At 38.8% G+C, this 139,893-nt stretch overlaps 13 protein-coding genes, 1 long non-coding RNA gene and 1 pseudogene across 20 annotated transcripts; 5 read left to right on the top strand and 10 right to left on the bottom strand.

Moving 5' to 3' along the window:
• Nucleotides 1–8,847: 8,847 nt before the first annotated feature.
• On the top strand, nt 8,848–14,357 carry LOC145658983 (inhibitor of nuclear factor kappa-B kinase subunit alpha). The gene is made up of 5 exons (XM_081719309.1): nt 8,848–8,967; nt 11,608–11,753; nt 12,043–12,181; nt 12,306–12,413; nt 12,688–14,357. Exons 2-5 carry the CDS (start codon nt 11,608–11,610, stop codon nt 13,426–13,428), a joined length of 1,134 nt encoding a protein of 377 aa, XP_081575435.1. The 5' UTR covers nt 8,848–8,967; the 3' UTR covers nt 13,429–14,357.
• A 20,597-nt stretch (nt 14,358–34,954) lies between these two features.
• Nucleotides 34,955–43,877, top strand: mex3a (mex-3 RNA binding family member A). The gene is made up of 2 exons (XM_027014328.3): nt 34,955–35,461; nt 39,343–43,877. Exons 1-2 carry the CDS (start codon nt 35,032–35,034, stop codon nt 40,473–40,475), a joined length of 1,563 nt encoding a protein of 520 aa, XP_026870129.1. The 5' UTR covers nt 34,955–35,031; the 3' UTR covers nt 40,476–43,877.
• A 3,688-nt stretch (nt 43,878–47,565) lies between these two features.
• On the bottom strand, nt 47,566–53,634 carry rab11al (RAB11a, member RAS oncogene family, like). Its single transcript, XM_027014298.2, has 6 exons — nt 53,407–53,634; nt 53,219–53,334; nt 51,399–51,594; nt 50,854–51,047; nt 50,376–50,456; nt 47,566–49,965 (listed from the first exon to the last, which is right to left on the bottom strand). The coding sequence occupies exons 2-6, from the start codon at nt 53,256–53,258 to the stop codon at nt 49,826–49,828; spliced, it is 651 nt and encodes a 216-aa protein (XP_026870099.1). The 5' UTR covers nt 53,259–53,334; nt 53,407–53,634; the 3' UTR covers nt 47,566–49,825.
• Nucleotides 53,635–57,613: 3,979 nt separating this feature from the next.
• On the bottom strand, nt 57,614–61,583 carry rab25b (RAB25, member RAS oncogene family b). The gene is made up of 5 exons (XM_027014308.3): nt 61,297–61,583; nt 59,437–59,632; nt 58,657–58,850; nt 58,402–58,482; nt 57,614–58,248 (listed from the first exon to the last, which is right to left on the bottom strand). Exons 1-5 carry the CDS (start codon nt 61,331–61,333, stop codon nt 58,121–58,123), a joined length of 636 nt encoding a protein of 211 aa, XP_026870109.1. The 5' UTR covers nt 61,334–61,583; the 3' UTR covers nt 57,614–58,120.
• Nucleotides 61,584–63,054: 1,471 nt separating this feature from the next.
• On the bottom strand, nt 63,055–65,248 carry lamtor2 (late endosomal/lysosomal adaptor, MAPK and MTOR activator 2). Its single transcript, XM_027014293.3, has 4 exons — nt 64,537–65,248; nt 64,060–64,222; nt 63,595–63,684; nt 63,055–63,483 (listed from the first exon to the last, which is right to left on the bottom strand). Exons 1-4 carry the CDS (start codon nt 64,602–64,604, stop codon nt 63,427–63,429), a joined length of 378 nt encoding a protein of 125 aa, XP_026870094.1. The 5' UTR covers nt 64,605–65,248; the 3' UTR covers nt 63,055–63,426.
• Nucleotides 65,249–65,395: 147 nt separating this feature from the next.
• Nucleotides 65,396–74,456, bottom strand: ubqln4 (ubiquilin 4). 2 transcript variants are annotated; one of them, XM_027014291.3, is made up of 11 exons: nt 74,280–74,456; nt 73,006–73,157; nt 72,645–72,805; nt 71,801–72,063; nt 70,749–70,907; nt 70,352–70,565; nt 69,133–69,272; nt 68,773–68,856; nt 68,176–68,291; nt 67,343–67,514; nt 66,104–67,116 (listed from the first exon to the last, which is right to left on the bottom strand). In XM_027014291.3, exons 1-11 carry the CDS (start codon nt 74,424–74,426, stop codon nt 66,964–66,966), a joined length of 1,761 nt encoding a protein of 586 aa, XP_026870092.2. In that variant the 5' UTR covers nt 74,427–74,456; the 3' UTR covers nt 66,104–66,963. The 2 variants fall into 2 exon arrangements, with proteins under 2 accessions (XP_026870093.2, XP_026870092.2); XM_027014292.3 differs by lacking the exon at nt 70,749–70,907 and having other exon boundaries at nt 65,396–67,116.
• Nucleotides 74,457–77,576: 3,120 nt separating this feature from the next.
• On the top strand, nt 77,577–79,622 carry LOC113580028 (1-phosphatidylinositol phosphodiesterase-like). Of its 2 annotated transcripts, none has more exons than XM_081719273.1 (3): nt 77,577–77,712; nt 78,094–78,122; nt 78,441–79,622. In XM_081719273.1, exons 2-3 carry the CDS (start codon nt 78,100–78,102, stop codon nt 79,300–79,302), a joined length of 885 nt encoding a protein of 294 aa, XP_081575399.1. In that variant the 5' UTR covers nt 77,577–77,712; nt 78,094–78,099; the 3' UTR covers nt 79,303–79,622. The 2 variants fall into 2 exon arrangements, with proteins under 2 accessions (XP_081575399.1, XP_026870121.2); XM_027014320.3 differs by having other exon boundaries at nt 78,094–78,143.
• A 183-nt stretch (nt 79,623–79,805) lies between these two features.
• On the top strand, nt 79,806–82,674 carry LOC145659684 (uncharacterized; annotated as a pseudogene). Its single transcript, XR_014125785.1, has 6 exons — nt 79,806–80,722; nt 80,886–80,928; nt 81,152–81,212; nt 81,963–82,104; nt 82,309–82,428; nt 82,543–82,674. The product of XR_014125785.1 is annotated as an uncharacterized LOC145659684 (transcript).
• Nucleotides 82,675–88,052: 5,378 nt separating this feature from the next.
• rpz4 (rapunzel 4) lies at nt 88,053–93,433 on the bottom strand. 2 transcript variants are annotated; one of them, XM_035526347.2, is made up of 3 exons: nt 93,292–93,433; nt 91,235–91,301; nt 88,053–91,090 (listed from the first exon to the last, which is right to left on the bottom strand). In XM_035526347.2, exon 3 carries the CDS (start codon nt 91,053–91,055, stop codon nt 89,880–89,882), a length of 1,176 nt encoding a protein of 391 aa, XP_035382240.1. In that variant the 5' UTR covers nt 91,056–91,090; nt 91,235–91,301; nt 93,292–93,433; the 3' UTR covers nt 88,053–89,879. The 2 variants fall into 2 exon arrangements, with proteins under 2 accessions (XP_035382240.1, XP_081575391.1); XM_081719265.1 differs by lacking the exon at nt 91,235–91,301.
• A 237-nt stretch (nt 93,434–93,670) lies between these two features.
• Nucleotides 93,671–97,060, bottom strand: rpz5 (rapunzel 5). The gene is made up of 2 exons (XM_026996964.3): nt 96,925–97,060; nt 93,671–95,328 (listed from the first exon to the last, which is right to left on the bottom strand). Exon 2 carries the CDS (start codon nt 95,267–95,269, stop codon nt 94,088–94,090), a length of 1,182 nt encoding a protein of 393 aa, XP_026852765.2. The 5' UTR covers nt 95,270–95,328; nt 96,925–97,060; the 3' UTR covers nt 93,671–94,087.
• A 10,701-nt stretch (nt 97,061–107,761) lies between these two features.
• Nucleotides 107,762–111,074, bottom strand: LOC113579564 (protein rapunzel-like). Of its 3 annotated transcripts, XM_027013607.2 has the most exons (3): nt 111,005–111,074; nt 110,435–110,566; nt 107,762–109,689 (listed from the first exon to the last, which is right to left on the bottom strand). In XM_027013607.2, exon 3 carries the CDS (start codon nt 109,685–109,687, stop codon nt 108,512–108,514), a length of 1,176 nt encoding a protein of 391 aa, XP_026869408.2. In that variant the 5' UTR covers nt 109,688–109,689; nt 110,435–110,566; nt 111,005–111,074; the 3' UTR covers nt 107,762–108,511. The 3 variants fall into 3 exon arrangements, with proteins under 3 accessions (XP_026869408.2, XP_026869409.2, XP_081575361.1); XM_027013608.3 differs by lacking the exon at nt 111,005–111,074 and having other exon boundaries at nt 110,382–110,576; XM_081719235.1 differs by lacking the exon at nt 111,005–111,074 and having other exon boundaries at nt 110,435–110,576.
• LOC113579567 (uncharacterized) lies at nt 110,597–124,992 on the top strand. Its single transcript, XR_003410885.3, has 3 exons — nt 110,597–110,883; nt 111,549–111,620; nt 124,607–124,992. It is a non-coding gene; the product is annotated as an uncharacterized LOC113579567 (long non-coding RNA).
• Nucleotides 114,667–126,978, bottom strand: rpz (rapunzel). The gene is made up of 2 exons (XM_027013609.3): nt 124,999–126,978; nt 114,667–117,431 (listed from the first exon to the last, which is right to left on the bottom strand). Exon 2 carries the CDS (start codon nt 117,396–117,398, stop codon nt 116,715–116,717), a length of 684 nt encoding a protein of 227 aa, XP_026869410.2. The 5' UTR covers nt 117,399–117,431; nt 124,999–126,978; the 3' UTR covers nt 114,667–116,714.
• Nucleotides 118,039–120,540, bottom strand: rpz2 (rapunzel 2). The gene is made up of 2 exons (XM_027013611.3): nt 119,973–120,540; nt 118,039–119,178 (listed from the first exon to the last, which is right to left on the bottom strand). The coding sequence occupies exon 2, from the start codon at nt 119,121–119,123 to the stop codon at nt 118,440–118,442; it is 684 nt and encodes a 227-aa protein (XP_026869412.2). The 5' UTR covers nt 119,124–119,178; nt 119,973–120,540; the 3' UTR covers nt 118,039–118,439.
• Nucleotides 126,979–130,253: 3,275 nt separating the features above from the next.
• LOC113579559 (uncharacterized) lies at nt 130,254–133,880 on the bottom strand. The gene is made up of 3 exons (XM_035525855.2): nt 133,012–133,880; nt 132,573–132,669; nt 130,254–132,059 (listed from the first exon to the last, which is right to left on the bottom strand). Exons 1-3 carry the CDS (start codon nt 133,625–133,627, stop codon nt 131,903–131,905), a joined length of 870 nt encoding a protein of 289 aa, XP_035381748.1. The 5' UTR covers nt 133,628–133,880; the 3' UTR covers nt 130,254–131,902.
• Nucleotides 133,881–139,893: the final 6,013 nt, after the last annotated feature.

The raw sequence follows: 139,893 nt of genomic DNA, 5'->3' as shown, positions 1-139,893 counted from the left end.
TTGACTGGCCTGCGGTGGGAAGTCTACTCTGCCTCCTGCCGCAGGATGGACACTGGACAGACCTCACTGGACAGACGCTCAAGCAGAGTCTGCCAACATCACAGCCAACACCATGCAGCAACCTCAGCTCTAGATTCAGACTTAACCTGCTTTAACCAGGAGGAATGTTTCTCAGGGATTTGTTTCTTATGTTGCACTTTAAGATGAAAGCTGTAACATAAAAAACTATGCCTCCTTAGGGGATTATACATTTTAAATAAATATTCATTTTTATTCAATTTATTTAATATACATATTAAATAAATAAAACATAACTTATAGGTTTTTTTAAGGTTAATTCTGTATATACCATCTGGAGCATATGGTCAATTACTACAGACTATAACCTGGACTCATTTCTCTATACTTAATATGTGCATTCCAATAATAAATGTCTTAGGATATGTTTTATGTCAAACTGTCTTATCAAAACCACACTTATGTAGTGTTATCCAACTTTTGAACACTAGAAAAAAAACATTGTTCTAAAGTGTTCCCACATGAAAGTGTTCTACAAAATATATTGTTCACATAAATGTTTACACACTGCTCCAATAATTGTAAATATGTTTAAATCAGCATGTTTTTCATTCTGTTCCTGTACCATGAACCATGTCAGAATTATTTTAGTTGTAATAGACTATGCACAACAAATGTAATAAATACAGATTTTGTTAAAAATACCTGTTCTCTACATATATTATTTTCTGCATCACATAAAGCATATCTAAGATAACTGAATGCATTTGAGTGAATGGCATTTTGTCCCTTTTAACTTATGCTCCCATACTGCAGCTTTAGTGAACGAGATTCTATGATATCTGCAGAATACTTTCCCTGTATCAAAATAAATTCTCATAAAAAGAGCCACATAAATATGGAGTCAATTTTTGAGTCCTTCAAATTCCTGCACCCTTCTGTGGCCTGTGTGCCACAATCTGTTTCAAAATTTTTTGAATAATATTACATTCTATTAAACTGCCTCAGTGAGAAATACAGCTGATATGGAAAACCGGCGCCCTTCCTTGTCATGCAGGCCAAAATCCCTGAAGCAATGGCAAATCTACACTGCCCCTCACTTCAAATGCATCAATTCATGGAGGCCCAGCCTGTAAGCTTCAGTCCAGCTCCTTTTTGTCCGCACGGCATTCTGACTTGTTCTGCTTCGTTGATTGTAAGGACGACTGTGAACAAAGACATCAAATTAGGACCAATTCATCAGTGCCTAATGGCACAGCAACAAATGAGACTTAGAAATCCAACACATATTCATCTCTTTAACCATATGAGTCCATCATGAAAGCTACATGGCACTCAAAGAACAAGCCTGGTGGATATTATAATAATATATAGTTGTTTAAGAGTTATTCATGCATACTTATACAGAGCTGTTTACAGTTTTACAGTTTTGTTTTCAGATTTGTTTTGTTTCTTGTTCAGTCAATCTAGTGATCATTTTCTCTGTTTCCTGAAGCATTATGCTTAGAATTAGCTTGTGGGTGGAACCTCATAGTGTGAGCTAATTATGGACACTCACTGCGCAACACACAGAACAGATTTTGGTGCACATTGCTGAGTGTGGGATATGCAGCACTGTAAAAAGAAAAAGTTCCTTACCTAAACCACCCTCTGGGTGGACTGTTAGTTACTCTAGCTAATGAGTGCAGATGTTTTCATTAACCATCTGCATCAATAAAATTGCATGCCCCATCATAATGGTTGCAAAGTGCTGTGGGACTGAAACAACCATTTACTTGCCGTAAAAGATCAAACAGATACAAGAAACCTTGAAATAATGCTGAATAAGAGGGGAAATTACTTGCTCCCCTTTTCTAACAATTATTATTCCAAAGCACACAGAGGTAGGAGATTTCACCTGCAGCTAAAGAAAGCAGGCATCCATGCAGGAACATGGACGGGCCCCCACTGAGAGAGTCCGCTGTGTTGGGTGCACACAACTCAGAACAGGGGGACAAAGCAGCTTTGGCAAAGCCCAAGATGGCTGGCAGCCCTCGAGCACAAGAGTGAGGGGGAAGATGAAACGGAAAGCCATTCCCAGCAGCCCCTGCTCATGATCTGAGCCACTGCCGTGCCAGACAACAAACCAGCTGCCACGAGGTGGCTGATGTCACAATGACTTAGACTTGAATGTAAAATGTGGTATACAACATGTAAACACCATTAAATGCCCAATCAGTGCCCTGACAAGAAGATTAGGTTAAGCCTACCCTTTCCAATAAAGCATTCTCTTAGGACAAAAAAAAAAAAAGGGATTCTTGGAACATTCTGCTCTAAATGGCATCAGCTGCGATTCTTGGTATAATGGTGTTCACACACCTTTCGAAACAGGCTTGGAGGAGACAATGAAAGAAGGTCCTCTGAGCCTGCAGTCCATTACTAGGTTAATAGAGGCTGTGACTCTTTCTTTGGACATGGATTACTTATGGACACCACTCAACACTTTTCAGGCTGGCCAGGAGCACAACGTTAAGCATATGTATTTTTTTTATAACTCTGTTTTCTACCATTCAGATGCTGAAATGCTAGGAGGCTTTCAAATACCAGAGGCTATTGGGTTATTTGGAAACTCTTACAGTGATGTGGTTTGTTGTTCTAACCTGGGAATATCATCTCCGAAATGATTATATCAGCCAATATGACTGTCACATCTGAGAGTGCATTGGTATAATTCTTTCAACATACTGATGTCACCAGAGCTTCCTGGTCTTCCTTGATAATGACATTATGAGAGCTGAAGATGGCATAGTGAGGGAATATCCACACTCCAAAAAATCACCTCTAAAAAAAGCGACTTCTGAAATTTCCCTTCATCTTCTTTGACCGAATAACAGCCCACCAATAACAAATCCCCCAGTAACACAGCACCAGGGTGGATACGATTTTTCAGTTGGGCTGCTCTCCAGGTTCCTTCCTCAGGCCCAGGAAACTCGCTGTTCCTGTTGCTCTTACATTTCTCATTGGGCCTCTATACCTGTAAAGCAGCTCTGTGGCAATGTCTACTGTAAATAACATTAAGCATATAAAACTGAATTGAACTGAACTGAAATGGTGTGTGCACATGAGTGTCTGTATGTGTGTGTCCAGTCCTGTGAGTACATCTTATGGCTTCACATACATCTGCTTGAGTTGCTGTGAGTACAAATCTACTAGTGCAATTGTTAGTGTAATTCTAGGAAGAATTGAGCAGTGCACAAGCTGTGTTCTGTGCCCTATAAAATACTACATTATTTGGCACAAACATATAACATTGTCACCCAGTCTAAAAATAACATGCCAACCAGATTAGGATTAAAAGAATGCAGACCCAGACAGAAAGGCAATGAATTTTTACTCATCCATTCACATCTGTGCAACCACTGGGATCTGTGAAGTTAACTCCCACCTGTGTATTAATTTAATCCCACTAATACCCATATCCATAACACATAAAACATCATACCTATATACAGTGTGTGAGTATACACCTTTAGTGATTTATTACAGCTCAATGTTTGCATTGGTACAGTGTAAACAGTTCCTGAAAGCTGTGTGTAATACTACACAAGCATGTAATTCTGAAGGCATGGTGGACTGTTGTCTAGTCAGCTGTCATTCAGCTGAGAAAATTTACAGTGCTATTTGGGTTAGAGCTGGAAAGACATCAGACTTCTTAAATATGACCCTCTTTTAAAAGAGGATCTTTTATAAGTGCCATTATACCAGGTTGTCAAAGCACTTAAAAGATGCTCAAACTGGGACAAAAACTGTGCTGTGACTGCTAAATAGCTATTAAAATGGATATATTTGAAAACGCAGTTTGAAAAGACTGTCCACAGGGACCATTTCTAGTGTTTCAAGAAAAAAAAGGGAAAATTGCTCCTTTCCTATCTTATTTTCTGATAGAGAACACTGCAGAACATAAAAAAATGACACACCAACATTAACTAACAGCCTACCTGGAACCAAGGCGCTTCTGGACACCAAGACACCTACTTCTGGACACCTATCTTAGACAGGGGGGGCAAAGCAGGTCCCTGGTGTATGGTATGGAGACGGCTCCAGTGTTCCTGATGATTTTTGGGGAGCACCAGTCCAATACGAGCCAGGCAAATGAGTTCATTGGGAGGGAGGAGAAGAGCAGAAGCAACTTGCAGGCGGTCAACAAAAATAACCCAAAAGGAGTCCACTGTTTCAAAACGATCTTTCATTCTGTCATGGGTGAAGAACATGCCAAAAAGACGGAAGCAAATGTGAGTCTCCCAACAGAAGAGTTTAATGACCAAAAAAAAGAATACAAACGTGCACAAACAGGAACTAAAAAAAGCCAGCGCAATGTTAATGACCTACAAATGTCCATACTAACATAAATGGTTGTTGACTTCAGGAATATATGAGGTGATCACTCTCCAGTCAACATCAAAGGCTCCTCCATGGAAACTGTCACAAGCACCAAGTTCCTTGGTGCTCACCTAGGCTTATGAAGGGACAACATAACATGGCACACAGGTGACACGGCAAATGAGACTCAACAGAGAGAACTTAGAGAACTTCACCTGGACCCTCAATACCAGCTTCAAAACTCCATAGCCAAGAAAGGAAATCTTCTTCCTGAGGAGGTTGAGGAAAGCTCATCTCCCTTCCACCATCTTCACCACATTCTACAGAGGGACTATTGAGAGCATCCTGAGCAGCTGAATTACTGACTTAGACCACGGGACACTGCAGTAAATAGTGGGGAGAACCAAGGGTCCCTCTCCCCTCCATTACATTACAGACACCACATACTGCTTCTGCAAAGCCACCAGGATTGTGGATGATCCCACACTGACCAGACATTCCCTCATGCGTAAACACACACACACACACACACACACACACACACACACGTAACTGACATCATCTTACTCCCATGATTTTTTTTTTTGCACATCCCCTAAAGTCTGTTGTCAGAATATTATATTTAAGATAACAATGAGTCTCACACTCTTGTCTGCTGCTAGAATGCAGTGTTCAACAAATATTGTGTCTTCTTATGCTGGATTCTTCCTCTGTGACTGCGATATTGATGTATGTTATAAGATAAGCTAAATGTATGTTACAACTTTTACACATGCACACAGTACTGGTCGGTGTTGCCCTGTGTGTTATCGAGATAGGCCCTGAATCTCATTTTCATTGTTGTTTTCACTTGTGTTCTTTTGTATTCCACCATGGTCCTGGAGGAACATCATTTAATTTCACTGAGTAATTGTAGCTGGAATGACAATAAAAAGGCCCTTGACACTGCCTCCATACAGTAAAAAAAGAACCCTTCCTGCACTTCACTGTAATCAAGCACCTGCAGGTCTAATGACAGACTGGGTAAATAATCCGAGAGAAAGTATTAGGGTTTATCATATTGCCTGGCATGTTGTTTTGGTTTATAAGGCTTCCTCTGACCCTGTGTGGAGAGTCATGGTGAGCTTTTAATGACTGCCATTCTCCTTGCCATGTGAGTGTTTGTTGCCACGGCAACTACATTGAGTGACGTGTGGCTAGATGGTGTTTTGGTCATGTAATAAAGGAGCTTCCTACCACAGAGTAGAAAATGAGGTCTTTTTTTAATTCATTCATCTCCTCAGCCATTAGAGAGACACAATAACTCTTAGCTTTCAAATGAAGAATATTATTGTTGATTTGGGTAGATTTTTGCATCACTATCTGACTAGCTAGTCTTCTCTAAGAGCCACATCCTTAGCACTTTGCTAGAGGTTTGGATTCCTTATGGTAGAAATGCCTCTGACACCACATTCCATACAGCATGCAAAATTTAGATGATTTGCATCTCTGTCCCTAGGCCGCGATCTGAGATCGTTTACCCCAGAGGCCATGGAATCAATGTGAAATATGACCTCCTTCCCTCATGGGGGCACTGCTCAGAGGCAAGATGAGATTCAGTTTATTCAGATAACTCAATATTTCCAAACAAGCTAAGAATTTCCATGGGGGTACTATACGAAACAAGATGTTACAATAATCCAAAGACAAGACCCTTCATTAGGAGAAGATGTGAGGGCTGTTGCTTTTAGCTAATTGTGACGGTGGCTCCCTGCCAGAAGCCTCCGTCTGGCGGTGGTGGCATCCACGTGGCCTTTTGTTTATGTCGTGCTTTTCTGTTGCTTCAATTGCATGTGCTGGATGTTCTGGTTTTGTGCCATGCCCCACACAGGTGTTGAGTCTCATTTACTGTGTCAGCTATTATGTTATGTTGCCCAGGTGCCTAGGTGAACACCAAGGAAGTTAGTGCTTATGACAATTTCCATGGATATGCCTTTAATACTAAATGTTCATCTTGTACGTTCCTGAAGTCAAAAACCATATATTTTGTTTTGCCCACTTGCAGAGATAAGGTTCTTAACTTTGCGCCAATTTGATAGCAGTTGCACCTCCTTTCCGTATGTTGCACCTCCTTTTCTTATCATCCCTGCCAATGTGACCACAGTCATGTGATCAGCAAACTTGATGTTGGGGTCTGAGTTGTGCATTGCTACACACTCGTGAGCCACCTGATGGTGAACTGAGTGCACAGTCCTGGCAGACTCCAGTGCTCAGTGTGGTGGTGGTGGAGATACTGCTCCCAATCAGGACTGACTGACGTTTCCCAGTCAGAAAGTTCAGGATGCAGTTGCAGAGGGATGTATTCTGGTCCAGTAGTCTACATTTTTAGATCACATGCTGAATGAATGCTGAACAGAATGTATGTGTCCTTTTTGTCCGGATGGATAAGGGCCATTTGAAGGGTGCTGGTGATACGGGAACTGTAGGGGGTCCAGTGGAGAGCCTGCTGTATCTTGATGTGCATCATGACAAGCTTCTCAAAGCTTCAGGATACTGAAGACGTCTTTGGCATGGGAACATAGTAGTGACCTTGAAGCACATGTAAGTTTATGGGCCATTGGAGTGTTGGAGTGTGAAAAGCATATGCGTAGATAGACTGGAGAAGCTAGGAGTGGTGTTTGCTTCTTGGTTGGGGGCAGAGCCTGCTTCGCACAATCAGACCCATAATCAACAGATGATCTTAAGTCACATGCTGCTGAGCGAGTCATCTGTGGCCATCTGAATCACATGGCAATTTGAAAAATTAAAAGGTTATTTTGGAGATTAGAGAGGTGCAGATATAATTAAATTCTTTGTTCCCTTGTCAGAGAGCTCAGAATTTGTGCAGCCAAGCAGCAACTGAGGCGCTATAGCTACAACCGCTTCACAGCAGCTGAAACTCACGCACGAAACATTCCAGCTAGGACTAGAACAAACCTGAGCACACGGTGTTAGTTTTTACAGTCCCCGACTCCAGGACATTGACTTCTGGGAGGAAACCCTGAAGCCTCTGATGTATAAAACTGATCAACTAACTACCAGATAAAATCATTAATAATATTATATTAGTAATATTCTTAATATATTAACACATCATCTTATTTTGTGCTTTGGCCTATGCTATCTACCTAGTACTGGACATTTTGCTAATAAGCAACATCTCCTTACTGAAAAGATTCATTCAACAAACAAAATGAATCATACTTTGAATTAATTTATCAGTCCACAACCATGCTGATGACTCTGCAGTAGCAACATGTCTGCAAAGTATACTATACTTTGAAACAATGGGTAGATCACATGACCAAATAGTCTGTACCAGACTAAGATGGCAAGCAGCTCTGGGTTAGGTTTTGTCTCCATTTCATCAAGATGTGTTTTTATTGAGAAAATGAACATTGCTGTGAAAGTATGAGGATGTAGTCAATTAGGTTTGTCATAACTTGTATAATGTCATGTCCAAAATCACTTTAGATGTTTGTACAAACTACAGAGACTTCCACTGACACATTGATTGATTACATTTGATTTACAGCATATAACTGACACTTTCATCCAAAGTAATTTACAATTATGACTGAATATCCATCAAGCAATTGAGGGCCTTGCTAAGGGACCCAACAGTGGCAACTTGGCAGCAGTGGGGCATGAACTAGCAACCTTCTATTACTAAGTAAGTACCTTAACCACTGAGCTACCATAGCAACGCTACATAGTTACACAGAGCGGACACAAACTAAATGACACAAACATCCACGCTGACTTTCAAATCCTGTCATCATTAATCTAGCCAGCAAATGGCCTCGCTCTTCCTTTACAGAAGCTCTAGGAAAAAAAAAAAAAAAGTTTAACTTGATGTCTGTAACTTCATGTTCATGGTTCAGTTCCTGCTCATATTGTGCAACCCATAGCAAAACCACACCCCATTTTTTGGAAGTTACAGAATCTACCAACTTCCGAGCTCGTCATACCTGTCTTTACACGTCTTACGTGTAAGTTAAACACACTACTTTATGCGATCTATCATGAAACCTGGGACATATTTTTGTAGTATCTGAAAAGAAAGGTTTTCATGATCACATTTATACAACTGACTCACTTGTCGGGTAAATGTCTTGGCCCAGTGTAAGAAAATGGCCGACTAAAATAACAACACTTCCATCTAGTGGTTTCGCTGTAAATACAATGACTGTACATTTCGGTCACTGACTTAAATGCTAAAGACAGGATAAAACACTCTTTTTTAAAAACATAATATATATATTTTTTCATTTCTTTTTCTAAAAGGTTTTATAGCTTATACTCCATGCTTTACTAATAGTGTATACAGAAAGTTAATATTTCTGAGAATTAAGACGTGTACCCTTTACCATAGAACCCGCCATGAACTGTTAGCTTCCCATTTAAGCTACCAACACTCCTGTTGACTTAGTAAAGCACCCGAGACTGTCGCTGCCCTTCATTTTCGATTTGGAAATTGAAGGCGTGGTAAGGAAGACAGGAAAGGTATATTAGTCAGAAGTTTTTGATTGTGTCGTATTCACATGCAGACGACACGTCGAAACTTCAAAGGTTCCGTATGCATATTTACTCTTATTAATCAAAAGAGATTGATAAATGTCTTGATAGTTTTTCTTGGAGAAGAATGTCTGGTGTTGGTGTTGCTATAATTATGGTGATGTATAGCTCTCTGTTATACCCTACTTAGCCGAATCTTTTGAGATCTAGTCATGAAATTTTTGACAGTACGCACCTATAAAAAATCAGATGCATAAATCACGCAATTGACTATAATGGCGAAATGTCTAAACAACGACATTAAATTACTTAAAAGTGTTATTCATTTGTCCATATATGTTGGCTATTCAGAATAATTCTCACAAGCCTGTTTACCCGTTTTGTTCAGTAGAGGTCGTGAGAGAAATGGCAAAGCCATCTCACGAGCCTAAAACCATATGGTGCGATCACATTTAGAAAGGTGTTCTCGGAGGGTAAGGACGTATGCAAAAGTAATGTATATGCTGCCTGTCTATCTAGAATATAATTGTGCCAAACAGGCTAAAAATTAGTGTTATATCGTTGTTGTAGTGGGCTATGAGCGATGAATGGCCTCAACGTTTTCCCTTCATGGTGACACCAAGTTAATTTATATGCTTTATACAGAGTTCAGGCGCATCTCGGGAGCTTAGATTTCTCTATCCATACGTTCTGCTAATGTACAATTTTCATTTGTTACCCAGGTGGGAAATGTTACGCTTAGGCTGTATTCTATTTCGTTCGATTATGAATACGACCTCTTTGTCTTATTTTGTGTTAAATCGCGCAGTGGCGTGAAAAGTGGTTCCCCATATCAGGCTTTGCTTTTAATTTTGAAGCAATTGAATTCGAGCACAAAATTACAAAAAAGGGAAAAATAAATGCTTCCTTCAAATTTTGTATATGAATAATAATGCCAGTGAAACAATTTACTTCAACAATTCTAAACTTTTATTTTGAACATTCTTCTTTCATAACAGTGCTAAGAATTATACCATATAATTCAAGATTTAGTGCTAGACATAACGATGTTTCCAGCTATCCAAATACTACATTACAAGCAAATAACAGAATACAATATTTGTGCAAAAAGCATGTATACAATCAAAAATAAATATTTTTTTGGTATCTTGTAAGATGGCTGGAAGAACACATCTGTGGCATTGCATTGACACAAGTGCAAGGCAGGAGTGGTGGAGACAATCAGGCTTATTTTAAAAAAGGGCACGAAAAACCTTTGGAAAGCAAGCAAAGGTGGCACTTGCATGAAGAACACAAGCAAAGTGTTAGACTAGAGCAGGCTGTTGTGCAGCAATGGGAAATGGCTCATGTGGAGTAGTAGAGGGAAAGGTGAAATAAGGAACAGGTGAGGGCTATAATCAATAATTGGGTGATTTGGAAGTGACTGGGAGATGTAATTGGTGCTCATGGGAGTGGAGTTTTGGCCTTGTTGCTGATCGGGGCGATACCTTTGGTTCCTAAACCTCTCCCCCTCGAGGTTTGAACAGACAAGCTATTTAAGGATGATAAGGATGTTAAAGACAATTAAGACCTACAGATTTGGCAGAACAGACCTTCACTATAGCTGAACCTGCATGTAATCACTTACATCCAAAGCAACTTGCAATTATGACTGAGTACAACTTGAGCATTGAGGGCCTTGCTCAGGGGCCCAACAGTGGTAATTTGGCACTGGTAGGGCTTGAACCAGCAACCTTCCAATTACAAGGCAACTACCTTAATCCCTGAGCTACCATTGCCCGAAAACTCAAGTGAAGGACCAAACTGTTTTTTAAACAGATTACCACTTACTGCCCTGATAAACAGGTTAATTGTAAATTTCTTTGGAGGCCTATGACTTTTGCACTGTACTGTACTTATTCAGGGTGTCATAATTTCTGTTTTGACACAAAAAAAGGGAAAAGTCTCCACCTTAACAGGGTGTGACTGATGTCTTGAAAAAATATGAGTTGAGCTCATCAAAGGGCACACATTGTAACGCTTATATTTGTGACAGTACCCTCTTCTGACCCACATGCTGACTCTTTTAACAACCCCCCTGTGCCAAGACTTCTGTCCCACTTTCTTAGATAGGGGTTGCCCTCACTTAATCATGATTTATTAAGGTACTTAGACAAAGTACTTAGGTATTTACGTTTTCATGAGGTAGATGAAAAGCTTGAAATTCTGGTAGTTCTTGAATGGAAGGATATGATGTAGATTGCTAACACTGGCCTTGAGCGAAGGCTTGTACTCTTAACCACATTTGACTCTGCACTAGTCAAGACACATCTGAACACCAAAGTGTTGCTGAATGTGGAAAGCAAAGTAAGTTGCTTTCAAACCATCGTCTCCCCCTGTATGAGTGCAGCGTTTTTTGGGAGAAACTGGTGAACGTCAGCTTCAGTAAACATTGCACTAATGTCTGTGCTGTTGTGTAAACAGTACTAAAAATGCACATAGTGGAAAATTGAATATGGTGATTTAATATGATGACACTGTGCCGGATGTTATGAAACTCACCTCACCTAGCTCCTTGCTAAAAAATCTTTGCCACACTCAGATCAGATTGCAAAAGCTATTAAATAAGAAAATGAACTACTGGTAATAAAGAATGTGTAAGTTCAAGATAAAGACTATTCTCACCATTTTGTCTTGTCTTTGTTTGATCACTAGATGGATTATTCTACAAAAACGCTGGCAAAGGGCTGTTTTGGGAAGATATATAAGCAGAAGTACAAAGATACCTGGGCTGCCATTAAGAAAGTGCCCATAGCATACATCACCAAGGAACAGCTCAACAGAGAGTGCAGAGTATACTAGTGCGTAAACACACAGTCTTGATTCAACCTTTTCAATAACCCTTTTAAAATAATTATACATTAGAATTAATACATTCTAATGTAGCTAATGACAAACAAAAGCTAATGGGGAGGAGATGTTATTTGCATAACACTGACTGGCCCTGCATTAGCATTGTTAGCATTTTTGGATGACGTGTTCTTTTAAATTGAAAAAACTCTGGCAGTGATATGTGGAGGAAATAGCAACTCTTATTACTATAATTTTCTCATTGTCTCAGTGATTAATTTTATAACCTTCAAATTGCAGCAAAGTACATCACAACAATGTGGTTAAACTCCTTGGGGATCCATGGCTGGAAAATGGAATGTGGCACATTCCTCTGGAGTTTATCTTTGGAGAGGATCTTGAGACAACCATATTTAACACACAGAAATCTAAAATACAGGTAAATGTTTAATTCAGGGTAGTAAATGATTACTAAAAAAAAAAAGCAAATACGTAATTAAATGTAATTAAAAGTGAATTCTCTGTTATGTACTGTCAAAAAATTGACTGAACTTTTGCTACAGCTGACTACATCAGTGAAAGCCACCATCATCACAGGTATGTGTGAAGGCTTGTTTCATCTCCACAGTAAAGACATTGTCCACCAGGACCTGAAACCAGACAACATCATGGTAAGAGTGTCATAAGTGGCAGTGGGAAGGGTAGATTGTAAAATATGATTTGTAAAAATTAAGTAACCTGTTGCCCTTAAATGAAGTTAATCAAAGTAGGCAAACACAGTGTAAAACACGTATTATGTTGTCTAAACAACACTCCTAAGTCTATGTTGACTTGACAAAAGAATAAGGATTAAGACAAGTTTAAATATTTTTTTGAAGTAATAATTGTTAGGTGTGTGTATATTAAATGTAATAATTAACATCCTGTTACTCTACTTCCCATTAGGTTGAACATCAAACCCATCGTGCTGTGATTATTGATATGGGCCTGGCAAAGTTCATTGTGAACGGCTTGAGCTCAGCCCAGAACCTGGGAAACGAAGCCTATTCAGCGCCAGAGATCCTGCATTGGCATTGCATTCGAGACAAGCGCTCAGATGTCTGGGCCTTCGGCAAAATTATTGCTGAACTTTGTGCAGGGATCAGGCTGCCAACAGACTTTCTGTCTTCCCTCACAATTAGGGACACTCTGAAAGACAACCCTTACTGCAGTGTTGTGTCCAAGATGGTAGCTGAAAATGCTGCAGAGAGACCCACGATGATTGCAGTGATTGGTGAAATCCGACGAGCCGGAGCAGTTTTTGGGGCAGACACGGGGACCAGGGCAGGGGCAGGAATGGGAATAACTAACACAAGGTTTGAGGTGCATGGGAGTGGTAGAGGAAAAGTTGTAAATGATCTTGGGGTGAAGCAAATATGGCACCCACCAGGCCCTTTTCCAGGCGAAATGCGGGTCCACCAGTCACCAGCAGTAGATAATCATCGTGGTCCATCTCCACAGCCCCACAGAAGAGGGGTGGTCCCTCAAAACCCGCAGATGTGCATTCCTTGTCCTTTACCATTGGATGGAAGAGTGATTCAGCACTGCTATGATGAGGACACAGGCCAGATGGTGTACAAGGAGATAGTGACGAGGCATGGCAGAGTAGTAAAGTATGAGGACTTGGTGAAAATGACCAAGCCTTGAAGATCTTGCAGTGCAGAATTATTTAATCTTTCACCTAGGTGCACTAAGATTAGGGGTAAAGGCCTCTTTTAAGGTCTGGACATTGGAACTGTATGCTGTTTTGTGTTTTCCCCTTTTAAAGATTGTTGTATACCTTTGATGGTTTCATGTGAATTCCAGTTGTATCTGGGAAAAACTTTTTTTTTCCAAGTTCTGTGAATAATATAGGGGTCGGTGAAGGCATTCTGCAGAAGAGGAATGCCTACAAATGAGTCAGACTATAAAATCACTGGCAGAAAGTCTGAAGATTTGAGAGAGTAGATACAAAGGGCTCTTACTGCCTAATTAAGCCAGTGGCCAGTGGAGAGAAATAAAAATTGAAAAAGTGATTTTGGTCTTTTCACACAGCATGAGTTTTCGCCAAATGGTTTTGTGAGAAGCCATCTCCAGTATGCACCTTTTATTACTGGAGATACAGATTTGATATAGAGATATGAAATTCTGGTGTGATTATAGTTTGTGTAGAAGACACATTTACTCTTGTATTTATGCTAAACATTTTATATGTGTACATATTCTTTTCTTTCTTTAGAACATGCCTAACACAATGGAAAATATTTGTCAGTACAATGTATTGCATCTGCCATTATATAGATACTATATGTATATGTCATCTTGCAGCTTTGAGATAAAAGGAAAAATGTAACATCTTGCCAAAATGATGTTTTCTACACTGTAATGATCTCATCTTAATACAGTTGTTTTGAATGTGATGCTTGTGGTGATATTTTAAAGAATACAATCAGTGATGCTTGAAGAGCTTTGAAACAGAAAATGAGAATGCAATTGCAAAAAATAATCCTCAGATATATCATCTGTTCAGATTGGTTTTTGAGATCTGTGCAAATAAATAAAAAATAGCAAAAAGACCTGCAGTATTTACTGCAGTATTTAAGTGTATGTAGTCATTTAACACTGTAAATTCCAACATTAGGAAATGCACATTTGTCATTTATTGTGCTTTTTTGGTATCATTTGGTTTCTGGTTTTTTTGGTCTATTTTTTTTTCTGCAATGATTGAAACACCATTTTGTGTGGGCAGTTCTCTACAGCATACAAACTATGACAAACCTGCCTTTTCTCTACATCTTGTAGAAAAGGGCACGAACAGGTTTACGATTAGTAAACACCTCAACAAGTTCTGCAAGCGCTCTTTATTTCAGAACAGTGTTTTCAGGGAACTCTGTAGGACTAATACTATCACCTGTGAGTCTTTGCAACAATCATGGAATGTACAGCTTTACTGTAGTTGGCTTGCAGGGGATTGGTACAATGGGCTGCAAAGATGCAGATCTACCATAGCTCAAATTTGTTAGTCTAGTTGACATCTGCTTAAAGTTTCATGTAGTCTACAGTCAAGTGGATAGTTTTTGCTATTCAGAAGTGTTCTCAATAAAAATGAGCTGCTCATCATAACAAAAAAGGTGCAAAAAAAAAAATTGCTCAGTTCAAAATTGCATTTTTTTTCTGTGATGCATTTACTGCAAATTACCACATTATACTATTAAAATGTATATGCTGGACTTTTATAAATTACTTTGACAACTAGAAGTGCACTGGTAGCTCAGTGGTTACGGTAACGAAGGTTACTGGTTCAAGTTGCCACTGTTGGGCCCCTGAGCAAGGCCCTTAACCCTCAAGTGGTATTCTGTCATAATTGTAAGTCACTTTAGATAAAAGTGTAAGATAGTACATAGTTTTGGTAAATATAGGACAGCAGGATATTCTGTAATAGCAGAAAATTGTGAAGTAGGTTGTATTATAGGTTAAATATAATTTTCTAAATACCAAATAAAGACTGGAATTCTCCTTATACATTCTAGCATCCTGGGGTAGAAAGCCCAGTATGACATGACTACTAATATGACATTAGTCAGGTAGCTCACAGGAAAATATAAAAATCAAATAACAGCAAATAGTAAATAAAAACTGATGTGGTGATGTGTGTTTTCAGTTTATTTGTTTGATTTTTAAAAAACTGGGAACAAACTAATTATAAATATCTAGTGGCAGAGAGTTCCCAGTTGCCGGGCACATTTGTGGTATTTTACAAAATTTTACTCTCAGAATGTTTAGCAAAGTAGCACTTAATCTTCAAAGAGTAGACAATGACAAAAAAGTTAGCTAACAATTATAACGATATGTCTATGTTATTAGCATACATCTTCCCATTAGAACTTATGAAAACAAGTGAATGGTAGCTTTCTGGCCAGCAGTTAGCATGTCATTTTCTTTAGGCAAAGGATGGCAGAGAATTCCTTTTTTTCATTTTAGTTTATTAATGTTTGCATTCCTGACCTCAGACTAAAACGTAAAGCTATGTTGCAGCTAAAATCTAGGAGTTTTGACTCGCGATGCACTTTGTGAAAAAAAAAATAAAAAAAGAAGTAAAAATGAAGGTAAAAAAAAGTAAAAATTAATTTTATATATATATATATATATATATATATATATATATATAATTATTATAATAAAAGGTGAGTGCACCATTCCTGGAACCAGTCAGTTTTTAGAATTCAAGGAATCTTATTTGTTCTGAATGATGAATAATTGCTGATATAGAATGATATTGCAAATTGCCAAGTTTTATTAATGTTATTATTAGTAGAAGTCATAGTACTAGTTATTATAGTAGTAGTATGCAAGTTGCTTTTGTGATGAGGCAGCAAGTCTGATAGGGTGATCAGGGGTGTAGTACCCTGACAAACTGCACCCCCTAGTGGATACTCTAGGAATTAGGGACCTCCTAGATGGCCCCAAGTGCAGATGCGGTGGTGCAAGATAAGGGGAGTGTAGAAGAGTGGCGGAAACCAACCAAAAAGATGAAACCACTACAAGAAATGGAATAGAACTGAACGATTTGGGGTACAAGAGCACACTGCTCTGCCCACTATCTATCCTGGGAAGGTGAAAGAAACTCAAGAAAGCTCAGATGGAGAAAGAAGGGGAGTGCCTGGTGTTGACTGGGGTGAGGCACACATGACTCGCCCAGTCCAAAATCAAACCAAGCCAAGATCCTCCACCTTAACTACTTCACTATGGAGGAAGTACATAAGACAGGCAGATGAAACAACTGGTAAACAAACAACTGATAGAACAGGAACTCTCCCCAGAAAACAACCACACACACACACACACACAGAGAGAAACTGTCCCTCAGAGAACAGGTCAGAAATTCAGAGAAGACCATTGTCCAAGACAAGACCAGTTACCAGCAAGCTTATCACACATCACACACCAAAGCTCCACAGAGTGGCTTTTTGCGAAGCCATTATACAGGGTAAGGCCACCTGAGGGAGATCAGGCTAACAAACCCTGATTAGCTCCCTGCTTGTGGCCTCCGTCTGGTGGCTGATAACTGGTGAGCCACCCGTTACAGTTTTGTATCATTACTAACTTTATTAAGTTGAATGAATAATAGAACTAAGAAGTAACAGAAATTACTAAATTATTCTCATTCTTTGAGAGATTATCTGTCAAATTATCTTTCTGCTTTGCTCTATGTAATTTCAAAAGTGCTAATGGCACACGAGGTTGAAACATTTATTCTCATGTCATATATTGTAAATATGCATGTCAGACTTTTCAGTGCTCAGCCCAGACTGAAGAAGCAGGAGTAAACATAAACGTACATGATTAAGAACATGTGTCAGTCTTTATACACTGATACTACAATGAGTAAAGATGTAGACCTGAGAAAAGTCAATTTACTGCCCTAACAGAGATTCTGCTTCAGATAAAAGCGTCAGCTAAATGCTGTAAACGTGATGAGGTGCCAAACCCCTCCACCCCCTTCTACAGTGCCCTCCTACCTGTCCATCTCCTCAATCCCACCCACCTTGTGAAAGGGAAGTAAAAGAGACTGTAAAACAACGCAAGAAACACACACAGACGACAGGCAAACTGGATAATACAGAAGAGACATTCAAAAACAATTGACGACAAGTAATAACATTCCCACCCCCGTCATTTTTGCATGCTAAGATTATGATATGAGTGGTCGTTAAATTCTATGTACATTTTTCACCTTTCTTTAAAAAGTGTGGAAAGAAGAATCAGCTCTCAAATTGTATAAACTGAGACCAGATTTTCTCGACTGCTACTGTACTCTTTTTGAGGTTTGCGGTATGTCTTTATAAGTTGGAAAGATCTCTAAGGAGGTTAAGCCATTGATTTACTGAAATTTGTGTTCTGTCCTTCCAATTCAGCAGTGTAACATCTTTTGCAATTGTGAGTGATTTTAATATAAAGAATTTGAGGTGAACGGGTGCTGAGAATTACGAGAGATCTGAAGAGTAATAGAGCAACAATGGGACAGAAAGAGATGACAAAGACCAAAAATCTCTGACAGCCTGTGCCTGACCTGCAACCAAAACTGCTGGACAGGGGAACATGTCAAGAAAGCATGATAGTAATTGTTTGTTAAAGCTGGCCAATGTGGGAATACATGACTATGGTGTAGATTAGAGCATGTGATGGAGGTTCTGAAGATAAACCCCATACGGTGTAGTTTAGCGGATGTGTGTAGGTTCTGTGCAGTGTTCTGTATTGTATTAGCTGGAGATTTGAATTCCTGGTCATAGAGATGTTGTAGCATATCATTTGCCAGTTAAGATTACATATTTCTTTTAAACCTGAGGTCCATTTTTCAACTGGGAGTGAGATAGAGTGATCATTTGATGCTATGAGTATATATATTTGTGATAACAGGTTTAAGTAAGTGTAGTTTTATGTAGAGAGGGGGGAGCATGGTCTCTGCTATTGACTATTTTCTTTAGAATATCTCTGAGTTGAAATATATTGAAAATGTCATGGTAGGCCGGTCCCCTACCAGGAGGGACACGGACACTACCACTTACCTGCCCCACTCTCAGTCGCCTGTCTTTTAATGGGAGACACCTGCTCCGCATTCTTTACCTCCCTATATAAACTCCTACAGGTTCTGAGGGAAAACACTGCATGAGCGGACGAGACCACGGGTGCCCGTCAGTGCAACGCGACTCAGATTCAGGAGATTGATCTCGACTTCTTTTGTGTTTGTTTGATTGTCATGGAGAATAAAGAGCATATCAGCTCGACATCGCTTCTTGCTTCCTCTGTGCCGCCTACATCACAGAAAATGACAGTTATGTAATATGTTTTTCTTTTTTTAAATTTTTTTTTTATGTTGTCAAAGGTCATGAACAAGTCACCAGATAATGCCAGGCTATACCTCTGTCTCTATGTAGAAAATATAAAAGGTTTGTTATTTATTAAAAACATGGGAATGTTCCATGAAGTAGTCTGCTTAGAGGGAGAATAGCTGCAATTAAGAATTTTGTTTGAACTCTACCAAGCATTCAAGGTAGAACTTATTGTGTTGCATTTATAACATTTCAAATTTTTAATAGTTTTGAAACTCCGATTTTGACCAATTAATAGAATAGCCAGACAATTTGCTATATTTCTATATTAAATAATGGACTGATGGAATGGACAGCAAAGGATTAGTAATATATAGTAAAACTTCATCTGCACATAAACTGATTTTAAGGTGGTATGAATTTGACTCCATACCTGAGATTTTATCACACTGTCTAATGGAAGCAGCCAAGGGTTCAATGAAAAGAAAAACAACAAGTCGACATCTTTTTTGTAGTTGAAAGGATCTCGATATGTGTCTATTTGTTGAGACAGAGGCAGAGATTGAGTTGAATACAATGTTTATCCAGTTGATGAAATATAGGCCGAATTCAAAGTGTTTAAGAGAGGTGAATAGAAAGGACCATGCTACGCTATGAAACGCCTTTTCAGCATCAAGAGATGTAATTATATATGGTGATTTATTTGGTGAGGCTTCGCTATTATATTTGTGAATTATGTGAAATAGTCTGCATGTATTTTCTGAGGAATGTCTCCTTTTGATGAAACCAGTTTGATCTGTGCTTATTACTGACTCCAATCTGATTGGTAAAGCTTTACTTATGACTTTTATATTTTTAACAGTTTTGTAAAGTTAGAAAATCAGACACAAAAAAAGCCATGAGGCATCCTTCCACCAAATGACCTGTGATGTGGTTATAGTAGTCTACCCAGTTCCCATCAAGGATGTCACGAAATGCTCCGAGTCACGTGGTACGGCCCGCCGCGTGCAGGGGGATTCACATTTGTATAGTTTGTAGCCACGTTTTCATTCACGTTTGTATAGTTTGTAGTTTCGCATCTTACGTAGCCATGTGCAGTTGAGCATGCATGTCAAGTAGCTGTTTCATGCTGTTAGACTGGCTTTTGAAACTCTTGTATCTGTGTGTAATTATATTCACTTTTAATCATGATTAAGATTGCATGCGAAAATCCAAACATTTCACAGAATGTCAATTTCATTGTCTTCTGCATTTCTAATGGTTTTCCGCATTTTTAAAAATATCTCCCACTACTATATATATATTGGTAAAAGTGCATGTTAATTGTACAAAGCAGCACAAGTCTCTTGTATCAGAGTCGGTATAACGGTCCAGGCTCAAATTACCAACGCGGAGAGTACGGGGATACAAGATTAACAAACAAAAACACACGAAGGTAAACGGGAAGCAGGCTATAACAAAAGACGCTAGGAAAACTCCTGGATAAGAAACACAAATGCACAGAGTACAAACTGAACAACCCCCATGCTTTAAAAACACATGCGCGCGCGCGCGCACACGGAGCCAACAAACAACCACAATGAACAGCAAAACTAAAGGCGCAAGTTAGGGTTTAAATACAATCAACTAAACGAGGGACAGGTGTTGAAAATTAAATGAGGGGCGGAGAAAACGAAACTATGGAACGGATTGCAGAAACACAACACAGGGAAAACACGGAACACGGAAGATGGGAGGGACTAATCATGCCAAAGAGACACGTTAAATGGTGAACATTGTATTTAATCTTGTCGTGAAAAAAACAAACACTTAAAAAAGAGAAAAAATTAATAGGATGGAAATAAATCTGACTTCCCAGTGAAACCATCACGCTAGTGAGTAACATTTTGTCTGTTACTTTGATGAAGCCATTTAATCTTACGATGCCCAGGAGGCACTTTGTAACCTACTAAATAAATGTAACAACATGGATGAAAATATAAGCCAGTTGTCAAGACTGAACATGACATGACAACCCACTCGTTTTGCACGTAAATAACCTCATCATTCCTTTACCAGAGAAACAAGAGTCAATACAAACTTAGGTTCAGGTTTCACTGACTGCTTTCATTATACCATCCATTGCTAGACCACACCCCCTTTTGAGGTTCACAGAAGAGCTCTCTCTTGAAGACTGAATGTATTAGAATATGATGACATAGACAGCACAACTTTGAAAGACCTCTATAACGTTTGGATGAAAAAATGGTGTTTTATGGAAGAGACTTGTTATTTACTTGTTACTTGTTATTTCGAGCATTTCAGCACATTGTGCACCTTTGTTAATGTACTTCAGGTACATTCCTGCTAATTATAGGGAGAATTAATAAAAAAGCTTTCAGATTAACCGTAAAATTCACACTTTGTCTTTTAAGCCTAGATGGAGGACTTTCTAAAGACATGGGGAAAAGGCAGCTTTGGAAAATCATATAAGCAAAAGTATGGGGTACTTGGGCTGCAGTTTAAAAAGGCTACAGTCTACATCACCAACAGCTCGACAGAGATTGCACTAACATTCAAACTGCAGCAAAGTACATCACAGCAATGTGGTTAAGCTCCTTGGGCATCCATGGCTGGAAATGGCACATTCCTCTGGAATTTACATTCCACTAGAGATTATCTTTGGAGAGGATCTTGAGAAAGATCTCTAAAGATGTAACATCTCTAAAGCAAAGACATTGTTCACCAGGACCTCCAACCAGAGAACATCATGGTAAAAGTGTCATGGGGTTACTGAAACTCACAGAGACAGAGAGAGATCATAATTAATTTTTGCACTGTTCCTTTTCATTCTATTTTAGGTGGAGCACCAAACCCATTCTGCTGTGATCAGTGATATGGGCCTCGCAAAATTCTTTGTTGATTTTATAACCTCTGCCCTCATCTGGGGAAGCCTAGATCTGCCCCTGAGATCTGGCAAAACAACGTTTGAGACAAATGCTTGGATGTCTGGGCTATGGGCATTATCATCACTTAACTTGGTGCAGGGATCAGGCTGCCAACCTCTGGGTCACCTCAAAACCAGGGAGACACTGAAAAACAGCCTTTACTGTTGCATCCCAGATCATGGCAGAATGTGCTGCTCATCAAACCATGGTGATGGGTGAAATCCATCAACTGAAGCTTTGAGGGCAGAATGAAGCTTTGAGGGCAGACCCCAGGGCTGGGTCAGGACCACAATTGGGGGGATCTACATGATTAGGGGCTGTTGAATCAGGGGCAAAACAAAAAGGTCATGTTTATAGCCTTAAATTAGTATATGCTTTGTCTTTTATGTTTTGTACTTTATCTGCATGGCGAGAGGCCTGTTTTAGACCTTTAGGCAGCTACCTTTTGTAAGTAAGTAAGGCAGCTTACTTTTTTAATGTACAATGAGTAAAAATATTTTTACTGAAAATATTAGGAATTATAAAAGGGCTGGCAAGTTGGAAAAATACTAAGGAGAGAGGAGAGAAGAGTGAAGAGAATGGGTCAGAGGTAGAGGATATAACGTGTTGCTTACTGAATAAGGCAGTAGATGTTTGGAGAATAATAAGTAAGTAAAACCTGAAAAGTGATTTGGATATTTTCACACAGCATGAATAAAACAATCATAACCACCGTTATAATAATAATATACTCTCCTTGTTCTATGTATATTTTCAGGAAGTTATCCCTAGTGTCCATCTGTAATAAAGTACAAATATTAAATAGGTCTATTATTTGATGCTTGTTGCACCTTATATGTAGGAGAGTATTTTCTCTTGTATTTTTCCTAAATATTTTATCTATGTATACTTTCTTTCTAATACACATTTGTTTACACTTTAGTCTACTCTGGTACTGTACTGCACTCCTTTAACTGAACGCTCCCCTATTCACAAATCATGTGGTATGGGCCGCCATGTGCTGTGGGAATCGTGCTAGTTGATTGTTTTCGCTGTGACTACTTCTTGTTTGTTCCTCTTGTTAACACTAGCATTGGTAACACCTGCGCCTTGTTATGTGTATCGTTTATGTATGCATATAACCCCCTGTGTTTTGTAGCGTTTTGTTGGTCGTTGCTCATGGTCATGCTAGTGTTCACGTGTATGTTCGTGTTCACAGGTCTGTACCTGTGCATTGGCTGTATCCCATTGTTCACCGCTTTGTTTATTTGTGAGTGCCATTGATTGACCGTGTTTAATTTCCATATTTCATCTCATCCAAATAAATGTTTGTCTACGTTGAGAGAGTTGGATCCTGCTCCTTGCCCTGCGGCACTCGGGCTGTCACAACTTCTAGGTGGCATCTGATGTTTGTTGATAATGATTTGCTATAATATAGCATGGTTTTAGTTTCAGTCATATCTTTTCCATCAATGCTTATCTATGGTTGGTTTTGTAAATCAAGTTTTTTCATGCTCTACCACCTGACACCTTTCATGTCACCACCTGTAAATATGTTGGCATGTAAGAACAAACCACAATGGAAACTAAAATCTTTGGACAATAGGGTTAGGGTTAGACTTTTTAAAATTGATTAACAATAAAAATTGGCTTTTTAATTTTTATTATTTATCTAAGATAACTAAGAAAAATAAATAGTCACCACTGATATAAATAATTAAATATTACAGATAATGCACTTTTTGTGTATTACACATGCTAAGAATAAAATAAGCATTTACACCATAGTACACATTCTGAATAGGTCTCTCTAGATGTGTCCTAAATTAATCTGATACATACTGATACTTTCTGTAGCAATGTTTCAAAATTACATGAACTGGTACATTTATTATAGTGTCCCTCAGGGTTCTGTAGCGCATCATTATGTGTTCTCATTGTTAATACTACCTTTGGGTATAATTATCAGGAGCACAGAATAAATTATATTCATGACACATCTGAAAAACTATATATTGCTAGATAATACCACTAAATCCATTAATCTCCTACAGACAAGAAAAAAACATCAAAGACATGCTCATCAAGAGTGTGATAAATGACCATTCGGGTAATGACTGTGGTACTGTAGCCTGTAAGCGGTCTAGATGTGCTTCATGTAATTTTATTTACATGTCCATAAAATAGCTATTTACATGTCCACTAAAATAGCTAGTACAAAAGGATTAGCTGTTATCTCCCATTTTTCCTCATATATTACTGCGAGAGTTATCTATTGCATTTTGTGCAAGCTCGACATTGGGGAAACCAAGAAAAGGCTTGCTAATTGTTTTTGGTGAACCCCTTTGGACCATCAGAATCAAGGATTTGTCATTTCCAGTGGCAAGGCATTTTAATGCTAATGGAAATGCCATTAATGACATATTGTTACTGCCAGTTGTTGCTATGGCAGCAATGAAATATAAAAATAGACATTTCAGAGGAGGTCCTTTAACATCTGAGGAAGCAAAGTGCTTCTGAAGTTATAGGATTTGAAGCCAGTTTATGTTAAAATAATAGATGTTTAAATCACAAAATATATATTCCATGGGCTTCTAAAAATTCAAGAGTATGGAACAGTTACTTTTCTTTATCTTTCCTAACTTCATAACAACAATTGGCAATAAAAAACAATTTAGGGTCCACAAGTATTCGTGGTTTTAATATATTCTGTTTTAATTATTAAAGTATTACAACATGCTTTTTCTAGTCACCAAATGGAGTTAGAATTGTAGGTAGAATTTATAGAGGAAATTACTAATTTGCGGACACTAATGCTGACACTAACATTGACACTAAATTAAAGTGTATAAATAAATAAAATAGAAGCTTATTTTTCATTTTGTTTTCTATTTATTATTTACTCTACCACTCCTAATTAAGTCCCCTAACATGGATAAAGCAACTGAACATATTGTCTGTCACTCAAACACTGCAAAGTGAAACAGATGACAATCATTTTTATAAGCTATAAATAAATCCTATAATACATTTTTATAAGCTACAATAAAAGCTATAATAATTTTTTATAAGACATGCTATAATATTTTGTATAAGTTATAATTAATGTTACAATAAATGTTTATAAGCTATAATAAATGCTATAATAATTTCTGAGCGTATGCAGTCTATCGCAGGTCCCATTGCTCTGGCAAATCCTCGGTGCTCCACCTCTCCTGAATAATGACACCTGTTTCTTGTTTCAGGCTCATCGATGCTATGCCCTATATTCCAGTCTCTCCATGGCAGGAGGTGGTGTAGTCCAAACAATACCTTCATGTGCTGGTTGTGCCTTTAGTTCTTATGGCCTGTATTCCTTGTCCTGCTAGTCTAGTTCATTTCTTTTGTTTCCCTGTTTCCTCTCTGAGTTGTCTGGTTTCATTAAGGCTCACTGAACATTAGTATCCTTTGCTGTTTCAGTTCTTTACACAGGGCATGAAATGTATCCACAGCTGTAAGATATTGTGAATGAAGCTGTAATTTTTTAAAAGCCTAAAACAGGTTGAGAGAGAAGTGTATTAGTTCTGCTTAGAAACATCAGTTACTGATGATGATGATACAGTATTAGAAAAACAATCCAAAAGACAATTTAGTATAAAGCTAAGACAGAACCAAAAGCAGCTCAGTAATTTAGCTTGGTACCATGTTTAGATTCTTGTTTATGTTTATGTTCTTTTTTCTTTTTTCGCTTTATAAGCCCAGAGCTCCATTAGACAATAAGTATGCTGCTTCTATTTGATGGTTATACCACACCAGTTGGCTTTATTCACTATGGCTAATGGTACATTTGGAAAACCAAGAAAATGGAGTTTAGAGATCAACATTCAGCAGTTCAAAATGTAGCAATCTACCTGATTTGCAGCTGAAGAGGGATATAGATGAGTACTTTTTCATGAGGTTTGCGTCATGATTAATGACACTTGCTGTACTTACATGCCAGATGAAAGAAATCTGACAGACATAATTGGGCACATGAGAAAGATACAAAGTACGTTGGCACAGAATTATTCGCCCCAGGGGATCTTTTGGGCTGGTTTGAATCTTGGTTTGGAGAATGGTATCAAAGTGCAATAATGATTATCCCCATAATTAATAATCTTGTGTCTACTGTCTTGTATATGTTCTTGTTTACAAACACATCTTGTTAAGATAATGGCTTCAGCTGGTGCAATATTAAAAACAGGCATATACCTGGTACACGAGAAAGACAAGGGGGTTGTAGAACAACCAGAAGGGAAATTATGCATAGAGGAGGATGATACTAAACTAAGGGCGATTAAAGAGAAGCAAGGTGATTCCGTGATTGTGAATTATTATTATTATATTGAACACAATTGTATTGAATGGTTATATCCACACAAGTAGGTCATTTGCTGAACCCAGGTTGTCAATACACTATTGCACACAAAAAAAGCAGGTAATATGGAAACTCTCCCTCATACAGTTGGCATTATAAAGAGGGTTTTCACCCACCAGTAAGTGATACTGCAATATGTTCTCTCTGTATGTGCTCTAGAATTGCTCTAGAATTATGTCAGAAAAAAAGTGCATGATGAGCTCATATGGCACACACCTTCAAAGTCAGTAAAGGTCATGTTTAGTTAACATACAGCCATTTTCTGATAGAGACAAGAGGAAAGGTTGTGTGATGTGATGAGATAAAAGTGATATTTTCACATGCGTATGGCCCATCAAGGTTTCTGAAGTGAGGAATATTGGACATGAGGCTTAAACAAGCATAATAGTTAGCTAGAAAGACAAATGTAGGTGAGCAGTCCTGGAAACCCTAAACGTTTCGCAGTTAGTAACATACATACTACAGCATGCAGAAGCATGTGCTACATTTCAGAATGATAGGAGTATGGTTATTTCTTGTCTTACCAAAGAGTTACCACTGTAACTCCATGTAACTCTTTTCTTGGCACGTTTGTGTGAAGTATATTAGACTGAACAGAGTTGTAGATGAGCCATTCAGGTTGCTATTTTATTTCTACATATTTGTATGAGTGGATCTTCACGTGGCAGAAAACATTATACTAAAATCATATCATATAAAATGAAAAAAGAAACATTGACTTTGAAATGAAGGGTTTAATGACTGCTCATGTATTATGTATTAGCTGGTTAAGCTCTCACTCAGTGATGACAGTGGCTTGATTCAAGAGTTCTTAATGGTCACTCTAGACCATTAGAATAAACTCCATAATGAAAAAATTAAAAATAAACTATTTTAAGCTCTTTGTATTTCCTCCACAGAACCATGTTTGTCCTGTCATGGGTCAGCAGGGGGAACTTTGATAAATACCATGGGTGCAGACATCTTTGATGATGTTTTATGAAAATATTAGATTTAAGTAGATGATAGTTAAGCAGAATTGTTCTTATTTTTAAAGTACTTGTAAACGACTCAAGCAAAAGTGTAAGATGCACAAGATTAAATATGTATCAATAGGCAGTAGATAAATTAAAAAAGTGGAATCATTAATCTTTTCATCAGCCATTCAGGTGAAAATATATATTCAAAGCAACGCAGTCAAGAAGAAACCTACTCATGCTGTCGATTGACTACCAATAAGATGCCTGATGAGATTTCCAGACCTGATTTATTAAGTTTTTTTTTTTCTTTCCTAGATACTACAGTAGCACTGGTCACCTTCCATATAACAATTTACGTTACAGTTACATGTAGTAAATCTTTATAGTAAAGATTTCACGTCACAGCGATACTCAGGAATAGTTTAGCTAACTCCTTATTAAACGTTCAATGACTTTTATTTGAAATGTTTGTTATTTTGAGAAGCGGTCTTAGAAGGGAAAATGTATCATATGAGACGGGGACGATAGTCTTTACTCAAGCGACAGACTGAAAGAACTAGTACGGACACACAACTTTGAAAGTCGTCAGATTACTGTACTGTTCACACTACACAACGTGCTGTCTTGTAATCGGGACTCCTGAAGTCGTTGTGGTTTGCAGACTTGAGATCACACACTACAAGATCACACACTACAAGATCACACTTTCACCATCTGACGAGTCTGTCTCGTCTCCAAGCTACACGAAAACGAGAGAAATGACAAGGAGAATGTGTTACCCTGCTGGTCGCAACACTTTTCACACTATAGCATTTAGAATCGCTGAAAGGTTCAGATATTTAGCGTGCTAGATATTTTTCGGGACTCTGTCAGCGAACGGCGAGGCTCTCTTCTCGTCTTTGAACAATTCACACATAGTGCGAAGTAATTCATTATATATGGGAAGTGTGATTTTGTAACATGCGATGCCAATGGACATTTTCTACATACATGATTTGCAACCAAATCATTAAAATCACTTTTCATAAAGATTTTATATAATAAATAATTAGGTTATAGGTTTATGGCACTACATAACAAGGGCAAGTTCAATTCACTTCAAAGACTAATCAGTAATTGACAAATTAAAAACAAACGTTATGGTGTTTTCCCCTTTGGCAGAGCTATGTACAGGCGATCAATAGCATGAATTCACATGTGTAATACCAATTTAATCCACCAGAGGGTGATTTGTTCACTTGTTTTGTGTTTAAAATTTTGCCTTTTGTTTCTTTGTGAACGTGAATTACCACGTCAACAAAGCCCTTATGTGGAAAACATCATATCACTGTGGGACACAAGTACATTATCAATCAAAGGTTTGGACACACCTACTTTTTCTTTATTTTTATTTTTTCATAAAGCCATTAAATGACATTAAAATATGCAATGACAAAAATTATATATTTTAGATTTTCGCCTTGATAACAGCTTTTTAAACTCTTGACATTTAATCAACTATCTTAAAGGAGTAACCACCTAGGATGCTTTTCCATCAGTTGGTGAACACTCATTAGCTGAGATACTAAAGAAAACCTACTTGTAGGGGGTGTTCTAAAACAATATTTTTGAAAGTTTTAAAATTCCCTTTTGGAAGTAATTTCATACACAGGCAATCAAGAACATTTTACTAGAGTATGTTTTCAGTTGGATCAGGCTGAAAAAAAAAGACTCTCCCACTAAAATTAGATGAGAAGAAATGCAGAGTTGAGGCTTGGATCACAGCAAAAGACCATATACTACTTGCTAGGAAGAAATTTGCCATGGGTCTCTTAGGAGCTCCATTAGTGGCCCATTATTGAGGTCAGTCTTCAAGTTGCAAATGGTCAGTGCCAGTCCTTACATAGTCCTGTCTTGCACTGTTTTACACAGAATGAGCTATGGAGTACAAAAGGTAGTCATGCTCAGATGTTTTTTCCAGCTGATGGATCAAACCATAACACACTCTGCTCAGTATCAATTGAAAGCATAGACATGCCATATAAATATATAGCCATATAAACAAGCAACCAAATGAGGTGTGTTTTTTTCCACTTGGGTCCAGGGAAATTCAATAATGAAGGCTTGTGATGATGGACAAGAAAAGGGAATAATGAATGATGCTCAGGTTTTAAATTCCCTACACTTATAGGGAGTCTTGATTAACATGGAAAATGAATGATCACTATAATTGGGGGAATCACCCATTTATACCTTATGACTTTACACTTTCCTGGCACTCACGGAAGATTAATTTTAGATTTTATTTGATTAAATTAATAGAGGGCAACACTTTGTTCAAGTCTCAATTGGACGTTCCATTGTTTTTTCATTTGAATACACTTAATACATGATTTAAGTTTCATACAGGACATGTTGTGAAGTGAGATTATGGATAATAGCGCCCCCAGTGGAATAATTATACCGTTTCCTTTTTCATAATTGGACTAAGCTCTACTAATTGTGGAGTTCTCCCCATATAAAATCCATATTATTCTCACTGCAGTATTGCTGTACGGCTTGAACATTGTTAAATAAATGATGCATATTTTCATAAAGGCAATGGCCGTGTCTAGTCAGCTTCGTAGAATGATGAGTGGTGATTTTGTATCAGTTTTTGCCTTTTCCATTTTAATAGATTACTGAACAGTTATATGAACAAGGGGGCCTTATCTTACATGAGTACTCTTATGCTCATATGCTTGATCAATTAATGCCAGTTTTCAACTTGACAGCAATTGTTTGTTATACCATTTTTATAAAGCAGCAGCCATTCAAACTCACTACATTTCTTTGCTCTATCATCGTTATGCAAACACGTTAATTTCAGTTTATTTGTTTATAAAGAGTGACATCAAGAAGTCTAATTCAGTTAAATCATACACTAAGTAATTGTAACATGACAGTCAAAATCTGGAACACTATAGTGTGTTATTTGCTAAGCATCTCTGATAAAGACAAGGAAAGTGTGAGAGAGAGAGAAAGAGAGAGAGAGAATGACCTAATACCTAAGAGAAAGCAATGAGGTCATACCCACCTGACTCATACTCCCAGTTGAGAGCAGAGTGTTTCCACTCAAGGCATTACCTTATGTATCTGTGGTAGTGACCTCATTCATGTGAAATTCTGACATTCATTCAAAATGAACATACAGTGCAGGTTGTAATTGAACACTGATAGTTTTTGTTAATTGTGTTTTCTACATGGCAGTGAATAGGCTTTAGTATGAAACAGTGACCATGATGGTAAAGTACAGACTATAAGATTAAATTTCAAGATGTTTACATCTATACTGAGGGAAACGTAACCCCCTTGTCCGCTATTAGAATTGCTTTCCTTGTACTTGCACTCGCTGTCCACGTTATTAGGTACACCTTATAAAAGTACAATAACAGACTGCAGCTTACCTGGTGCCACGCGCAGTTTGTCAGCAACACCTCTTCCCAACTCAGTTTCTGAGCACAGAACCTTGGCTGATCATGTATTATAGGGATTATGAATCTTTCTCAGCACAGTGGCTAGAAGCAGTCCACCAACCAAAGACATACAGCTAGGACGGGTCCTGCTGTCCAGAACTGATCATTTCTGAAACACAAGAAAATAACAGAAATTGGACATGGCTCCTGATGAGCCTCTAATTGTGCATCTACAGGGTGTGCCTACTGGATGAAGTTTTTTTTTTTTTCTTTTTAAATCGACGATGAGTGTAGAAATCATAGACCTTTTTGTGCACGTGTGAACAGGCATTTTTATGCACAACTTCCCATCCTACAGAAGCTATTTCAAGAGGCCAAAAGTAATTTGGCAAATTGACATAATAAAAATAATTATCATATCTGGTTGGTTGCAAATCCTCTGCAATCAATGACAATGCAATCTGCAACTTACAGATATCATGAGACATTGGGTGTCGTCTTTGGTCAGGTTTGTAATGCAGTCCATATTAGTTCCTGCTTGTTTGAAGGGCTTTGTGCCATTAGTGTTGTCTTCAGTAAGTGAAATGTATACTCAGCAGGGTTCTTATCAGGTGAATGACTTGTCCAGTCATATACATTTACATTTTTTGGCCATAAAACATCAATGAAAGCTTTACCAGTATGTTTCATGTTATTGTCTCCCTGTGACCTGAAACACTGCCCAGTGAGTCTTGAGCCACTTGAGCATTAAGATGTCAGAATTCATATTGCTGCTTCTGTCACGAGTCACAATACTGGTAGTCACTGGGAGTAAATGGAAAGTTCCACTGGCAGCCATACCAGCTCATATTCTTGTTTCAGATGAGATGTTGTGGAAGATGTTAAGCAGGTACTTTTTTCTCTACATGTTCCTCTCTCCATCACTCCAATACAGGTGAATCTTTATCTTATTTTTAAGTAAGGTTTCATCCCAGAACTTGACTATTTTTTATGCAGATGTAACCTGGACTTTCTGTTTTTGAGGCCTGAAGAACAGACATGGTTTGCATGTTGTGGTAAACCCTCTGAGGCTTGTTTAGTCTTCTCTTCAAGTTCTTTTAAATATCTATGTCTGCAACGTTGAGTGTGCTTGGGAGTGGGAAAGGTGATAGTAAATGTTTGTTTTAATTAATTTATTTATAATTGCATATTTAAGTTATTGGTGGTGCTGTGAGAATGTGTCTTCAGTCTTCGTTTGAAGACAGCCAGCGGAAGTTAATTCCGCCACCTGGATGCCAGGACAGAGAAGAGTCTTAATGCAGACTGTAATGCAGGATGGTGGTTCAAGTCAAGGAGTACTAGAAGCTCGAAGGCAGTGTGTTACAGAACAAGGTACAATCAGTGCTTTTAGATAAATGGGAGCTGGTCCAGTTTTGGCTTTGAAGGCAAGTGTTAGTATTTTAAATCTGATGCGACCCACTATACGGAGCCAGAGGAGGGAATACATCAAGGGGGTGACATGGGAGAAATTCATGAGGTTAAAAAGAAGCTGTACAGCTGCATTCTGGATGAGTTGTAGAGGTCTGATGGCCCAGAGGGGAAAGCCTGCCAGAAGTAAGTTGCAATACTCCAAACTTGAGATGACAAGAGCCTGAACAAGAACCTGAATGGCATCTGTGGAGAGAAATGGCCAGATAATCCTGATGTAGTAAAGGAGGAATCTTTATGACCAGGTCAAGGTGGCAATATGAGGAGAGAAGCTGCTTATTCAGAAGCACATCATGGCCTTGTCAGGTGGAGTGATCCAAGAGTTCTCTATTGAGATCCCAAGGTTTTGACTTGGAAGACATCTCCAGCGACATATAGCAGCTCAGTCTTGCTAAGACTTAGCATCAAGTGATGAGCTGCCATCCATAAAGAGACGGTTGCTAGTCATGCCAAGATACTAGCAGAAACCTGAGTGTCAGCAAGTGGAAAGGAGAAAATCAGCTGAGTATCATCAGCAAAAAAGTGGTATGAGACATTATTGAGGATATGACCTCACAAAGAGCGGTTATAGAGGGAAAATAGGAAAGGCCGAAGCACTGAGCCTTGTGGGACACCGGAGAAGAGTTTTTTCATCCACTATTGTGGTCAGAAAGGTCTTTTGCTGTTGATAAGCTCACTGGTGTGTTCTTGCTTTTTAACAATGAGCCCAGTACCCTTTATGTTTTGGCTATGTCTATGACTGACTTATTCTGCTTTCTCCACCACAGGACAGTCTGCTTTATTGACAATTTACTGCACTTCGTTTTTCTTTGTGTTGAGAGATATCAGCAGGAGACTTTAGACACAAATGCCAGAATTAACTCTGTAATCAATTTTTAACATTGTGCATGCAACGACAAAGGTGGAAACAACCGGGCATGAGTAAAATTTACTTTAAAATACATTTAGTGCCATACAGTGGAAGAATTGTGTATCAATAAAAACTTAGTAACACCTATACAAATTATTCAATATAGAGGTTGCAGTTAAGCACATTTGCATGGGATGTTTATGGCTGCTAAATATTTTCGCACAGGCAATGGCAAAAACCTGCCATGACCGGTGAATGACTCAGAAGGCAGAAGACAAGTCAGTCACTAAAACTTCTCTTAGAACATGTGCATATTTGTCATAATAATAATAATAATAATAATAATAATAATAATAATAATAATGATAATAATAACACAAATATCAATATTATTTAAAAAATATTAATATTATTATTACGGAACGAAATTTATATGTAAGCAATAAGTCACCAGAAAATTGGCTGTTCTTATCACATGACTTCCCATCACATGGCTGATGTATTCAGACTCACTCTCTAGTAGATGATGTCATATTAGGTCATTGCTGCATATGAACACGGAATGCTGGCTGTGATTTTTTATAAAGCGCTTTATGGATTAATGACCTGTGACGTAATCATGCAGAACATAACAAACACCACTTCTGAGGTTTTCTAAGTGACAGTAACTGGCCATTAACCTCTTATGAATCGTGATTTGATTCACAAAAAACAAACAGATAAAAACAGATCAAATGTAAAAAAAAAAAAAAAAAAAAAAAAAAGAGGAGACAAAAGACCCAGGCCCACAGACAGAGCGAGAGGGAGAGGGAGACATCTGTGATCCATAGTTGATATTGATTTTGGCCTTGGGTTCCCACTGGACACCATTAGTGCAAGCAGATGACCTTTTGGACATTCTGTCTGTCACTTAGACACTGGCCACGATCCAGAACACCTAAAAGACGTCCACCGTAATCTCACCTCATTCCCTGACTCCAGCCACTGCTTTCATCACAATCCTCCTTCTAGTTTTCTGTAATGGTTTCGGATAAATAAACTAATAAAGCTCTCCAAACAAACCAGACTTCCCCTTCCACTTCAAACATAACACACCCCAGCTTGCTGAGTAGCACCTATTTTGTGCAAATATAGCACCTGATACACCCACTGCCACAAACTCCTTGATTTACTGGATGATGTAGCCTAATTTTGTATAACCCTGGATAGAAGTGAATCCGCCCACTTATTTCCAGACAGTACGTTCAATAATGAGCACTTGATAATGAATGCACATTAGAAATCCCGAGAGAGTAAACTTCCTATTGTTCTCTTTCTTATTCAAGTCAGTATAAACTGAATGGATGTTATGCTATATTCGAGCAGAAAGTGAAGACTGCTGTTGTTGTTATAAAATGATTTAACTGCCGCCAGGCGTGGGCATGTCATTGTCCGTGTTGGAGACTCTTCGCGATGCCACAAGTGCCTGCTCACTAGATCGGTGCGCTGTTGTTTTTTTTTTTTTTTTTTTTGTTTTTTTAAAAAAAACAAAAAAAAAAACGAGTCGGTGCTGCGGCGCAGGTTCTGCAACGTCTGTCTGACAACTCCCTCCGGAGACCAACTCCCAGTAGCCTATGCAACACTCCGTAAAGCAACGCTAGTCAAACCGTCACGGTGACCCGCCGCAACCCCGACAGCATGTAAGGTGGGCGGACCCCCAAAATCATATCAGCTTAACTATTTAAATTTCGGGGCGCACGAGGCGCAGTTCTGCCCCAGATTCGAATCCCACGGATTCATAAAATGGCTGAGCGATGAGTTGCACGTGCGCTCCATCGACACTATCTGTGCTGTGCTTCATCGTTATTTTGAAGGGAGGCATTTTCTGGCATTCAAATATTTTTTTGGTTTGTTTGTTTGGTTGTTGTTGTTTTTTAAGTTAATTACATAGCACGCGCGCATGCAACAGAAAAAAAAAACGGTTATTTGAAGCCTGCAAGCTTTTTCCCGCGACGAAAAATGCGCGAACTATTATGCGAAATATTTTTTCTTTAACAAAGGCTGTGTTAGTCCGGCTGTGCCCGTCTTGGCAATATTCATAAGCGTTAAGGTTTGCAACTCGAGAATGGGTAACGGAATGCCACTAGAATGAGAAACAGACGTAGTGGTCTAACGAGAAGGCGGCCCGATTTGTCTCCGCAAGGAGGGTACGATGTGAACCAGACGGGGTGGAGCCATAAACTGCCTTGCCCCTCTCGGCGCAGACAGCCTTGTGTCCCGTTTGCCTTGTGCACAAAAGTATTGGAACGAGCAGGCTGAGGGAAAGGGGCTGGTCTGTGGGAGGGACTACCGCAAAGGGGGAATAGGCAGGAGGAGGGGGCGGGGAGGCGGCAAGGGTGCTGTTCCTACAGTCTCTTTCCCGTGTCTTTGTCTCATACTCTTTGTTAGCCATGCCTAGCCTGCTGGTTCTAGCAGGGATCATGGACAAAAATGGGGGCTACGGCGGGGATCTGGCCGGCTCCGGCTTCGGTACCGAGAGTCTCCTGGCGCCACCCGACGAGGAGGAAGACGACTCCCGTGCCCTTAGAGTCGCACTGGGCCAGCTCTCTCTGTTGGGTCTCGGGGAAGGCGAGGACGGCAGTGGGGCTCCTGCCACTGGAGTTCAGGACCGGAGTAACAATAACAACAACCATCACGGCCACGCGAACAGCGTCGGGGGAGGAGGCGGCGGAGGAGACACTGGTATCTTACAAGGGAAGAGCAAGTTATGTGCCCTGTACGAAAGCACCTCAGCTGAAACGAAAGGACGGGGCAGCAACATCACCGAGTGCGTCCCCGTGCCAAGCTCTGAACATGTGGCGGAAATAGTGGGCAGGCAAGGTAAAGGCATCGATGGTCTACATTGTTCGAACTTGTGTTAAACTTAGAATTACCAAGTGTCTCTGCATGTTGCCGCGGTGTCTTCAAAGCAACGTCTGGTTTCACTGACAATGAAAAGGGAGTGGTGGTCCAGTTTTGTTATTTAGCCGACATACAACCACACTGTAGTCATTCAGAAAATGTAATAGTCACAGTACCCTCCCCAAAACATGTACCACAGGATTTCCAGCGTTGGTGCAGCGTGATTACCTTTAAGGCAAAGAACAAAAGCAGCAGTGTAAGCCTTACCTCATGGTCGCATTATTCTAGATCCACGCCATCAATGTCAGCATGCAGACGCGCACTTCAGGCACTGGAAGCACTCGCTTCCTTTGTCGTCTGAGCGCGGGTGACTGATTTGAAAGAAAGAAAAAAAAAACTAGCCCAAGAATATAGGCTTACGGCGGGTAACTTTGTGATATATCTTAGTAAGTGTTTACGCATTAAAACTGGGAATATGCGTTTGGTCACGGAAAATGTTTGTTTCCTTCTAGCTGACTACACAGTTTCTTTCAAAATTTAATGCAGCGCGTAGTTGCAGTTCGTCTCATTATCTGGTTTGGATAACAGCAAGTATTCAATAGGTTACTAAATAACTTTGTTTCCTGCTTGTGTTTGGGTTCTTGAAAGTGGATGTAGAGTTCACAGAAGCACTTTTAGGATCGTTCAAAGACTTGTTGTAGATTCTCGATCACGCAGCTGTCAAACAAAGGCGTGAAAGTGCCAGGTGATGTTGGAAGCAGAAGCTATATTACTATGGAAAACGGCTCATGACATAAAAAAAAATATTAAAACATGACTCAGCGATATGTTAAACTAATGGTTTCTGCGATTGAGTGGGGTGTAAAAACCTATACAGGCGAAAGAAAGCATAACGTGCTCTTGCTGCCGAATGACGTTATGGCCTATTGTTGTCCAACACACAAGTTCAAGTGAGAGACTGCTGCTGGCTTGATAATGATTTACAGTGATCTGCGTTGTCTTGACACAAAGCGCTCACTTTCTGCAAAATTGCTAGTTTATTAATGCACGCCTATGAAAGTGGTTGTTGTCAGGCTTTGTTCAGCATGTGGAGATGTGCTGAGAAGAGTAGCTGTGTGAGCTCAGTCGTTGCTCACTGTAGAAGAGTCACGCCCAGGCAACCAATACAGCATCCTCGGAGCTTTCTTCTATCCACACGCTCACCAGCATGGGGTCAGGGGAGGTTCCAAGGAGCAGCAACAGAGGACGGTCCTTTTACTAACACTTTCACACACATTTGTACACAAACAATGCATAAAACTCTTGCCCCTCAAGAAAGCCTTTGATTGTTCTGTTCCTGTGGATATGCACCCACCATGAAACACTTGCATTTTTCTATGTAGCTCTTGCTTGTTCCTGCGAAGTGTGTCCTTGAATTTTAATGGGGGGGGTGTTGGGGGGGGGGGGGGGGGGGAGTGCCGTGGGTTAAGACCAGTGCACCAGAGGGCTTTGCTTTGACTGAAAAGTGCTGATTAGGAGGGTTTTGGAAGAGCTGCTTTTCATTCGGTGCTTTATTAGTCATTTCAAGTGCAGCTACATCCTCTGCTTGGGAGACAGTATTTGTCTTGGCAGGAAATGATGACACACGTTTGTATTTATGCATTAATTTGTAAATATTGAAGAAGGTGGTTATTAAATTCAGAACATTGCTGCCTGCTGTGCGAGTGCTGTACCTTTTTTGGGGTATTTTTGCACATAAGAACTATAAATTGTTTTTTGTTTCCATTAATTCAGATTGCCCAGATTTCACTTTCTGTGCGTGTCACTGCTCACATAAACACTGAAAACATTTTACTTGTTGATGACATCTGAGGTAGCTATCAAAAATAAGCGTCACCATTATCATCCACAGCACAACGCACAAGGGCTGTCATTCATGTCGGGACCATCATCAGGCATTAGGCTGGACCGTATGCTCGAATCTGGAAGGTGCTCAGCCTGAATGGTCGTAGTAAGCATGCTTTATTCACCTGCAGCAGCTGCCAAGTCTGCTATGGGGCTGTAGTCTTGCAGCATGAGGGGGGCCTCTTCGGCAATGCAAGAAGAGCATGCACTCCCTGCTGTCCCTGCTAGATGCTCTACGCAGGTTTTTTTTTTCTTTCTTTGTTTATTTTTGTTTTTGTTTGTTTGTTTTCACCTATCGAGCCGCTGTGGTGCACAGTGAGCTGAGATTTCGTTACCTGGATAGAGAGCAGGACCCAAGGCCAGCAGAACGGCCAGTTAAACGCCTCAATAAACGCCTCCATGCCGCATGTGAACCGCCCAAAATGATTCTCGCCCACGATACTGCAGCTTATTCTTTTACATTTCTTTACATCAATGAATGTAGGATGTCAAGGATGTCAAGGATGATCTAATATTTAATTTGTTCCTGAGATCCATTGTTTGTAATTTCAGCATTTTTACATGTGTTTCTTTCTTTGTCCTCAGGTGACCTTCCTCCTATTGGCATAATCAATAACATTTAAAGAGTGCACATATGAAAATTATTTATATCCTAGACAATACTTAAATAATTTTTCTAGGTTAAGAAAATGTTAGGTATTTATTAAGTCACACTGGTATAAGAAACCACTTTTAAAGGGTTCTTTATAATAGCGAATAAATGAGTTAGAAATTTGATGATAATTATTTTTTACTTTTTAATTATTAACCATTTCATTGCATTAAAATTAGTATTATATTGAAGGGTCTGTTATTTATTCAAAAGTCAGAACAAAAAGGTTATACATGATGTCATAAAGTTTTATAACAAAGGACATTTTATGTTAAAGATTAGTATTTTATCAAATAAAATTACTTGGTAGGGCCGGTAGACAGTGTAACAAAGCTAACCTATAGTTTTACAGGATTTGCTGGGTTGGAGAAGTGTGAATACATGAGTTTACAAATGGTCAATTTGACATCATGTATTATTTCCTTGAATAATTATAATTCATACATTTGTATCTATTCCAAGGTTTGAAGACCTCAGAATTATAGATTTTATCCATGAAAAAACTTATGTAAAAAATCTAATGTGAACGTCAAACATCTATTTAAACTAGGGTTGTAACAATACATTACTGTATATCAGTATTGTGATACTGGACCTGTATAGTAATGCAATTTTTTCATATAGTGTAACTCACCGTAAAAATTACATTTCTCTCCTGGAAACCTCACTGACTACATTTTGAACCTCAGATTTGCACCGTTTTTACTGAATAGAGTTATAGCATGACATCACAGGTTATCATTTAGTGAATATGATGCAATCATCCTCAAGAGACACATCGTAACGTTATAAGAGCATATAATTACAGGTCTAATTTACACTGATTTACAGGTGCAGAACATTTTCATTGTTTTAGTTTTAATCCTAAAACATTTTATCCTGAACTGTACTTTATTAGATCACTTATTAACAGTAGAGTGTAAATTACACCTGACAATTAAAGCATAATCAGAACAAGGAAAAAAGGGAATGTGTGCTTTGCATGTAAGAATGCGTTCAGATTATAATGTGATCCATATCAGATTCAGGTGTGACGATTTAATATTCCAGTGAACTTCTATACTATCTGGAACAAAAGGGTAAAAACCTTTTCCTTCCTAAATGAGGTGTCATTTGTTTGTTCTATCAAACATAAGAGCAAGCCAATGCTACACTGCTAGTCACACTGTAGTTTCACTTTGTGATGAGAAGTAAGAAATGAGGATATGATGTGGTCCTTTGATATGTTTAAAAATAAATAAAAGGCTGTTCGCACAAAGAAAAGTACACCTGATGAGATCCCGGCATTTCAGCATCACTCATGGTCCCCCTTTCCACTCCACAGGTTGCAAAATCAAAGCCTTACGGGCGAAGACCAACACCTATATCAAGACCCCAGTCCGGGGTGAAGAGCCCGTCTTCCTCATCACTGGCCGCAAGGAAGACGTGGCGTTGGCTCGGCGTGAGATCATCTCCGCAGCTGAGCACTTCTCCATGCTGCGGGCCTCCAGGAACAAATTGGGGGTCTCCTTCAATGGTTCACCACCGACTCTGCTGCCAGGCCAGACCACCATTCAGGTCCGGGTGCCCTACCGGGTCGTGGGCCTTGTGGTGGGCCCCAAAGGCTCCACCATCAAGCGCATCCAGCAGCAGACCTGCACATACATTGTCACGCCAAGCCGGGACCGGGACCCTGTCTTCGAGATCACAGGCTCCCCGGGGAATGCTGAGCGGGCACGTGAGGAGATCGAGGCTCACATCGCCTTCCGCACAGGTGGGCTACATGACCACAACAATGAGAATGACTGCCTGGGCCCAGAGAGTGGCAACGGGGGTCTGGAGTCTCGCCTGCAGCAGGTGTGGGGGCTACAGGGGGGCCAGCGCAAGCCACTCACCAGCAGCTATCGCCAGAATTTTTCTGACGCCATGGTTGGAGGCAGTGGGGGTGGGGGTGGAGGTGGAGGAGGGGGCGGTGGTGGAAGCAGTGGGATTTACAGTAAGGGTGATTTCCCCAATAGCGGGGACAAGCCATGCTCTTATTTCGGTTCTGAGGGCTCCCAGGGCTGGGGTGACCCCGACTACCCCAAACAGGTGGCCTACTATGTCCAGCAGCGCTCCAAGAGTTTTGGGGGCCTACCTCTGCCTCTGAGCAGGCCGTCGCCTGGCCTTCCGGAACCCTGCGGAACCGGCGGTGGGTCCACGGGCATCGGGTCCCCCCACGCCCAGGCACGACGCGCCCACAGCGAGCCCACTTCTGCCTCGGCACCGTTCGCTGGCCGCCTCCCAGTGCCGGACTCTCCACCTGCTGCAGTCCGGGACTGCATGACCTGCTTTGAGAGCAAGGTGACAGCCGCTCTGGTCCCCTGTGGCCACAACCTCTTCTGCATGGAGTGTGCCATCCGAATCTGTGAGCTAAACCATCCTGAATGCCCTGTTTGCCACACCCTTGTTACACAGGCTATCCGAATCTTCTCTTAAGAGTTCTTTTTTTGTGAGTGTGTTTTTTGTTTTTTTTTAATTAATTTTGGTTTTCCTTTGTTGTTTTAGTGTTTGTTTTGTCAGTATTTGCCCCGTGTACACCTTGCTTTTTTCAAAAAAACAAGAAAAAATCAAAACGAGCAGATATTTTAGAAGACACTGCTTGCTTTACTAAAAGGAATAAGAAGTATTTTCAGATTTTTCTTTTATATATACACATATATACATATATATTTTATAAATGTTTTGTTAAAATGGGGAAAAATTATCTCTTAGTATTGTCTTTTTTGTTTATTTAATTTTGGTTTTTTTACTGCTGCTGTTTTTCCACATGATTTGCATTGTGGGTAGAAACAGATAAAATAATGTGAATGTTTTACACTTTTGTTTTACTTTGGAAATTTATTACCATTATTATAACTATTATCATTAATTTGTAAGATTGGAAAGAATATAGTTTTGCATCCCAGCATTTTTTGCAAATATGGGCAAATATGCTTTTTAAACACAGATATTGACTGAATCTTAAACTATCATTGCACCTTAAAATTGATAGCTTGATTGTCAACTCTCTATTGCAGATGGCACAAAAAAGCCAATTTTATGTATTTCTTTTATTTCTGTCTCTGTGAAGATGTGCATTTAAATTTGGAACAGATTCTAAATGAACACAATCCTGAATCAAGGCACATGACAACGTGCACTCAAGCATCTTACGTAGATTGCAATCTGGTACACTTAACCTATTCATGTGTCAATTACCAATCAATAACTGACTAAAATGGGAATTCTGTTTGTTTGCTTTTATACCAGTTTTGAGTAGGTAGCAAGGGGGGCATGTGTTAAAATAACTTGTTTTTCGAAAGGGCAGACTGTGTAAGGTAATTGGGGAAGAAATATCTTGGTTTACACCTCTTATATTTCAAAACCAAACCAAAATAGTTTTCAGTGTTGGTCAGTAAATTAATCAGCTTAAACCTTTTGGAGCTCATACAGTTAAAAATAATGAAAGAGGTGTTTTCCCCAAATTAATGTCATTCAAAGTTTTATCTTTAAGATAGTCACTGCTCTCAATACAGTTACATCAATATATTTAACTTCTCACTGAGCAGTTATCATGGACACATGGAAAGCAGATCAAAAATGGCACTGGATCAAAAAAACAACAAAACATAGTTTGAAGGAAAATGATGGGAGGGTGGTCTGTAATCCGAACTTGAATAGACCATGGACAAAAGAGAGAGAGAGAGAGAGAGAGAGATTCTGAGCTATAGTACTATGCGTAGCTCCTCCAGTCCCTGCTGCTTGGCATTTGAGTTGCAAAGTGCCTGCTGCCTGTCTGTCTTTATTGAAGCAGTTCAGGAGCAGGTGTTTCATATTGTGCTCCAGATCTGACCCGGCTTCTTTTCTTTGGGAGTGCCCTTGTCCCACTCAGTGCTCAACCGTCCCTGCCTAGGCTGTAATGACTACAACTGCTCGACTACACAAGCCCTTCCCACACAGCATATTGTTTTGTCGCAGTGGTGCGATGGTTCCCGGAGCGCTTCAACGTGGCCTTGTCCAATGAGGAGCTGATAATTAATAATGTCATATGACACAGACCAGGTGCAAGCAACTGGCTTGGGGGGTGCATGAGGATGGCGTTGTGGAGTAAACGGGTAAGGTCCGGTTCGCAATTGACGCTGTGGTGGTGCTTCGCCCCCCCCCCCCCCCACTCCTCCCGACCCCACCAACTCCCTTACAGAAGAGCTTGACTAGGTGCAGCTGGGGCCCCCCCCCCCCCCCATCCTCCCTCCGTCTCTCTTAGTCTCCCTCCTCGGCTTGCTCTCCTGCTCCTCTGAGCCTTAGTATTCCCATTGGGGAAAGGGGCCTCCTTTGTCCTGACAAAGGAAAAAAAATCCAAGTGCAGATTTTATTTCAAAGAGAGAGCCCAAATGGAGGAAGGCTTTCTGAGCAAAACACCAAACAGTTATTATGCTAGTTTTAGTCTTAAGCCACTTGCCATAAATGTTCAAAGTTTGTTCCCTTTCAAGGTGAGTGTTTCATTGGTCTGACCAAACATAAAATAAAAAATAAAAATACAAATAAAACCCCAACCAAACAAAAAACCCACATAGCATGTTTGGTTGTGGTAAGCATTTTCAAATGCTTTCTCTCACATGCTTAAATTTGAGTATCTCCCAATATTCTACAGATCTGCCATGCATGAGGGGGAATGCAAGTCGATCAAAGTTTCCACAGAGTTTCTGTCATGTGTGGGACATCCTGCTGCTACCCCCTCGAGACAGCCCCGCTAGCCAACAGCCACAGGCAGCCAATGGGACTGCGACCTTGAACTCCGAAATGAAATCACACAATTGTAATTGACAAGAGAGCGGGGGAAACGCCCCATTTAGCCTCTGTTCAAGCTGAATCAAATTACACACCCACTGCCTACCACATATCAAGCTAGGGGATTTTGGCAGAAGAGATTAGAGCATTTGGAGGATAGGGAGAGAGTCTCTCTTTTTGGTCTTATTCCCCTCAAGAGGGCTGCTGCAAAAGAAAGGAGCCACTGAAAAATGTAGTCCATCTGAAATGGGTCAGTTTTGTCCCTTCGGAGACTTCATGCACCATCGCCACATGTGGGACTGGTCGAATGTTAGGGTAAGCTCATAATTATAGCTAACTACCACTGAACAATAGAATGGATAGTACATTAGACATCCCTTGCTGATATTCTTTATACAAAGTAAAGAATTCAAAAGAGAAATTTATTTGATTGTTTTGGTGGGGGGCGGGGGTAGTTTGCAAAAACTACTAAAGAATAATGGTGTATTAACAGCTGGCAGTACTTTATCATTTCTCCCAACAATAACCCTAGTTGATTTTATTTTTTACTTATCCAAAAATACATCTTTAAAACATTTTGCATATTTCAGGGCTTCAAACTGAAAAGGGAACATTTATTCATTTAAAGCCTTTACAGTGATATACATAGGCTTAGATGTTCTAATTCGAAAAAGAAGTGAGATTTTATTGTACAAAGAATTAAAGCTATTAAAAGCACTTATGCTCTAACTACACATACTTCTGGATAAGACTGAAGCACCTTATTACAAGGCAAAAAGCATAGATCTGAAACCAAACATAGCTGAAAAACATCTTAAACAGTTTAATGACTATGTTGCTGTTGTTATTATTATTATTATTATTATTATTACCACAGTTTACGTTATACGTTACAGTCTACATTTTTTCCTACCTTGCACTGAAACTAAATTTGCGCAACACAGGCTCATACTGAGGTTTGGTGTGTCAGTAACTTCTCTTAAAACAAAAAGCAATGCCTCATTTCTTTACTCTTTTATGACTTCATTATTCCTATTCAAAGGAAAAATAATGGCCTATTTGGAGGAATGTATGTATGCACATCTTGTGTATTTTGAAGCCAAACACCTAGAACAATTATGCAAACCACATTCAATGGCTTGGATTTGAGAAAACTGTGCCCATGTCGATAAAAAAATCTTTCACAGGTGTATTCCCAGATCATTACATTCATCAAATCAGGGAATGCACGAACAAGCAATAACACTATATTTTAACACAAATACAACCTAGAACAATGGGTGGGTCTCAAAGTTGGAAACGACTTCAGAATTTCAAGGTTTTGTGCATTTCATTTCTCTTGTTTTTTCCTTCTCAGTATGATCACAATATGCATTCTTAGCACATACATGTGCACTGTGGCGGTATATATCCCTAGAATTTGTTAGATGATGACCTTTTTTGACTGAGCCCCTGTAAAGTGAACACTCTCACATTACATTTTTGCTAAACAGAAAAACTGTAATGGCATTTCCTGTTGGACAAATTAGAAATACATCATTCTTGAACTTATCAGCATTTACAAGGTTTCGTTTTTTGACCCACATTAAGAATAATACCATATGATTTTAAAGGACAGACTAGGGACCAAATTATTTGTGTGTGCAAAGACAAGTTATAAAAGATATCAACATCAACACACCTACATAGTAAGTTTTTGGTGGGATGGATTTCAACCAGTACAAAAGATGTTCTCCCAGCCAAACATAGCCCATCACAGCCAAGAGCCAGGTACATCTTTCTTACAGAGTAGCACTTGTTTGCTATTAAAAATAATTGTATTTACTCATATACGGAGAGAGATATATCATAAAATGTGACTACCATAGGCATATCATGAGAATATATTTCAGTATTTAAACCAATTATGAAAATATTTTAAAAGTTACAAAAGCTTCTGTTTGACAGTTTGTTTATATTATAGTGTAACTAGTTGGTATCCCAATAGAAAGTTTAAGTTAAAGTGTTTATGGTAGCCAAAGAATTGAGGAGGGATTCAAAAAAGTTAAAAAGAAACATTAGAAATATTAATATTCCACTAAACAGCAGAAACCCTCCTCAGTTATAAGGGGAGTGAAACCAGCAATGTTCAAACAACAAAATCTACTGGCAAATGCGATTAAATATAGTCATGTTGCTGGATCAGAAACAAAAATCTATATGTATATGTGAACCATAACCACAAAGACATCAATGCACAGGAAAATTGCAATACAAATCGTTTAGGACCTGAATGTCTTTACCATAATGCGACCAGCGAGTTCGAGTTGACATGAAACATACCTTGTTATATTTAATGAAACGTGATTTGTTCTCAAGACTGTATCCAATATGGCAGTGTTGTAAATGCAGTCGAGAAGGGTTATTAAATGACTACATGCCTTTAGAATCACTCTGAAAGTGGTCTGATTCATAATTGAAGAGGAAGAAGGATTTTTATTTTAACGACAACGTGTTGTTATTTGTGAAGGTAAATATTGAGAAACACTGTGGTTTATAGTAAGTACATAGTGTTATATGGTTTGATAATCCCTTAGATACATATTGGTTATGCATGTTGATTAATTACAGAGCATTTACCTTTTATAAGTTGAAATCTGTGGATATAAACTACATGTAATACAGAGAGCTTTAGTAATGACTTCATCTAGTGTTTGAAATAATGACGTATTAAGACATTTCGCACCCCCTTAAACTTTATCTTCTTTGCCAACTTATAATACATAATGCACAATTACCTAAAATCTAATTTTAACAGTGGCTGTCAATATTTCCTTAGGGGTCCAATCTAACTTTTTGCATAGTGTTAATATTTGCATTTATTGATTTGTAATAATAGCTGAAGAAACCCCTTTTACGTAATCCAGTTAGCATAACATGAACAGACATAATGTACATAACGAACTAATGCAATTCCAATGCCTTTTTCAGAGTAGATGGGCAATGCATTTGAATGTAAAAAATAGAAAAGAAAAAAAACAAAAAGACACAACCAATCAGTGCATAATTTTGCCTTTCAATCATCAAAGACGAAAGCTTTATGTTTTTGATGCCATGGTCAGAGAAACTAGTTGTTCCGCCATATCTGTTTAGATTCTCCCTATAGAAAGCAACTAAGGGGAAAAAAACGTATAACATTTTCGTAAGATTCTATTTTGCTAACATGGGTTATTGTTTCATAGAAGAGGGAGAGGTCAGTATCTGGATGTTATTTATGAATATCTTAAATGAAGCAAACATATTTATAAGTAACTTCGAGACATTTTGTTTTTTAATTAAAAAGTAAAAGTTAATATATTTCTAAATCACATGAAGTTGATTTCTACTAAAATGATTAAAACTATAGAATTTTTATTTATAAAAGTTAGATAACTCCTTCATACTTCTGACAGTGTAAAATGAGGTGGGTGGTGTGGGCTTTCAAAGGCTTATATTTTAACCTCAAATATGCACGGTTTTAAAGAAAGATGTGCATTAACAATGGAATAATTTCAGGAAAAAATATTTTTTAGGATTAGGAGGTATTTTAGTCACATCAAGATTGTGCCTCAAAATCACATTTTTGCATTGCATCAAATCTTGGTGCGAGTGTTGTTTAAGTATCCCCATTCCTGACTGAATACAGAATCCTTTTTTCCCCTCATTTCTACTAAGTAAAATAAAATAATTTTTATTTCTTCCTCGTACTTTAAATGCTTCTTCAGTTTCAATTGCAGTGAATGGAGTGTCTGATATGGAGAAGCAGGCAGAAATTGTGCATATTCACATTTCACTCTTGCATATATCTACTACATGACATTCCAAAAATGATGACAATGTGTTTGCAATCCTGACAAACATCAAAAGATGCTCTTTAAAATTATTGATTATTCAACTGAATATTTAAATGGAATGTAGTAGATCTATGCTGCTTTCAGCACACACAACACACAAATCAAATATTCCATAATACAATAGTTTGCATGTATTGTGTCATCACCAGGCTTAGACAACAGTACTGAAAATGTTATGTCGCATACAAGTGGAAGCTTTTGTGCACACTATACTGAAGGGCTGATGATGACTTTTTTTTTTTTTTTTTTGCTTGTAGAATTTTACCATCACTTTGAACGCATAACATAACGGTGGCTTGTTATTTCAGGCTTGCATTGAAAAGGAGAGGCTCAGCTCTTACTTTATGGTGAAAGTGTAACTGAACTGTTTTGACTTCGTAATGGCAAAGGTAACTGTGTAGCGTGATATGTTTTTCAGTATGATACAGACACAAGGGGGCTTTTGGGTGAGGATTTTCTTGGTCTTGCTTTGGATGGGTAATTCCATTCCAACAGTCTGTCTTTGGTAGCTTTCAGAATCTTCCAACACAGTAGAAGTGTTTCATATAACTCATGTAGTGGTCTTAGTGCATTAGTTTGGACCAGCGTCTCCTGCTGTTTGCCATACCATAGTCTTGGCTAGCCAATACTTCGAAAGTATTCTTTTAACTTTGTCATTTGGTGTTGTATCCACATGAGGCATACAAATTTGCAGGTTTATTTCTTAGCATATGTTCTTTGTGAGTTTCATTTTTTAATATTTGATCAATGTATCTATGCCATATTAGTTTTGATTTCTTTGTTATTTTCAGAAATGTATTGTAAATGTTTCTAATAAAACAAGTTTAATAATCACCAAAGTTGTTGAAATTTGTGCACTACAATCAGTATTCAATGAGACAAATAGCTAAAATCAATTAGCCTTTATTTACTTTAAAATATATCCAAAAATATAGACATAAGCACGACAAACTCTCTCTTCTACACCACCCCGTCTGATTGCCACTAATTTAAAAGGAAAGACAAGTCAATTTTCCTTTTAGTTGTAGGTTGCAGGTCATAGTCAGGCAAATGTCTAGCTACAACAAATCAAGCTTTAAGGTGCTTTTTTTGTACTGAAAACCACAGGAGACAATGGTTTCTTGTTATCTTGAAGAGCACAGCAAACCTTGGTTTCACATCAGCATGTAACATTCTATTCTTAGCGCAGTGAAGTTATATTGTTCTATAGTAACTTGTTGGGCCTTTAACTGAAACTAATATTAGGTGAAAGGTATTACTGTGTCCTAGTTAAAGTCAACAGAGTCCTGACAAATTTGAAAGCAAGGAATAAAGTATGATTGCATTCAGACTTGGATGCTGCAATTTTTCATTCAGCAGTAGCTTAACTGAAGTTAAACCTCAGCCACATTTACATCAGCTGTGTAGACACCAAGTCTTTGTTTAACCAAACAGGATTATAAAAATTCTCTTTAGTCATTGGACAGAAAGAACAGGAATAAATAGATGGTCCTTCAAAGTAGCAATTATTAAAAATCACAAATAAAGAACCCATATTCAGGACACCTACTCCTCGCATGTAGATAAGATATTTAAGGGAAGACTTTTGCATCCTTGTATTAAGAAGAATTATACAGCAGGAGCAAAAAGTCATCACATGTCCCTTTTGTTTTTCTAAACTCCAAGTTCAATCTTCCATGTCTTGCCAGACAACCTAGCTATGGACACAACCACGACAGGAAAAAAGGTCGAGAGAGAAAAAGAAAAAGTGAAAGAGAGATATGACAATTAACAGAGATCCCCAAGGGTATGAGTCTCTTCAGGTTACATATGGCAGATAATAGGGGTGGGCAATGAGGATTTCTTTTACAGTAAGACAAGCCCCTTCCAGTACATCAAAAACTCCTCAGCGAGCAGCTCCAAGTGCGGCGGCTGCACGGTGCTGCAACATAATACGCCCACCTAGAGGATGAGCCTCCCCGTCTGAGATGGGCTGCTTCCTGCCTCTCTTAGTCCCTGCCTTGACTTTTCCAGCCACAGAAAAAAAAGGTTAAATGACTATTACCGAAAGGACAACACCCAGAAAAGCCACTAATGCCAGACCCATCCATTCAAATGAGCACATGTCCTCAACAAAAGTGGTCAAAAAGCCAAATGTGCATGTTTTCAGTCTGACCAGCCACCCAGAGAAGCACAACACGCATTGAGCAAAATGCAGGAAAATAAACAAATATTGATTTCTGCAGTACATAAAGAAACAGACAAGAACACTTTACAAGGTCCTTATAAGTAAGTTGCTGACCCATATACATAATGCCACATAAAGAAAGTGAATGGATTCGCTCTCACTGGGACTCACCCTGGAGAGAATACAACTAATAAACCCTTAAATAAAAGACAGATCTCATATGAACAGGAAAACACCACCACATGAAACTTTTTCAAAGTATTAAAAAAAAAAAAAAAACCCCACAGGCTCTCAGGTTATAATCTCAGCAATGCAATTTAAAAATATTTCAATGTATTAAATAAATTAGAGGGCTTACGTCACTTCTTGAGTCAGCCAACAAATTAAAAGTATAGAAGTTTTATCAACAGATACAAAATGATGAACCTGATATCATGTTGTTTCTCAAAGACATACTGAGAAAAGAACAAGCTTCTTCCAACAGTGTTTTAACAAAAGCTAGACCCAATGTGTAGTGGCTAATAAGCATAGAATTCCCTTTCATCTCAAACTGTTTAATGCATAGGTTTACCAAGTACTGTTGCACATTCTAAGCTCTATTTAGTGATAGTCAAAAGTTCTTACAGGATTTTGTATGTAACTAGTTTGTCTTTTCTTTTTTGGATAAAAGTGCATAAAAACAAAATGATCTCCCAGTGCCAATGCTAATTAGTGTGAAAATATGGAAAAACAAGATCTCAGTCCATTTAAAAAAAAAAAAAAGGAAAATCCTTCTTCCTTTTTCTTTCCCCTATATAAAGCTTAAAACTTGCTGATTTAGGGTATAACCGTTTATTGCATTTGATAGTGATAGGCTGCATAGTGAGTGCCATCACAAACTAAGCAAGGCTGGTCGTGTATGAAGCTCGTCTGGTGGCCCATCCCCATGGCCAGCCTGGTGTCGGTTTTACCCATAATCCCATGGTGCTGGTGGTGGTGGGTCAGTTGTTCTGGCAGCAGGCATTCTGCTTGGCAGAGCTCTGGGTCGGCTGCACCGTGATGGGCACTACGTTGGAGTTGGGGGAGAAATCAGCATCGCCACGCCCTGAGATTTGCCTTTGTGAAACAATGCGGTAGATTGCTGTGGGAAAGGGGCAGAGGGGAAGACGGAGGGAAAGACAGACAGAGAGAGAGGGAGAAAACAAATGATTGCTTTCAGTCAATGGCTGCAAAACCTTCAGCAGTGACTAACTTGGCATAAAGTGAAACACACTTGATTAATTTCAGTTGAAAGTAAATTAAAATAACACTGTGCAATCCTGATCTAAAACAGAAAATCCTCCTTGGCCAGCACCATTTTTAAACTATTTGCATTTTTAATAAAATCAATTACTGATTATCTGACCTGAAAACATTTTAATTCACAGGCGAATATACCAGTCAGAATCTTGAAATTTGCTGCCACCTAATGGCAAAAAATGAAATCTGTGGAAGGCTTCCTCAAGGTGAATATTTTCTTGGGCCATTCAATTGTGCATCACCAGTGCTGACCTGTGAGAATAGTCTGGAAGGCCAGCTCTACATTAGAGGAGTCCAAAGCAGAGGTCTCGAGGAACGAAAGCCCATGCTTCTCTGAAAGATATACACAAGGCAAAACGTTTAGCAGATTAAGCATTTTTGTCTAGTGCTTTTCCAGTGGAGCAGACATGAGGTACAGCACGTCAATCACCTGCATGTAGTACTTAGTATATATTGCCTAACTGTACAATTATTTGGAATTATCCACCAACCTTTATTTTAGTCTCGGCAAAAAAGGTAAATGAAACACAGAAATCATGGGTTAAGAACAAAAACTGCCTCCACAAACATCTTACATTAGCCTCATGTCAAAGCACTAATCTCTCAGTTGAAAATGTGTCACCAAAAAAAAGCAGCGTCCTAAATGCAGCATACCAACAAAAGGTACTGTAAATGAAGCATAAGTAAAATGACTGTTGTACATGTTGCCCTTGAACGTCCTCAAACTGACCTGCGAATGCCTTGGCTTCGTCTGTAGGCACAGCCCTTAGATGGCGCAGGTCACTTTTGTTGCCAACCAGCATGATGACGATGTTGCTGTCAGCATGGTCCTGCAGCTCCTTCAGCCAGCGTTCAGCATTCTCATATGTCAAATGCTTTGCAATGTCGTAAACCAGGAGAGCACCCACAGCACCGCGATAGTACCTGCAAGGAAACCACAGTCTTTAAAGACATTAAAAATGTAGAACAACAATATATTAATAGCAGGCCCCATATTTCCATTCACTCATGGCTGAAAATCTGCGAACACACCAAAGCCAGAGGACTTCAACCAAACTGGTGAACAATGAATAAAAACTAGTGTTACTAGTTAGCATGACAGCTCAGAGAACATATCTAATCTTGGATCAGCATCTTCTCGATCAAGTCATATTATACCTGATCCCAGATTAACAAACCTACTCTGAGTCTGGGTTTCACAGACCCACTAAAGGACTATATGCTGAACTTTATGCTTGAGGGCTAAACTCCTGCCAATGAAGAGACGATTCTCACGCTGAGGTGATGGCACGGTACCGCTCCTGGCCTGCTGTGTCCCAAATCTGGGCTTTGATGGTCTTGCCCTCCACATGGATGCTGCGAGTGGCGAACTCAACACCAATGGTGCTCTTGCTTTCCAGATTGAACTCATTGCGTGTGAAGCGGGACAGCAGGTTGCTCTTCCCAACACCGGAGTCTCCAATCAGCACCACTGAGGAGATTTCAAGATGGCAGCCAGTGAGATTATTACATTTAAGAGGGTGAATAGTGAACTGGATAGGTTTGTTGTTTTAATCTCTTTTAATAAGGAACTTGAAAGAGAATGGTCAAGTCAAAACGGCCAGATATTTTATGAACTGAGTGAGTGCATTTCAACAAAGCTTATTGTTAATAACAGACACTATGCAACTCCCTTTTTAAGATCACTTGTTGTGAAATGCAGGGTATGGCTGTTGCCATAACATAACAGGTAGTGAATTTCCTAGTTTGGATAATTAGTGAGTTTTACTGATGTGAGGCCAAAGGCATCTGATGTTTTTCAGCCATTGTTTGTGTGTCAAGTACTGACAAAGGTGAAAAAATTCCAAATTATTATATTAAGCAAATATTCATTTATATAGCAGTGTGCCACACAGAGTTTTACTAAACACGCTACATGTAAAATACTAAACACACCAAAAATTAACAACTGACAGCAAGATGCACAAAATTGTGCTTTAACTAAAACACACTTGAAAGTTGGCAACTGGCAATTCAGCAGGAACAGGCTCTCTACACTGAACAGTCACTGAACAGTGACTTAGAAATGAATGACTCATAAGGAGTGCACTACCAATTTATAGGTGGAGCTCTTTGTTTAGAATACCCCAAGAGGAAAATGAAAGGCAAGTCTGGAACACACATCATCTTACAAATTCTACTCTACCTGGAGTCATCAGAAGTAACATACAATACCAGTGGAGGACTCGATTACAACAATCTGGTCTTTTAAACAAGAAATAAGCAAGTGATCATAAATCTCCAAAGCTTATCCTTTTTCCAAGGCTCAACAGAATGTCTGTGTAGAAAATGCATGCTGAGAAAGAAATTTATGCAGGTCTTTCCAGTTCTACTGCATCTGAGGCCTTTCCATTTAGGAACAAAGGCTACACGTGTTAGTTTTCTATTGTCTTTTTCACTGCAACTCTGAATGATCACTGTCATGAATACGGTAAAAGACGTTGCAATCCTTTACCATAATTTCCATGAGAGATTTCTTTGGAAGCGTAGAAAGTGCACAAAAATGAAACTTGTTAGATTATTATATATAAAATATTATGATGAGGTACCGTTAAGTCTAGCTATCTAGTTAATTCAACAAAGGACTATTTTTGAAAGAAAAAAAAAAAAAAAGTTAACTCATTTCACATCCCCCTGAATTGTGCTACATGCCTCAGCCAATGTATGCCTGTCTTTTCAGCCAAAGTAACCTAACTTAGCGAGCTAATAACTACAGAGTAATACTCGATAAATGGCAAAGACATACAAGTAGTGAGGTCTGATATGTTAAAGAAAAATACCTTATTAGCAGCCACGACTCTGTCCGAACCCCGCGTACTTCTAGCTATCTCCAGTTTACTGTCTAAAGGCTAGTAAAAGGTGAGGTTAGCTATGTCAGATAGAAGTCAGCTATCTAGCTAGCCAACGATAATGATTTAACGTAGCGCAGGCAGACCAGCAAGCTAACTTGTAACTATCACTAACTTTGGCCAAGGCAAATGCGACAAAACGAATACCTGTGGTAGTTAGCCATCTAGTCATAGCTAACCTAATGACTTAGTTAACTAAACACTCACCTTTGAAAAGATAGTCATACTCTTCATCTCTACTCGTCATAGCTTCTGGCGTTATGTCTCGTTGAATTTTGAATAACTTGCAAGCACGATACTTCGGGGTTGTTTTAGAGTTGACACTACAGCAAGACAGCTAGGTTAACATCAGTTAGCCAAGCGCGCCACAGAAACTTGTCATGAAGCTAACCTACCAGTTCAGTCAACTTGCCGGGTTAAAAACAAGGAAGTACATGCCGTTATTCAGACTCCCATTCGCTATGTATTGTAAAACCAGCTATGCACGGGCGTGAATATCAATCACTCTTTTTAAAATAAAACCGCTGAACTCTGTTTAAAGCAAAGAGTTGCTGTATTCCTGGCTTTGTGCGTCTGCGTCACCAAAGTTTTCGTCTGAGCTAAGCTAAGATATCTTGGCCAAATCCTACCGAGCACTGACGTAATGGTGAAGTTCAATCCGTTAGCACCCGCCCCTCAACTGCATTTGATTGGTTCCGTCACTTGTCAATCTGACAATGAGCCCAAATGACCGAACCTTATGAGTTCCGCAGGTGTGCGACGTCATCGTCACAGGTTATAGTCGGAAGTGTGAAACTACCAGTAAAACTGCAATACAGAAAACGGCATCCGAAATGCCACGTAGGAGGCAATGATGGGTTCACTATTTTTAAAGGAAGCACTTGACTTTATTTAATCACCCCAGAATGATTAGGACTAATGTGAGCCATTTCAGCCTTCATTATAGATCCGGACTAATCTTCCTATATGTGAGACTTCACTAAAAGTCTAACCACACTAACCTGAGTAGCATTTAAGATACACTGTAGTAGTACAACTACCATTTTCTTGTTTTATGCAGATGTCTCCTATCATTAAAATACGTAAGGGCCATGTACTACATCAAAAAACAAAACAAAAACAAAACAAAACATGCAGACATGTAATTATACAGAACCCATAATCTGCATTCCACAGGTCTAAACCTGTAGTCTCTGAGCGGTCTTTTGATTATGAATCCAACTGCAATTGGCGATTATGAATCATATTAAAGTCATTATTAACATCGTCTCGATCATTTTTGTAATATAAAAATAAAAGTAATTGATATGATTAAAATAAAACAAATGACTCAAAAGTAGATCTACATCAATGATCAGTTACACTCTAAGATAATATGAAAGTTTATTACAGCAGTATTAAAAGAAAATAGTTTTAATTTTAAAATAATATTTTTTGACATTCTCAAATTAGTTGAAGTTGAAGGAAGACAAAAAGTTAAACATAACATTTTCACAAATAGCATGCACATATACCATATGACAATTCAGTATTTATTGCTAAAATATTTTTTTTTAATTATTTATTCATATCACTCAGCCATATTCTGCTTTTACCTGAAAAACCTTTGACAGCATTTCCTTTTACGTACTGAAATGCAAGGTTTTGCACATCCAACATGTGTCAGGGAGAAGCCTCTACTGCAAACATTCAGATGAGGTTAGCAAGCTCCTTCTCAACTTGGGCAGAAAGTACGTTTTTTTTTTCCCTCCAAGGCATGATGAAAGACTCCCACCTGTCCCTTCAAACCTCTTTGGAATTTGCATTTATGTTTTTACTCAAAACTCTGAACTTTGGACTCTGGCTGATAACAATGCATATTAATAGGATGTTAAATAATAATAGGCAGAAGGTCAAAACTTTTGTGACTGGCTCTCAAAATTGTCAGTGTACCTTTCAAAATTATCTTAATGCTGTGTTTCCTACCCTGATGTGGCAGTTAACCTGAAGCCATGCCTACATGTATCTACCCCAGAGAAGTCCCCTACCCCCTTTCAAATCTTACATTTGTTCAGAGTGACATTTCATCTGAAAATCAGTTGGAATATGTAATCTACATTGCTAAATTACAAGTACTACTTAGGTAACACAAAGTATTTAATCTCTACGTTATTTTAAATGAGTTATTTTTTAAATGAGCTATTTTTAAATGAGCTCATGTTTGGGAAATTTTAGGAAAGATATTTTATTTTACCCAGAACTTATTTTATCAGGAGTCAAAGTACTCGTGCTCTTGAATAATTTGGAGTCATAGTACTTTACAAGTGCCTTGGTGACAGTACATAATTAGACATCTAACAAATCATTTAAAATATAAATAAAGTATAGCCACACACAGACTTAAATGTAGCAGCATAACAGGTGACAAGCCTTTGACCACTGAGCAGCCATTTGTTTACTTAACTTTAAAAGGATAGAATGTGAAATTAGCCTCTCTCAAACAGACAGTTTAATATGGGCTAGACATAACGTGCAGTGTTTAGTAAAAGCATACATTTTTACCATAGTGGATTTACCTCATTCCTTGAGCCAGTCTACAAATTAAGAGTATAGATGCATCATTAACAGACACAGAATAATGAACTTAACACCATATGGTTTCTCAAAGATGTTCTGGGAAAAGACCAGGTTTCCTCTAAGAGAGTGTTTAACAGAAGTTAGACCCAATGTGTAGTAATTAATAAAAGCACAGAATTCCATTTCACTGTTTAATTCATAGGTTTATTGACTGCTGTTGCACTTGCACTATTTGGTGATATTCTTGACATCCATCCTACATTTTGTTTCTAACTAGTTTGTCTATTTTAGAAAGTGCATAAAACCAAATCTAAAAACCAATGATGTTCCAGTACCTCTTTTAATTCGTGTGAAAAATAAAGAATGATACCACTGATCTCAGAAAAAAAAACATTGTATGTTTTTCTTCTTTGCATTCATTAAAACTTAAACCATATAGGCCATAACCAATAAAGCATACTGCATTTCACGATGACAAGCTACATAGTGATTGGCATGAAGGAAGCAGAGCTGGCCATACATATTATTAATATACACTTAAACCAGAAAAACTCCAATAGCACATTTTAAGTGAGCTACACTTTAGGACTTTTTTGCTGAACTTGTACTGTAAAACAAAAGTCATTTTACCTGAAATTATTTTCAGTGCATCAAAATCAGAGGTTTGGAATTTGCTGCCACCTAATGACAAAATCTAAAGACCAGAAAGCATGCACACATTACACAGTGTGCTTTGTAACATCAACCCTGTTTAGAATGGATGAGCTACCTCAGTATAGAGTCACCTTTCTGCATAGTCTTAAGAAGCTTGTGGATTTCAAAAACCTGGTATCTCAAAAAACAGCCAATGCAAAAAAAAATCTCTATTTCTTCAACCTTGAACAACTCAGTTTCTGTCTGATTGTCAGGCTTGGTAGGCAGAAGAGGAGTTGACCACAACAGATTTGCTTACTTGCCCTTACAAGTAGCTCTCAAGCATAGGAAAAAGATCTCTGATATGACCACTTTCCTAATTGGGATAACTGTGTGCTTGAGAGGATCTAAAGGATTTTTTCCCTTAACACAAGGTCTACTTCTTTGTATTGGTGTTGGGTAAGTACTAACTGGGGCTCTGCATGCCAGAACTTGCTCCGAATGGCAGTTTCTCTCAATGTTCACTTATCCCCGCAGCATACACTGGGTAGACTGCCACTTTTTTGTTCAACACTGAACATGGGCAAAGGTCATGATAGGAGGGAAAAGCTTAGACCAAGCACCATGTGTCCAGGAGTTTCATCTCAGCCTGGGTAAAGATCTGACAAGGAACAGCAAGAGGAACACTCTGCACCATCCTGAAAAGACTGCTCTGCAGATATTCAGTCTCTGAGTTCTTTTTATTACCGCATTACTGCATGGGAACATCAGCAGTACCAGACAAGTTCTTCAGGTACACAGAAATATTCAGGAGCTGCAATTTTTTTGAGAAAGGTACAACTGTGTTTTTCATGTTCCACCATTGCAGCAGTCACCCTTGCCCCAACTTGGACAGCAGATTTTGTCCCATCTTCTTGAATAAGGCTTGGACACCATCTCATCTCCTCCTTCAACTCGACTTTGCAAGGAATGAGCGTGGTTGAAACATAGACACAACAACCACCACCTCTCTCCCAAAGATTTTAGCCCAAAAAAACTTGCTCCAGCTGACCTCCGTGTTATGTGAAGATCAATAGTACTTTGTTAGGCTTTGGGTAGCCCCTCCCCCTTATGGCAGGAACTAGTGGTCCTGTTGTTATGTGTGTCATGCTAAGAGGAAGTAGTGCTGTCTTGTTGGTGTTATTGCTCTTAGCCCATGGAATCTTCACCTGAGCAGCCTTAGCTGAAGAAATTAAGGCGACGGTATGAACTCATTATCTTCTTGTTCTTCATCAGAAAACCCTTGAATGAACAACATTCACTGAGTTCTGATGATAATACAGTAATGTCTGTTTAGATGCAAATGAGTGATTCTTGATTATCTTGAACTAATGTTTTGGTGTGACCCAAATAAAGACAGAAATTACTCTAAAGTGTAACAGACTTATATAATCTATTTATTTATGATCATCAGTTACAGACCAGCAGGTACAGTTCATTAAACTCTTATCTTTGAGATTGGACAGATCAGTTTTAAAAGAAAAATGTAGTGTCTAGTTTAAAATTTTAAACCTAAAAAACCTTTTACAACCTAAATGACAAAACTGAACCTATAGGATGAAAAAAACAAAGAAATTATGTAACATCTTCCTTACTGATTCAGAAATGTTTATTGTGGAAGAGTTTATATGATACTAGGCAAGAAAGGTTTATTTAAGTGGTGTATTAAATAGTAATTCCAATGATTTTGAAAGATGTACAAAAATAATTTCTCTTTAAAATCACAAGTCACATTGGCTATTGTCACATCAGTCATCAGAAAGAGGTTCTTCTGAATTTTTGATGACTGAATGGTACAGGGCTCTGGATGGACAGAGCCTCTGACCTCTGATCTACACACACTTCTCTCTGCACTGTCATGTCTGTCACTCTGGAATGTTCTTACAAGTTCCTGCAGCAGGGCTTCGTCTCCCCCTGAGTGTCATCTGTGCCAGCTCTGGTGTTGGACAGTGACACAGCACTAATTGACCCATGGGTCACCTCTTTGCTGCTCACTTTCTTATGGATCTCTGTAAGAGACATTTGATACATTTCCTCCTAATTTAAAACTATTATTATAGTGAATGTATAATAAGTATGCTGCTCAGTTCCAAGACCAAGCCCACAGGGGTGGAAAATATACAGAAATATGAGAGGAAGTATTGACAGTATACAGGACTTACCTATGAGAACATTGTTGAATGCAATCTCAACATTTGTGGATTCCAAGGCTGATGTTTCCATAAACAGCAGTCCATTCTTTTCTGAACATGATATACCATTTGATAAATCATATTGTGATGTTTAAGGTGGGAAATATAAAACACATGAAAACATAGGTACATTTCCTGTGTCTACACTCTTACACATCTAGTTCAAACCTTCCGTTAATAAAAACATATTTACAAACACATTACCGGGAATCTTAAGTATAGTACCTGCAAAATCTTTCGCATCCGTGGTTGACACTGCTCTTAGAGATTCCAGGTCTGATTTGTTGCCAACCAGCATGACCACAATGTGAGGATCTGCATGGTCATAAAGTTCCTTCAGCCAGCGCTCCGCACTCTCATATGTCAGTTGCTTTGAAATGTCATAAACCAAAAGTGCCCCAACTGCACCACGATAGTAACTGGAGTGGAAAAACAGTTGAAAAAAACAGGACAGAATCAGAATTTGAGCTGGAAAGGTTTTGGGTTGATTTGAAAACAGAATATTCATGGAAAGCTTTCCAGTAAAACACCCAAAAAAGTTTTTTGGTTAGAATTGGGACCCATAAGTCCAGTTAGATATTCCCTGATTGGTTACCTTAAAAGAACAAGAGATGGCCAATTAGAATGGCAGCACACAGGTGTGAATTTGGAAAAGGATCTATATTTTTTGACATAACTTGGTGACCCCAGGCTAATGAAAATAAAACAAGATTTTGATCCTTTTTAATTGAATTGTACTTCTAGTCATCTGCAGTAATCCCTATATTTCTACAGTATTCTAGATCATTGGTATGTTGGACTCTGACCTACTGTACTGTACTACTGTATTCTATGAGTAAATGACAAAGCACTTTTGTAAGTCGCTCTGGATGAGAGCGTCTACTAAATGCTGTAAATGTAAATGTAATTTCTTGGATTCAAAAATGAAAGACTCCAGTTTAGAGAAATTCTGAGCAGTAAATAGGCCTCCCATTGCTTTGGTTTGGAGCTGTGGCTGCTACTCACGCAGACGTGATGGCTCGGTATCGCTCCAGTCCAGCTGTATCCCAGATCTGAGCCTTGATGGTGAGACCATTCAGTTCCATGGTCCTTGTACTGAACTCCACACCAATGGTCGTCCGGCTGTCATGGTTGAACTCGTTCTTGGTAAAACGTGAAAGCAAGTTGCTTTTGCCTACACCCGACTCCCCTATTAAAACCACTGGTAAATTGAGTAGAGAGGAGTTCATGAGTCACAGTGTACAGACCTAGTACAGGCCCCAGCTTGAACTGTTTAGTAAGTGATTTAGGGAGACTGGACAAAACATGCACTCTGTACGGGGCTCATGGCATTGAGTCATTTGAGATATTTTGTTTGTAAAATGCTTGTCATCATGCATTCCCTGTAACAAATTTGGCAATCACAGGATAAAGGAGATATGTCCAGGCAGGCTGGTAATGTCTGAATGTTTCATAATTGAAAACATCACACCCATCCAAATATTCAGTGAATGCCATACACTGAAACACTAGACAGATTAAAGCCAAGCTTGAAAGGCTGAAAATGCATTTCTCTGAATCAGAAAGATAGAAGTAGCTAAGAAATCAAATGACATAGCAAACAACAAGGTCTTGTTTGACTTTGTTTTGTCCAATGATGGCTAATTTAGTTTACACCAGAACCGACACATTTAGACTGACAAGGTGCTGAGTGCTCTGCCTCTGAGAACTATGAAAACCATGTGTAATCTCTTATACAGCATCCAAAACCAATTAGGCTTCTCTACTGGTTTGAGTCTCTGCTTTGGCCGAGGACTGTAAAATCTTACACTTTTCAAATTATGATGGGAAGAAAAAAAAAAAAAAACTCCTCTTCCTTACCCCATAAACTATCTTGAGCAAACAACACCCTGGTTGCTATGGAGAATGAGATTCGTGACCTTGGAGCATTTTAAAGAGCCTGCATTTATATGTTTAGTGAGAACCTAATCTTTCACTGAGCAGAAATATCCCATACTGACAAAAATACTGCATATTTTGTTGTATTATTATGTTTGTATTTTAAACAAATGTCATATTGTCCTATTAATAATCACAAACAATACTTCCCCATTGCCATGCACCTGTGATTTCTGTTTTTCTATCAAAGAAACCATGCAGACATGCTAATTCTCTCACCCTCCATGTGACATCTTGCACACCAGGTGTTCCTCACAACCTCATGTGATCAATGTAAAAGTTATTGCTTGCCATGCTTATATTAGTATGTTATACTGTGTCCCGAGTACTTCCTCTTTGTGGACAACCAGAAGGCATGGAAAACTGAATGACAGCAACACGTTAACATGAAGCAGATATCAAACAATTAAGACAGATAGAAAACTTATATATAACAGCAATATGGAACTGCAGGTAGTTTAAATAATTATAGATATGGTTTTTATTATATTTAATTCATCCCTAAAATATATTTACGCATAGCAAGGCTATAGTTAGATTTATCCTTTTTTTTTTTTTTTTTTTTTTTAATCTGCAAAGCCTAACAACCAACAAAATTGCTTCATTTTTGAATCTATTTCTAAATACAAACAAACAAATAACCTTGGCAACAGCCCCTAAAACAGCTAACCTTTCATAATCATTACTTTAAAAAGGGTTTTGGATGAGCAGATAGATTGATCTAGTTTGCTATAAATATGCTACTGCCTGTAAGCATTAAAAAAAGGAGCAGAGCAGAGATCAGTCAATTTGTGGTTATAAGGAAAACTGGTGGTGAGCATTTTTTTAACTAGGATACCAGTGTTGATCAGTGTTTAAGATCCATCTTGCATGTTTGCAAAGAGAACTACATTAGCTATAAAAATGGTGAGGAAGTTTAGAACACACCTTTAAAGACAAAGTTGTAGGCCTCGTCTGATCCCATTCTCAGTCCTCACATTAGTTCTTCTTTCTTAAAATCTGAATAAGTTCATTAGTAAAGGTTCCAGTGTACTTAATGGAAGAAAACAAACTAGAAAACAAACCCTCCCACAGCACCGATTCCAGTGTCAAATGGAGGGCAAAAATAAAAACTACAGCAGCTCTAGAAACGAAATCTGTCTATAATTACACCTCACTGACTATGTTAAAACTTCACCTGTTAGAACAAGGAACTAGTTGTAATGTTTGGCTATGCACTTCCGCTGACAAGTGCATTGGGTATGAGGCGGGGTGGGGTTGGGAAGTGTGATGTAATCGTAAGCAGGTTGAACAAGTAGGGTAAGCACAGGTGCAGTCATATGAAACTGGTTCTTATGCTGCACTTGCCTGGCCAATAACAAAACAGATCAAATCTAGCACCTCCTAGTTTTTATGTACAACCAATCTCTGAACAGTGCATTCAGAGCAGCAAGCTTGAAAGAACCTCTCCTTAGCATAAATGACTTATGTTACTATGTGGAAGTTTCTACATAGAAGATGATGACAGTAACCAGGAAAAAAAAAAACAAAAACCCACCAAAACTTACATATTAATGTTAATTATAATGGTACAGATAGTGGTGCCAAGAGACACTTGTAACATGCAAATTTTTAAGGCAAAAGCATCTACCCCACAGACTGTGAAAGTCCCTGTAAAATTTTAAACACCATTTAGATATGCCACAAAAAGGGCACATCTTGGCAAGGACAGTTACATCCAATCAGTATTCCTAATATGATGACATACAAGGAAACGTGGCCTTGCATTCTTCCTGAGACATTTAAAACAAGTCAGTTACAGACGAATATGGAAAATGTTCGTTTTAGGGGTCACAAACATTTTAGAACTTCCTTATTCAGATCAGTCATTTGTTCCTGTGCCCTGCCTGGTTTATACTAAAAGCAAATCTTAACAGGACACCCCTTCTCTTGTATTTTTTTCCCTCCCTTCAGTACAAAACATACTTAGACCTGCATAGTAAACTTAAAAAAATGCTTTTAAAAGCATCAAAAAAACAAAGTAGTATGGTAAAAATAGTTTGGAGAACTAGATGCAAAATTATTTATAAATTAACACTATAAAGAAGCAGAATTTAGATTTTAGTCATTACATATCCTGACTCAAAAACTTGCAGTTTTCTAAAATATTTTTGCCCCCCCAAAAGAAAATCCTAAAAATGTTTCCCCAATTATGAATATATGGGGGGGAAAAAAGCCAAAGTTATCCAACTTTTCTTTTTAAAAGCTGCATCAACATATTTAATACCTACTTTATAGCATTTCTGGCATGAGTGGATGATGGACAATGAGTGTACGCACCCACATACCTTCACTGAAAAGCAGAGAGATGTAAATGTTTAGTTTGGCATCACACAAAGAAGCTGAAAGGCAGTCTTTTGATGTTACAGGAAAAAACCTGACTGAAGTACCAATATATGGTTTTTACCCAAGCAAAAACAATGTTAAGGATTCTCTACAAGAATGCTTATGCTACGTGAAAACAAATCAGCTACTTTTAACCAACAGGAAACATCTCCCAGCACCCCATTCACAGAATCAGGAAATGGTCAAAGGACATGTTTAGTCAACAAAGAACCTTCAAGGAACACAGACAATATTCATGTGACAACCATGGTAATGCAACCGGAATAAAACACAGCATGATGCAAAAATACAAAAACGCACTTTCATTTTTCACCAACTTGATTTATATAAGGCGCTGTTGTGAGACACACAAAGTATATGACAAAAGATTGTATCATATTTATCATTTATGGGTTAACTGGTTATGTGCAACCACAATATGTACTGAGAAAGACCAGGAAAAACATCAGATATATGAAAGGAAAAGCAGAAATCACAAGTTAACAAGATTTTGATTCATTAGAAGTTATATATAGACCTATGTACACTACACAGCAAAAACAAAACAAAAAAGCATAGCACAAAATCAGCAAATAAATAAAGCCAGAAAGAACAGACTTTCATAAAATCAAGGTCAATATTCATGAAACATGATTAATTTCTGGGGGAAACAACAGTTTCAGATTCTGCCTCCTACGAAGCCGCCACTTGAGTTAAAGGCTCCTGAAGGTACTCCACCAGAGCCTCTGCCTAAAAAAACAAGTCCAGGTAAACACTTCCGTCATGGGCTTTGGCTTTTTTAAATGAAAGACATTAAACAAGGTTTATGAGGTCATTATCTGTCAACAATTTGTACTATACCTTAGCTTTAAGCATTCCAAAGCCGACAGTCTCCTTGGCATACATGCACAGTAATAGGTTTGCCACACGGGTAATGGCCACTCGGCCTTCCTGCAATTACAGACAATTCATTTAAAGGCATTTATCCTTGGTGCAAACACACACTACTAAATTACATTTTATTGCACACAGTATTGCAACATCCCCCTCAAGCCTATAGATATTACTTTACAATAAGACATGCAAGAAAGAGCCAGGCTTGTGGGGTAAAAGGGACAAGGTCGGTCCTAACTATAATTTAAGAGGCTAGTATGCAATTATGCGGCTGAATGCGTTTAAAGCTACAGGCTAGATGTTTTTATTTCCAACGGGAAATACATGCAGATTTTGACTGAATTAACCTTTGATTAACTTTTGCCGTGTTAACCCGTCTCAAGGCTATAATGCTACTTTACATTCCCCAGTTGTGACAATCTGCACTCTTACCATACAGTCCATCAGAATAAACTTCAGTTTGTCTTCATTGAAGGCTTGATGACCATTTTTGTCGTAGGCTGCCCAGATGTTACTAGCAATAGCTGCAGTAACTCGTGCGTCCGTGTCCCCGTAACCAGAATATGCCAGGAGTGAACCTTCGTTATTCAGTAATCTGGTGAGGGGGTGGATATTCGATGAGCTAGCTACCTTTTATGAAAACACTATTGAACCAACTGCCCTTTAGCGAGTGTAAACGTTTGATTTATAACAAACAATAAAACAGGCACATAAACATCAAGCAAAAACATTTCTATCCATCACCTTAATGAAACGAGAACATGACAACCACACATCGACACTGGCAAGAAGCAAATTAAATTCAATTCAGCTGTTTGTCCAGCTAAAATAGCTTAGTTACCTACCTAACTAGCTAGCTAGTTAGCCAGCCAAAATATTAGCTATATCTGCAAACACTGCAATACTTACAATGTGCTTTGTACTCCACTTGTGTTTGCCTGACTGAGAACTTGAGTCAGCGCTTTTGGGCGTAACATGCTGCAAAAGGGTAAAACTTCAAACGCTCAAAATTGCTACAGATTTCAAGATACTAGATTAGCTAGGCTTGCTAGCTAACTAAACCAAACTTTCACGAACATCAGCTGACACCGACTTCCTTAAGCGTTTCCTATCAGAGCGAATGGAATTGTGGGGCAAGTAGTTTGGTGCTAAGTAAATCTATACCATTGGTGGCTACTGCGACAGTAATACAACGTTACATCTTCCACTTGATTATGCATACACAATCAGTTTCACTCTCGTTTCGCTTAATAGGGAAATTAACTATAAAGCAGATGCCTTACAACGTAAACTGAAACCAGTCTGATATGTACTAGCACAGTACAATGATCACAGGGATACTGCCTCTTCCAGCCATTGCATTAAAAACAACTTTGTGCCTACACTCACTTGCCACTTTATTAGGTAAAACATTTAAGTTTATGTGTAAAGTTTCCAGCTAAAGCCTTTATGTTGCCATGCAACATTTGTTAGTCAATGTCTACTGTTCATCATTGGTCAATTTGTGACCACAGAACCACTGCACAGGATATTATTTGCACAGCAGACCATTCTTAACACACCATAAACATGATTGCATAGCTGTGTTGAGCTGATAGTGCCACTGAAAAAGGGCTCGAGGATGGCAAACACGAAATGTGGCATGAGCACAGATGGACTATAGACTCTAACTGTACACCCACAAGATAAGTGTGCTCTAAAATGGGGGCTGGTGAGTGTATGAAAGTGAAAGTAAGGCAAAGAGACTTTCTTAGGCCTGGCTCATAGGTTGTCTTTGAAGTGCCAACTGAATTTAATTCAATTTAAATAAATGTATATGTATTAGAAATGAAAAGAAACTGAAAGTAAATTAAATCATAATTTAGATTGACTTAAACCAAACCATAGCTAAGCTGCTGATAGCTGGGGGGAGGGGTGACAACAGTCTTACACAGTATTTTTGAGAAAATGCAAACAAACAAGTCATAAAGAATATTGAGGCCATTATTAATGGTACATCATTCTAGATTACTACTAAATGTGGCCCAGGTCTGCACACCAAACAAGGAAACAGGGAACGCCTATTCACTGAAGACTGGCAGAGAGAACACACATTTATCTACACATTTCTCACCATACATCCCCCTCCCACACCTTTGTGTAGTTAAGTCCTCTGGTTTAAAATAAAACATACCAACTCAAGTACGAGTTCAGATTATTGCAATGTAATTAATCAAATGAGACGAAAGAGTGGATTATGAATGTGAATGTGCAGCAAAAAGCAAAGTTGAACACAATTTAATTCACATCAAAACTTGACTGTTAGTTTCATTAGATTGCTGTTGGTTAGCATTGGTGCACAGAAAAGCTAGCATCATCACTTTCATGCTGCTGCCAGATTAACTGTATTATGATGTATCCAATACACAATGCATGTCTTCTCCACGCACTAGAGTACTTCTATGACAAAGCATAAAGATATGGTCAAAACAAATGGTGCCTGCTTTCAGCATTGCTCTTAAGCTGAGAAATATTTTATTGATGCCTTGTTACAACCTTACCCCATAACCCACAAGCTTTTACCAGCAGTTCATTCACACTCCTAATAAAAAGCAAAAGACTAAGAGATGACCATTCTCTTGAATCACACTTCCAAATTCCATTCCTCTCTAAATAGCTGAAGAGTAAGCAATCATCTGCATGAGGCTGTTATAATTCTCAAACAGGGATTCCAACATCTTCCTCCATTAGATTTCAATTAACAATGTCAAATGAGAAGGATGTGCTTAAAGAACTGTGAATTGTGGAAGGGTGGTGAGGGAGTAAAAGGTGATCTCTACATGTCTGCAATAAATACTGATTTAGTCAGGCATGATTTATGAGACAGAGAGAAACAATTAAGTAAACTGACCATCCTCATGAAAGACAAGGGCTCATCTGTCCTAGGAAATCAATTTTAACTTTTTCTACTCCCAGAAACAATGAAGTAGTGTCTCAAGTGAGTATGTGTCAATTGTAAGGAATGATAACCTACACTTGGTTCACAGAAGCATTTTCCCAGTGTTAGGGGACGCAGTCATACATGAAAGGGTTAGCCTTGTGTCATTCCATTGTGATCTCATTTTTCTTTTTGTCCAGTCTAAGAATACGAATTTGAAAACCCCAATTTCCTATAATTCTCAGATCAACTGCGCAAAACAAAGAAGCAACTGGAATTCAGTCTATTGATGACAGGGGACTGGGGATGGGGGGGGCTTTGTCAGATATTATGCAATGGACCGTGTTCATGTCTCGTCTGTGATTCGCGTCCTGGACCCCAGGCGCGCGCGTGCGCTGGCGCCCCCACTAGGACACTCTTTAGGAGGGCTGCGAGCCAAGAAGTCTCTCGATGGCGGCGTTGATGTCGCCCCCTGTGGCGATGAGGGCCTGCAGGTTGGCCTCCCTGTTGATGAAGCCCATTGCGCTCAGCTGCTCCAGCTGCTGCTGGAAGCGTACCTCTGGAGTCTGGCTCTGTGAGGACAGAACAGTTTAGAAGCCTAAATACAGTAACATAAGAACACCTATCCACCTAGACTAGATTACCATGCCAAAACTGCTAAAATAAAATGTTATGCTACTTAGCATTAGTCTATTGACCTCTTGATTCACCGTTACCGATGTTAGCCACAAGAGTTCTTTAAAAAAAATGTATTGGTTATCTTTCTAAGCTCGCAATTCAAACCAGTGTCAGCTGTACCGATGCGCTGCCTCCGGCGAACATCTGTAACATCTGCTGCATGAGCTGCTGCTGAGCTGGATTGGTTCCAGCAGCAGGGGAGGAGCCTGGTCCAGAGGTGGGGGCAGGAGGGTTCTCAGGAGTCACATTAACTCCTGTGGGGATCCCGCCAGGAATCCCGGAAGCAATCAGACTACAGCAAAAGTGAAATAACATAGGTGGTCAGTTCTTCTGAATTGCACTTTTTGAAAACTGTCTTGAAATAATTCTTACTGCTGATAAATTGCATTGTTTATGCATATTAACAGGGGACCCAAAAACAATTGCTGCAAGAAGGGGTAAGGCATGTTATTTTTATGTCTCAACATGTTTTTTCTTCAAGAAGACTGACCAGCTGTTTTGCTTTTTTCACGAGAGACATTTAGACCAATTACAGAAAGCATGTAAACAACTAATGTTGTAATACCATTATGCCATTTGTATTTATTCAACAGATTCTTTAATTTTTTTCTCCTAGTTTTTTCCTGAAGATTATTCATTATATAAATGTTTACACACTATCTGTTCCTTGTTAGCAATCCCAAGAAAAAGCAAATATTGTGATAATGTTACATATCACATATTGAGAAAATAACTTGGGCATCATATTTCTGCCACATTGCCCATCCCTGTTTCAAGTATCTTGGACACAATTCAATCAAAACTACCTGAGAAGGAAGTTTTATTTATCTGTAATGAATCACTGAAAAGGAAATAGCTCCAATAAAGAGGATGTTCTATAGTAACTTCCACACTGCACAGAGTACTGCATTATTGGAAGGTGACCTGGTTTGTTGAGCCCAGTAGATACAGACCTGGGCATAAGCCCTGGAGCCTCAGTCTGGAGGGTCTGCAAACCCTGCTGGATCTGCATCAGAGCCTGCATGGCCCGTGGGTTTGTCATCACCGACAGGGCTTCAGGGTTCTGCATCTGAAATCAAGAGTTTCATTTACATTTATGGCATTTAGCTGACGCGTTTATCCAAAGCGACTTACAATTATGGCTGAGTACAACTTGAGCAATTGAGGGTTAAGGGCCTTGCTCAGGGGTCCAACAGTGGCAGTGAATCAGCAACCTTCCAATTACAAGTCAAGCACCTTAACCACTGAGCTACTACTGCCCTTTCAGTTGTATCCACATTTGAAACATTTGAAAAACAGATGTGTGGACTCATATGAACATGGGTAAAATGGCAAACTACTGAAGAAGAAAGGTGCATATTAAAATCCACAAAGTTTCAAAATATCACACCACCTTTGTTTTGCTTTTTGTGTAATAAAACCATGGAAGATATTTGTATTATTTCTACTAATCAGTCCCATTACATTCAACTTCATTTTTAATGCAGATATGACCACTTTTAATATGGTAAAAGATTAAACTTCAAGGAACTGGGCGAAGCAGGACCCACCTGTTGCAGAAATACAGGTAGCTGGTGTCTCATCTGCTCCTGCAGCTGGGGATTTCCAGCAAAAAGAGGGTTGTTCATCAAGACCTGGAGGAGGAGCACACAAGCCTACAGTTACTTTGGCCAGATACAGCATGAGCATTCTCAACTCTATATACATAAAATCATGACATGTCATAGGGCTTTTCTGAATTAACCACACTGGCCAAAACGCCCTCACATGACTACCAAATGACAAAATAGCAGCGGTCAATTAGGAAGCTTGTGTTTTTGCAGCTCTGGCTGCTGGGTGCTAATTGCCGTTAGCAACGCTAGCCTCTCCAGGCAACCCCCCCCTCCCCATGACGAAGAAGACATGCGAACCTGTGAGGCGACCTCTGGGTTCTGGGCCAGGGACTGCATCATACTGCGCATGTAGGGGGCAGAGAGCATGTTCTGCATCAGCTGGGGGTTCTCCGAGATCTGCTGCATCAGGCTCTGCATACCAGGGCTGTTGAATATACCTGCACAAGCCACAAGAGCAACATGGGAACATTTAAAAAGGGACATTTTGGCATAGAACAGCAGCCCAGAAAGCTAAGAATAAAACCATCATTCATTAGTGGCAATTCTGGCATTTTTAATGATTGTCTTATTTAATTTTTGAGAAAATCTATCAGTAAAGAAACAATTCATAAAAAAACATACCACCAGAATTAATGCAATGTTAACAGCAAACAGTGGTGCAGTTTCCTCATTCATAATCATAATAATAATAATAATTCCTCATTCCAGCATATTTCACTGTTTTCGTGACACATGGTGCTACCACATTTTGTCCTTATTCCATGACGTTAGAGATTCATAATACAATGCTCCACAAAAAAACCCCCAAGACACCTGAACCTGTTCGACAGCAAATGTTTCAGGAACAAAAAAACAAAAACACTATTCTCTAAATACTTGGTCACACATCAATAAAAATTCTGCACAGGGGCCCACTTAGCTGACACATTTATTTAAAATACACGTTTTTGGTTTGTTTGTAGTGGGAATGATGGCAAATTTTGCAACTGCAACAGCAGGAGTATGTGAAAAGGAACTTGACTTTCTTGAGCAAGAAATCATAATGCCTTAAACTTTTGCCATAAGAAAGGCACATTTGAGTGTTGCACAGGAAAAACTATAAACAGACAGAACAGATAACATTTTACTTCTCTCCATGGTTTAGAAGGAGACCATGCAGTTCCCATTTTGGTCAAAGTTACAAATACATTACAGTTTTTATGTAACTGGCAGTTCTGTGTACCCCTGGTTTCATGACTGGGGCTTGTCAGTCATCTGTCTCTTGTTATATCCCTTTAATATGCATGACTTCATTTACATGTTGATTTTGAATGGCTTTCACTTGGGGTCTGGTTAATTTAGTGCATTAAAAATTACCACTAATTTTTAAAATAAAAATTATAGTATATTGCAAATTTCGCATGGCATAGCAAGGTTACCACCTGGCCCATGTCTATAAATATAAAAAAGTTCATGATACACCAGCAGTCTGTGCATCTGAATTGATCAGACATGGTGGTAGTAGTGGTGGGGGTACCATTTCCCAAGCTGGAGGAGCTAATGCCCAGGGGGTTGGAGACGCTGGGCGTGGTAGAGCTCGTGCTGGAGGTGGTTGTGGTGCCAGTTGCAGCAGAGGTGGTGTCTGGGGGGCCCCATGGATTTGGCAGTGGCTCACGGTTTTCCGTCCGGGAAGGCTGTGCTCCTGGGCTGTCTGCATTAACCCCCAAGGCGGAGAAGGGATTGTTTCCAAACTGCACAAAACAACAAAAAAAAAATTATATATTACACATTATTTACGAACCAAATCCTGCAATTCTTTAAGAGACACAGCAAAGCAATTTCCCAAACCAGTTCCGGTCTTCCCTGTGCACCCCCCACCATGTAGAGGGGAGGGGGGGAAGAAAAAGAAAAGGAAAAAAAAAAGTCTTCTAGACCTGCTCGCGTGCAGCACTAAACATGGGCTCCTGGATATCCGTGTACATCCTCCGTAGAGCATTGTACCCCCCAGGGATGCTCTCCAAGTTGCTAAGAGCCCGGTCCTGGTTACGCATCATCTCTTGCATCATGGCTGGATTCCTTGCCAACTCCATTGTCTAAATAAAGGCAAAATTAATCTCTTCATCTTGTATGAACTGTATATTTCCAGTGAAAGTGCAAAAATGTTCTTTACTCAACAGGTTTGGGAATTCTGCTTCAAGTATTACACACACATACAAAAAGAGGCCTGTGGATTATTTTTTCCAATACCCCCCCGCCCCCATGTTCTAGTTTGCAGTCTGATCTCAATTTCAAAATGATTCTGTTACAAATACAACAAATTAAACACACAAAGCTATATTTCATACTGAACTTGGGGATAAACGTATTGTAAGAATTTTTTTAAAAGTCAGATTTCAGAAGGAAACAGCAACACCATCAGAGGTTGCATAACACTCCCGAAATACTAAAGTATACCTTTATGTGAAATCTGTTATCTACTGCTATATTAAAGGAACAATGTTTCTGTTGCCAGTACTAGTTTCTAAGCATGCGCACACAAGTAAAAAGGAATTGGGTTAACAGATTGCATTTGCCATTAGAAACCGTTTGTCAGTCAGTAGTGATAAGAGGTGACTGCAGTGTGGATTATACTCCTGTTCAACTGCTTGCTTAATAATGTTACTTTGTGGCAAAAACAAGAAACATTTAGCTTTGTTCGACCACTCAGGCCAAAACAGGTAAAACAATATTAACAAGATATCACATTACTTAGAGTAAATGCCAAGCAAGAAGCATTACATTTTATGCATTTTCTACTGAATGTTTGATCAGTTAACAAATGCAAGGGATACACAGAATAATCCTAAAATCTGTAAGCCACAAGCTCAGAATCCTACAGCAAAGGGAAATTGACAACAGGCATAATCTGCCACAGTGATTAAAAAACAAATAATTCTCCCAAAATAGGCTTGCATTAACAGTAAGACAGCCTTTCCCCCTCCTCCACCTGTCTCATCAGCTCTGGGTTGTTGAGCATGTGTGAAATCTCAGGGTTGCGCTCCATGAGCTGTTGCATCTGCGGATTGGCCATGATCATCTGCCTCATCAGGTCTGGGTTGGACATCATGTTCTGGACCAGAGGGTTCTCCATGATCTGCGAGAGCATCTCCGGGTTTGACATCAGCTGTCGCTGCATTTGCTGCTGCAACTCCATGAAGTTGGCAGAGCCCATGCCCAAGTTAGCCAGGCTGGACAGGTCACCGAATCCAGCTGAGCACACCAGGATGCAAGCACAAGAAGCAAGGAAGTGGAGTTGGAGAAAGAGTTGAGCAGAAAAAGGTCCATTAGCTTTGTCTACTCAAACTCTCTTTATAATTTACTACACATTCAAGAGTCATAAAAAATGGTACATAAAATGGTGCAAAATAATACAAGTCTACTTTGTCAATTTTAAAGAAGAGTTTGCCATTTAATGCACTCACTTCTAGTTTCTGTTAAACATCGTTGTACGATAAAACAATGTCTCAATTACATGTTTAATATCTACTAAATTTTCCAAATATCACTTTTTTAAAAACTTCAAAGCATTCCAACAAATGCAAGTAATAAGACATAACCTTCAGGAAATGTCATTAAAAATTCCCCCCTCAAATTTTGCAGGCATCACAATTGAGATTCCTTTCATTTTCACTTTGCATTAACGTAGCCATTTTAAAATGCCTTCCTTCACTCTCCTCTAGGGGACAGGACAGCCCTGTGAGACTTTAGAGAAGCACTGTGCACAAGCACCAAGCAGTTCTTAGGTTTAAACCCTTGCAAGCTTGTGAAAAGTGGCATCAACTGGCACTCACTAAATAAGCTGGCTGGCTGTGAGGTGGCTGGCGATGGCCCACTGCCCTGCGATGTGCCCAGGTTGACAGCAGGGCCAGGGCTGGCAGTATTCGCAGTGCCACTGTTCACCTGTGATGTACCAGAGGTGGATGAACCAGCTGAGGAGCTTGCACCTGTGGCCCTGGAGTGAGGAATAAATAAATAAATAAATAAATAAATAAAAAGTAATGTGAGTCAATGCACAAAGTATGCATTGCTAAAAGAAACATTGCTTCCTCCCCCCAATCACATGACCTGGTGCACAGTAGAGCACCAAAAAAAAAAAAAAAAGGTTCCACCATATGGTGTGGTTCTAGAGATAGGAATGCTTGTATGTCTTACTTTTGTGCTGTTTTGATGACAAGGTGAACAGTGAGTCCATCCTTTATACCATGCTGACTGAGTGTGTCTCCATCTTTCAGGATTTTACCAGCAAAGATCAAGACTAACTGGTCCTGCTTTGCCTTAAACCTTTTGGAGATTTCTTCTTTAAACTATAAATAAGAAAAATAGCGATGATAACGCACAGAATTTACAAATTTCACAAAGGCATTTACAAAAATAAAAAAAGGTTTTAGAATTTTTTAAATAATTTTCTTATTTTGAGAGCTCTGGGGTTAAACAATGAGATGGCCTAAAAACCTACTAGTCTAAGACCAAAACTAGGGTACCGTGTAATAATATTCAGTCAGTTTCCAAGAACATATTAATGAAACATTTATTTATGCTGAAAACATTTATATACGCAGAGATAGACAAAAGCAACATTTCCATACTGTCAATACGCCATCAAATCTTAATATAAGCTTAAGATTGTAATTAAAGTGATAGGCTCAATACGAAATTTATATTGAAGTATCGATATCGCCAACGTTAACTAAAATATAGCGTAGCTATAAACACATGCAAGAAAAACCACATTGGAAGAAACACACTGGCTACTCCTCAAGTAAAAACTAAAAAAGTGTAGTTCAACTGATTTTACCCTTGTATCTAGCTAGTTAGGCTACATCACTACACGTGAAAGCGAAAACGACCAAGATAAACAATCAAACTAGAAGCTTCTCTAAACCAGCCTCTCAGCTAATCTTAGCTAGCAAGGTTGCTAGCTAGAGTACGCAATCAGCAACCGCCTTAAATCAGACAAATAACGCTACACAAAACGATCTAACAGACATTCTCGTTACACATCGCAAAAGAAAAGCCGCCTCCAAAAACAACAACGGTAACAAACCGCAATATCGCAAAACCGAGCCAACCAGCCGATTTTAATAGGAACGAAGAAACCTCCCGTCAGCTGCCGCCATAGCGACGCTGAGATACGGGCAGCAAGCTAAACTCTCAGCGTCATGCCCAGGTCGTTTTATTTTGAACACGACTGCTGCACTAATACCAAATAACATACTGCCGTACATGTAGATATCAAGTCATACTGCGTTAACTGGCAGTAACATATATTCACAAGCGAGTTACGAAGCCATTACTTCCAAAAAGACTATCCCCAATTTATTGTCGTCGTAAGCTAACCTCAGCTAGCTCGCCGCTTCGCTTCGCCATTCACGTCGGCCGACTTGACTGACAAAAACAACACTGACTTATTGGTCAACCCAAGATACCTGTGAGACAGAGGCATCCTCGGAGATTGCTATTTCTTCCTTATCTTTCGGTGTTTTTACAGTGACCATGATTATGGTCCCGCTGGTGGCAGCGTTTTCTTCGGCGCTCCTTTCCACGGCAGGATCTGTGCCGCTGTTCTCCGCCATTTTTACTCCTCTTTTGCTTCATTACATCATCGAACTAACAGGAATCGAAAAAGAGTTTGACACTTTTGCGTTTACAAGCGAAATTATTACAGCGCCCTCATACGGCATGCCACGGCATGTTTTTTTTGTGTTTTTATTTTTTATTAAAGCGGTTATTTTGTGAAATTATCAGTCTATGCTGGCTATAAAAGAGCATAATACAAAAGTATGAAAGGCCAAACCTCATTTAATATATTTTAATACATACGATCCTTGGTAGTGATGGTAACAAATATAAAAGAACGAAATTTCAGGTGGTAAAAAAATCACAACAATCAGAAAAAACTAGAAAGTTACTTAATACATTTGGAGAGAGATCATAGGTTAACAATTTCAAAATACCTTGTAATATTCATACCATGGCTTATTCCACATTCATTACACTGTCTTTATCATTTGCGAAGAACATGCCGTATTTTTAATAGCCCATTAAAAACACACCTAAATAGCAAATACTGACCATATGATGGAATGCTGATTATAGATGTGCAATGACATATCTAAAGTCTGTACACCAACCAGAAGGAGGGTGAAGACACGAAAAATGCATGAATACATATAAGCAATGGCCCCCAAGGATGAGCAGATGGGTCAGATGAGTGACTATGGAACCAAAAGAGGTGCGATGGCAAGATATGCCCCTTGATGGAATGTACCACCGACAGGTAGCAGAGGTGGCTGACATAACACAATCCTACAAATGGCTGGAAAAGGTATGATTGAAGCACAGCACAAGATCAAGCACTAAGATCAAGATCAAGCACTAGGTCAGTTGAAGGAGGGGCGTATCACACCAGAGAAGACCCAAGCTGCAGAGTGTGCAGAGGAGCCTCTGAAACCATCCAGCACCTAGTAGCAACAGGCAAGATGCTGGCAGCGAAATCATACACTGAGAGACACAACCAAGTGGCAGAGATCATATACAGCAACAAATACAAGGCATATATGCAAATAGAGGAACTGCAGAGAGTGATGAACAACAAGGCAAAGGTCATGGAGGACCTTCAGATCCACAAGTAGTAGCAAACCAACCAGACATCGTGACCGTGGACAAGACACAGAAAACAGCAGTGACAAAAGATATGGCACCACCCAAGTGGTGGAAACATCCAAAGGAAAGAATACGAGAAATTGAAAAAATACAGCAACAGAAATAAGAACTAAAGAGAACGTGGAAGGTCGACACTAAGGTTGTGCCAGTGGTGACATGTGGGACTGTAACCCATAAGGTGTAAAAGTGTCTCCTACAGATCATAGGAGTGACAACATCAATTTCAGGTGATTTTTACACACTGACCACTTTAGTGGAAACACTATATTAACTCTTGGCTTTGTTCAAGGAGATTAGCAGTTTCTGAAATATCTGTTTCTGTCACCAACAGCCATTCCATGATCAAAGATTCAATTTTTGCTTGCTTGTTTTTTAAAACAAGGTAGACATCTGTTGGACATCATTTGAAGGTATTTATCCAAAAACAAAATATATTGAAGATGCACATTACAACTGGACAGATAAAATTACGTAGGCAAGGCCATCTTATGTGCGTTCATGTTCTGTGTCCCATGTGTCTCTGTCTACCCTTTCTCAGCCTTTATTCAGGAATTTATGCTGAGTTAAAGCTCTTGTCCGTAATTTCTGTAAAGCGCTACATGAAAACAGAAACAATTTATTTGTCAGATTGTGTAGGCAAACAAGTATAGACAGTGTCTAAAGCTTGTAGCTCATGTCTGCTTGATTTGATCCACTGATCCACTGATTTTATCCATTTGCTCAAATGCTGCCACATGATTGGTTGCATGAATAATTAAGTGAAAGCACAGGTGCACATGGTCCCCAATAAAGTGTCCCATGAGTTTATGTAGTATCTTTAGGCAAAGTGACATAGAACTGAAATAAAACTACAGATAAAAACATTAATTGATAATAAGAGTGAGTTCAATGCTTCTCCAGCACAGCTCGCTGTACTCTTCAGCTAAATACTATGCATTTTAAATGTATCTGTTCTTTATAGTCTGAAACTGGAAACTCCATTTAGGGTTATCTCTCTAACCTGAAATATGTCCAATAACCTTCCGCTACTGATAAAACACCAATGATAAATTTTATCAGCACACAGAGGGCTAGAAAAGTGATTCAGGCATTCTTATCACACTTAGGTCTGTTGCAGCATTACACTTTACTGTGCAAACTTTGCCTGAATTTCTACAGCAAACAACCCAAACCACTGGAAAGGCTAACATGATGAAAGTGCAGACACAGGGTAATGACTGACTCCAGTTCTACAAGATTTTGATCATTTGTTTGCATACACAGGAAGATAAGCTCACAATTCTTTTGTAATTCTTTGTGCATTTTAACCATTGGCCCTATACTTGTAGCCTTACAAATGAACTTGAGATCTGTCTTAAACAGCAGCCCATAGTTGCATTTGCAATTATATTTAGCAAATATTTAGCGACTTATAAAATTAATTAGTTGTCCACTCAGACAAATCCATAGAGTCCAAAAATACACTTAATGATTATATTACACATTAGACCTCAAATTTTCCCTGCACCAGTTCCTGTGAGGACAAAAAAAAATTGCATCGAAATTATGTTTTACACAGTATATGTTACAAAGTGCCATTGGCCACTGTAACGTTGCTGCTGGCCCGAGTGCCGATGGGCGTGGAGCAGGACGCACAGACTTCCTCGATAGTGAAATACATTTATTAACACAGAACTATCACGGTGCCAATCACACATAACATTAACTATACATGGACATGACTATACATTTAACTGGACACAGGCTACCGTGCCACACAAACGTTTAACATACATCAGCAAACATCTACATAAACAATGACCAACAAGGGAGCACACAGTGACAATATAATATAATTATATTATATTATGTCACTTTATATTGATGTATTTATACACCAATATAAATACAGACAAAACACTTAACACTAAATCACTTGTAGGTGTGCGCTATCCCAAGGGGGCGTGGTTACAAATTAGACAACCGTGAATCCCCCTGTACGTAGCCGTACCACGTGACTCGTGGGGGGCGGAGCAGTCCGTGACAGCCACGCCAAAACCAACAGTTTCGTTCAGTTGCCAGGCTGGGTCTGTTTGCACACACACTACTTTTGCAGAGTACATACGTGACAGCATTTTTGTCGAAATCTATTGAGGTATCCAACCGCAAGCCTGGCATCAGTCTCACTGTCTGCTGCAGACCCAGTAACCACCCAGAGTGAGTACTTTATTTTACTTTTTTATATGGCTTTCAGATTGTACTGACATTTGGTCAGATTTAAGTTTTGGACAGAAATGAAGTTATAGTGATGGAGTGTTTTGTTTTTTTTGATAATTTTATGAAATCATAAGGTAAATTTGAAATTTGTCTCAACTCTTGAACTCAAAATGAATGGGCTTATTTACAAAGCATAAAACATTTAAAGTATTTATGTATAGATAAAACATAATAAAAAGGGAATATGTGAATATATATTATTTTTTATCATTCACATTGTGTGTTTACAAGGCATGGGTGTGCAGAACTGAACCTTTGATGCTGAGAACACAATCTGTACATTTCTGTTACTGACTTATTTTTTTCTGTTTCATATTGTAGGCAATAATGAAGAAAAGTGTTATGCAATTGTATGTTTTATTACTTATTCTGTGAGTATTGAAAAGGATGTAGGATATGTCCTGTTAACTGCTGGAATAATTTTAGGTTTTCTTTCTTTAAGCTTTCTTTCTCACTTGCATGATGTCTTAAAATCGCTTTGCTTTAGGGGAAATAATTGTTTGTGTTTTATGTTGAAACTCACATTTGACTGAGTTATTTGTGACTGTGTGATGACGCAGCAGTTTACATTCATGATAAGGTATCGTAAGACAAGTACAGGCTGGTCCTATAATTGCACAAACCTGCATCATATAATCAAATGTACAACTCGCCTGTCAATGCTCCAGGCAACTTCATGGAGAGACTGATGGTCAAGATCTGAGTCAGGCGTTCAACGACAGGGAGAAGCTCCAGCTCCCCAGTGGCTACAGGGCTGACTGGATGAAGAGCCTGGACAGTAACCTGCTCCTTTCCCAGATCACCCTCCCTGGGACACATGACACCATGGCTCTCTACGGGGGCCCAGCTGCAGAGTGCCAGGCATGGAGCCTGGAAGACCAGCTGAGGGCTGGGATACGCTACCTGGACCTCCGTGTATTCGAGTTTGAAAACACACTGCACCTCATGCATGGTGTCATTTATGAGCACTCGGCTTTCACCACAGTTGTTGAAACACTCAAGAAGTTTTTATCTGAGTTTCCGAGTGAGACTGTTCTTGTCCGAGTGAAGCCAGATATGTTTGATAAGAGTAAAGTTCAGGGGATGGTTCAAAAGATCATAGAGAATGATAACAATGTGTGGGTAGAATCTACCATACCACACATAGGTGAAGTAAGAGGCAAGTTTGTCTTTGTGCAGAAAGATGACTTCAAGCTTGGTATTCCTCTGCTGGAAACTGACACCAAGGATGACTATAAGGTTGTTCATATTGCGAAAAAAGAGGAAGAAACAGGTCAGCATCTCAGCCAAGCTGCAAAAGAGTGTGGGGGTAATTCTGTAGTGTTGACCTACTCCAGCGGCACAGGTATTGGCACGTTCAAGGGCATGTTTTTAACCCCTAAAAAGGTAGCAGAAAAAATCGACCCTTGGTTGTACGAACATCTACAAATGATGCTTTCTAACAAATCTCCATGCTGTTTGGGCATTATAGCTATGGACTTCCCAGGATTTGACCTCATCCAGACAATCATAAAGTTTAATAATGTATAGACAGTTTGGTTAGGTCTGCACTGTTTTGCTTGGAATGTTCATCAGCTGCATACTTTTTGATCTAGATTTTTTTTTCAAATGGATACAATTATGCTTTTGAATAACAAAAGTCTATGCATTACATACATTTGAAAGCTGAGTATGTTCAACCCCTTTTCTGAGTATGTCTGTTGCCCTGGGGCCTGAGGCTTACCGGAGCGTGGAATTCTTCTCACCCGGGCGCTACAGTTAATTATTTCAGATGGAAACCAATGCAAATGCAGTTGCAATGTAATAAACTGTTTTTCTCTCTTGAATAAAATTTCTCTACTATACCGCTATATTGCTATTGCGGCAACGGCTCGCTTGTGTGCGGGCGTGTGCGTCTTTCTCTCCCTCCGACGTCACGAACAGGAACAGGACTTTCACCAAGAAACAGTAAAAGTTGGTCGATGAAGCTCCGTTGACGTGCGATACGAAATAAGATGTAGAAGAAAGTGAGTTGGGGCGGCTATAATGTCCATGCAGTACAATGATGCTTTGACGGCTTCTAAAATCTCGAAAATTCGGCCCACACAGGGTTATGTTGTTTATATTACGCTAATCGAGGAGTCAAAAAGCGGACCTAAAAGCATGACGCATACCCTTCAACATTACTGGGTTTTCATACCCTGCTAGGATCACTTACCGTTATAAGGTTTATGTCTTATTTTCCAGCACTACGTAGATAGTAGTTAGTAGAAAATAACTCCAAATAAATAAGAATCCAAATAAACAAATAAAAAATCAAATGGCACTGAAACAAAGTGAATGGAACTCACGGAAAGAAAATTCTAATAGATTATTATGGAATGCATCCGAATATAACAAACTAGCATCACTTCATACCTGCAAAAAAACTAAAGGTTATTCAGTCTTTTTTTCACTACATCAAACATCTTTGTCTCTATTCTATTGAACTATCGAAATACAACAAAACCGAAACATGTAACTCTTGGGACCAGACAACCTATAATAATTTACTGCTATGCCGCAACTTCGTGGTTAGGACACCGAATCTGTGTGTCCTGCGGGGAAGACAGAGGGGAGCTCGTAGACAGAGGGGAGCTCATTTTAACTTTTTTTAATCTTTTCAGCTGGCATCATGTGTGGGGAAAAGTTGATTTACTTGAGCCATATGATATCTGAAGTCTACTGTTTCTGGGTAGGCTGCATTATGTAAGGAAATATTATAAATCTTTGTTATTGTTTTTTGTAGTACTTCAGGATGTCACTGACGGTCACCAGGGCTGAAGGGGTGACCGTGTTTACTGTCATCTCCAACCCCAAAAGCAAGTAGCCCCCATTTTGCCAGATCCTGGGCAGCATGTGCTACAGTCTGGTGTGCTCAGTGTCTCAGAGAGTGATGTGGCAACTGGGAGCTGTTCACTCCATTCTAGGGGTAGGTATTCCATACTATACACGATACAAGTCGAGAAGTACGTTACACGTTGAGCCGCTTTGCTTCTGACAGATTTTAATGACTACGAACTCTTCCCTGGTAATGATGATGATAAGAGAGTAGAGTCAAGGTTATGTGATGACCTGCTTCCATCTTCCCACAGACTATACAGATAGTGGTTGGAGTGATGAATCTGGGCTATGGAAGTTTGCATGTTACAAGCTTTTATACTTTCAGTGAGATTAGCGGTCACACCCTTTTCTAGTTGGGGGGGAGAGGTAAGAATAAGAATTTTTAATTTCAATAAATTTAAGTGGAATATTTTAAAAGTATAATGTTCCATTTAAAAGGAACTTCATTATTGAACAGATCTAATAGATGAATTTTTAATAAGCTGTTTTTTTTTTTTTGTTTTTTTTTATTGTTTAGAACAAGTTCATTGTTGCTGGCATCATGTGTCCTTGCAGAAAGGTTTCCCCACCCATTCCTGGTGAGCTTCTCTTTTTCTTTGAAAGACATATTAATATTGTATCAGACACATATAAGTCAGAATTTTTCCAATATGATTTCAAGTGTGTTATGACAAGGTGTATCATCTTGCACAGTTGATGAAGAACCTCTGAAATGTTCATTTTTTGGTAATGTGTACTACACTGTCATTTTTACCACCTATGTATAGTTTATACATACACATATACACTGAGTCATCATTTTATTAGTTAGTTATACCTACAGGAGATTTTCATACATTTTACAGTAAATTGTAGATATTTCCCTTGATACCACCATTGTACTCTGAGTCTACTGGAGTTCTCTCCTGTGTATGTTCTGTCATCCTTTATTCACCACTCTCATGAGTGGCATGGATGCTTTTAATATACACTCATATTGTAAATCCACTTGTAAATACAATTTATACAAATGCGTTTGTACACATATACATACATAGATCTACAAAATATCTAGACATCACGTGTCCTTTTCCAAAATTGGAAACACTGCAAAGTTGTGCAAAGAATAAGACAAGTCACCATCGGTCAGCATGTACAAACAACCATCTAAGATTTAATGAAATTTAAAAAGTTACTTTGCCTTTAGCCTAAACATTACATTACTTTGATAATTATATGATGTTTCTATGCATATTGATCATTCTGTTTTTCAGATTGGAATAACTGTCATAGTAAATATAGTCAGTGCTGTACTGACTATAACTGCCATTGTGTTGTGTTGTACTCAGTGGATGTAGTTCTAGGCCTCATTCTTATTGGTGCAACCCATCTACTAGATCATATCAGTATTTCTTGACAACACCCTCTCCCCCGAATGGGATCATTAAAAACAATCTAAAGATCTGTCAGAACTACAAACACCTTATTAAGGTACAGAATTTTGTTATGTTGCAGTATAAATACACTTTTTTTTTTTACCCTTGCACAGTGTTTCCATATGATTTTGAGTAATTACTTTGAGTAAGCTTTACAGAAAGCTACAGAAATCCTCTTAAATCGTGCAGTGTGATAAAATGAAACATGGTTAGGCAGCTGTCACCTGCACTGCCTAACCATTTGGCCTTCTACAGCTAGATGGTGCAGAGAGGGCTGAATATCATCATGATCGTGTTAGCTGTTCTTCAGTTTTGTGTCACCGTTAGCTCATGTGTTTTGAGCATGAAGACGCTGAGCAAGAAGAAAGGAGATGAAATGGTATGAATGTCCTTAACTAAACTCAGAATCACTGTTTGATGTTGCGGTTAGAGAGTTGTTTTCTGTAGTAGGAAGGACTTTTAAATGTGATGTTTTTTCTGTCTGGTTTTGAAGATCAAGGATGACACAGGCCTTTGCCAGACCCCTGCGGAGGAAGTTGTTTCTTGTCTTACCTGTTAGAGGAGTTTCACATTCAGAATTCCCACAGTTTACATGGATTCATTTCATATTCCTTTCATATTCTTTTGGCCCTTGTGACATGAGATGTTTTCTTATTGTTATTATTAGAGGCATTTGTTTTTGTAAAGTAAGAACTCTCATTTATTATAAGCTGATTGCGCTTTACTTCATCACACTTTTTTGTTCCTATAGTACATATGCACTAAAGGCTTTTTGGTAACCATGATTCTTAATAAAGACAAGCATGTGTATTTGTAACATCTGCATCTTTGTTTATATTTCTACTCAAACTGAACTAAATGCAAAATAATAGACTTTTAATTGAAATTGGACATTGCATTAATCAAGCTAAGATATGCTTTATGCAATAACAGTATATGGGATCTGGGCAACAAAAGCAATGTGCTGGTTATTAGAATTTACTCTTTAGTGGGAAATCCTGTAATACATAACTGATGTTTCAAATGTAGACCACAATTAATTGCACTTGAAGTCAAGAGCGCTTTCATAGCCTACAACTTCTGGGAACATTTAAAAAATTCTCATAAATTATTATTGGTTGACTTAACAAACGTAACTTAATATATTTCCAGAAAATCCGCTGTTTTACTGCTGATCAAATGTGCGACACATCCTCCACCACCAGATGGCAGCAGAAAAGCTTAATAATCACGCTGTTGTCAGTAATTGTCTGAATCATCGTCAGCTGCCATTTTGAGAGAAGAATAGAGGAATGGAAAGATGTAGTCTTAAAAGTTTGAACACAGTCGAGGTTTTACAGCGATGAGACTGAAACCTAAAAGAAAGCTTATACTGTAAAGGCATTTCTGAAATTTATCATCTATAGGCGTATATGCGTCAGATGCATATAACAGCGATGATCTATTAGTTTGAGCCTCACAAATCTTAATAAAAATGGTTATATGTCAAATGGGAAAATGACTAGAGAATCACACTAAAATATTGAGCCTTATGTTGCACGAATTGTAGTATAAAGAGTTCAGCTGTTATCCCCAAACCTTGCCTCACAGAGTGCAATATTATAATTATAAATGTTAAATATTATGAAATGTTATTTTCATATTTATTCCATAGCCTACCCCATCCTATGTTCAGTACTGTAACTATGGATCTTCTCCTTCATGCTAAACTGGATTTTACTGAACGTTTTTGAATATTTAATTACATAATTAAATGTGTACATTTTCAGAGATTTTGCATAAGATGGAGATCACAAGCATGGTGCATACCCATTTTGGAAGCAATTTAGTAACAACAATTAGCCAACAGAGATATCAGAATGGAAACGTTATACATGTAGCCTATAAATATATGTTTGTCAGTCAAAATGACCACAACCTATAGAGTATGTTTGTCTGCATTCCACCTTTTAGTTGATTAAATCTTAGTTATACAATGTTATGCCTGTAAAAACAGAATCATAACCAAGTACAGCACCCTAATCAACAATGTGTACCTCGTCATGCAGCAAATGAACAAGGGTACACGAATATAAACTTTCAAATAGTGATTATATTACATTTTTATTTAAAACAATTAATTGCACAGTTTCTGCTTCATAATTGTAATAGATTTTGAGGCTTCCTGGAATGGGCCTACCAAGAGAAGAGGGTGAGGGATAGGTTGGGGGAGAGAGAACACCTGTCAAAACTTCTGCATTCTTTCTCCCACCTCAAATAATGAGTTTCTGTTACAGGTGCTAGTTTCAAGTGGTCTGACACCAGGGATCAACAAGCAATTCCCAGACAAAAGCAGATATCGGCAGCACGTCTCAGTCGCACAGGCATGTCTGTGTTTTGTATGCTTTTGTTAGCACTGGGCTTATCTCTTTTTTCTCCTTTAGCTCTGCTTTAGTGGGATTACACATGAAGTTGCTGGCAGGCAGTCACATCACATTATTTACTGCCACGGCATCCAGTCCACAGACTTTTCTATTGATAAAGAGCGATGTGCTTGCCAATGCCAATGACCTTTTTTTTTTTTAAACTTCATATGGTTCAGTAATTTCACTTGTTCAAATTGCTGTATTTGAACAAGTGAAACTATTTCGACTTCCATCTTCTTGCGGTAGTGATGTGATCAAGCATAAAGTAGTATTCATCAGTAGTACATTGTAAAGTATTATAATGCAGTCAGGGATGTAGAGCAAAGACACACTCACCCCAAGAGTGTGTCTCCTACTGCGTGATCCTCTACTATGCTAGTGAATAAAGTACAGTTTGGTCAACCCCCAGGCATCTTATGCTAGTGATGGCAAGCCAAGTGTAATTCAATATACCCTTGTTTGAATTTCAGTACAATTGAAGTAAGATGTCTTAGATTATAGTTGCTATTTGTAAAGATATGAAGAAGGTGAGATTTTTCCTGAGGCATTTTAAAAGACTATGTATTATATGACAGACTATTTTGGTTCCAGGAAGATATCTCGACTGAGTCATTAATACACTGTGTAAATGAAATACATTTTCTGACTCTGTAACTAAAACTGAATATTTATTTACTAATTCTCAGAAATGACCACCACGGATATTTAAGAAAAACGTGATATAACTTTGAAATGCGCAGAGACAGAGATAAAACACTTTTTTTGTGGGCATTTGGAAGAATGCATTCCCAAGTCTGCACAAACCTGGCAGAATCTTTCAAGCAGCACAAGGACAAAAAAGTGCAAAAAAGTGACTAACCATCCCTCAAAATAGGCCAAAATTTGGCAATGCGATATGGCCTATGGCTCAGAAGGTTGCGTCTGCCAACCCTCAATGCTACTGACGAAGCAGATGCTGTCTTTTTTTTCTTAGTATGGTGCTACAGGAGAAACCTAGGACTGGAAACTACATTTTGGTAAGAAAGAAGAAATATGTGAATGGTTAAAAAATAATAAATCATTATTCAGACATGACATTTTCCCATGTCCCATATCTTGAAGGCACTGGATTTGTCATAATACTCAATGGAAACCATTTGGTTCTTCTAGGGAAAACATAATACATTCTTCACACAGACTCTTATGCTTGTTTTTTTCTAGTATCTTGGACCAGGAGACACCTTAGTATATTTGCTTTTTTCCATGGCTACATCAGGCCTGGTGGTACTGCATGGGCTTCACTGGGGCTTCAATTGTCTGATACGAATGCATTTGTCCTTTCTTTGGGAACAAAATGAATTTTTTTCCATAGAAATTACTGCATTAAGTGAGGGACAGGGTAAAATTATGGAGATAAATGCTAGCACAGTGTATTCCTGCATCCTGCGTGAAAGCGTTCTGACTCCACGTGATGTTTTCCTGCGTTCCTGTGGTCACCTGATGGGAATGGCTGATAAACCTTGCTCAATGCGGGGCTGTGTGGCCAATTCATATTTATGGAAGAGTAATTCTAGTCTGATTAAAAGATTCTCTTAAACTATTCACCAGGGTAGCATTTTCATGCCAGGGTTATACCCATCATAGATAGTTTTCCACAGCTACATTGCTTATTGTGTAGAAAGTACACTCTTTTCAAGGGGCAAGTCCAAAATTCTTCAGTTTTTCTACCTCATAATCAGAAGTGTTGGAAAGTCTCAGTAGACTCAACCTTGTTTTGGTAGTAGGTCCTGTTTAACCCTACCCCAAAAACATGTTTATATATATATATATGTAAACATGTTTTTGGGGTAGGGTTAAACAGGACCTACTACCAAAACAAGGTTGAGTCTACTGAGACTTTCCAACACTTCTGATTAACCCAGCAGAATACCTGACGGAGGAACACCACTGTATATACAAATACTTTATATTCAATGTCAAAGTCCATACACCCAATTGGCATTTGACTCAGCCTATTTAGATAAGAGCAGCTTTTTGATTTGTCCAGATGTGGACACAACCCCTGACACCAGTGCCATTTGAGACAAAAATGCCATTCTAAGGTTTCAAAACTGGCAAGTATGCCCTACTGAATTCTAGACCCCAATCTATTTCCATGTTAAGGGACAGTGATTCTGGCAATCACTGGGTGAAAGTGAAACTACATCAAAATCTTGGTTAATATTAAATAGAATGCCATGTCATACTCTTTCACCATGCTTAAACCAACAAGTTGGGAATCATTTCCATTTTGATAAGAATTATAATCTCTGAACACTTCTTGAGCTCAGGATTTCAACTAACTTAGAATCATGTTGAGGATTTCATCACTCAGTGTGATGTCTTGGCCAGTAATCAGAATAAAAGTCTGGCATTGCCATTTTGGAATATTGAAGTCATGCCCAGAAAACAGGTCAAGTTAACATTATTGGGTTGGCATCAGACTCAATATTTCCAATAATTAGTGGAAATGCGCTGAAATTTTGTCACAGATTCCTACCAAATGCCCTCTAATAATGCAACAAATTTAGGTTTTTTCTGAGTTATGTCAAAACATTTCAACAGATCCATGATGGTATAAGTATCTTGCTAATTACTGCCAAAATAATCAAAATGATCAGAAAATACTAAAGTCCTAGTCTGGCCTGAATCGAAGTCATCTGTGAAGTTTATTTAGTGAAAACCTGTACAGACTATATCTTATTGCAGTAAAGACACAACCTAGCTCATAACCCCACCCACTTTACTACTATTTCAGTTTTATTGTTTCACAATGGACTGATTAGATATGCTTCTAAAAACTTTTAGAACCTAGATTAGGTGCATGATTTTTAAATTGAATTTAAATATGTTCAATTTGAATTTAATTTAAAAATGTCCAACTAGATGATGTGCATGATTTTAAAAATGAATTTAAATTGAACACATTGAAATTGAATTTTAAAATGTCCATTCAGTTTATAAAAGGTCTCATATTTCATATTAGACATTTAAAAAATGAAAAAAAAAAAGTTTTTGTAAGATGCACCTTTACTTTAAAATTTACTTTTCAGTCTTTTTCATTCTGACCTGTGGTAATGTCTGCCTATTGTTATAATCGTTGTTGTTTTATTCATTTCTGTGGTAATGTATTTATAAACTTGTTTTTTTTGTGTGTATGTGGTACCATGGAATTGAGCCTAATATAGAAACTCGACATTCCAGTTCCTGTGCATAATTACAGAGTAGGAAGGGTGTTTCATTCAGGGCAGAACCACATGTATTTCTCCAGTCATTTTCAACTCCTTGACTTTCTCTGCTACACTGAACGAACTTTGTTCGCCAAGCTAAATAATACTCTCACCTGCAAGTTTTCAAAGTAACACTGGTTATATTATCTTACACTGAACTTTATGCTATGACTCTTTTGAGAATAGAAGGTCCTTGAATTCTGCAATCTATTCGAGAATACAATAAGAAGGCAAAGCTTAGTGCATTATAATTTTGTGTATATTGCATTTCGTATCCCATACAAAGTTCATATAGAGTAAACGGATGATTTGCTGATATAGGAAATGTTTACATAAAAAAATCCAACATATATAGGAGAAAGATTTTAATTGGAAAATATGTGCAAAGCAGGCAGACTTTGTATGAAATACAGTGGGATTTATCAGAAATTGTTTAGGTAAAAGAATCACCTAAACTAGCAATCTCAAAGAACCCACCTTTGAAACATTTAAACCTAAAATGAAATAGTTTTTTTTTTTAAAGTAAACATTTACATAATGGTTAATTTTGACAAGATATTTTGATATTCATCACAAACATTTTAATAGAGAGAGAGGAAAAAAAGAACAAGTGTTTGAAAGTGATTATTTATCTTGTGTCAAATAGTGATGGTGCACTTCAGAGTTGTCTAGATTCCCACCAAAATCAGTATCTATGTTTCATATTCACCTGAACTTTCAGTGGAGCTTTAATAACTGCTAAAATGTCTGACATGTTCCAATAACTGATAGGGCTTCTTGTGAATTTCTCACTGGAATTAGCTAGTAAACCACTAATAGCTGCTTAGCTAGCTCATGAGTTTTCTTGTGAAACTCTCATGACCAATTCATGGATTTAGCTCTAAACTAGTACACCTGGAATACATTCAATGTGACTCAAAAAAAAAAAAAATCTTCATTTTGTTCAGACACATTTGCCAGATTCTCTCTTAATTTAAGAAATCATTGGTCAGTTTTGAAAAAAAAAAATCTGTGCATATCCATAAGAAGCTCCAGACATTGTTGGCAATGTCTCAAAGTGGAAGCAGTGACAGTAATTCATTCAACCAATGGTTAGACTGTAAAATGGCCAAAGGGCATCTGTTCATCAGCATAAAACACTACCTACCAGGATAGGATGCTAACAACCAGACATCTGGCATGGGTGCTTTGGGTGATATTAAATATAATTGGTTATGTTTTAGCCTTTTCTTAGCATATGGCAAGACATAACATGCACCCTGCAGTCACACCCAGTAAAACCACCAATACGTGCAAAACAATCAGATCGTTTCGGGGTGTACACATGTAGCAATCACCAACGGTGACTTGATGAAAGACAAACAAAAAAAAAAATAAAAATACCCTTCTTAACAAACTGCCTGCCATTCCAGCAGGCCATATGAATTCATACTAAATATCTTCTGCTCTCTCCATGAAAGTCAAAGCGTTACAACATGCCCAGGTTTGTTTGGATGAAAAGCAATATTTCAACATGGTCTGTCTGTCTGAACATGGTGTGCTCTTTGTGAAGGACCACTCTGCACACAGTGGCAAATGGCTCTAGATATACAGCAGGTCATTGGCTTTTTGATTAAAGTTTTTAAGGTTAGATTTGTAAGGTAAGTTTTTATGTCACCACAATTGCAGTTAGGAAACAAAGCTAAAAAAATAAAAAATTAAAAGATCAACAATTAAAAATGATGGCAAAATAGTGGCACTTCAGTTGCATTGGAGACAATTACTTTTCATTTCACATATGACTTTCATATGTGACTTTAAAAAGAGTGATGTGATCAAGCATAAAGTAGTATTCATCAGACTACACAGTCATTTTCCACGATTATTAAAAATGTTCCAAACAATGAAAAATGCAGTGCACATTTAGCAAATCTAAAGCTTTCATCAAAGAATGTAATCAATCCATGACCCCCAACATTGAGGATAAGGAAATTTTTACAATGTGTTATTCTGTTAGTCAGCTTTTTAAAAATTAATCCTTACTTCCAAACATTGTTTCACTGAGTATACTTTGAAGGACTCTTGGGAAAACATTTATAAACCATCAAACTATATTCCTTTTAAGATCTGAAAATATGCTAGTCACTGAATCTACTTAAAAACAACCTGTGATATCTGGTGTATTTTGGTCACATGACCTAGGCAGAATGAACAAAGAGGTAGAAGTTCTTGCATTCCTCAAAGTAGTGAAGCTCATCTGTAAACGTCCAGGAATAGGCAACTTCTTTGCATTTGGTCTTGACTGTATGAACCACACATAAAGGGAGCTTATCGAATAGGAGTTCTGCAACCCCTGGAACTGTGGGTTTCTTCTCAGCCTGGACAAGCTGCTGGATCTGCGCTTTGTCTAGAGGTTCAGGGGAAGCACTGTAGGAAACCACAATATTTAGATCATTTGGTGCAGGCACCAGAAACCTGCTTTTTCCTGTACTGCAGTAAAAGTCCTTGCTGGCAAAGCCGAAGTAGCGTGAAGGTGAGTAAAAGACGTGGACTGACCAGCCCACCCAGTCATACTTCTTCTTTAGGTTCTCCACAATCATATCAGCAAGCTGTTGGTTGGTCTTGTTTGTACTGTCCCTCACCAGCCTCTTCATATCAAGCTCTGCCTGACTTGGGAAGCTGTTGATGCAGTCCTCAATGACAATGTTAATTTTTGACTGCACGATCTTCATCCTTTCTTGCCATTCTTGAAGCAGCTTCTCCTCATCTTCACCACCTTTCAGTGCTGCATGTCCCATCAAGGCAATGAGGCCTATGCAGAACAGATGCTTCAGCCTTGAACAGAAGTCCTCCACTGCTCTACGACTCTTCTGCACATAGTTTAGTGTGATCTCCAGCACGGACTCTCCAGAGAAATTTTCTCCCGTCACTGCATCGTATAGTGTGTGAAGATTTTTGTCACCTCCGCTCTTGCTAAAGTGTTCCAGAAACTGCTTTTTCTTGGCTTCTTGGAATTTTGGTTTGGCATTGAGGATGTCCATGTACTTGCGAAACTGGTTTGTCAGATTCTCCTCTACTGAAAAGTAAGTGGCATCTGCCCCACTCTTCTTAATCTCCTCGTTGATGCGCTGAACCTCCTCTGACATGATCTCTAGCCGATCCCGGACCTTCTGAAACTGCTCCTTCATGTATGCCGCTTCTTTGCTATCCACGTTGTCTAGCGCAAGTTTCACAATGGGTGCCGCTATGGAGAATACAGGGAAGAGGTCTCCAGCGATGCTGGCCACCACCTCTGCTCCTTGCTCAAGTGCCTCCATCACTGTTTCCACGACATCCTTTTTGTCGGCAACCATTTTCTGGAGCACATCAGTCATCTTTACTGATCTGTTTGGAGTCAGCACTGTGCACTCTGCATGCAAAGACATCATGGTGAGGGTCAAGCAACGAATCCTTTCATTAGTCTGATACAAATTAGATTAATTAAGACTGCACGATTCAAACTCTTAAATCCAAACTTTTTTTCAGCCTAGATAATAGTAAATAGGGAACTTACACAGGCAGTCCTTGACTGTGATATGTTTTCAAATCTTTGAGTTGTGTAAGCGTGGAGAAAGGGATCACTGTGACATAAAGAGAGAAGAGTTATCCTGGCTATCAGGGCACCACAACATGACGACACACCGCATGTGTGATGAGGCAACAGTCAGCACAGACTTACACTAATATGACCAGAAATAAATGATTCTATACAACACTAGCTTCATCATATACATTCATACATTGGGAATAGATTTGCAAATACTGCTAACATTGCAGTCATAAAGTCGCCTTTACGGCAGATAAGAAGGCAATGCTGTACTAAATATAAATAAGCAACACAGGAGATTCTCCACCTCCAGAACCCTAGAGCACCAAACAAATCATACGTTTATATGAATTTGCCATATAATGTTAATGTAGTGGCACTGGACTGAATACATATTGATAAACAGTTGCCGTGTCATCCAAGCCAACACAATATGCTCAGACAAGACCACTGATAAAAATGACAAAGCTCAATCTTTAAAAGCATAGAGCTGAAAATGTCATGTGGTGAAAAATTACACGTGTCCACAAGACCCAAGCAACAGAGAATCTACAAGTATGAAGAAACGGAAGTACAATGTTTGTAATATCCATTAATATGTCAGTTTCCATTTTCTGTATGTGCAAATCCCTTTGTGGGTGTGGAAATTATTAATAAGGTAGTTCAACTTGTTGAACCGGCTCAGTACATTTTCCAAAGCAGCTCAGGCAGTAACCATGGAAACTAGACAAAGAAAATCCAGCTGTCAGCTATTCCTTGATAACACTTCATTGGCCTACATTTTCAGTTTACCTCTCTTTTGCACACCCTCTTTTTGAACAGCATACACAGTGAGAGTATAATTGTAGCGTACAGTCACTATGATGTGCATATAAGAATACAGTAAATCAAACAAAGCATACACAATTAATTAATTTGTTTTACTTCTGTAAATAGGTACAGTCTCTTCAGACCAGTTCTGTAAAGTGCAGGATGTCAAATAAAACATCTGGACTGCATAAAATGTCATTAGAATGCTAAACACATACTGTTTTGTAACAAAAAACACTTGTGAACATTTGTTCTATTTCATTTCGTCATAATTAATAGTCCACATAATTGTGGACAAAACTGATGCTGTTAGATATATGCAGGAGAACCCTGACTAACTCTTCATCAGGGACGTCTAAAATGTTCCCATGTTTTTTTCTACATCAGAAAGCACTAAGATGACTCAGTACAGTTTTTCTCATCTAGCTTCCTCCCCTGGGCTGCTAGCACTTCTGAGAGAGCCTACGTACAGGACCTGCAGCGATAACTATTTGGCTGAGGTTTTAGGTTTCTTTGAATTGAGGTCTGAAATATTATTCGGCTATAATGAGGCGTATAAAGTATGTTTGTATGAGGAAATACATGGACTCAGTGAGAAGACGAATAAAAACAAAACAAAACAAAACAAAAAAACAAAACTGGGGTGCGTCTAACGTTTCGAACAGATTTCGTTGCTTCAACGTCATGCCTCCCAGATGACTGACTAGGAGGTTAATCATCTATATGTAACATGGCGTAGTCTAAACACTGTACCTTCCCAGTCTACTTCTTTTGTATAGAACACTGACGAAGGAAAGGCAGCTGTCCAATCTTTATAATTATGCTGGGATTACAATACATCTGCGCCAAAGCAGCAAGCGAAAAGCAGGAACTTTAAAGAATTTATAGGCGTCTGCATATTTTTCAGAAAAGGTGGCTAGGCTGATTCCTACATATCAAAGTCATTTAAAACAATCCAATAGTTAGGTATGTAACTGAGAAACGTTTTGGTAAATCGGAAATGTCGATTATTAAACTGAAACAATCGAGCTTTAGACTATGTTAAAACTTAGTGTTAAGACGGTTGTTTTTCAGAGACAGCACCGCCCTATAACAACCTGGCCTTCCGTAATACTTACTCCCTTAATACTTACTAGTCTGTAATGAAGAACGGCCAATAGACTAATTAAATGTATTAACACGTACTAATGATTGTCATTTCAAACCAAACTCACCTTAATGTTTCGAGAATAAAATTAACAAGACAGAACGTTTTCAGTCCAGTTTCGTGCGACTTCAGATCACGTAGCTCACTCTTAGAAAACGAGCTGTGGCACACCCATGATCACGAGAAAAAAAGGCTTGTCTTAGCCAGGAGGTCGTTAAACTTCTTTGACCGCAACCCTTCTAGTGGTTTCACTATTGTGCAATTATCTCTGAAACATTTTTATGTAGCACCCCTCTCCTTTGGGGCTTATAATGACTTCCTTACAAACAAAAAGTCCGGAAACAGTTTTGTATTTAGAGCATAGCATTTATATAAACTAAATATAGCATAATAAACATGAAAAGAAACAGTATTGGCTCACAAATTGATCACATTGCAGCTAGACAAGGTTTTGAATGTTTCTTTTTATATCATTGCTGAAATAATGCTCCAATAACAAGCTGAGGATACTAAATTATAGTTTTTCATGATGCTTATAGAAGCATGGACACAATATCACATTACCATGCTTCTTTTCTGATTTTGAGAAGGGACAAATTTGATTAGATACAGATATGCATACTTAACTTTAACAGCTTTGGAATGAACATCATAAAACCATGTCTTACAAGGCAGAATCACAGGAGAGCTCTAGTGGAGAGTGAATAAGACGCAGAAAAGTAATTGGTTTCATCATGCATTTGCCATCAACATTGGCTTTCTAAATTTTGAGACTTTAATAAAGTCTGATTTTTTAAAAAAAGCAACAAAAATTTAAAAGCCTGATTGCCATTGTGATATTTTTTTTTTCTGTCTGATGTCTACTATTCTGAATGGATGCACAGATATGCTCTTTTGTGCATGTTATAATAGTAGCATTCTGGTTGGAAGTTGTTGGCTTCCACTACTTTTTTATAGCGGCTGATAGCATGCACAAGGCAGTTGGGAATACCACTGCACAGACACTGTGCCACAGACACCATGTTGCCCTTCAGATTCTGTTTTTCTATCTGATCATGTAACTGGCTGTTGTTGAGTGGCTTTGGATCCACACTAAAAGACACTACGATTCTTATGTTGTTTTTGGTCAAAAGGTCAAAAAAATTGCCACCTCCACTGCTCCCATGGTACTTTTTGCCAGCCATCCAATTCCAGAAAAATATGCCACCATGATTAAACACCCTAATTGACCAGGAGACCCAGTCATACTTCTTGACAAGGGCATCTAGCAGGTGTTTAGTAAACTCTTGGTCAACGCTGCTCTGCCTTTCCAGAAGCTGGTGTTCTACATCCATCTTGGCTTGTGCAGGAAAGTTATTTATGCACTCATCCACTGCCACCTTCATGCGTTTCTCCACATCCTCCATGCGGTCTTGCCATGTCTTCACCATGGTCTGGTCTGGTTGACCTTCCGTCAGCGCAGCGTGCCCCATCACGGCTATGATCCCGATCACGAAGAGTTTCTTCAGCTTGGCACAGAATTCCTCCACTGCTCGCCTACTTCGCTGCTCTGTGGTCACCACTGTGTCCAGCATTGCATCCCCAGAAGTGTTGTTTCCAGTGACGGCATTGTACAAAGCGTCGAGGTTCAGGCAACCCTCTGTGTTCTCAAAGTGCTTGAGAAACTTTTCCTTTTTCTTTTCCTTGAACTTGGGTTTGGCGTTGATGAAATCTTGGAACTTCTCATACTGACTGATCATTTGTGCTTCATAGTGAAAGTTCTGCTTGTTCATCGATGTTCGCTGCAGCTCCAGGGCTATTTTGTCAACTTCATCCTGTATTCCCTCCAGCTTCTGGTTGACCTTTTCAAACTGCTCTGCCAAGTACTTGGCCTCTTTGCCTTCAGGGTTGCTGAGAATCTCAGCGGAAGCCACAAAAACTGCCTCCAGGATGGGATGGAACTGGCCCACAGTGGCGGCTAGAATCTCACAGCCTTGGCCCATTATCTCTACTCCTTTTTCAATCTTGCTCTTGTTCTCCAGAACCCATTCTTCTACTCGATTCATTTTGAATTCCAGGAAAAAGGCCCTGTCTTAATCCTTTAGGGGCCAGGCAAGTGCTCTCTCTGTAACAGAGCAAGATAAGTCATGTGAAAACCTCCAAGCCAAGTGGTATCCTCAACATAAAAATCAATGCTATAATCAATGTGGTCATCTCTAAAGGTCATATTTATTTCTCCAACATAAGATCTGTGAGGTAACCTGAGAAAAATTTGACACAAAAGCATCCACTCCTGTACTTTGAACTCACAAAGCCAATTAAATGTAGGAAAATAAAACTGTGGACATGTATGGGCATGCCCAAAATCATATTACCACTCCCTCTGATTCTGAAGCATGGGCAAGATCAGGAGTCTAACAGGCATGAATAAGAACAAACATACTAAATGTTTACCATAGTTCAAAGTAAACATTAGATGGCAAATAATGAGTTCACCTTTTCATGATAAAGAGGGTTGCAAAATAATGCTAGAGAGTAGGGGGCTAATTTTCAGCACCAGCCAGAGAGTATAGAACATCTGTTTCCAACATGAGTTACTGGAAAGCATAGTTAAACACCCAAGCTGTTGAGCATTTCTGGACATTTCTGGGTAGTTTGATTACACAGGGGAGATGAGCTCACACATATCTCATTTCCCAAGACCCAGTGTACACTACAGAAAAAAAGGCACACCCAGGTCTAAGAAAATGTATCCATTGCACTTGAATAGTATAAACTACATTATTTTGACCAACCAACCAATAACAGCTACAAAAAAAACCATTCCACATTACTACAGTACAATACAATAGAACACAACGGGTTCATGACAATTAATTATAGCCCACTTTGTGAATCCTGACCTAATATAATCAAGGACTTTACAGGTCTCTATGTAATGTTTCTCATAATGACTTAAAGATTTGTTAGATTATGTGGATAATTAAGAGAAATCAATTACAGCAAAGGCATAATGAAATATATTTTGGAAATTTAGAACCTATTACTGTTTACTCAAAAGTAAATGTTAATAATAGAATTCTAGTAAAATTTGGAGTAATAAAACATACTTGCTTAAAAATTATCCTTAATGAAATGAAATTATTCAAATCCATCCATGTAACAATATGTATGATGGCTTTGAAATGAAAACTGCAAGGTGTGTCCACCCCCACCTAAAGAAAAACTATTTTCTCAACCCTAATACTTATCATGGTTTAACTCAATCAATCATAATTGTCTGCACCAAAACCTTTGAGATAATGACAAAAGACTGAATTGCCTTTTATCATTCTTTTTCAACAATAAACCTTTACAGCTCAGAGCCACATCCTTGGTTACTAATCCAGAAGCAATGATGTGTTAGACAAAGTCAACTTATAAGAGTCTATATTTACTTATGCACAACATCCGGCTACTTTCGATTACTTCTAAAGAACCTTTTTCAATTTGTGCGTACTCCAAGTTAAAAGCAATACATTTCATCTATACATCTATTTTAAAGCATATTCTTAGCTTTTTTATTTCTCACAAAGACTTGCTTCTGTTCTCTGACCCCTTTCCTTCATATGACAAAGACCTAAGCTAATACAATCAGAAAAGAAGGACAGAAAACAGAGGGACAAAGAAAAAACTTTAAAAAGAAAAGCACAAATAAAAAAAGGAAAAAAAGAAGGCTTACCATTAGATTGTGTGTACAGAGGTGCTGTCTAGTGTTCCAGTGGAGCCTGGCTGTGGAGAACATCAGCAGACTCCCAGGGTCAGCATGCATATATAGCCTCTCTCCTTTGGGCACTCCCCCTCTGGATTGGATCCATCCCCTGCGAACATTCCTGTGAGCCCACTCGACGAGGGATGAAGGCAGGCACCGGGGACGGATAACATCCTATAAACATTCCCTCCTTCAAAAGGGCCCAGTATATGGGTTAAATATGGCACTGGCTGTCCCGGGAAACACAAGACAGGAATGTTTTTTTTCCACACACAAAACAAGAAAAGGAAAAAAAAAAAAAAAAATCCATACTTTGTTGAGGCTATAGCATCACTATTACAAAACTTGGGCATTCAAAGCATTCAAAATTTCACAGAAGTCGCTTCTCATGTCGTCCTGTCATGTGTTACTTCTTAACTGCTGTGCATCATCAGTGGGCTCAATGTGACTGGTATGAGTGCAGCATTTCTGCCTCCTGGGTCAGTTCCGTCACAGTGCTTCACGAAGCAGTGAAAGACTCCTCTGTTTCCCAGCCACACCAGGCCAGGCAGGCTAACCCAGTGCTTTTGTCTCGCTCTCTCCTTTTATGGCCCATTGGGCTAGAATGACAAATTGATGCATTTAAATGGGGGACGGAGGAAGGCTGTTGTATTCTATGGGCTCTGATGCATGTGGAACTGGCAGGGTCCAGCTGATATGCTAGCATTTCTATTCTTTGCGCAGATGCAAGATCTCACAATATGATAACTTGGTAGAGTAAGAAATGTGAATATGTTCTCGCAGTAGTATAACAATATGTGGCATGAGGAGCAGAACACGTTTAGGCCTGCAGTCAGGTGATTTTGTGTGTTAGGCTCTTTAATGAACCTTAAAAAATCTTTCAAGGAATAAAAGTAGCATATAAACACAATAGTTATGCAGGCAATGTACACGGAACCAATCACATTATACTATACACATTTAACAGGCATTTATACAAAGGCTTAAAGACACTATGTAACTATACTTGACCATCAAATGCTTAGTTACAGGTTAAACGCTAAAAAAACACTTTAAATTCATAAGTGGTTTTACAGGGGAGCTTTATTGAAGCTGAACAATGAAAAAGGCATTATTCTAATAGTTACCATATGAGAAAGTTGTGCCAACAAGTTACTAAATTGTCTGTTTGCTGTTAGATCTGTATTTAGACTCCTATTTCCACAGTATTCTGTTTTGTTCATATTCAATGATTACAATAAGACTCCACGTTATTATCAGAATACATGTACTACAGGCTGATTTTCACAGGTAAATTTTTTCTGGAAAAAAGACATACAAAGGAAATAAGAAAGGGTCCACAAATTTTCCTACAATACCTGTAGTGAGATACAATGCAGCTATACTGTATACTGGATTGTATCCAACAAAGCAAGCCTGGGCAAATCTCATATGAGCAAAGTATTGTTTTGTAAATTTCAGGAGCACTGTGGGAATTAGCTTCAGGGCTCTTCTGTATCAGTCAGGTAGGTTTATCTTCTCCATAGACACAATTAGTCATGCTGTTGGACATTATTTATTTGTTTCTAAAGCTGTCTTCTGTCAACAATAAATAAGATAACATCAGGATAATGATATGAACATTCATCGGTTTCATAATGAGAAACGTGCTTTCAGTCTGTAGTATTATGCAAAGGTTTTAGACAGGTGTGGAAAGAAATGTTGCAAAGAAAGATTTCTTTTTTTTAAAAATAGTGTTGATAGTTTGTCAATTAACAAAATGCAGTAAAGGAACAAAAGAAAAATTTCAATCAAATCAATATTTGGTGTGGCCACCCTTTGCATTCAAAACAGATTAAACTCTTCTATGTACACTTGCACACAGTTTCTAAAGGAGCTCAGCAGGGAGGTTGTTCCAAACATCGTAAGCTTGCTCAAATCCTTCTGTCTCTTCATGTAATCCCAGACAGACTCAGTGATGTTGAGATCAGGGCTCTGTGGGACCCATATTACTTCCAGGAACATTGTTATTTATGCTGAAAACAGTTCTTAATGACATTGGCTGTATGTTTGGGGTCCTGCTGAAAAATTTATTTGGAGCCAATCAGAGGCCTGTAAGTAGCTGCCTGTATTTCTCAGCATTGAGGACACCATTAATCCTGACCAAATCCACAACTCCATTTGCTGAAATGCAGCCCTAAACTTGCAAAGAAGTTCCACCATGCTACAGACACTCATTTCACTGCTCTGCAGTCCTTCAGCAAACAAACTGCCTTCTATTACAGCCAAATATTTCAAATTTTGACTCATAACTCCAGAGAACCTCCTGCCATTTTTCTGCACCCCATTTCCTATGTTTTCATGCATAGTTTTGTCCCATGGCCTTGTTTCCACATTGAAGGTATGCCTTTTTGATCACAATTCTTCCATGAAGACTACTTCTGGCCAGACTTCACAGAAAAGTAGATGGTTGTACATGTGTCTGACTGGTTTTTGCCAGTTCTGACCAGATGGCACTGCTGGACATCTTCTGATTTTAAAGGGAAGTAAGCATGATGTGTCTTTCATCAAGTTTCCTTGGCCGACCACTATGTCTATGGTCCTCAGTGTTGCCTGATTCTTTGTGCTTCTTCTAAAGTGCTTGTGCAGCACATCTTGAAACCCAAGTCTGCTTTGAAATCTTTGCCTGGGAGAGACCATGCTGATGCAGTATAACTACCTTGTGTTTTGTTGCTGCCAGTCTTGCCCTGGTGTATGACCTGTGAAATGGATCTTCTACAAGCTCACCTTTATAGCAGAGTTTGGATGTTCCTCACCAAGTTTTAAGCCTCCTACACAACTTTTTCAGTTTCAGTTAATGACTGTGTTTCAACCTCCATATGAAAATGATGGTTGTGATCACCTGTTTGGTATCATTGGTTAATCATACACCTGACTGCAATCCTACAAAATCCCTGACTTTGTGAAAGTGTACCTAGAAGTATCGATGCTGTTATGAAGGCAAAAGGTGGTCAAACCAAATATGGATTTGATTTAGATTTCATTTCTCTTTTGTTCATTCACCTTGCAATTTGTTAACTAACAAAAATTAAAACTTCTATTTTTGAAAGCATTCTTACTTTGCAGCATTGTTTCCACACCTGTCTAAAACAGTGTAAAATAAAAATTTGTACAGTGTAAAATAAAAATTCTATGAGATAATGTTACACCCATGATTGCAAGTCTGTTCAACACATAAAATGCTATCAGTATTATTGTTTTTAAATAGTATCACTGTGAAGGAATATATATGTATTTGTTTTATTTTGTGATTGTTTTATATTATGATTGTGCTTCTATAATTTGTCGGCATGTTTGTGACTCTTCTATGTCTGCATGAAAGGCGGGCGTCAAGGTCAGGAGGTGACGACTGCCTGCCCTCATCCACAGACTCTATCTATGCTCCTCTGTCATCTTTTCCCCCTGTCACCTGCTTCGTCAGTGTGATCACGCTCCTGTGTTGTTGAAGTGAATGCCTGATGTTAGACTAGTACCCTTCTTTTTGGCTAAGAAAAAACTGATCTGAAGTTTCACCACATGCACAAATAAAAATTGAAAATCTGAGGCTCTTCATTGTTGAATTTCTAACAAAAGTTCAAATATGTATTAAGAAACCCTCTTATTTAATTTGAAATTATTATTATTTTCAAGATACAACAGATGTTTGGTCAAAATATCAAAAGTTAGATTCCCACATTTGATTATACACTAAAACTTGTAGTTTTGGTGCCGCCCACATTTTCTCTTTTCATCACAGGATCAGTACAAACCTCTTGGAAGCTTTGATGTTTAAGGGAAACCACGAGAAGCAGTGAGAATTGTTGAAGATTCAAGACATAAATGTGAGGCTATCATGAACAGGATCCACAGAGGAAATATTAACGTTGTGTTAGCATTCTTCAGCTCATGGGCCTGTTACTGCCTGAACATACAATATTTTCCGTCATTCTTCAGTCATTCAGCTGTTCGCAGAAGTGAACTTTTTTAACACCCGTATGTCTGTTCCCTAGTACACAACCCTCCTGACCTCTGCATTCCAAGTGCCTTATCAGCTGAGGTACTGAAACATGTCAGCATTGCTTTAGTGGGCAAGCCTGGCCTCAGCTTTTCATCCCATCCAACCAGAAGGCCTTCCATTTGCTGATCACTTTCAAAACACTTTGGAGAGACCCAAACATGTAACTCAGAGAATAATTCTTATATATGTACAGTTCCAAGCATTTTCTGAGTCGAAATGACTTGTAAAACTTGGCAAGATATAACATAAAAATTAAAACTTAAAGTAATTTATGTAATTATACACTAAATTATGTAATTATACACTAAAACTTGTAGTTTTGGTGCCGCCCACATTTTCTCTTTTCATCACAGGATCAGTACAAACCTCTTGGAAGCTTTGATGCTTAAGGGAAACCACGAGAAGCAGTGAGAATTGTTGAAGATTCAAGACATAAATGTGAGGCTATCATGAACAGGATCCACAGAGGAAATATTAACGCTGTGTTAGCATTCTTCAGCTCATGCTGAGGTACTGAAACATGTCAGCATTGCTTTAGTGGGCAAGCCTGGCCTCAGCTTTTCATCCCATCCAAGCAGAAGCACTAGTGACTGTGCCTATTTAGTCATCTATTTACCTATTTAGCTCATCACCTATTTTAAAAACAAACAAAACAAAACAAAAATATTATTCATTGTGTAATGTATTTTGCTGCTTTTCTTGATGATTTCATGTTGTTTTAAGGCACTCATATAGTCCTGGCCTTCCATTTGCTGATCACTTTCAAAACACTTTGGAGAGACCCAAACATGTAACTCAGAGAATAATTCTTATATATGTACAGTTCCAAGCATTTTCTGAGTCGAAATGACTTGTAAAACTTGGCAAGATATAACATAAAAATTAAAACTTAAAAAAGTAATTTTGTGATTTGGCCTTTTTGTGGTAGAGTTAATCAAAATGGTCAACTAGCCTGAAAGACCTCTTTTCTCACTGGCATGTGGTGCAAGGGCACAGCTGTTTCCGATGCAGCTCGTAGCAGAAGGTCATTATCCAGACCAGAAGAATACTGCTTTAATGTAAAATCAGAATTTTTTTCCCCTACTTCCTCTGTTGAAAACTGTGCAAGGAGGAAACAGATTTTAAAATGAATTAAAATTCACCTATTACACAATTTTCTACTTTAGTGAAATCTATGGACCCTTGCTCACTGGGATGCAAGAAATTCTGATTTTTGGCAAAAATAGGAAAAAATGTAATTATGCAATAGTGTAGACCCACGCTTGGGTTTTAAGGAACTTAAATTTCGCTTTGTTGCGACTTTGAAATAATATCCATGACTCAGATGTTTGTTCTTGAATGCCTATGTTACTGTGGCAATAAATAAATTGCAGTTAAGTAATTTTTTATAAGAAAGTACCTAGGAATCTGGTAACAGTTGTTTAAGCAAACAGTTGGGATTAGCTAGTTATACCAGAGAAAATAAATCTTTTGCTTTAACTTTGGATTTTCTGGATTGCTCCATGTCTGTCCTGAGCTCTGTAATCAGCTATGTAAATTAAACATTTTAACATGGTGTTTGTAGTAATCTGAATATTCCCAAGGAGTAGGCAGTCCTCCCTGTCTGCCTGAGCTTCCCCAAACTGTTGCTGCAAAGTTATAGTCATTTAAAATCTCTTTGTATGCTGCTGCATGACACTTTACTGGAACTAAGGGCCCTGGGCGTAAATTAAAAAAATAGCCTCAGACCATTTTTTTGCATTCTCTTGGCGTCCAACAAATCTAAGATTCATCTATCTGACTGCTAGTCAATGAAGAACCAGGACAGATAAAATTAATATTGTGTCTGCAGTGAATGGTAATTTTTATTTTATGTTATTGGTTATTGTTAAGTAGCAGTTTTGTATGTTGACTGTAAAATTTAGCTTGTATACAGTTTGTGTTAAATTTTGCACTGGTGTTGATGAAGAATAGCTACCAAACCAGCCTGATAACTCTGTGTGTGTTACTTTTCTGTATCATAATGTGTGTACTCTAAATGACTGTAACATGGTGCTGCACAAAAACAACTGGTAATTATGATTTGTCATGACTTTCTGCTTCATGACAACAGTACAATCGCTGCATAAGACTGGCAAAAGTTTGCAAGTACACATGACTTTAACCTTTAACATGTGCTGAACTATGCTTCCAGAAACCACTATATTGTCACGATCCTCATTAAATTGTTCACAGTAATACAAACACACTCAACTATAGCTGAAGCACATAAATATTTCCAGGTGCCATTGCATTTTAGGAAACCAGGACCTGATCAGTATGCTCCTCATTGCTGTGGTGAGACAGTCCTCCACCACAGACTAAGGGCATCTGTCAGACTTATCAAATCAATGTGGACCTATACAGAAGAGGACAGACGTTGCAGGCTGCGCATTGATTTGTCTCAGGTTCTCCTCAGCATGTCGTTCATTTGGCTACCCTCATAACAAACAATGATTGCAGAAACCTCAACCTGCTGTTCTCAGGCGAATTGCTAACTTGATTACAATTCAGACTCTAATTAAATGTGAAGGCCTATCCTTGTTAGTTCTTATTTAAATGCCACAACACTGTGTGCTATGTAGGTCACTACAATTTATTTATGATCATCTGTCACCGTAGGTTGCTGCCTGCTATGTTGTCCTCAACTGCAGCTGTGTAGTTAATAACTGGTTCCTGTAATATCAAACAAAGGTCCAATCCATCTGTGCAGGGCTATTAAGCTTGGCAGTTATGGCTGTGCGCTTGTTCCTGAAGGACATTCAGTTTTTTGTCAGTTTTATTTGGGTTTAATTGTAGGCCAAGGCCAGATTGGCAATGGCAGGAATTTTACAGCACATGTCTGGAAAGAACAGGACAAAACATTCACTTCCTTTATCAAGTAACTTCCTTTATCTGTGAATGGCTTTTGCAAATATTTGGAAAACAAATTAGCCATACATCTCCAACGAAGAAGATTCCAGGTGAGTAGCTACAGTGTACTATGCAGTAAAAGATGTAGAGATAGTCAAAAGGATGAAGGCCACCTGTCCATCCTGTTGCATTTTTTATTTCTACATTGCTGGGAAGTGCACAAGACTTCCAGAGAAATAGGACAGAGGTATGTATATGTAATGTGATAAAAAACAATACCCCAAAGACATCCAGGCCCTAAATACAGCCTCTAAGGAATATTGTGTTTAAGGCCAGGACTGATAAAAGCAGCCAAGGCAAAATCAATTCACAGATTACACTTTTAATACACTAATGGTTTACTGGACAGACAAGCAAGCCTAATGGTTTATACTCATGGGCCAAACCAAAATGGCTCCTAAATTGACACACAGAGCACTACACAGTGTGTAAAAGCTATTAGTTCATGCTATATGCAGTGCCTTCATAGGTGTAGGGAGGCATTTCGGTTTCAGCCGAATATGCCTCCACACAGACAGTATATGCCTCCACACTGATGCTGGATTATTTTTGGTGCAGCAGTACCCCAAGTCTTTATTGCTCGAGACCACAAATCAAAAAGTGTATAAAGATTAATAAAACAACAGAACAACAACAAGAGAGAAATCCCTTATATAGCAGGCATTCGTCAATATTATTATAAATCAGTTATTACTTTCCATGTCCCAAAGTGAGAGTTTCCTGACTCTCCATGTCTCCATGTCCCCTCCTTTTGCTTTCTCATGCTCTCTGTCCCTGTCTCTCTAAGACTCGCCGAGGGCTCGATGACACTCCATGCAACCTCATGTAGTTCTACTACATAGTGCCTCTGGGAGTGCAGGGACCGGAGCTGCCTTAATTGACTGCCCCTGGAACCGGACTGGCTACTATTTGAGTACAGCTCACATTAGGGTTGATTGTAATTATACTACACCCAAAACTGACAAAGCCTTCTCACTAAGCCTTGAAATTTTCTGGTTTTTCTGGTTTTGACATAACAGCCACATGCAGCATTTGTGTGTGTGTGTACATAACATGAAAAATCCTCATACATAATGTGTATTCTGCTTAGATGGGCAGTCAGTGTGTTGGTGTATAAAGATGCAATGAGAGAGATAGCATTCTTTTGTGTGGGGCACAAGAAGAGGATTTCACTTAAGAGACAGGGTGCTATACCACAGAGCTGAGAAGACGCTCTCTCTGTTCAGTCAACAGAGGGAGGGGTGAGCTTATCTCACTGTGTGAGTGTGGGAGTGAAAGGAAGAGAGAGTTAAAGGCAGAAAGAAAAAGAAAGGGAAAGACAGAGAATGCTTCCTTAGCGCTGATGTGTTTCCAGGAGACAGAAAGTGATATGGATTTGTGCTAAGGGAGTGGACTGACTGACTACGGTGCGCTGGCAGTGCTGATTCACAAAGCCCACAACAACCTAACCAGAGTTGTTAGTATACACAATTTTTGTAGCAGCAAACTGTTCTGCTTCCAAACTTTGTCACCTGAGGTCTTATTTTAGCAGCAGGGTTTTAACCTATGAGATCGGACCTCTGGCAAATAACCCCCGCAGACCTCTGAAAGACAATCTATATGGGTGTTCAGGGTGTGCTGCTGTGTGTCACAGAACAAATGTTTTAATGCTTTTTATCAGATCAGGCCACTTAGGGAGCAGCGAGTGGGTCGATGGTGCACTCTGACGGATGGGTAACGTCATTAAACTAGGCTGCGATTGGCAGATGTAGCCAGACTGAAGCACGCTGGGATTGAGCGACCTCCTCCAGCACTGCTCTAATGATGGCCTCTGTAAAATCACTCATTTGTTTGTGAAATATTCATATTGGCTGATATCTCTTCCTTGACAATTAGAGAGACCTTCTCTCAAAAGACAGAAGATCTGAATATATATGCTATTGTAGTCCTTGCCGTTTCTCTGTTCTCGTTAACATCCAGAAATTTGAAAGGTTGTATCCACACACCCTTACAGGAAGTAGTGAAACCAAGGAAGATGTAGCACACATGCATGCAAATACACACACCCACACACGTACACACAGACACACACACACACACACACACACACACACACACACACACACACACACACATGCACACACACATGAACACACACAGGAAGTCTTTTCTACATCTAATCAATATGTGTGTCACTAGCGCCATCTGGCACCATAGAGTAGGCACAAACACAGATGGTATCATGCATAAGGAACACAACATGTACTTAGTGGTTGATCAGTTGGGTGGGAAATGTTCTGGTTAGCCTTTATCAACAGCAAGGCTTATAGGTAAGCCACAACAAACCCCTTATCACAGATAAGAGCTTGGCAGATCAATAGCACCAGCCAGGGCAAAAGCCACTCATCCACTAATGAATACAAGTGTTTTCATTGGCTAAGTGCTGGATTTCCATTCAGCCTATGAAACTGCAGGAGGAAGAATTTGAATGTTTTTCTGATCTTAAACCATAGGTCTGTATATTTAATAGTTTGTGCAGAGACCTCTTGATTCGATATTACAATGATGTTTGGTCAGCATTTCAAAACATATTCCTGTAAGATCTCACTCTCTCCTTAGAGCAGAATAAAACTTTAATTAGCTGTATTTATATGTGAATTTAAAAGCATTATTCAACATATTGTTGTCAACACTTTTATTTATTCAAAAATCAACAATCTTTTAGCATGTCAATATAATAATTGCAATACTTTGTAATTGTAATAGAGACACAACTGCAAGAATAAACCACACATTTGTATATTTTAGGATATTATAAACAGTAAGGCTGACACCTAAATAACATTTATTCAATAATCTTGTAGAGGCAGGGCACATGATATAATTTCCTTAAGAGAAGAGACATTCTCTTCTCCAAATTGGGTTGCCTATGTGAGAATATTTTATTGTACATATAGTGGATGTACAGAACATGTTCTACATGTTGCTTGGTATAAAGACTAAGTTCCCTTCATGCCCCCTTCATTACAATAGAGCAGCATACTGACTCCAGACTACTCTTCTACCTCTCTTTTACCAGCAAGGAAATGATGGATTGTTCCCCAGCTCCCTGTCTCTGGCAGCTTAATGAGCAGTTCTACTGAGCTGAGTTCAGCGTTTTATGTACTAGATGCTCTGAACCATGACAGCATGGGGCTTCTCTCCATCTATTAAACCAGGCCTGCATGGTGAGAAACGCTGACTTATGTGCAAAGCGTTGTAATTAAATTAAATGTGGTTTTGAGCGGCGTACATGTCCGCTGCATAGATTTAACAGTGATCGGTGTCAACAGCGGTTTGTTAATTATGTTATTTTTGAAACAATAACAGGAAGTAGAAATTGCATTATATGTGCCATATATAGCTGTGATTGGTAGCTGTAGTTATAATATGCAAGTTGTAATCTGCAGTTGAAATCTACAATTTAATCTGATTCAGTTTGGCTCAGATATTATTTCATGTTTTGATGAGTGGAAGTGGCTGTGAACCAGGGCTCCTAATGGGTTGTTTTATTCCTGCAGTCATCAGAAAGTAAAGTGCAAAGAGAGCTTGGAGTGGGGAATCTGGCTACAGTGCAGAGCTGCTGACCATCCAAGCTTCATAAGTCAGCTTTCATGCCCTCTTTCACATCTATGGAGGGCAGCCCAAGTTGGCAGCCTTGAACAGACAAAATAAGAACAGTTATTTTAGCACCAAGAGAATGGCCTCTGTACATTTCAAAGCTATATTTCCTGCTACAGTGTTTTTATTTTCTGCCTTTCTGCAAAACTTGCACCTGTACAAAGCAGATTCAGAGAAACAGATCCTCAGACAGTTACAGAGTAATATGAAATAGTAGGACACGTTTATTTGATATGACCAAATGCATGCTCCGCATAATTCAAAACAACTTTTGAAAGCTTTAGTAATGTTTGAGACAAAAGTAGACAGACAAGTCATTGAGATAAGACACTAAGACAAAATACTGATTAGTATACTTAGAGTGCTTTATCATAACATTCAAGTATTACTGCAAACTTGGCATACATAGGGAGGAAAAGTATGTACCATTGTACAATTGTACAATTCCGTGCAAATATGTTGGATAATAGCAATCTGCAATAGAAGACTGATAACTTTTCTTTTCCAAATACATGACATATTAGCCTTAAAGCTGATGTAAGCTGTTTAAGAACACTTATCTTTTAAATTGTCTTTACATCCTGAAAGCTAACAATAAAATAACTACTCTGAAAAATATTGAAAAATAAAATTTCAATACAGTCCAGCTATACTGTATTGAAATTCAACAATACATCTCCTTGTGTGTGTAACATGTTTCGCATATATATATCTGATTCTGAATCTAATATTAACCAGTGAGGAAACGTCTCCACAAGGAGAATCCTCTTTGAATGCAAATAGTGGGATAGGGTGGACTCCTTTGCTAGCGAAGTCTGCTAAAGTAAGCAAGAACTTTACAATTGATCAAAGCAGCTTTAATATATAAAGTGCCACATGACAGCACCTGCTGTAAATATTTTTGCATTAAAACCAAAAAGTATAATCATCTTCAAGTTTCATATTTCTGTCTTAGCACTCATCTGAATGAACGCAGAGGGCTACATTCTTATGCCTCTCCCAGTGATGGCAGTCCTCTGGAAAGTTCCACGCTGCGTAGCTCTCCTTATGACGGCTGATAGCATGCACCACAAACCCAGGAAGATTCTTCTCCAGAGTCTCCACCACGAATTTGGCATTTCCTTTCTTGGCAGGACCATCCATCAGCTGTTGAACACTCTCCTTGGGAACAGGCTGTGGGTTACTGGAGTAGGACACCACCACGTTAGCATCATCGAACCAGTTCTGTCCTGCCACGTGCTGGAAATTTTCACCTGCTCGCCACTTCTGGTAGCTGCTTCCTGACTGGCTGACAATGCGGATGGACCACCTGAGCCAATCATATTTTCTAGCCAGGAAATGGAGCAGCTCCTTTGCTTTGTCTTGGAGGCTCCCACCCTCCTTCTCCCGGAGCAGCCTTTGGACATCCAGGCGTGCCTGCTCAGCAAATGACCGCACACACTCCTCCACTGCAGCTTTCATCTTGGTCTCCACCTCTTGGATCTTCTTACTCCACTCTGAGATCTTTTCCTGCTCTGTGTCCTCATCCTGTGTCAGAGCATAGTTGCCGAGCAAGGCAATAAGACCCAAGCAGAAAAGCTCTTTCATCCGGACGCAGAAGTCCTCCAGCACCCTCCTGTTCCTTGTCTCATATTTGTCCACTACCTCTAGCACAGAACCTCCGAAAGTGCTGTTCCCCATCAGAGCGTCATACAAGATGTGGAGGTTCTTCTCACCTCCCGTTTTTTTAAAATGGTCCAGGAACAGTCGTGTTTTGACTTCCCTGAACTGAGGCTTTGCCTCTAAGATGTCCAGATATTTCCGGAACTGGTTGCACAGGTTTTCTTCCACAGTAAAGTACTGGGAGTCCAGGCATCCCTTCTTGATCTCACGGTCAATGTCTTCCAGCTCAGATGAGAGCACTTCTAGCTTGTTCCTCACAGTGACAAACTGCTCCTTGACATAGAACACCTCCTTGCTCTGCACATTGTCCAGAGCCAGCCGCAGGACAGGAGCAGCAGCCTCACATAGGGGGAGAAGCTCCCCCACCGTGCTGGCCAGCACCTCCGCCCCTCTCTCGAACAGCTCCATCACAGCCTCGATGGCCTCCTTCTTCTGCGCCACCACTTTCTCCAGTGGACTGGGCATTGCTGTGAAGGCAACAACCAAGGAAACCCATTTAGAAACGGACATAGATTAAAAACTGCCCCATGGGAGGTGGAACACCATATAATATGAATTAAATAAAAAGCGTTTTAATGCAATTTTGTTTTAAAGATACACATATGGCATTTTTACCTACAGGTATCTTGATTAAGCTGTAATAAAAAGATATCTAAGCATATGAACAGCAATAAATGACCGTGCTAAAAAAAAATGCAGACGACGTTTAAATGCACATTAAACTTAAGATAGATCTCTAAAACGCACAGGAATCCCGTGGTCTCCCATAAATTATTGCGCACTTTTCGGCTATTCATTGTTCCCGAATGCAGTGAGATTTCTGAGCCATAAAATGTCCTGGCAATCACGTAATAAATAAATATTTTAAGAACTGTGTAATTATTGATATTTTCTACAGCAAAAATGAAGATAGGCAAAGTCACATTCAACGATTTTCGGGAAAATATGCTATTTGATCTGCCTTTCTTTACTCTGTGCCTTTAAATAGATTGTGTTTTCCTATTAAATTACCAGACAACAGAGGAGAACCAATACAGAGAATTTCAATCAAATTAAAAAGGTATTTAGAGTTGTTCGACAATTCTCTTATCCTTACTGGTAGAATTCCAGGGGCCCACACAGGACACACCTTGAAATTAAACTGCAGTAAAGCCTGTACCTCAAAGATACTTTGAATGTAGACACCTCCAAGATACAGACAGTATTGATTACCAGTAGTTAATCGTAGATTCTCCACGCCTGGTAGGACGAACAGCTGCTGTAGAGCGTTTCAGATTCACCAATATTTCCTTAAGTTTCTGTATTCAGCGCGGTGATGATGTTATATCGACTGTGGAATGAGGACTGAAGACAGAGAGAGAGAGAGAGAGAGAGAGAGAGAGAGAGAGAGAGAGAGAGAGAGAGAGAATTTCGCGTAGTGAGCACCATTTGTGGATACCTCTTAGTAACAGACGGATAAACCCTAATTTTGTGCGATAGCTGACGAAAACGAAATACCATACGAGGTCTTTGAAATTTCTTTAACTTCTCTGTTTAGAACTGTTTTGTGTTCTAGTAATAGCAAACACTGTGCCCAGTGCGCAACATTTAACCTCCAACTGAGAGCACATCAATTTTACCCACCGGAATCTGAATAAACGCTGTAATTTTCCTTACAAAAGGTAAGTGTTTCACAAACAATTGGTGTACATGTCAGATGGTTCACAATCTGATTTTAATATGAATTATATGGTTTTAATATTTGTGGTAAGATTGTTGGAGATGCATATTTTGAAGTCTTACCTTTTTATCTCTGTGCTATTCCGGCTCCTGGTGAGTATTGATTCGAAGAAATTGAGCCGTTGTAAAATCTCTGGTTGCCTTGTTGTGCATATCGAGGTCACGGCTCAATATTTAACCTGCGTCAGTCGTTTTTTTGTTTTTTTTCTATGATGATTTTGCCTTTGGTTATATCAAATACAGAAGAAATGTATATAAATCTAATTTAAATGCTTTTTAATGTTTCCATGTACCGAATACTAATGGATAGGGATGACCATGGTCCAAGATACACACTCAGTTATTTTATATTTTGCTATATTATTTATAGTATTCTGTATGTGTATCCATAATACATAGATGATGTATGGTGAATGATGCCTACTCATGTCAGGAATGATTGTCGATTTGGAAAATGATGGTCTTTACGCTGATAATAGCTTTCAATATAATTGCTATAGATTACCCTATTTAAATTTCGGACATACGTCTAGTATTCGTTCGTGTAACGTCAGTGTAACGTGCCAAAAAGAAAGACCAGACAACATGTCTCAAAATTCTTTATCAGAGAGAGGACTACGCGCCCCAGTGTCCACGATGCTGGATAGTCAAGAAGTACCAGGGAAGGGAAAAAGATTTGGTAAAGTAACTAATGTTTTTCCTTTGGTTTATTGAAGTAGAACTGGGTTCTCTCAAAGCAAAATAATTTTCCACATTTCCCTGAGGGAAGGCCTCAAACCTGTTTTACTTGCTTTTGGAGGAATGTTACAATGTTTTGCAGGGGCTCGGGTCTTAACTGTGGGAATTTTTGGGAAGGCGCAGATGTTTGCCCTTTTTTTCTTTCATCTCTGAATCAATACTCATTCAAATGGCGTATTTACTGCTGGGGACATTGTGTAGTTACCTCTCGTTGTTCCAGCCGATCACTTAGGCCATCGTATTTGTACTGGCTTGAAAAAAAAATCTACAAAGCCAGAACTAAAAGCAGGCACCAGCCAGAATAAGTAAACAGAGTCCACATCACCTTTAAGGATTTGCTCGCACGTGGGTTGGTTATGAGTGATGGTGATGGAAGACAAATACTATCTGCAATGGTGAAATCTTTCTTTAAGGGAGTAGAGATCGCTGTTACCTTTTACAAACTCTGCCATTATATCATCTGAATGTTTTACTAAACAAAGGAGAACTAAATGTTCATATCACACAAAGGCAGGGAGACTGGTTAAGTTGCAGGTGCGTAATGCTCTACCAGACCATACAAACATATAAGGTGTAATTGTGACGAGAGACAACTACGGAACCCTAAACAAAGAATACAGTGTTACCAAAAACATCTAAGATATAAGTGCCAGGTCCCGAGGATTGCAACAGGCGGCAAAGGCGGGGTGGGGTGGGGTGGGGGGTGCGGTTGTTAAAAAGGGGACTTTGCAGGGGCGCGTTCATTGGCACCCCAAAAACAAAACACCTGGATGATTTAGTTCGCTTAGGTAGCTGGACAGGGAAGCTTTGGCCAAATTTGGGCAGATTACTAACTAAAATACCAAGACGTTTATTCAATTATTATTAACCTTTTTATGTTTACATACGTAAACTTAATCTCTCGCGCCGAAGGGCTCGGCTTGCCCTGTCACAGAGCGTAAACTGAAAGCGTCAGGTAAAAAAGACAGGGAGCAAGAACTAGCAGAGGGGTGCTCAGAGGGGTGTTTTTAAAACTCGTTTGTAAATTTTCAAACAGACAAACAAAATGTTCTTGCCTTCATGAGTAATTTAAATTTTTACGTTTTCCATCTTTTAAAAGACCATTTAAACTCTTCGTTAGTGACGGAGCTAGGAACGCGTCCGCGCCGGCTATAGCGAGGGGTTACAGATCAAACAGGACTGCCTTAATCACTACTACAAGTGACTAGGTGCAAGGAGTCGTGCTTATATTTGCGGACGGAGCTCTAAATGCTAAATCTAATGCATTTAACCACTGTTTGCAATGCATTTAACCACTAAACGCAACCAATTCAAGGTGTTTAATAGTTTAGCCCACAGTAGAATAGAATAGAATACTTACTCAGCACAACCAACACTGATGGATTAGTACAACCTTAGTACGAACAAATTATAATAGCATATAAAATATCAGTATAGAATCACATGGTAGCCCTCACAGAAAAGCCTGTAAATATTCACATAAACAGTCAATGAACAGTACCAAAAACGTACATGACATACACAATCTACAACAAAGATCACAAGTTCAAAGTTCAAGTTCAAAAGGGGTTTATTGTCATTTCAGCTATATACAAGTACACAGCAAAACGAAACAATGCTCCTCCAGGACCATGGTGCAATACACAACAAGTGCAACAGACAACACGTGCAATAAGAGTCTAATACCAAAAAGCACTGATGAATTTGAAGAAGTCGCTTCGTAATTGTGAACATGAACATTGCTTGCCTTGCTTGATGGCAAGTGACACATCTGGGTTTTGGATGAGAATAATGAGATTCATCTAGCTGAGGAGAGCATGTGGCGTAAAACGCACATGCTGTGTGAAGGGTACACATGAATCCTATTGGCTCATATGATGGTGGGTTGGATGTGCAGTGATTCCAGTGACAGGAGGACAGTGGCAGTGATCTTTGAGGCTTGGTGCACAGTACACTGTTTGGATGTCTGTGCTACCACACCATACTGAGACAGAAGACATCAAGATGTTCTCAGTGAGTGATCTGCAGAGAAGAAGGAGGGGCTGACAGAAACAGAACAGATATTTCAGAAAGCATGTATTTAAATAAGCCATTTTGTTAATTGCTGATGTAGAAGGGGTATTGGACATAAATTAGATTAACAACAGCTATACTGAGACAATTAGACAAGCGAATAACAATACAGTCGTGGCTATTAATCTTAATATATGTTAGGCCTGTATTTCCATTCGTCACTAGTCCTAAATCTGGAAGCGGGCCAGGTGTCTCGACTGACATCTATTGGCAAAGAAATTCATAACAGACAACAAACACACACACACAGAACACACACACACACACACACACACACACACACACACACACACACACACATATATATATATATATATATATATATATATGTGTGTGTGTGTGTATTTTTATTTTACATATGTACATACATATATATGTGTGTGTGTGTGTGTGTGTGTGTGTACATATGTACATATGTAAAATAAAAATACAGCAAGTGATGTTTAGCATCACTTATAGTATATAGTACTATGACCCATGTAAGTTGTAGAGAAGATGTAAGTCTCTTTACATTTTAGCGCTGTGGCTTATATTTGCCTCTCAGACTTAATTCGAAACAACTTACCTTTCATATAACAGTAATTCCGCGAGGAGTGGCTCGAATCACAAATTAAATTGTCTTAGCGTTTAAGAAAATTGTGCCATCTCGTGGTACAATGTAGAATGGCATGTCTCAGGCTGTCTGACGAGTACAGACTGACAGCAGTGTGCCTTTTTTTTATAGCACCTCTCAGTTTTTAACCCAACTAAGTGTATATCTTATTCCCTTGCACACGTACAAAGTCTCAGATTATATCAAAGGCAAATCTGAGTTTAGATTTCGTTTTTAACCACACTTTTCAAAAATAAACACAACGTTATGCTGATTTCAGACTTCATACAAAAAATGGAAGTTAAAAATATAAGATATCACATTTTCAAGTTTACATATATCATTTATTGATAGTGCAGCATAGTGTTTTGTATACTTGTACTCTGTCCTGGAACTCCAAACATCAGAATGTCTCATGGGACACTACTTTATCTGATTTCAAAGTGTATATTAACTGAATTTAAGTGCATATAAACATGTGATCATAATAGATGAAGTATAGATAAGTTACTGTATTGTAGGGTAAATAGTTTTTTTATATGGCCCAAAAATAGGGGAGGGAAAGTAAAGGATTCATAAGGATAAAATGAAAATGTATTTAAAAGATAGCTGAAGTATATTGGAGGCACCAAAATGGCTGCAATAAACACCCTATAAGACCACACTAGAAGCAATGAGTTCTAAGCTGATACTGAAAAACTATATTAGCTAAATATATCTATATACCTAAACAATTATTTGAGTCTGTTTCAATTGTGGAGTGTGAGCAGGCATAGGGTAAATCTGTGGCAAGAAACCATTCACAATCATTGGTAAAAGATAAGATAAGGAGATCAGAGTCCATATTATACCAAATATTGAGGAAATGGAACATAAAAAGGAGAAAAAAAAAACATTCAGTGTACTACTCTGAATGATGCATCAGGTGATTGCAGAAGAGTCCGATGCCAAAACAAAGCAGTATTCTGACTAAACATTTTATGATGTCATGAACATTTCCATAGAAAGTTGCATGTCTTCATGTTCTTCCTACGAAGACCTATAGAAGACCGTCTATGATCATTTAGTGCAAAGACCAATGCTTTTCCCTCATAGTTTCTGAGAGTATATACGTTGGTGAGGCTTAATACTATATAAATAAATTACCTGGCTCCATACCACAGCACCTAAGACAATGGCTCCTGCATGTAACAGAGCTCATATAAATAACGTGTGTCTAGTTCTGTAGTGGTGATGTTACAAGGCCGTTTTTTAGCACAGTAAGGCGTAATTGCAAAACATTCAAAGTAAAATGTGGCCAATATTTATTCATATATGGGGTTTGTGTAGAGTTTGAAGTGGTTTAGTAGCATCTTAGATTTATTTTATTGTGCCCTTTTCCAGCATTTTAAACTAATGTGAGTAATATGAATGCATGCCAATCTGTGTCTTGGTGTAGGAAAGGTGACAGCTTTAGACAGGATAGATTTAGACATCAAGCTTTAGATAGGATAGACTGGGTTTGGTTTTTGGCATAAAGGTTGCAGATATAATGGAACTGCTTATAGTGTAATCCTATCAGACTACTTCTGAATTACGGGATTTCAAAATACCAATCCAAGGCAGCCAGGTGGGCGGGAGAATGATGTATTGAAACACACCTTGAAACACAAGCGAGCCACGAGGAAAGAATCAAGGACAGAGACAAGCCCATAGCTTTGTTCTTGTGCACATAAGTGAGGTTTGAAACTCTGTGGTGTATTTGGAAGAGACTAAAATGGTGTGTGTTTTGTATGCTGACCCACTGGCATGTTTAGATTCTCTCAGTAACATTCACTGCAACCAGTGCAAAACATTTCTCAGCAATATACTAAAAGACATTCAAGGTAAACTGTGAATTTGGTAGGAATTAAATTTAACATAATATTTAACATTACCTAACATCTATTGAACATCTATTTTTGGCTGGAGACCTAACAAAAAGCCCAAATTAATCAATATGTTTGATGGCATTTCATTACCACCAAACTGATTTCAAAAACCTTTAATCCAATTTTATCATATTTGATAAGATATCCTTGTCTTCTTCATTTGAGGATGTCAAATATTTGACAGTAAAGCTGTCAAAAGGTGGATTTAGTGGGACTATCACAGTGTGTGTGCACAATCACGGGGATGCAGCTCTCACTACAGGCTATTTAGAACACAAAAATCACACAGGACTACTAAGAGGAAATATAAGGGAGAGGGGAAAACAGAAAGAGAGGACAGAGTCGACAAAAGCCCACATAAACAGAAAAATGAAAGAAAAGAGAAACAAGACCATAGAGAGCAACAGTGCATATATAGGGCAAATGGGGGAGTCCTGGAAAGAAGGGGGTCAGTGTGGAATCACTTGCAGCTCCTCAGCACCTCCTGCATCCTCTCCTGCACTTTCTCCATCTTCTCTGCCCACTCCTCACTCAGGCCCTCCTCGTCGTCGCCAATGGTGGCAGCATAGCCCATCAGGGCAATGAGGCCGATGCAGAACAGGTAGGTGAGACGGGTGCACAGGTGTTCCATCACCTGCCGATCGCCCCCTGAGTGGCTCATGTACACCTCGAGGATGGGCCTACTGAAGAGCTTGGGCTTGCCCATCACCCCCTCGTAGAGTGAGTGCAAGTTCTGGTCACCCAGGTCGTTGGCATAGCTTTCCTCGAAGTCGGCCTTCTTGCGCTCCCGGTGCTCAGGTTTTGCCTCCACGACCTCCATGAACTTGCGGAACTGGCTGCGGAGGTTCTCCTCGATGCGGCTGTATTGGCCGTCCAGTGTTTCCTTCTTGATCTGCAACAGGGCATCTTGGTTCCTCTGTGAGATCTCGTATAGACCACGGTTAACGCTGCTGAACTCGCGCTTCAGAGTCTGGATATCCTCATCGTCCACGTGGTGTAGGACGACACGGAGGAGCGAGCCTGCCACGCCAAAGATGGGGTTCACCACAGCGGCCGCTGACGAGATGGTGGCCACACACTCCAGGACCTTCACTAATCCTCTCTTTAACTTGTCCCGGTCCTCCAAGATCTCAATATCAGCCATAGTGAGTAGAAGTGTTCTTCAAAGCAATGCCAGCTTAAGAGAGGAAAGAAAGAAATACATGTGATCAATAATGTGACAAATTCAAAATTAAAATATTAATATGAATAGAGTGAGGTATGCAACTAATCATAAAATAATACTTTTGGGTACCTAACCAATCCAATCTTCCCTTTTTATTTACTACTACTATTTAATTTCCAATTACTAATTTATAGAGCCACCTTGAATTAAGTCTGTCACTCTGAGGACTTATTTACACTATATATTTATGCTAATCACATATTGCAAATGCATATTGTCATTTTATTTGGCAGTTTGGGACCTATGGGTAGTTTCTCACAAACATCTGAGTGGGCATGGTAAAAGGGAGATGCCAATATGCAAACCTTTGTAATGCCTTCATTGGTTTGTATCCTACTGAATACAAAACAGGAATGATTTGCATATCCACCTATGATAAAGTAACCTAGTAACTAGAAGAGCTGTATGTGTCTAAAGAGAGCCCTATCCTTACTTTGAGATTTTTGCAATATTTAATTGATCCAATATAAAAGGATTGATTTCTAATATTTCTAACAAAGGTCACTGAAACAAATTGTGCATCACACTTTCGAAGCAAAAAAAAAGCTAAACCTGAATATGACTTGAAAAAGGCATTTATTTTTGTGCAAACAAGTCAAATATCATGGTCCACAGTTGCAAAGAATTGTAAAATTAACCTCAACTATATAACACAAATATGCAATGATGCAGATTCCAGCTTTCCCATACATTCATCCACAATAAAATATTTTAAGTATTTTTAAATCATTCTTAATATTTTGCATACAAAAAAGAAGATTGGGGGATTTTTAAGTGCTATAGAAACAGAATGCAACTGCACAGGAAAAACCACAACCACAGGAAAAGTGGCTAAGGAAAAGATCATTCCTCATTACACATACATGTGACTGATTTTGGCTTCTTTGATTGCTTTCTTGATTACAAACCTTCAGAAAATCATATGACTATGTTTTTAACATTATTTCAGTGCATTTGGTATTAGTCACACTTGTCACACTGTTCTAGCACTTCTTGCATCTTCTTTTGAATCTCGTGGACCCTCGGGGTCCATTTCACCTGGACTTCCTCCTCATCGTCTTCGCTGATGGCAGTGTAGGCCATCAACGTCATGAGGCCCATGTGGAAAAGGTGAGCCAAGTGAGAGCACCTGGCCTCCATCATCCTCCTGTTCCTGTTGTAGTGCTCCAGGTACACCTTTAAAAGTGGCCTCCCGAACAATGAACACGTTCCCATGACACCACGATAGTACACATCCAAGCTCATGTCGCTCTTGTCCCTCTCGTAGGTCTTCTCAAAGTCCTTCATGTAGCGGCTGGTGTTGTCTGGGTCTGCCTTGACGCGCGCCACCATGGTGTTAAGGGCGCTGTACTGGTGCTTGATTAACTCCTCATACTTGCCGAATGTCTCATTGACCTCGTCGATACGGATCTGCTGTAGGGTCTGCTTGTTCTTCTGCGAGATGCTTTCCAGCTTGTCATGGAGTTGTTGGAAGTCCTTGTCCAGCTCGTTCGCCTCATCCTTCACCAGACCCTTCCGCACCACACCGATCAGGGAAGTGACAATGCCAAACACAGGGTCTATGGATGAGGCAAAGGAGGAGATCTTCTCCACGCAGCCCAGCACCTTGGCTGCGGTCTGTTTGATTTGCTCTTTGTCGGCCATGGATGCAGACGATCACCAGTGTAGTCGCTCAGCTAGTCGTCAGTCCTCTGCAGTTCTGAAAAACAGAAGTATATATATTCAATTTTTGATGCCCTGCGTTTTTCCAAATGCTTCATTATGTTCAGATGTCCTTCATGTTCCCTTCTTTGCAGTGGGCTGCTGTCCAGTTCTGAAACGGCTAAGAACAGAAAAGTGGCATGCACCTTTGAGAGACAGTCTTCTACAGAATATGCCTTGGTCTGCCATTCCTGACAGAGTTCAGACCTTGTTTTGGTCTGAAATTGCAGTAGTAAAGTTGGTTATCTACTCTTTAGCCTAAATCAAAGTTTATCAGATTTAAATCTAAACCAGCACTTCCCAGACATGGACTTCAGTAATCCCTTATCATTTGGAAGCAGGCCAGTACCATTACAACTGGTGATGAGCAATCTAAAAAAGGAAGAGGGGTTAAATTTTGTATTCACGTTGACCCCGTCCTGGAAGAATCATCAACATGCATGCAACACGAGAAACTGCCTCATTAGTTCCTCAAAAACAAATTTAGCTAATGGTCTCTACGCAGCGATTTCCTGTCAGTCATACACTGGCCACTGTTTACCTTTAGAAAAAGGACATATATACAGGTAAACAAATTCCTTAAAATACAATTATACAAAGAATTCGGTGAGAGAGGGTCTATCTAGCACTGGACATTTTTATTCTAGCTAAGCTAAACTAGCTAGGGTAGCTAAGAGGGAAAACAAACTCTGCCTATGTAGCGCTAGCAAACAGCAACATTGATATAAAAAGACTTCACACGAAGCGTAAACAGTGAACAGAAATAAATGTGGCTAAGGAGAGAAACCTTACCTGTGTTTACGGCTGTAGTTCTTTGCTTCCTAATGGTGCTGCTACTGTATTTATACAGACAGCCACCATCTCAGTCTCCGGCTGGAGAAACAATCCTTGTCTCTGTGCCATATTAGGGCAAGGGTGGGGAAGTGACTCATGACTGAGCTACGGACCCAGCGAGGGAGGGACTGCAACTCTTCCGCAGTCCTTTGTACCGCATAGAAAATGGCTGTAACTCTCGGTCGCAATTGGTTGCCCTTCGGCGCACACTTGAAATGCTGGCGTTTGCCAAACTGGTCAAAATAGAAGAGTCGGGTATAACAGGAATTGCGAATTTCCCAGAAGAAACGAATGGCATTGTGGGTTGTGAAGTAAAGTGAAACTATACATTTACAGATTTAACTGTGTGAAATATAAAAAAAATAATCCACTGTTTAAGAAACACACGGGCGAACCAACATCTGGCGCCGTGGATCTAAAACAGCGGCTGTTATGCAACTGTTCCAACTGTCGTGCAACTGCTCATTTTAAACAGCTGACAGACAAAGCTATAGTATCCCGATTCTCTCTAACTTTCCTTGACAGTCTATTACTGACAGAGGCCACTTTTGCTTGAGGGTCTAGTTTATATAATCATCATTAATCATTTTGAAACCTTAACCATAGCTGAGTCAATGAACATCGGTTGGTGTTTTTTAAGGTTACCAGTGTTGAGTAACTGAAGCCATGAAGGACAGTAGTACCATGTAATGGCACTTCTGGAGAAACTTGTTTTTAAGAGCCTTCCTCAAGGATACACTGGCAGAGAGCAGTTGAAAGACAAATGCCTCCAGTATACCTCCATGGTACAGAGGTTAATATTTAATTTAATAAAATCTGATCGTACATCATTGTGCAATTTCTGCCCGGGATCAAATAATTTTTATCTAGCTCTCCATCATGCATCATTTACAATCATTACATGGAATGCCAGTCCTCTCTGCAACATGCTTACACAGGAATACTTCTCACGTAACAGGGCTTCCTGCAACAATAGAATTAAAACGAATCACAAATCACTTTAGAGGTCAAAGTTCACAGCATGAAGTAAGCATAGCAGTAGACTACAGTAAGATTCCAGTTTCATGCAGCTGGCGCTACATTTGATAATGCAACTTTTGCTGGGTCAGAACAAGAGCATTAAAGCCTCAGTGCAATACGAATCTCTGCCTTCTGTGTGGAATCAAGTTGGTTCATCTAATCATGAAGTCACACTCAAGCAAAAATAGACAGAGGACTATCATGTAAGCCTCAGATTTCCACTAACTCATTCTGAGCTATTGTACCTGGTGATCGTGACATTTTCCTAAATTAATATTAAACTGAAACATAAACTTAAGCACATAATGATTCCGTTGCTAGATGCTGGACTCAAATCTTGGGATAACATCCATAGGTTTTCACCTAAAGGTGAAATAAGTATGAATGAATAAGAGAGATCCTTAAATGAAGTCCAGGCTCCATTATAAACTCAGGGTGACTGGTGTAGAGTTTATTTACTGGTGTAGAGTTCTGAAGAATTTGACAAAGGGCACACCAGAATGATGAACAGGTATGTAAGCTAGATACAATCAGCCTGGAGAGCTTGGTGATATGTAACTGAATTCCATGTAATGATTGTAAATGACGCATAATGGAGAGCAAGATAAAAAATTTTGGATCCCGGGCAGAAATTGCACAATGATGTACGATCAGATTTTATTAAATTAAATATTAACCTCTGTACCATGGAGGTATACTGGAGGCATTTGTCTTTCAACTGCTCTCTGCCAGTGTATCCTTGAGGAAGGCTCTTAAAAACAAGTTTCTCCAGAAGTGTCATTACATGGTACTACTGTCCTTCATGGCTTCAGTTACTCAACACTGGTAACCTTAAAAAACACCAACCGATGTTCATTGACTCAGCTATGGTTAAGGTCTCAAAATGATTAATGATGATTATATAAATTAGACCCTCGAGCAAAAGTGGCCTCTGTCAGTAATAGACTGTCAAGGAAAGCTAGAGTTTCTCCATAAGTGTCATTACATGGTACTACTGCCCTTCATGGCTTCAGTTAAAACGTAGACTTTGAGAGTGTGTGTGTTTCAAGATGCTTACTGAACATGAACTTATTTTATCAAAAGTAAATCAAGCCAGAGATCAGGCTTTTGCCTTTGTATACATCAAAATGAAACCTTCCAGAATGCCACACTGATATTACAGTTATTTTACTCAGCTGTACATTTGCCAGTTTTGAGTTTAGTGAGGGCAGGTGTTGCAGATGTTCTTTTATGCATACCTATTCCGACTCTGCTCTGAATACATGAAGCATTATATTGTATTATGTATTTTTGTTATATAGTATTGATATTCATAGTATTGCAAGGGTGCATGTGTATTTATTTTACACAAGTTACAAAACTGACTTATTTTGGGACATGACACACTTACAAGAAGAAAAAAAAGCCATGCATCTGAAACTAACAGCAGCTTTCCGAATAGTGGCTTTAATGAAGCCTGCTCAGTTGTAATAGCCATTGAGCTGTGCTTAAAGGCCTCAGAAAGCATTTGTTTACTTCTTATTAAAATGGAATCTGGTATCAGATTACTCATTCATCACATTGAAAAAACAAGTTAGAACAAGGAATGGCTGACTTTTATGAATTTATAGACTGACAGCCAGATTAAGTCTGAAGGACATGCTTTATGAGAATGTAATGATGTGTCAAGGAGTGAGATATTTGAGATGGCTGTGATCAAAAAAAACTTTTTAAAGACACATGGAAAAAGAGCTTGAGACAAAGATTCTGGCATTCCTAAACAGCTACTTTAAGCAGCGTGGCTGAAGCAAAGACATTCACTCAAACAGAGTAAACCCTCGTAGCACATCATGGGCATCTAAAAGCAACACCATCCATGGTTATGAGAGACCCATGCAGTACAGAGTTAACTGAATTGGCTATTAGCTATTCAGCATAAACCTCTTCAGAGGATTAATCAGCCTAGCATTCAAACCAGGCAGAGTGAGTGAAGTAGATTGGCTGACAGATGCCAAACTGAGGGCCCATGACAAATTTAATTCAACACAGTGTCATTTCACACCCAGTCACATACCTACTACAGGCCTGACCCATAATGTAGCTCTGCTTGTTTCTTGATTTCTATATAAGCCCTACACTGTGGGGGGCTCTGAACATAGGTAGCTAAGAGCCACTCGCTGCACATATACATAGGTATATGGTCACTGATACATAGGTCCGATGCTTTCAAAATTGCCAGGCCTGTTCCCTAAACGTACCAGAGGGGGCAGTGATTTACATTTTTACATGTATGACCAAAATCTGTCACAGGCTGAATACAAAGATAGTTTGGCTCTGAGGCCAACTTCAGCGTGCAAATTTAACCCTTTATATCCCTTATACTTTTAGACATTGAACAGCAAATTTGTACACAGTAATAAACAGATGCAATACCATACTTATACAACTTAGGTGTGAGCAATAATTCTGGAAACTCCATTTTTTTCATAAAGTTAATAATTTATCACATACTTCGTCTTACAAGTTGCTGTTACATTCTCTAGTTAACCCTTTCTTTACATCATATCTACATCAGGCCATATGTATAGGCTGATGTAACATTATTCTAGCTATAGGTAGCATTTTTCTAGCTTCCATTTGAAATATCCAAATGATTTACTGGGTTACTAGTAATGTATTTATGATTCAAACTAATGTGAATAAACTAGAACTAGAATTCCTTCATTTTTATTTACTTCATCTGCAGGCAATTCTTTGCTTTTTAGTTACAGGAATATGGTTAAAGGACATAATTCCTTTGAATAAGAATCATGACTGGTGGGTACTAAAGGGTTAATAGAGGAAATTATATTTATAAACAATAAATGAATATAGAAGGTGGAAGCAATCTCTAGAAGCCACTATTTACATCGCCTAAGCAACAAATTTAAAAACTCTTTAATAGGTAAAGGAAGTATTAGCCCCACCCACCCTTCTATTGTTGTTAAGGCATTGTTATATGATATACATAATGCTTGTCAGATCACTTCTGACAACTAAAAAGACTCAATAACAGTTCACCACAAAGGTCCTGGTGATGGGAGATACTGTAAACTAGTGTTTGTTTACCCCATAGCAAACTGTTAAACAGTTAAACTGATACTGGCTGTGACAGGGCTAGTTATGAACACAACCAACCAAGTGACCAATGAGAGCTGAGTGTGCTTCTTGATAAAAACAATTTGTTTAGGCCAGTGCAGTGTACTATTTATTAATCCTCACAAATGTGTAAAAATAAACAATTTTCATAAAATCATTTGGTGTGCTTTTTTATATTTTCAGCTGTAAACACAGAGACATGCTTCAGTATGATAGTTAACATAGCAGAAAGGTAGTTAAGTCAGGAAGTAAGCAACCGCATTCACTCCTGTGAGGAGCGGCCATCTTTAAATTTCCCTGTCACTTCACACAGAGGGAGCTAATCAGTTTAATCTGACCAGTTAAATTATACAAAAACACAGCAGAGGATATTATTTGCATAGATATGTTTAGTTTGAATGTCTCTCTTATGTCATATACTACTTTTATAACAATTTCCACTCTTCTCTTTACAGAAAGTAACCTGTCTGCTAGTCCTAGCCCTTTCCTTGGCCATCAGCCTTGAGACCAAGAAAGAACATCTGAAAAACTACTTCATGAAGCCATAAGACAACAATGCACCTTCTTTCTGTACTTGTCTAAGTATGTGAGTAGTTCAAAAGGTCTACATCCCCTTTCTAGCAGATCACAGTCAACCAGCTGCCTCCCTAGCTTAGCTATAGCTCCCCCTACCAGTTACTCCATATTTCCCTAATAATGTCCTCTCCTTCCTTTTTTCAGACCAGCAAAAACCCAATATAACACATTTTAAAAACCATCCATTTGCACACATCTGGGCCATAGTAGCTCACAACATACCCATCCATCCACTTATAGCCTAGCCATTGGGCAACATAGCCCATCTTACCTCTTCAGAGAGCTATACTTCCCCTTCCAAAGTCTCAATCTCGACTGTACTTCTTCTTCCCAGCAATCCCTGCAAAAAAGGAACTTCCATGTCAGCATTCAATGTAGGGGTGTTCATATTGGACCATACCATTTTTATACATTATGGAAGGCCCTCTTAGCTCAAAAAGGGCTTATTAGGCACCACTGATGCACAAGCTTCCACTTGCACCAGTGAAAGGGCATGCGTGCAGCCCTCCACTGAGTAACCCCCTCCTCAGCTACCCACATCCTCCCCCAGTTGCATTCAAATATTCCAGTGTCCCAACAGTCAAATAGCCTATACAAGGAGTCAGCTGTCACCCTGGAGGCAGCTGGAGATGCAGTCTCCAAAGAACCTTTGAGAAACACTGTGACACTGCCCCTGGCTCCAAAGAGCCATAATTTATTAATTAAGAGGCAATTTTGTATTTAAATTGAAATTATTCAGTAGAAATAAGCCAAATGAATCAGAAAAATAGCCACTAAAATATATGGTATTCATTGGATTTGGCAGAGATAAGTGAACCAAAGCATCTCTCTAAAGGTGCAGGTGTGTGTCCCAGAAAGTCTTATTATTACTCTAAATAAGAGCAGCAAAAAATCTTGTATATCATATATGTATATAATTGAACATGTAATTAGAGTCACAGTGCATAAGCATTCTGAAAGCATGACTGACCTGTGCCAAGTCCAATTCATTCATTTATTTGTATAATATTTTAAATGTGTTACCTAGTGTCCCAGTTTTGGTAAGACACCATGTTGTGCACTCTCCAATGCATGCTGTGCTCTTTGTAAAATAAACTTCATGCTAAAAAATCAATTTGGGCATAAACATTCCAAATACCTAATAGTGCCCATTCATTATAGTCATTATTAATAGCAATAAAGATAGTTAATTTGGTCATAATTACATCTAGCAACGGTGTACTTAAATCTAGCACAAAATCTTCTGTCTGTTCCTTGTAATGATCAGTGCAATACTTATAGTCTACTTTATGCTTTACAAGGTATCCTACTCTAATTTTCTAGCCCCATATTTTCATTTAGAAATTACAGGAATTTAGAGTTTTTAAAAGTAAATTAGTATGTGAAGATGATGACAACTCAGCAGCCTACACTATTCGGTATAATACATTATAGCACATACAATCCTCTTCCAAACCTCTTCTCAAGCACAACTTTTTTGAATCAAGTTAAGAACAGCTGAAAATTTGACAGGATTCTTCGAATCTGGCATTCCGAGGACAGAAGCCAACATCACTGGCGTTTAACGTGTCTGGACTTGATGCATCACACATACCTTTACAAAGCCCCTCGCTCTCAGCCCACTTAACAACTTAAAACACACTTAAAGCCACAAAATCAATCAGGATGGATTACACATATGCATATCTCGAGCTAAACATTAAAATAAAAAGTGAAATTAACGGAGACTGATACACGCAGTCAAGAGGAACATTAGGCTATTCATTTGCATAACTCATATAGTCTAGTTCTCTGTTTGTGTTGTCCATATGACGTCTTGCAATTGTATCCAGCCCTGAAGAACAACAAAAAACTAAGAAAAGCAAATGCATAAGGGAACAGGTGCAAGAGCCTGAATGCAAAGTGGTGCACAGATGGTGTAGCCTAACTTATTGTCCGTCACGCGTATGGGTCTCACTATAAGCGAGAGGACCAAATGACTGCATAGGCTACCAATAAAAAGGCAAAAATATTCCCATATATTCTCTCTCCGAATGGAAGGGCTCTTGTAAGTCTCTAGTAAAAAGTCCATATTTACATTCACATAACCATAGGCTTGTGCAAGATGCGCATTGAGTGCTGCGTAACGCCATTATCCATCCACTGTCATTAACAAAAGCGACGCTTCACAAATACCATTGAGTAGGCTACATGAGGTTAGTGAGTAAGAAAACATCACTAAATGTGGATTCAAAATATAATATCGAGATACAATTTGCGACCATTCTGTATATTTTGGTTTAACTGTATGAATAATAAATCCTTCACTGTTACGCGGTGTGGTCAGTAGTTTAAAGAGAATAACCTACTGATGGCTGCTTCTAATAACCGATAACCCCAAACTAAATTACACTGATTAACCCAACTAGCACTTTTTTTATTTATTTAGTTGAGCATTTGTTTCCTTCATTTATATATTATTTGCAAAGATTTGTACAATAATTTCATATTTTGAGTCTGTAAAAGATTCCTAATCTTATTTAATATATCGCACCGTTCAGCAAAACAAACGTGTGTAATTCACAAAGAAGGATTTTTCCGTTAGCAGGATAATTAAAGCCAAAGGCTAAGACCATCCAACCACCTGAGGGCAGAGGTGTAAGGAAAAGGCACGCAGCGCACGCACTGCTGGTGGGGGGGGGGGGGGGGGGGAGTGTCTGGGAAGTGAAAGAGATCCAGTTAAAACAAGGCTATTTACTGTATTTGTACACTATATAGCCAAAGTACACTGCCTGGCCAAAAAAAGGTCACCACCTGGATATAACTAAGCAAATAGGTAAGAGCCTCCCATTGGATAATTACTGCATGGGTGATTATATTTCAGATGGCAACAAGTTATTTAACCCAGTGAGCAGCTTCTCATTTGTTAAACCATGTCAGAAGACACATCCTGTGGTCATGGAAAAGATGTTAATCTGTTTCAGAAGGGTCAAATTATTGGCATGCATCAAGCAGAGAAAACATCTAAGGAGATTGCTGAAACTACTAAAATCGGCTTAAGAACTGTCCAACGCATTATTAAAAAGTGGAAGGACAGTGGGGAAACATCATCTTCAAGTATGGAATGTGGTCAGAAAAATGTTTTGAATTACTGTGATCGGCGATCACTTAAACGTGTGATGAAACAGTAGAACTTAGGGATATGTTTAATAGTGAAAGTAAGAGCATTTGCACATGCACAGTGCAAAAGGAACTCAAGGGATTGGGACTAAACAGCTGTGTAGCCTTAAGAAAACCACGTGTCAGTGAGGCTAACAGGCAAAAACGGCTTCAATTTGCTAGGGAGCATAAAGATTGGACTCTGGAGCAATGGACAAAGGTCATGTGGTCCGATGAGTCCAGATTTACCCTGTTCCATAGTGATGGGTTCATCAGGGTAAGAAGTGAGGCATCTGAAGTGATACACCCATCATGCCTAGTGCCATACAAGCCTGTGGGGGCAGTGCTATGATCTGGGGATGCTGCAGTTGGTCAGGTCTAGGTTCAACAACGTTATGTGCCCAAAGAATGAGGTCAGTTGACTACCTGAATATACTGAACGACCAGATTATTCCATCAATGGATTTTTTCTTCCTTGATGGCACAGACATATTCCAAGATGACAATGCCAGGATTCATCGGGCTCAAATTGTGAAAGAGTGGTTCAGGGAGCATAAGACATCATTTTCACACATGGATTGGCCACCACAGAGTCCAGACCTGAAGGAATATGTGAAAGTAAGAGCAAATAAGAGCACAATGCGATCTGTGACCGAATGTTTCTCAAGTTGAGGGTTCATCTTCAGTTCAGAGGAAGGTTCAACGGCCGGTCAGCGGCCGACGCTGCTACTAGCTCACTCACGCTTGCTCGCTCTCTCTCTCTCTCTCACACACACACACACACACACACACACACACACACACACACACACAATTTCTAGGCAATTAGGCCTGAGAGCAATGTGTTAAAATCTAGAGTTGGTATATATTATTTTATGTGCACAGTCAGAATTGTGGGACAATTGTTACAGTGCCTTCGTTCTGGGCAGTGGGAGCAGAGATCCTGTATGTCCAAAACCCTTTAACTTGGTTCATGCACAGTTCTGACTTTCAGTGGAGAACTTAGTATTAGTTGGTAACATTGATCAAAGGTCACATGGATGATTGTGTAAAAATGCACCATTGATGCGGTCCTTTTCAGAAGACACATGCAGAATTTAATTTGTTGTTCCACCTTATATTTGATCATGACAGCACACAGCAGAGAAATGCATAGATTAAAAAAACACAAATGCAGAAAGATGTATATCTCATTGATCCCTTCTCAAAACACACAGGCACACCATTTTAAGACCTAATCTAAAAACAAAGAGTTGATCAGGTTAAGCACTCTAGTCTGTCATGAGATGAAATGTTCAAAAATAAAGTCCCCAAAGCCCCTTATTACAAAATCTCCATGTATCCTTGCTTTACGCTACACTGGGAGATATCCACAATAAACAATTTGGTTTCTTGTTTCTGGCAGCCAGTTTGCTGGGTCTGAATTATGGCTGCATCTCATAATCAAATAGCTGCAGTAATGCTTCATGGATCTTTCTCTCTTTTGCACTTTGGATACCACAACATAGAGAATATGATGTGAATAAGTGTTGTCACTGTTAATGATATTCAATTTAACTATTAATAGGGAGTGTTTCATTGGCACTGCTTTCATTAGTAAACATGGAAGGAAATTCACTGTAAAAAGATAATCAGTTTAAACTACTGAACTGTATGAACAATGTCACATAAAGCAAATGAATGCTTTATAACAGAAGACTGACTTGGAGAAACTGAGAAATTTCATTCACTCCTTATCTAGGAAGGTGTTCCACAAGGTTTTGGAGTGTGTGGAAATTTGTGCTCATTTAGTCAAATGAGCATTTGTAGGTCAGACACTAATGTTAGATGAGAATTTAGTTTTCCATTTCATACACAGGGCCACTGTCATGCTGGAACAAAAAATGGCCTTCGAGACTGTTGCCACAAAGTTGGATGCACATTATTGTGTAAAATATATTTGTATACTGGATTAACATTACTTTTCACTGGAACTAAGGGGCCTAGGCTAAATCCTAAAAAGGTTTTAGACCAATATCCCTCCTTCACCAAACTTTATTGTTGGTATTATGCATTCTAGTGAGTATATTTCTGGCAACTGCAAAATCCAGATTTGTCCAGACTGCCAGCTAGTGAAGTGTGATTTGTCAGTTAAAAGAACCCATTTCCACTGCTCCAGAGCACAAAGGTGGCATGCTTTACACCTCTTCAGCTGATGCTTGGCATTACACATAGTGATCTTAGGCATTTGTGGAGCTGCTTGATTTAATGAAGCCCCTGATTAAGAGCTATTGTGCTGATGTTGCTTCCAGGGGTAGTTTCAAACTTAGTAGAATGTAACGCAACAGAGGCTGGGTGAGGTTTCAGCACTCAGCGCCCCGCTCAGGGTTTGCGTGGACTACAACTGTGTGGCTGATCTGTTATTGAGCATTTATTTCAGTCATAGCACTTACAGTTTACTAGAGCAGATCTAGCAGAGCAAACATTTCATGAAATGATTTGTGGCAAAGGTGGCATCCTATGACAGTGTCAATTTAAAAGTCACTGACCTCTTCAGTACAACCTATTCTAAAATCAGTACTTGTATAAGGAGACAGTCCTAGACTTTGTACACCTGTTAACATATAAAATAAGAGTGGCTGAAACACCAGAACTCAACAATTCGAAGTGTTGTCTAAATACTTTTGGCTATACTGTATTCATGGTCAACAGATGCACATTGATACACTTTTGACCAGTAATGCCTTTAGTTACATAAATAAAAATGTTTTGAGATTATCGTCTTTGTTTTCTATATAGCAAAAAAAAAGAAATAAAATTTTACTGACGAAATCCATTTGGTCCCACATCCTGTCCAGCCTGGAACACCAGCAAAGAACTATAAAAATCTCCCACATCACTATTTTCTATCTGTTTTTGTCACATTCTATTCTTTTACAGGTGCACACGTGAGAAAAAATTTTTTGTCTTCAAGTATTACTTAACTATATTTAAGTGAAAAACATAAAGATGACAATTTGTGTAATAGCCTTGTCACCCTACACAAGAGTTTTCATATTTTCATTTGTATACTTGATAACCATAAAAATCTACATTTATCTGCATGAATAAACATTAGTACAATGAAACAATTAAGGAAATAAAAGGTAACTTTGTGCATTTTCTAGCAAGTTATTAATATCATCATTTGGTTACCAAACCTCTTCTCAAGGTTTGAATTTTAAAAAGGGCGCATTTTAAGCACAAAAAACAGACTGAAATACAATTGAAACCTACAGATGGGCAGACCAGAACCCCACCTTCAATATCAAACAGCATGGGCTAACCTTGTCAGTAATAAAAATCAAAAAGCACTCCATCAAAAGAAATGAAAAATTCACCATGTAACTGCTTTTCCTTGTGACACAAAAACATTTACTGCCTAGATTAAAAAAAGCTTAGAACACTTTTTAAGTAACATTCTGCAATACAGATACTGAAAAGGCTTTAATATGCAATTGTGTCCCACAGTAAACTGGTATTATTCAGATATTCCAGAGAAGTGTATTAAGGTGTGTATTTCATCTTTATTTCAGGCGTTGTAAAGAATGTTCATTAAATCACTACACTGGTTTGGTCTATTTTGAAACACCGAGATCTGAGGCAAATCTTACTTGCCAGGTTGGTTTAAATTACCCATTGCAAATCTAACATGAATTACAAAATAATGTTACAGAAAATGAACAAAATGTCAACATAATACTAACAGTCTTTGTACATAGGTTTAACACATGGTTAGCCCAGCGAATCCTTTTACCAGTCTTTCATTTATGTATGTCTAGATTTGGATCAAGTAATTAAAAGGTTTTTTTTTTTTAATTTTACTTAGATTGAACCACAGCATGTTTCCAGAGCACAAGATGAACAATAACAATCCAAATAATTAAGCCAAGTATGAATCCTTCTTAAAACCCAATCACAGTGTAAATGCATACTAGTTTATATATACCCACAAGTATATGAGTTAGTGCACTTACGGCCAACAGGATGCAAACAACAACTACTTGACAGTGTCTTGGTCATAAGTTGGCTGTCTGGGTGGCGTGTGGCGGAGTGAAATTGGCCTGAGCTAGTTTTCTGGCGCGGTGTCGCCTCGTGGCCTCTCTCCAGGCCTTCCTCTTCAGCTTCTTCATGGGCTCAGACAGCTCCTGAATGCTCTTACTCCTGCGACGATACCTGGATGGTAAGCAGGTTCTCAAACAGACGCATCAAAGTAGTACTGTTGCACCATGGCACACCTCTGTAAGCTACTGCTAAATGCATTCTCGGGCAGCGACAATTTCATCAGCTTTGTAAATGAAGACTAGGCATTGAAAACCTATGATATGGTTTGAAAAAATTAAATCTGCAGGAATTTCGAATATGGTGATGTAGCCTAACCACATATATATTTTTGGCCTTCGACACTGCACTGCAGACTCAAATTATATGACTACTAAGATTACATTGATTATATTTTTGTTGGTGACTATTTGTTCAGTAAAGAGCACAAGCACTTTCCAACCACCTTGTTTAATGCACCTGTGCAATTTTAGATTTCTTCGTCTAAGCATTTACAGAAATGTTTATGCTATAGCATTAAAACATCTGCACAAATTATATTTCTTTTGTTTCCTTCTTTAAAGGCAGCTCCCTTCTAACAAACAGACTGACATGAACATACAGTGAAAGTTTAAGACTTCAGTTTACCTCAAGCGGTCCTTTTCCTTCCAGGCCAAATACTTCTCTGGGTCAGCACGGATCCTTGCTCTATAGCGCCGCACTCTCTCCCTGCTTGACAACCTCTCTGTAAGCATATAATCATAAATCCACATCCATCTATACTCTCTTCAACATATAGCGTCAGACGATTCTCTAGCATACTTAGCATCGTGTTTCAGTGTTGCCATTTAGGGTACTTAGAACTATTGTGATGGGAGCCTGAACTACACAAGCACAAAGGAAAGAAATGCCTAGGAGGGAGAACCAAGGCCATAGTTAAAGTGTCTGTAAAACGCAATCTCTCAAGTGTAAAGGTAGCCTTTTCCTCACCAGACTACTTTCCATATTACCTCAACCTCCCTCAGATATTAATACATCAGTATATCACTGATATAAACCAAACCACTCTCAAATATCAGTTGCATACTTTTCTCCAGACTTGGTACAGATGCATCATCTTCCTGAACCGAGTGGTTGCTGCTGTGGCATGCCCCACATCTCTGGATAGGCACAGCAGGTTGCTGTGTTTGACCGCTGGTTGTCCAGCCCAAATATGGTATAACATGATAATCGCAGTCTGCTGGAGAGCTCTCTTCTTGTAGTTCATTTTTTATATACAATGTGTCGTCGTAGGATGGTTCTTCCTTTAAAGACCTGTTGTCTGAGGTTTGAAGGAGGGTATCATTTCCGGAGACATTTTGGGAAGTCGCTGCTTCTTCTCTGTCCACATCTGTGGTGAAATTGTTGTCAAATTCTGGCGAGAAGATTACATCAGCTGAAATCTTGTAACTATCACTGGAAGAAGTAAACTGCCGTAATGTTTGAAGCTCTTGTTCAGCTGCCTTTAATTCGAGTCTAAGTGCTGTATTCTCCTTTTCCATGTCAGCTAACTTCACCTGATACGATCGTGTTCTCTTATTGTTCATGTCGAAAAAAACCTTCAAAATCGACAAAACCGCCGTTCTGACAGCTGTCTCGATTACAGCTGCGTCGTCTTCGTTTTGTAGAAGTGAAACTATATCTTTACTTTGTGATAAATTCATTTTCAGGGTTGGTGTAACTGGCTAGCTAAGTTACCTTCTTTAAAAATCCCAAATGTTCGGTTTCAACGCTGGATCTTTAAAAACAGTTTGCCCTAAGCGCAGCAGGAGACAGACGTCTCTGAAGCATTTGCTAGACTCTCTTTATCTCTAAATGCAGGGTATAAAATACTGAACATAAATCGTCGGATTGTTTTTTTTTCAGGTGGACGCACCTCAGAGATTTGAATGGTTATCTATTTAACTTCCGTTGGCCAGAGGTTGTTGTACCGTAGGCTGGAGCATTTCCGCCACAGCGCCTTCTGGTGAAGAACTCCAGACAAGAATTTTCTTTATATAGTACAGCTAAAATAAAACACTTCCGGTTTAGGAAAAAGTGTTAAATTGTATGATATTGCTATGTTTGAATCTTGAATGGGTAGAAACGTGTTTGACAGTGTCGAGGGTTATTTGGTTAAATGTTCTTGGAATCCCCGCCATATTGTTCTATTAGCTACAGTCTTCACATTATCTCTACTAGTAGCCTGAATGTAGGGCTTTGCTCTTATTGAGCCGTTTTCCTTGAAATCATGTAAAGAGAAAGCTTGTACTGGAGTAATTTTCCTTTAGAGGGAGCCCTCTTACAGGGATAATAGCACGGAGCAGTCTCTTTTTTTGGCCGTTCAAATAGTATCCATTAGGGACACCTGATGATTGAAATGATCAGTCTTCATTTACTCGTTGTGACTTCAACGTATAATCAATCTAGGACGCTGACCAAGGTTGTTTGATAGTAACATAAAATCTTAGCCTGTCTGAAAAATTACACATTCTTTATGTTAACAATATTTTTCATGTTAAAATATGCTAAAAGATAACATTTCTTAAATATGATAATGAAATAGAATAATTTAGTTTTGCTCACAGCATGCATCATTTCCCATTAGAGTTTGTGACACTTGTGTGGTAAGTTGGTGGACCTGTTCTTCTTTATTCAATGCACTCCCAAGTCTGACTGCTTCAGCGCTCTTGAGGCTATTTGCCAAGTTGTTCAGTGAAGTGACCCGAATTGTAAAGCAAAGTGGTTGAGGTGTTGTGCACTGGGAACAAGGGTGTGTGCTGATGTGTGTCTGGGAGGGTGGGTGGCTTGTATGTTGAGAGTCAATGGGGAGGGTATTGGGAGGGGGACATGCTGTGTTGTAGCTATGCGTGTGCTAGTGTGTATGTGTGTGATTAACAGGGGGAGGAGGTAGAGGCAGGAAAGGTTCAGAAGTGTTGGAGCAGAAAATCTCCCCTCTCTCTCGTCTTTCTCTTACTCCCTCAGTTCTGTTTTTCTTTTTTCTCCTGTTGCTGTCCCAGACATAAAGCAATAGCAATTTGTGCGATTTCACAGCTCACTGGCTAACAAAAAACTCTGACAGCCTTCCACTGAGTGTGCGTGAGAGAGAAAGAGACAGAGAGAGAGATGGAGGGGGAGAAGAAGAGAGAGAAGAAGGGAGAAGGGGATGAAGAATGAAGCAATGGATAAATGGAGGCCATGAAGTGCAAACAGCTGAGGATGAAGACTATTCAAAGATGAGAAGATTAAATGTGTCACAACAGTAGAAAAAAACAAATGATCAATCGCTTGGACAACTTCAGGTCAAATTATATCATCTGAGAGAAAATGACAACATTTGGAAAAGCTGAGAGCATTTCATGATAATTTTCTATAAAGTGGGGATTTTTAAACATTAAGGAATTAGAGAAAAGTGTTGAGACTGAAAGCAGAAATTTCTAGCCTATTCTTTACTCTATAGGCCTTTTACTTACACCGTAATATATTTGCTTTGTTTCCTGTGTGGTGCTTCAGATGTGCTTGAGAAGTACAAAAAACAAATAACAATGCTAAGTACTTGATCTGACCCTGAATTGCACATAATCTCTCCATCTCCTCATGACCAGTGGGGTTCTATTTGGGTGGCCTGTCCTCTGTTGTATAATTAGAGATGTGATGGCTGAAAGACCCCATAAAACTTCTCAACCTCTTTCTACTCGAAACTCCCAAGCAAAGTTCCAAAGTTTTTTTTATTTTTAATTTTTTTTTTATTGTAGTATATATGATTAAAAATCATAATAGACAGTCTTAAATGATAATCCTCCAAAAACTACTTGCTTAGATGAGATATCAAGAGACACCCAAGTTAAGAAGTGTCACCTGAGGTCTTTGTCTCAAATGGAGCAGGACATCTGGCTAGGCTTTGAAGATCAGACATGGAACAGGAAGCTTCTTTAATCCATCCAGCTGCAAACGAAAGTGGACTTCCACAAGCTAGTGTCTGAGCACTGGATTTTATCACAGTTTCTCATTTATAGCTCTGTAATAAGAGAGAACATACATGGCTCAGTTGAATATGGCCATGCGCACGATGTTATGTACTCATATGAAATACTGTTCCATATGTGAGGCTGCATGGGAGGTAAGCAAAGATATGGTTTGTTGAAGAACAGAGAAAGGTAGAAGAAAGTCATTTGGGGTACATGGAGGTGTGGTTAAACATTGGCCTTGAAAACATTCTGTCTGGCCTCTGTCACGTCACATTGCTTCAGCATTAACATAGAGAGCTGAGGGGTCAAATGAAGGTGGCATCCTCAATCAGCCAACTGGAAAGCTTAGAGTTCAGAGGTCATACAAAAGCTGCCCCATTGGTCGAATGGTTATACAAATCAAATTAAACACTTGCTGTCCTCCCTTTCAGCTAAACTAGACTATTATCAAAGGAGGCAAAAAGAGAACATGTAAGATTGCATGTTATCTACTGTATACAAAAAAAAAATAGAATAGAAACCTTTTACATTGTTCGTGTTGGTAGAAGTCAACTCAAAGACCACTGAGTTGACTTTGTAATTACAAAAGTACCTTAAGGTGAAGCAATTACATTTCTAACCCATTAATCCATTGGTATGGTTTAGCCTATGAGATTTTTTTTTTTAAATGTAATAATTAGGCGGTGCAACTGTTTTTGGAACCTAGGTTCTTTGGCACCTCCTGTACAAACTCATTATATGCATAATTTGATTTCTTGATTTCTTGGCCTTGACCTTCTCTTAGCAGTGTGTGTTTGGAAAGCAATGATTTGTTGTGTAATAAATTTGGCTGCTCCACTGAAGTGTATTTAAACTAGGGGTTACTCTTTAGGTCAAAGATGGCAGCAAATAAATTGTGAAGGAAAATCATGGAGTTAGGAGCTAAAAAAAAAATTTCAATACATATTAGATATTATTACATATTTTGGATCCATATTATATATATATATATATATATATATATATATATATATATATATATATATATATATATATATATATATATATATATATATATATTTGTATTGAACAATTTACAAACGTAATCTAATTCTTTATTACCTCCCTTAAATCTCCTGCAAAATTGTTGAAAGTCCATTCAGAAAGACCTTAAAGTAAAGGGAATTTTTGAACATTGAGAAAAAAATCTGGACTTGCTCAACTGAATTCTGTATCTGGATAGTTTCTATATAGTGCCATATACAGTCATGTTCTAAGATCAAACATTAATTTATTAAACTGAATCCATATATCTGGTTAAGTATATTCAATAGACACCCATTCTTCAATAGACACCCATTTTTTCAGCAAGTTTACTGCCTTGTTTGATAATTCCTTGCCTTATGTGGAGTACCTGTAATTTATGTTAAACCACACAATCAATAATCAGTTACTTTATAGTAAATTACTAGTTATGCTGACATAAAATTTGTTCAAACATGCAGAGCATGTTATTCATTAGGATAATGTAAATCTCCATAAAATCAGTCATTGTTATTTTAAAGTTGGCACAAATGCAGTTTTCAGGTTTTGCTTGTGTTGCAAATGATGCTGAAGACTTCTCCCTGTTGTGCTGCGATATATTATGATGAGTTAAGCATATCGCTGCTCTGAACTTCAAGACAGGCTGAGAAATTGGTGGAATGCACAACCAGATTAATTTAGATACCATCGCAGCGCATGGAAATGATTGGCTCTGCTAACATGGTATATTTTATGTGTTTTTGTCAATTTATTGTTTGCTATATACCAGTGTAAATTTTCACATATTGCACATTATTTCTAATCCAGGTAGGTAAAGGTGCAACTGGCATTTATTTTACCAGCCAACAGTGTGGTGTTGTCTTGTGCACCAGCATACTGATAGAACAACCCTACACTTCTGATTTGGCCAATTAGATGCCCAAATACTCAGCACTATATATCACTGGGAGAGAAAGATAATTCAATGTTTCCCTCTCACTATTACTGAAGCCAGTTCCTCAATTTGGGTTAGGTTTAGGTCCTATACTGGACTTATTTATGCACTTGATTTAGATATTAATTTACTTGATTTAGTGATTATCTACATGATTCAGCTAGTCAGTGGTCAGTAAGATAATTGATGAAATGTAAGATTATTAAAAGTAACCCACTTTGTCTCTTTTACTTAGCAAACTGGAGAGAGCTGAGGGGAGACAAGTATGAATCACACAGACAGGTGTGAACTGCGCACCCTGTGACCTGAAATCATCATCTATGAACCTTCCTTATTAATTTATGAATATTAAAAGTGTGAAATACAGATGCAAAATAACAGTTTATTTGTATTTGCACATATACTCTGCATATATAATTTGTGCAAGATAATCTCTAAAACATCTATAAAATGCAATGTTAGAGGCATGAATTTTGAGTCAGATATGATTACCCTAATTTCTGTGCTTTGTTTACAAAGCAGCCTCAGTCTCTTGCATTCTTGTGGCATAAGTCATCTAACTCCAGGTATTGTAAAATTTTCCAAGTTTTGGAAACTACCTGGAAAATGCTGTAGCATGTACCTTAAGAATCTGGGACCGCAGCTGGGTAGCCATTCAGTTTTTCAAAATATATGTGCCTCACCAATATAAAGGTAAAAGTTTTATACGATGATCAGCCATTGACACAGTCCACAGAGAGCAATAACTGGAGGAAGTGGTCATGTAGCCCACACACTGGTCCAGACTGAGTAATTATGGGAGGATAACAGAGAATATAGAATCACCAGAACACAGACCAGATGTCTGCAGCGTACCCTTAATAAGGCTTAATCACTAATCAGATGTCCTGATGAAAGCCTTCTTTCACTTTGCAGTCACCAGAATTTTGCCTTAATTTCCCCAAAAACAAGGATAAAAAGGAATCATTCTGCCTTGATTTCCTCACATTTCCTGACAGAATCCTTGCTATTGTTCTTTTAAAGCAGAGGATAAAATGAAAACAACCCAAATGTTCTTCACACATTTCAGATTCTGACAGTAGACATTTGCTATGCTTATCAAAGCCAGTAACTCAAAATGGGAAAATCTTTTTGCATAGTGCATAGATGACTGGATTCAAGTAGCTACAAAAACAGTTTTTTAAATTGTGAACAAATAAACAACAAAAACAGTTGTAGTTTTCTATTACATTAAATGTATAATTGATGCTACTACTTAACGAGTGCTGTGAATAGTATTTAATAGATTAAGAAATTATTTTTATTATTATGGACTTTATTTCATTTTCACTTTGCATTAGCATCTGCTTGGATTGCTTTATTTCTGTTGTATATTTAACTAGTAATGATTTGTGTTTGTTCACAAAATATTAAGCAAACACTGCTTGCTAGAAAAATACACTGAAATGTTTTGATCTATTCATCATGTGAGGACATGAAGAAAATTACAAGGCAGAACAGAACATCGAGGCATAGAGGGATGGATAGGCCTACAGAGCAGAAGTTTATGATCCATTATTTACTGACACTTTATTCTGGGCTATTTCCTTGCCCTTGGCCATGAAGTGGCCCAGGGTCATTCCAGCTGAACCCGAGTCACCGAAAGCCCTTCATCTCTCAGCTGGCCAACTAATGCTGCAGAGTCGCTCGAGTGAAAATCTGTCAGGGCCGCTTACATTGTCGCCTCTTTCCTCTTGCTCGTGTTTCAACTAGATGGCTCGGGTGGAACACTTGCTCACTAGGGGAAGCCCCTGGACCTGTCCTTGATTAATCCTCCCATCAGCAAGATGAATATTAGCCGTCGAGCCGTCCACATCGATTTGGGCTGAGGTTAAAAGCTTCATGGACCTCGTCTGGAGCTTGGGTTGCCTGGCAACGGCCCCATCATCACTACTCTGAGAACGCATGATTCCCTGGCCTACCCTAGATGATGCATGCTGAAGCCTGGGTCTTGATTTCTTTGCCCAGCTGTGATTAAGTGCTACCC

Source organism: Electrophorus electricus, chromosome 1 (genome assembly GCF_041902795.1).
Source record: "Electrophorus electricus isolate QZ-2024a chromosome 1, ASM4190279v1, whole genome shotgun sequence".
NCBI lineage: Eukaryota > Metazoa > Chordata > Actinopteri > Gymnotiformes > Gymnotidae > Electrophorus > Electrophorus electricus.
Note: the sequence above shows the minus strand (reverse complement) of the source record. Positions and strands in the feature narration are given on the sequence as shown.

Bases quoted from the DNA above. Each gene is read 5' to 3' on its own strand.
- LOC145658983 (XM_081719309.1), top strand. From the start codon at position 11,608: ATGGATTATTCTACAAAAACGCTGGCAAAGGGCTGTTTTGGGAAGATA. The intron at 11,754-12,042 runs GTGCGTAAACAC...TTCAAATTGCAG, and splicing joins AGAGAGTGCAGAGTATACTA to CAAAGTACATCACAACAATG. The intron at 12,182-12,305 runs GTAAATGTTTAA...CTTTTGCTACAG, and splicing joins CACAGAAATCTAAAATACAG to CTGACTACATCAGTGAAAGC.
- mex3a (XM_027014328.3), top strand. From the start codon at position 35,032: ATGCCTAGCCTGCTGGTTCTAGCAGGGATCATGGACAAAAATGGGGGC. The intron at 35,462-39,342 runs GTAAAGGCATCG...TCCACTCCACAG, and splicing joins GGAAATAGTGGGCAGGCAAG to GTTGCAAAATCAAAGCCTTA.
- rab11al (XM_027014298.2), bottom strand. From the start codon at position 53,258: ATGACGAGTAGAGATGAAGAGTATGACTATCTTTTCAAAG. The intron at 51,048-51,398 runs GTGAGAATCGTC...GTTTCCTTGCAG, and splicing joins TACCGTGCCATCACCTCAGC to GTACTATCGCGGTGCTGTGG. The intron at 49,966-50,375 runs GTCAGCACTGGT...CCTTTCCCACAG, and splicing joins CTTCCAGACTATTCTCACAG to CAATCTACCGCATTGTTTCA.
- rab25b (XM_027014308.3), bottom strand. From the start codon at position 61,333: ATGGGATCAGACGAGGCCTACAACTTTGTCTTTAAAG. The intron at 58,483-58,656 runs GTACTATACTTA...TATCATGTTCAG, and splicing joins GGATGCGAAAGATTTTGCAG to AAAAGAATGGACTGCTGTTT. The intron at 58,249-58,401 runs GTAAGTCCTGTA...TGTCTCTTACAG, and splicing joins ATTCAACAATGTTCTCATAG to AGATCCATAAGAAAGTGAGC.
- lamtor2 (XM_027014293.3), bottom strand. From the start codon at position 64,604: ATGTTACGCCCAAAAGCGCTGACTCAAGTTCTCAGTCAGGCAAACACA. The intron at 64,223-64,536 runs GTAAGTATTGCA...CCCCCTCACCAG, and splicing joins AGTGGAGTACAAAGCACATT to ATTACTGAATAACGAAGGTT. The intron at 63,685-64,059 runs GTAAGAGTGCAG...CTGTAATTGCAG, and splicing joins TTATTCTGATGGACTGTATG to GAAGGCCGAGTGGCCATTAC.
- ubqln4 (XM_027014291.3), bottom strand. From the start codon at position 74,426: ATGGCGGAGAACAGCGGCACAGATCCTGCCGTGGAAAGGAGCGCCGAA. The intron at 73,158-74,279 runs GTATCTTGGGTT...TCTTATTTATAG, and splicing joins AGGATGCCTCTGTCTCACAG to TTTAAAGAAGAAATCTCCAA. The intron at 70,908-71,800 runs GTGGAGGAGGGG...GCCTTTATTTAG, and splicing joins ACCCAGAGCTGATGAGACAG to ACAATGGAGTTGGCAAGGAA.
- LOC113580028 (XM_027014320.3), top strand. From the start codon at position 78,100: ATGAAGAAAAGTGTTATGCAATTGTATGTTTTATTACTTATTCT. The intron at 78,144-78,440 runs GTGAGTATTGAA...TCAATGCTCCAG, and splicing joins TATGTTTTATTACTTATTCT to GCAACTTCATGGAGAGACTG.
- rpz4 (XM_035526347.2), bottom strand. From the start codon at position 91,055: ATGACTGATGTGCTCCAGAAAATGGTTGCCGACAAAAAGGATGTCGTG.
- rpz5 (XM_026996964.3), bottom strand. From the start codon at position 95,269: ATGAATCGAGTAGAAGAATGGGTTCTGGAGAACAAGAGCAAGATTGAA.
- LOC113579564 (XM_027013607.2), bottom strand. From the start codon at position 109,687: ATGCCCAGTCCACTGGAGAAAGTGGTGGCGCAGAAGAAGGAGGCCATC.
- rpz (XM_027013609.3), bottom strand. From the start codon at position 117,398: ATGGCTGATATTGAGATCTTGGAGGACCGGGACAAGTTAAAGAGAGGA.
- rpz2 (XM_027013611.3), bottom strand. From the start codon at position 119,123: ATGGCCGACAAAGAGCAAATCAAACAGACCGCAGCCAAGGTGCTGGGC.
- LOC113579559 (XM_035525855.2), bottom strand. From the start codon at position 133,627: ATGAATTTATCACAAAGTAAAGATATAGTTTCACTTCTACAAAACGAA. The intron at 132,670-133,011 runs GTATGCAACTGA...ATATGCTTACAG, and splicing joins TGTACCAAGTCTGGAGAAAA to AGAGGTTGTCAAGCAGGGAG. The intron at 132,060-132,572 runs GTAAACTGAAGT...CTTACCATCCAG, and splicing joins AAGGAAAAGGACCGCTTGAG to GTATCGTCGCAGGAGTAAGA.